Source organism: Strongylocentrotus purpuratus, unplaced genomic scaffold (assembly GCF_000002235.5).
Source record: "Strongylocentrotus purpuratus isolate Spur 01 unplaced genomic scaffold, Spur_5.0 spur5_scaffold_8, whole genome shotgun sequence".
Lineage (NCBI taxonomy): Eukaryota > Metazoa > Echinodermata > Echinoidea > Camarodonta > Strongylocentrotidae > Strongylocentrotus > Strongylocentrotus purpuratus.
In genome coordinates, this window is record NW_022145614.1 from 20032308 (window position 1) to 20176486 (window position 144179).

General features: G+C 38.4%; 1 protein-coding gene across 1 annotated transcript; it reads right to left on the bottom strand.

The window, feature by feature from the left end:
• Positions 1–17353: 17353 nt before the first annotated feature.
• On the bottom strand, positions 17354–103296 carry LOC100888258 (probable G-protein coupled receptor CG31760). The gene is made up of 7 exons (XM_030976096.1): positions 103079–103296; positions 78402–78534; positions 57856–58191; positions 46167–46235; positions 21443–21552; positions 17526–17744; positions 17354–17390 (listed from the first exon to the last, which is right to left on the bottom strand). Exons 1-7 carry the CDS (start codon positions 103294–103296, stop codon positions 17354–17356), a joined length of 1122 nt encoding a protein of 373 aa, XP_030831956.1.
• Between the last annotated feature and the right edge of the window lie 40883 nt (positions 103297–144179).

A 144179-nucleotide genomic window follows, 5' to 3' on the forward strand; every position in this document is an offset into this window, starting at 1 on the left:
CGATTCGGACCCAAGTTTATTATTTATATCGTCCCCTCTAGGACTACATGTATAATCATCTGCAGCGTAGCGCTTTCACTTATTTTGCAGGTGGTATTTTAACATCTAAGTAAGATAACATGGATAACACATTCCACAAAGAGCATAGCGTTTCATGGCCCCCATTTAACATATGAGACAGACGTGCACATTACATATTAGCCAACTTGCGAAGCTATGTATATATATATATATATATATATATCCCCTGCTAAAAACTAAAAGGGCATTATTAATCTGAGCTTGGGCTTTCACCAGACAATGATATAAGTCATGAGCATCGGTATAATTATGCGCTTACTTCTTAACAGTGGGTTCCTTAACATCTTACTATGAAGACAGCAGGGATACCACTTTTGGCATACTGTCGTAACCTCGTAGGTATCTCATTAAACGCGAGACAAATGTATTAGTGGCTCCGCTGCTAGGTCGTGTAACTATAGTTGTATGATGCGAGCTAGAATGACACTAGCTTTTCATAAACGGATATCAACTGAATGGCTTTTTGACTCTTATCAGACTGTAATGATGTCATAATCATCCAGTATCGCTATCTATGTGCGCTTTCAACAGGTGGTTGTTTGGACATATGAAACATTCCACAGTGAGCACACACGGCGGTGTCAGACACAAGTTTTCCGATCCATCTTGAATTACCTAGATAACAGCTATCTAGACAATTTACTTTCGTAGGTGATAGACAGGTGACAAACAGAAATTTCCTGCGAAATATCTAGCGACATTTCTCGACGAGGAAGAACTTTCTCGGTTCGTTGTAGGATTTTTACGGGATTTTTCGTGGGTAAATTGATGACTATTTTCTAGAAAATTGGCCTCTGTCTGACACCGCCTACGTTAAATGCTGTTTGGCTTTTATTTACAAATGGGACAGACTTAACAGGTAGCTCCAAAGCTAAGAGCAAGTACGAATTATTGTTTGAGAGCTAGAAAGCATTAACTTTTTACAAACTGTTATGAGTTAACGTCCTTTTGACTTTCATTATAACAACTATATCATGTCATCTTCGGTATCGGTTTATGCACTTTGCTTCTCAGTGGGTGAGTACAGTTAACATCTAAGACAGCATGAATAAAAAAAAAAACGACAATTACTGAACGGTATTGATTGACTCTCATAATATACGAGACAAACGTTTACATTGGACATCAAACTAGCTCGTAAATTCTAACATGGCATGAATAAATGGTATGCTGAGAGCTATAATTCGTTAAAGTTATACCGGTATAAGTCTGCGCACGAAATTCCATCTACACGCTTCGCTTCTAACAGGTTTCTTTGGCCTATGTACATGCATAAGGCATAAAAAGGATGTTTTATTGCCCTTGCGACAGACCCAGAAACCTTAAAAACGAGGGCCGAGAAATATCAGCCTAGAGAGGGAGAAAAAAAAGTTAAAAAAAAAAAAAATTCCGACCGACAGACCCATGTTCTGGCATGATTTTGGCAATACAACTTCTTTTTTTTTAGGCCTCATCTAAGTAAAACAGCTAGGGTAACATATTCAGCAATGAGTACACAATGTGGCTTCGGTTTCAGTTGATATCCGAGACATAATGATATTGTATTGTAGTCTGACACCTAGAGCTATACTAAGGACGCAATCAGAATCCTCGAGGCAGCACAGACTGTCTGCTGTTGTGAAATATGAGATATTGCTTGAATAATTCATTCAATATATATGGTCAAAAGCCCAAGCGATATATTTCTATAAGGACTATTGGGATTTGAGGGTTGAGATCAACTCTTGTCGTGAAATGATTTAATAAAACGTGTAAGGTATTGAATTACACAACCAAATTTGATCATTAAGGCGACCATTACGTACTTTGATTGACGGAAAGCCAAAGGCCTATTGAATTAAAAAGACTTTAATACGATGAATCCACTTAGGAAAGTACTTATTAGTGTTAGAAGCAGAAAAATAACATTTCTCACCTATACTTCGTAAAGGCTTAACATAGTTGCGTTTGCACTATGTCCTATGCCCCCTGGGTGTTGTATCTTTCTCTATCCGTTTTATCTTTCTCTCCCTCCATCTATTCACCTCTCTCCACTCTCTCCTTTTCTCTACAAAGCTACTACCATTTTAGTTGTTCTGTCCTATCATAATTCATTTTTTCGATATTCAGTCCGGGGGGGGGGGGGGGGGCACTCCCAACATGACTGGCTACGCAGCTGTGTCCGTCAACCTCTGAAATGGACCCTAACAGCGAACTTGTTTGTATCGAAACCTGTAAACTTGAAAAGGTACCCATTTTGGGGTCTTTGTGCGATAAGTGCTGGAAAAGCACCTTTTTTAAGGAAAACGTCGACGACGCCGCGCCGGATAGCTGAAAAAGACGCCCTTTCGCCGCTTTTTCTGGACACGGGTGCGTAGCTAGTCATGTTGGGAGTGACCCATCATCCCCTCCCCCAGGATATTCAGTATGAAATGAAAAAAAAAACGTGTTAAAAAAAACGCTGCAAAGGGATCTTCTATGACAGTTAATGAGGTGTTCCAAACTTCTAATCCCTCTGTCATAGGCCTATACACACCATACATTTCCATGTCATTTCCCAGGATTTGTGCGTCCAGATTCGAGTATGACATGGGCGAATTTTCACCGTGTAAACACTCGTTGAGTGACATGAGTACCTTGTCTATTTTCTTCCGGACTCGATAATCCAAGACAAATACGACACATGCTTAAGATATGGACACGGCATGGTCAAATGCAGAGAAAGTCCACTTTTCTTAGACATTGTCAACAAAGGTGGATCGGTTGGAGAGGAGGATAAACAAGGCTAGGGAATAGTTCGGCCATGATAAGTGCGGGGAGGAGAAACAAAAGTTTTGAGCAATATGCAATTCAAAGAACTGAATCTCGATTTAAACACTCTACAGGCCGGATGATGATATAAATAGTAAGACGTAATGGGGGGGGGGGGGGGGGAGTGGATGGAAATATTGCTCTCGAAATATCAAATGCCTATGCTTACATTAAAATTGTATGTATGATCCCTTCATTCTGGTCGTTACGTGAAGGGTTCTGAGTAGTACATCCTATCAATAACATTTTGTATTGACTAATTGTGAAGTTGTCTGTTGTCCCGGATCGTTAAACTAGTGGATTGGAGTGGATGGAAATATTGCTCTCGAAATATCAAATGCCTATGTTTACATTGAAATTGTAAGTACTGTGTGATCCCTTTATTCCGCTCGTTAAGTAAAATTTTCTGAGTAGTATATCCTATCAATACAATTGTTTATTGACTAATTGTGAAGTTGTCTGTTGTCCCGGATCGTTAAACTATTCCGACTTTGTTAAATCCATAGTTAACACTTGCAATGGATTGAAGTATGTCAACATCTAATGAAGATGACTTGTATTTTTACCTTTTTTTTGCCTGAGAATAGATGATTGCTTGGCATAACGCGGAAGATTAATGAAATAACAATCAGCAATGATTCCTAACTTTTTAAGTGAATAATTGGGCAAATTAATGATTTAATCATTTAATTGGTTAAGGCAAATCGAGCAATTGGTGCACCCGGCCTATGCTCCCAATTTAAATTCCTCACTTGGACTTTGTAGCGCAGGCATTAAATCCCGGATGTTCCCCCTGATTCCGCCCCAGTTCATAAATTTCTCACTAGTTCATGTCACTGGCTGGAAAATAATCTTATTTTGATTATTATTCATTGAAACCCTAAGAGGATAGAGCGGTTTTCAGCACACGGGGGCGAACCCAGACAGTGAAAAATAGTTTGTTTATTATCTTTTGCTATCTTTGACTTTGATTTAAAAAAAAGAGTATCTGTCACGATGTTTCCGTGATCCTCTGCTACGATCATTACTAATGAAATGTCATCTTTTGAAAACACGTTTCAGTAAAATGTGCATACGCATGAACAAAGAATGTCAATGTCAAAGAAATCCAACATGAATGAGATTTCTTTAACCGTCACAGTTTATTCCTGTTATGCCGATTCGACAACTCGTACATTTTCTCAAAATTAGAAACGGGCACTGTGCATTTTTAGCTTGAAATTAGCTAAAAAAAAGTTATTTGCAAATATAGATTTTGTAAGAAACTGTTTCACCGAGGTTTTCTTTTTCATGACTCTCCATAACGGTTCATGGCGCAGCATATTACAAAGAGGGCTTTTGAAATAAATGCTATTCAACATTTCAAGAAAACATTCAATTTACGCACCAAAATACAGTCTAGCCGTCAAAACAAAGAGGAATGGATACACGATTTATTTTATAATAAATCATCAATCATCATTTTTAGGCCAAATCCCTTGTTTATCCAGACCACTACTTGAATCCAGCAAAATAGCCAAACGTGAAAGGAAAAAAAAGCCAACAAGGAAGCCTCAAGCGACGTCTACGAATCGGTGCTCAATCAAAGGTCACCCATGTTTATAAAAATCACAGACGAAAAGCTCCAAACATGGCATATCAAAAATTACATCAGGGAATCACACCGTACAAATCCCAATTCCACCCGACACATCCGGGGGTTCAAATGTGTTTCCATGTCGTTCGCTATTTTGATGATGGCTGGGATGGCTAATGAGTTTGACTTCATTAGCGGATGATAAGCCATCACCCCCACGGCACTTGATACAAGGATCTCTTTTTGATCGCTTCAAAACAGACGAGTTGAACATAATCTTGAGTTGGTGTGAAGTAAGTCATGGAATATAATTGGCTTTTATGAGCGCTATGGTGTATCGGTTATGACCCTTGATTCTCATAAGAAAGGTCCCGGGTTCGATCCTTGCTCGGTTCTAACATTCTAATTGGACAAGGTGTTTTGCTCACAATCAAAACGTGCATAGGCAAAACTATATTGGCAATTTTATTCGAAACGTCCAAGAGACAGCCTGTATTAGAAAATAAAATAAATTTCCTACATAGACCGATTGATAGCGTAATCAAATCGTTGATATGTATGTGACCAGCCATTAAGATCTCAAGTTCAGGCGTGTTCACTCATGTAGAATATATTTCGTTAACGGAGGACAGTGAATGTCCTCGAAACGGGTGTAACCCTGACTGTTCTTGAAAGTACAAGTATACGGGACCACGCTTTCTCTGCTCGAAATGGGCAACTAAATTTAGATCTATTCACTCGTCTTTCTTCGATCCTTTCTATTAAAATTTATTGTACAATTTCAACAAAATACAATTGGAGGATTCTACTTAAATGTTGTCTAATATTTTAAATTTTTTCTTCATTACGAGAAAAAAATTAATCAAAGATATTTTTATTAGGCACAAGAAAGGCATTAAGGAACAACAGTTTCCTTGGACTTATTGTCATTCCAAAATGTTTACTATGGAAAAAATGTATTCATCCCTACATTTTAATTGTGTTTCATAACTAATTTTCCACATGAAAGGGCAGTTGGTTTAAGGATACAGAAATAGGAGATGAAAACGTAGGACGCATGTACAAATGGTAAGGTTATTCCATGCTTTATAATCTAGATTTGACTCTTCTCTCTACTTCTAGGAATATTTGCAAAACAAAATCCTCATTCTTGTGATCTGTTTTTTAGAAGTAAAATATTCAATTTACAAACCTCGAGACAGTCTAGTCGTCAAAGCAAAGAGTAATATTTTATTTCTTATCACAAAAGAAAACCCCTTATCGATATCGTCCTGAATACTTTCATTATAGGCCAAATCTCTTGTTTATTTAGGTTTGACCACCACATCAATCCAGCAACAAGCCAAAAAGCAGCCTCATGTGGCGTCTTCACGTTTGAAGGCACATTCTCCATGAACTTTGACTTTTACTGAATCAATCTCAGCATGGCTCTGTTTTGTCACATTTGACTTTATCTTCACAAGGCTCTGTTTTGTCATATTTGAATTTATCTAAATGTTTAAAGGAATGATTTAAAATTCGGGAGAAATAAGAAAATATTATTCTTAGAGGTTTTTGAACATTGCTTTTATATAGTACACCGGGATCTTTTTATATTTTTGGATCGATAGAATTATAGGCATATAACAAATTTGTTAAAAAGAAATCAGGGTTCTTTTGTGTTTAATGATATATGGAATAATCAATTTACTGTTGTGTATATATTTATCAAAAGCTAAAATAAATTGTTAATTATGAATATACTGAGTAATCTAAATTCAAGCTAAAATTTAAAGAACTCTTCAACATGCAAGCATATCAATTGTAGAGAATATTTCCAGCAACAGAAATATGTTCCGATTAAAATCGAATATCCTCTTTAATAAGCTTTGACGAAGCGAATCCTCGAGCTGTCAAAACGGGGTTATCTCTAGACGATGAGACTAGAATTCGACTGCATCTCATGTTTAAACATTCGATTTGATTTCAAGAAACAAGAAGATGTTGGTTTGCAAACGCGGGGACGAACATGTACCCCTTCTAGAATTATCTAAACTTCCTTTTAGTGTCGATGTTATCTCTTTAGCCGGGTAGCACGTGATGGTGGTACCAGGAGAGAACTGAAGAAAAAGTGCATGCTAAAGGGCGGATCAAGGATTGTTGAAAGAGGGGGGGGGGGGGGGGACAATTCCGGAGATTATTAATGGGAGAAGGATGGCCGCAGATAAATTTCACTGGGAATCCTGCTAGCTCTTCCAAGGCTTCAATGATGGAAGGGACGCGTGGGGCTTGTTACCCCTAAACAAATATCAACTTTTCTTTTCACTAGAGGTTGCCGCTTCGGCCCCCTTAGACTTTTGGGTCCCCTACAGAATTTAAACGAGTTAGAGAAGTGGCGTATCGGTCTCGATCAACACGGGGCAAGTACAACATTTTCGCTGCAAAACGTGGGCCAGAAAGCTTGTGTAAAGAGTTCACCGTATCACGTAAATCGAGGCATGCCCGGGCAAACGTTATCCTGATGGATGGAAGTGCGTGGCCTGTCAAACACCGCTGTTTTCCCCCCTCGTTTAAAGTGGAATAGAATAGCCTAGGCCAAGCAAAGGCAAACTTGGTGGGCTACACCCGCGGACGTCCTGCTGGATCAATATTCATTGAGCTAGCTGTAACAGAGTTTTGTTCTCCCTTATCTCGGGTAAAGACACACAATTGGGATTGCTCTCCAAACAAACTGAAGAATCACCTGTCACGCACCTTGTATTGTCTCTTAATGTAGAAATAGGCTAATTAAAAGCATCGATATTATTCGTGCTTACACAGTCAGTGATTTGTCACTGAGCTCGTCCTTGTTTCTCCATTTTTGTTATCACATCGCCTACCTGTTCAGCCAGTATTCCTTTAGGGAGGCGCGATAGCTCAGTCGGTAGAGTAGTGGTCTCGTAATCCGGTGACCCGGGTTCGAAACCAAGGCGATGTGCTAGTGACTACCCTGTGGTGAGGCATTAATCCTCATTACCAGGTCCCTCGAAGAGGACCTAAAGCCGTCGACCGTCTTGTTGCTTTATGCTTTCTTAACAATCAGGTAAAATAACCACCACCCTTCATCTTATTATTCTGCTCACTTTCTCTGAATTTTCCCTGGAAGACCTCAATTCGCTTTAAAAAAAAAATCTCTCACTGCCTGTGTTAGCTGTTAGTACTTTCTTCCTATCTGTATATATATATATATATATATATATATATATATATATATATATAATCTATCCATCTTATCTATTCGTCATGTTATCTATCTTTGTTGTGCTCTTCGATCTTCTCAGTATCCGTTTGTAATCATCATGATGGTCCTTGATGCTAAGTTCATATCTACTAAAGACAAAGATGATCTTTTTTGTGTACATCGATAATTTTAACTCTCCCCTTCTCCATCGCTTACCCCTCTCTCTATCATTTCTGAACCTCTAGATTCCCCTCTCTATTTATATTCAACATCTCTCTTTCTCCTATACATGTCCTTGCTATCTCCTCTCAATCCATCCATCTCTTTCTCTTTCGTCTCTTTTCTAGCCTCTCTTTTCTAATCCATTACGGTAACCTATTTCTTTCTTTTCCCAATCCTAACCCCTGTTCTTTCAGTTGCTCTATATCCGTGCTCCTTTTTCTCATCCCTCCATCCCTACCATTCTCTCTCTCTTCCTTCCCCTTTCTCTCTCTCTCTCTCTCTCTCTCTCTCTCTCCATAATCCTCTTCATCTCTCTCCCGTCCCTCTCCCTCTGTCTTCAACACCCATGCACGCCTCTCCTCCTAGTTTGCTGTATAGATCTACCCAAATACAAAGAGCAGTATCTGAGCCACAGGCCGCCTTACAGGTAATCGTAGCAGGCGATAACAGATGCGCACAGTAGCTATATTTTGATAATGTGATAATTGAGGTTAGCGTTTTCGCGCGCAATCTCTATTAGTTGTGACGTGTTTGCATCATGCCGTTGATGGATAGGATTGAAAAGAAGAAAGTCATGGCGCCGGCTTAGCCTTATACCATCGAGAAGAAGACAAGTAGGTGAAAGATGTGGAGATAAAGAAAGATTAGGGTTAGATAGAATCTTTCATCTGCAGTTTAAGGTAACTTCAAGCCCAATGCTCAAAATAAAATGATGTTTGAACCTTGGTGCTCGATGGATGGGGGGAAAAATCAGTAAAATAATGACCCCAAAATAAAACGAAACCGGTAAACGACAATTAGGCGAAATTTTCCCAGTGGTCTCTAGGAAAATTTACTTTTAAGTGATTAAATGCAGGAACCTATATTCAGTACTTCTTCTTCTTTCACGGAAAGTACATACCGCCGATGGTGCATTTACGTACTGCTGCTTGAGTGCCAAATAATGAAGAAATTATCGATTCTAGTCAAACGATGAGGTCACTATGAAAGAGCCATATCCTCGGATTTAGAAGAAATGATGGGGAATATGAACCTGAAATGACAATAAGTTAATTTATGATGTCTTTTGATTTTCTACGTAATACATGTCGCTATTCCACAGAATTACTTGGTTATGCACACTGGTGCCTTGTTTCACACACCACCCTCTTTACACAACGGCTCTTAAAATGAACTTTACATAATATGCCAAATCAAAAGCAGACAACAAAATTCCTCCAGCGGTTCTTCTAGTTATATGAACATTACATTTCCTTTCAAGACAGTATCACATTCCAAACTATTGAGGTGTAATAGACTCCGCATATACTAACACACCATCGGCAACGTATCAAGTGTTGCAGCAAGTTGTTTTCACTCAAATTTATTGAAAAACAATACCGCGAATCAAAAACATGTTTGACAGTAAGTTTTGTACATAGTGTTAGTCACGGTCATGGACTTGATATATTTCAACAACAAGAAATATAAATAGCTTGTTGTTCTTTAAAACGATCCCTTTTAGCTAAGCGCCTTTGAATCTAAGGTTGAGCATAACAAATTCAACAACAAAGAACTTATTATTGTTTTTTCTGCGATTTTCGACATCTTATCCTAGTAATATGTGCGTTTGAATATAAGGGTACAAACACATTTTTTTGCAACAAAGAACAAAAACTGTTTTTCTTTACTTTTCTACGAATCATCTTACTAGTAAGGCATTTGAATCTAATGGCAAAACGAATAAGAACAACGAATGTTAATAATTGTTCTTAATTTGAATCGATTGATCATGGCTGTGCGCCTTTGAATCTAAGGGTAGACGAAACAGATTTCAACAAAAAGGTTATTAAAGTAGCTTGATTTTACTAACATTTCAACGATTCACCACAACTATGTGCCTTTCAAACTGTGGCCCTTTGCCTCGCATTTATCGCAAGATAGGGAAATATTAAGACAGATATTGGACTGAAAATGCAGTGGATTGTGGAATCAATATGGGACAGTCACGTGACCATTAGGATAAACACCACTGAGGGGCTCATCTGCAATAGTGTTGTCTTAAGAAGAATAGATCTGCATTCTCAGCTTTGGATGTAAACACCTTAAACACTGGCACGTTAACCATTAGCGAAGCCACAAGGGACGGGGACCGGGGGACACTTACTCCCCCTCCCATACACATACAAATACCCTCCCCCCCCACACACAAACACACACACGCACGCACGCGCGCACAAACACCCACGCACGACACACACATGCCATATGGAAAATCTGAATTTTTGTCGGAAGTTGAACACTCTGTCGGCACATTAACATCTGTCGAAAAAAGGCGAGCACATATTGCTATACAGTCTGTCAACACAAAAAATAAGGCGCCGCCCTTCAGCCCCCCCCCCCACCCTCTTCATCGCTATCCGCAAACATAAACAATGTGGGTTATGCTGATAGCGCTATAGCAGACCACTCAGTATTAAAGTAGATTTTCACACCAGTGGAAGCAATTTAAATACCCAGTGGACGCTTAAAGTTCCCACTAATTCCTAATTTCAGAGTTCCACGAAACAGAAATTAATCGGCGAATCAACTACTCCCTTGACAACGCCACGGTAACGAGAAGTCTAAAAAGAGACTTCGAAATGGACATGATGTAAATTTCAAGAACTAATCTGGCTCACCAAACAGCTTGTATAATAGGATATGGAAGCACATATCAGTGGACAACCGCGAGGGAACTATTTCTTTCGGAGCTATTCAATAATTTAAAATGTGTCATTCCACAATTTTCGACCGGTCTCCCAATAACAGAAAAAACACATTTCAAGTGGTGAGGGGTGGGGTGGGGGAGGGGGGAGGGGGATAGGTTGGGGGGACGGGTGAGGTATTATCCACAAAATCCAAAAAATTGCAAGAAAAAACGAAGGTTTCAAATAAGATAGCTACTACTCAAATCCCGGCTAAATATCCGTTTATCAGGTAAATTGTAGCTACATGGTTGATTTGGCAAAAAACGGTATAAAAGTCCCCTAAATCTAAATTCATTCCACACGTTCGCAACTTTAATACAAAAAGTAATTCAAGGTCAATATTTTGATACCTTAATATTGTATTTCCATTGAAAATATGTTCCGATTACGTAACATATCATAGTCGTGTTCGCACATTTCAATAAGTGACGTACACGGCTATAGGAATTGACTATGGTTGATTTTTCAAAACTAGTCGCCATTCTGGTAATTCTACCAGGTTCACTTTAATTCCACCTGGGTGGAGAGTGGCAAACGCATGCGTTACTCCTTTACCCAGGCCCGAATCCACGACTTTCACATAATCCTGTCAGGTTTCTTTTCGTCCACTCGACTACGACACCTTAACAAGGTAAACAGGAATGATGGATTACTAAGGGAAGGTACCCAGGATTTGGTATTGTCGATCGTTTCCCATACCTGCCGGCAGTGGCGTAGCCTGGATCGGGTCATTCAAGGAGCACGGATGTTGGGCGAGGGGGAAAGGTCTTATTGTGTGGATAGAATGCGAGAGAAAAAAGGCAATAGTAAGAGTGAGGAGAAGGGTTTTGGAGGAGGTTATGAGGGAAAGTCGTATCATCTTGCTTGCTGTTCGTGTTGTTTTTTTGTGTTTGTTCTTGCTACACTGACCGAATTCTTAACTTAAACCCTGGACCAAACACTATATTTAACCCTCACCCCAACCCTAAACCTAAGCCTTTCCACAATCGCCTCCCTAACCCAACCCTATACAGTGTGAGTAAAAAAAAAAGTTTACACCTAGAAAATTGCTTATTATTAAAAAAATTATCTATGAACAGTAAATTATTATACATTTTATGAAAGAGTGTTTTATCCAGAATCATTTAGTTTTATTTTGTGTGGTATGTGTTCACGCTTGGATGATCAGGAGACATTGTTTGCGAGAGTGCAAAAATCGACTTGCGCCAAAGTTGCTTATGTAGTGTTCGAATAAAACAATTGGGATTTGGGTATTAATTCGGTCTTTGCAAATCCAAATAACATCCCTAACAAAATTAATCATGCCACACATATCAAATATCGAATATCAAATATCAACGAACATTTATGCGTGTGTAAGTGTGTGTGCGTGACTTTGCTTCTGCACAAAGCATATGCAATGCATTTCATTTGATACATTCAATTCATTCTCTCACTCCGCTAATCCCAAGATAGTACTGTAGGCATCACTTTGGCGCAAGTCGAATTTTGCACTCTCGCAAACAATGCCTCATGTTTATCCAAGCGCGAACACATACCACACAAAAAGGATACCAACAGATTTGGGATAAAACACTCTTTCATAAGATGTATAATAGTTTACTGTTCATTGATGATTTTCAAAATAATTAGCAATTTTCTAGGTGTAAACTTTTTTTTTGACTCACACGGTAGGGTTAGAGTTAAGACTAAATAAAGCGATGGGCAGTTGTCGCGGTAACAATCGCAGTATATAGCAAATATCGCAGAAGCAAATATCTGACCGCCTGTGTCTTTTATGTTGCTTTACTGTCTCCATTGCCATTGCCGTTCCCATTCGACTAAGGTGAGGGCGTACCCACTTAGCTACACCATTGTCTGCAGGTGAGGTTTGATCTATATATGTCACTTGGAAGGTGATGTTCTCTGGAAGGTGATGTTCTCACACTTCTATTAACAGGACATAAATAAGGAATGAAACTTTATCCGCCAAAATATTTTCCTCAGTTCACATCTCTTTCTTCTTGACGGTAAGGGAAACAAAACCAAGAGACAATGTTAAAAAAGACTCGCCTTCGCAAAAGATATTTATTATTGGTTTTTCCTAGATAGATACCATGTATATTGAGAACAATATTGAAAATTATTTTTAAGGTGTTTATCAACTACATGATTATATAAATGCCTTATAAGCTCTAGACCACGGAGACGGGCCAGTGGCTTCAGTGACACCATTTCAATTGACCGACAGATTGACAAATTTTCAACTGATATATTTATATATATATATATATATATATATATAGGCGTGAAGAAAATGGTCTAGGAACGTGAGACGTAGCTGTACTTTTCTTCACGCCTACATATTCTGGAACATCCGTTCTCATGTCAGAGTTGAGAATTCTCGCACTTATATATCAATACTAATATTCCACGAAACATTCGGGAAAAAAATGAAAAAGGAGGCACGATAGCTCAGTTGGTAGAGCAGTGGTCTCGTAATCCGGTGACCCGGGTTCGAAACCAAGTCGATGCGCTAGTGCTCTTTGGTAAGACATTAATCCGCATTACCATGTCCCTCGGAGAGGACCTAAAGCCGTCTGCCGTATGGTTGCTTACTTACAAGCATTTATGCTTTCCTATCAGTCAGGTAAAATAACCACCAATAACCAATAACCAAACTCCTAAACAAATTGTACCTACCTGTACTTGACTTCGATCAAGATGATATAATTAGATTGTGATACACCGAGCTAAGTCAATAAAATGTATTAAAAATCTATAGCTCAACACGCTAACCTCAACGGCAAGCCGCGGATGCTTCTTTCACCCAGATGCTAGACCATCTGGGCTTGGTAAAATCTGCGTAAATTAGCTGTCGTAAATGATCTGATCAATTTCTTTTCTATCATGTTTTTTCTTCTATCGGTGTAAAGTAGAATTTATCACCTATAATTGTACCCCTTCAAAGTAAGCAATCTGTTTTCGTCATTGGTGCTCTTGCCCTTGGTCTCCTATATTCCCCATTATTTTTCTTCTCGCTCTTCTCCCACTCTATTCGTTCTCTCTCTTTCTATCCTCTCTGTGTCTCTCGTACACTCTCTTGTTTAAAAACTCGTATTAATATATCCTTTACCCCGTCTGTCGGTCGGTCGGTGGATCTGTCGCCCACTCTCTCTTTCTCTCTTTCTCTCTTCCTACATCCCCCTTCTTCTCAGACATTCTATCGTGTCTCCTATCTGCTCTTATTTCACTCTCAAACCACAGTTTTCCTCGCTCTCTCCTCTTCCTGTCCTCGCCACTATTGACTTTTCCTCCCTCAAATGCCGACACAGGCTCGCCCAAGATGATATGCCTAATATGATTTCTGGTAACAAGCTTACCCTCAAAAGCTCATCCTTGGTCTCCCGCGCTTATTTCTTCATTAATAACGCGCGTGTGGTTTTGGCTCTATATTAATCATCATGACCATACCACACCAGATCCACGGAGTCGCGACTCGCCGGAAATTAGCGCATCACTTTCCCCCGCCATATTAATCCGCAAAAAGTCTTTAAGCTTGCGCAGGCGAAAATCTTTTTCCTCCCAATTCCAATATCCTCACAGAAATGTAGTGTTTAAAAAAACTTTCCCCCAAACTACGTAAAAGAGACTCTATCGTATTGGATTGGTTTCAAACCCCTCAAAAGGGGTGAGCAACTCTTTCGTTAGATCTGAAATTTTTAATTGCATCAGATTACTTGATAAGTGATCTTCTTGCTCCCAGCCGCGGAAAGATACGCCACAATTCCGTCGTGCGATTGTACACGCTGATTCGAATGGGTTAGGGATGTGTACCCTAGTTAGCGGCACGATTTGCCTAAATTTGCTATCGCTTTGGTGGAAAGGGAGATACGTCGGGTCATTCTTTAGGCATTGACAAAAGAGATTAGAATGCTAGATTGCTGCTTTAATTCCTCAAGTTCGCTCCCTTCTACTTTTTCTCTGCGACTGTCACCCGATACTGATCGAACAGTATTCGGCTTGTGATTGAATAACAGGCAACACCCCCTGATAGGGTTGCTAGATCCGTCAAGATAAAATAGAAAGGAGGAACTCTCGCTGATTAATTTGTCCTCATCTCCAATCTCGTCCTATTTTGAGGAGATTGCTCACCGGGTTTGATCAAAAGAACCAAGGTAATCATACGCCGATGAAAGGAAAAGAAACTTGAACGTCGAGTTGCCTGAAGCCAAATTCTGTTTCCGCATTCCAAATGATGGGGGCAAAACGCTGAAAATAACACCATTTTGGCGGCACCAAAATCTTTGAATGGTTTACACAATGAAATTAGAAATATTCAAAAGGGGGGGGGGGGTGGGTGTAGTAAAAGGGGGGAAAGGATCGCGCAACAAACTTGAAAAGACCGACAAAATGGGGTTAAATAATACGAAGTAAGAATATGACAGAAAGAAGGGTTGAGTGGATGTAGAGAGGGGTTTGAGAAGAGGAAGAAGGAGAGAGAGAGAGAGAGAGAGAGAGAGAGAGAGAGGAGTCGTGATATTCAAAGATAATTGGGGAGGTAGGGAAATTAAACGTTAGAGAGAGAGAGATGGAGATAGACAAATACACATGAATATCATATGGATTGGTTTCTTAAATATATGAATTATGTTCTGAGACCACAGAAGTTTGAAAAGAAAGAGAGAGAGAGAAAAGAGAGAAAACGTTTACTCAAGATATCTCCGTTTAAGATCTTTTGAGGGCAAAAGAAAGCCGGCGCAGTATGATATCCATGACGTCTCACTCCCTGCCCGGCAACACATCCTACACTCCTCATATCATTCGGTTTATTACCTTTCCCAATCTTATTAGAATCATCCCTATTTATGCAGCATCCCTTCATCTTTACCCTCAATTATCTTCTAGCGTTAAACTCGATGTATTTTCAGACGGTCTGGATTTGAGGTTTTCACGAATCAATGATTGCTTATGCTTCGTACTGAATTTGTACGCCCATTCTTTACTTCTGGATGATATGAATCATGTATGATATGAATAAAATGATTGAATAAGATTAAGGGGCCACCATTTCAAGGCTGTGTGGTGGATATCCGTCTCACTTCACCAAACTGACTCCAAACCGACAAAATCCTGTCCAATCAAGGTTATGTAAATGTCTGATCCGTCTATTTCTAATCTGGTGTCATCAGTCCTTTCGATGTGACTTGGTTATGACTTGGTTATTTTGGATTGAAAAGCATTTTGCAATATTTTTCTTCTTCTCGTTTTACATGTTCGTGTATTGACGATAGTGTATGTGAGCCGTCAATATATTATGCAACTCGGCTTTAAGAAGCTATGATATGGTTCATTAAGAGGAGAAAAAACTGGTGCGAAATTCGGTTTTTGAAATTTGATACGTTAACGAATCTAGATAATATTTATCATGATATGTGATAATTTGATTAAATTAAGAAACACTGAGTGAAGCTTTGATATACTCAAGTCCCCAAATAATTCAGTAAACAAAGACTAAATGTATTTGTCCTACTACGATATATCTCGACAACATACCAACCTATCTTTCCTTTCCAATCTTTCATGTAGTGCGTGTTTCATATCCATCAGAAGTGTCCACCACAGCATTAAAAATTATCAAAGGAGTTATGAAAATGCTTGACTTATTTATGAAATGGAAGGATTTTGGATTTAAAACATGACGAAGGGTTTTTGCAACCGTTTATGTTTCTAATGAGCTTGTGAAATTGTATTTGGTTTTGGAAGCAATAAATAATGTAAAGGTTATAAATGTGGATTTCCTTTGCGAGCAATTCTTCAAAGGTAACGAAGTGAGTTGATGCCAGACAAAGTTTAATATTCATCTATTCAATCATACTCGGTATAACATCTCTTACATATATATCTACAATCACACCTCTGTATATACCTTATGTTGAAGGAAAAAGAAAATGACATTCGAAATGGCATTAAGTCATCCGTGATTTCATAAGAAATGAACGCGCATAATCAGCCAACGAACTATAATAACTACTGCACTCTAAATAATAGATGCCTGGATTAGGGTGAAAATAAGAGAGAAGACCGTCGCCTTTTCTTTAATGTACAAACCTACATATCTTGACATTCAAAAGAAGAAAGAAAACCTCATTTCGATCTTGTTCCATGACCTGCAGCAGTCGACATGTGAGATTTGAAACAGCCTCAAGTTGTTGTTTTTCCAAGATCTTATCACGATTTTTGCACTATCGCATCGTAAAGTCAGAGATCTGACACTGGGTTTTTCTCTCCCGCCTTGCGCAAGGTAGAAGAATAAAAGAAACAAAAATTGGTCACGATCCGAGGCAAAGCATCGATCGATCGAGATCAACCCGAATCTCTTGAACAAGTTTAACTCACTTGTTGCCTCGTATGTACTCACACACAAGAGCTGTGTTCATACTTCTAAATAGCTAATCCTTAGAACACGACGATTGAAAATCAAATCAAGCGTTCCGATAGTCAATGGTCAATTATGTGGGAATCATGCTCGGATTTACGTTAGTGTAATTTTCCCAAGTTAAAAAAAAGGATGAACAAGGCTATAATTGACTTATGTTGATTTTTCGAAGGTCTTTGCGATAGTGTCAACCGAAATTTGTAGGGGAATATACCGTCATTAACCTCGTTTAAAAAACACATTTGTGTGGGTGTCTTGCCCCATCCTATACGACCGAGTGGTAATAAGCGATAGGAATTGCTACTTAGTTTTGAACTTGAAACCTTTTGCTTCAGAGATTACTGCTCTAGTTCCGAAGCCATCCCACCTTCTAGGCTATAAGTAAGAAAATGAAGACGTATGCTATGAACGTATGATCATGGGCAACATTCTGCAGCTTAATTATCACCCTCAACATAAAGAAAACAAAGATAAACTAAGAACTTATAAAAAAAATCAACATCAAAGTACCTACCAATATTTGCTGCATAGTCCCACCAATCATACGAGCACTGGTATGCCTTTAAGTCATGTAGTGATTTGCCAATCTCCACCGTTGGGGGAGACACCACCGTTCTGACTATTAGATAAAAGAGTGATACAGCGATGATAAGACCCAACCGCTTTATCAGGTCCATGTCGGTTATCCGGACTCGCGCTGCTGATCGAACCCGGAATACAACGGATATCCTGTACGCATGAGGATGGAAGAGAGAGAGGGAGAATAATAAAGAAAGACATTTTGATAGAGAGACAAAGAAAATTTGATTATAAATGATTCCAAATGCTTAAATTGGGGGGGGGGGGGGTGGATCTTTAAACAGTCCCCTTTCTTAAAGAAGTATATTATCATCTGCCCTTGTAGTCCACTAGATAACATCACACTTAGTAAACATTAGTTTTACACAGTCTTAGATAAAATTGATAAATCGATATACATACGTGTGAAATACATTTCTGTTTCTGTACATTACTTCTTCCGTTTCATCATCGATTTGTTTAACCCTTTAACAAGAATTACATGAATTTTGCCGTTGATTTAGATTCGACTACAAAATAATGACGACAAATTGCGCCGTATTAGTTATATGAGCAATACACGGACTAAGCCTTCGTGGTCATTCGAAAGCATCCATGAAAACACACACACACAAACAAATGTAAGTAAATAATATTAACCGAGCGAAAAGAAGCCGGTAGTCATACCGGCACAATATCATAATACAGGCTCTTGGTCATTTCATTTCGATAGTGTTCATAGAGATTTATGTCTTTCTACATTGATGTTTGCGGAAAGGAAAACTCTCAAAGACAAAGTCGTTAGACATTAATTTCCCTACTCTACGACAATCCCCATGGTGTCATATGGGTATGCTTTACGAACTTTCACAAAAGTAGGTTAGATTTTGAAGGGTTATTGTAGAGCAAATGCCTGTATAAATCGTTCAAACTTCATCAATAAATAAACCGGTTTACTCCGCCTACGCTGTCGCTCTATTAGCGGGATACGGATAAAACAATTTCAGTGACTAAAAATCACAATAATCAGACTTTTCAAAAATAAATTAACTCGTGCAATTTAATTAATTCGTTAAATGACAATTTAAATGGGCTGAGGAGTGACAACTCTTTCAAAATATCAGATAACACTTTTAATATGCTAGATTCAACTTTCATATGGCTGGATCCAACATGTTTAAAGTGTAAACTCTATAATTCGGATTTTAGAATTCCAAATGATATGGACTTTTAGAAAAAAAGTGTCAATAACACAGATGTTTTTATTACTTTAAAGAATTAGGTACATACAGTGTACAAAAGAAATTATCACAGTCTTTTGTTTAATATAACATCAGTGGAGAAAGGAGACATCCTTCAATTCATACTTCTTACCTCATTAATATAATATATGACGTACTTATTTTTAATGAGTTAATACATTTTATATTTCTCTTCAAATTCTGTGATTTTCTTTTTTGTAAGCACTATGGTATTTTTTTTCAGCTCTCCTAAATAATCAATATTATCATTATGACAGGAGATGAAGGACACGATTAATAACGTCAAAAATTGATTGGAATTCTCTCGCCATTCCTATTTCGTTGGACAACACAAAGATGACGTCGTAAGACGTCACAATGCTCTCGAAAATCGAAACATATATCGTGTGGTGGAAGACGAATTTCTTAGAAACCATATGGACTATAGTGTCAAGTAAAGTTCATGTATTGATTCGAGATTGCATAAAGTACCATTAGAACTACTTCCAAACTTTTTCCAAACCGTATGATATTCCTCCCCTTCCCCTTTGTGAAATATTATATCCGTTAGTTGAATGGTCGAAGGGTGAAGACAATATTTTTTTCTTTCAAATACATGACGAAAAATAGTTAATAAGTACGATTACATTGGTTATGGCAATTTATAGTTGACATTCCTATGAAATTCCTCCTCAATTTTTACAATAGATTTTACAAGGATTTTAAATCTTCCATTTTAAATCAGCCTTAAACACATTTTCACAACTTTCAAGGATGTTTTCCCAACATCCAAAAAATAAGGTAATGTCCGATTTCATTACTCGAAATAACCATGATAAAATTTCAAGTAGTACAACAGGACTAGATTATAAACATTCTAAAGACATCATAGATGTTGACCAAATTGAATGTAAAACTTTAAATTAATATTTAACTAGCTTGCTATCAAAAGCGCTTTGACGTTGTGTACAAGCCAAAATGGAATAACGAGAAAAAAAAAAAAAAAATTATTATTTTTGAGAAACTTGCATTGCATCAAATCTGCTCGTATACATCGAAGTTCCAATATGTATATGTCTTTAATTGTTTCATGAACGGAAGAGTGGAAATGGCTATTTGATATCTATCTGGCTCTGAGAATGGCTCTCAATCTTTTAGTCTTTAAATATCATGTTTTAAAACAACTAACAATGCAGTGATTGTAATCTCGATGGACTTTGAATATGGTGTTTTGGCATATCAATATCACTTGTGCGGTCCCTCTGTGACCAAATAACTTTCTTCAAAATGTTTAATACGGAGCAATATTATTGTAGACTACAGAATTACAGAAAGAATCATCAAGATAGAACCGACGATGTATTTATTGTCACAGACTCGCAACTCAAAACAACATTGTACTAATCAATTATATTATTTTCAATCCAGAGGCGTGTATCATACTGTCATGCGAAATTTGTTTGGAATTTTTAACGAAAACTGTGAAGAAAAGAAAGATTTATGACATGCATCGAACCATATTTGTGGTTGATCTCGAGGGCCGAGATAAGAAAGTTTAAAATATCTATTTTAATGAGCTCGGCTCGTCTCTGTATTTTTTACCGTCTAGATACCCCCATGCCCGTGGGAGCGGTTAATGGAAAGCCAATTCCGACTTTTATTACACGGACTCATCGTCCCAAAATGGCTTCCAGATAGCAAGATGATTTTAAGATATAGCGTTTAGAAATTAAGACGGAAGGTCACTTAGCAGATGTCTCACGCAATCTTTCTTCCTTGCTTTTAGAAGTGTGGTATATTTGTACAGACCATGATATGTACGCCGCGGGATTGTCATAACATCTACTTATTAAAACCAACGAGGTAATCAGACAGATTGATTCCATATAAGAGGACTAAAAGAGGAAGGATTCTTTTTTTCCTTTTTTTCTTGAAGTGTGGTTTTGGTTTTCGAATGATACGCCCGGATTTTTTTCAATTTTCTGAAAGTTTCCTGATAATTTTTTTCAATGCACGAAGGAAACATTTTATTTTGGCAGCAATGACGTTAGCGAGCTATGAAAAACATATTTTGTACATTTAGTTAAAATTAAATTAAAAAACAAACATGATAGCAGCAATTGTGATAATACCCTGGGAGCAATGACAATATCATCACTGCAGCGTTGATTGTAAAGTCTGTTGTAAGAGTATATTTTATTTAATAAAATAGGGATAACGACCCGATATACTATTTATTGATGAAATTAACAATCACCGTACATTTAATAAGACCTACACAAAGTAGTAACATCAATAGGAGTAGTAGTATTAAAAGAGCATTTAACTTTAACTGAGAGCAAGTAATGCATTATAGCATATAGTGATAATAAGGAAGTTTATAGTAGGTTTACTTAAGAATACGTAAATAAAACCGAGATGGCATTATAGTTCATAATCCCAATGTCATCCATAGGAAATTGTACTTTGTATTAGCATGGCTGGCACATGTTCTGAAGCAATTAACTAATAACATAATACACAGCCGACCTAAAGTTACGGATATAGTTTCATTTTCTGCATTTTCTTCAATAGTTACTATCCGCGTCCGTTGATTACCAAATGTCACGCCCTCTACGACTGACTCACCTCCATGTTTTAAGTAAAAGTGCTCCATATAAGGTTGAAAATCCGACTTCTTTGAACCATTGCATTAAGGTACATCTCATCACTGTGGGAACGCCATAACCGACCAGTGCCTGGGAATAAAACGAATGTTAAAATTCTGTTGTGAGATCACATTTCATTAATATTTCAACATTTATAAGCCTAAACAAAACAGCTCGCAACAACACAATAACTGAACTTTAGTCAGAATTGTTATCGGACGGTTTGACATTGAAATGCAGGAACCGGAAAGTCATACGATTATAACATTGCAGAAAAGCTTTCAAGGACATTTTCTTTCATATTTAAATAAAGCTTTATAATGTATAAAAAAATCTTTAAAGTAAATGCGTTAAGATCACACAATAATATACTCCACACATACAGACATACATACATATTGATATTTCGCATTTACAAAAAACATGCTCAAAGCCTATAGTTGTTATAATCGTGCAACATAATTTTGTTCTGATTAAGGGTTTCTCGCATCTCATGAATAAGAGTTCTGACTACGTGTATGACGTCAAATATAGGCTGACTGATAGAATCGATGATAGATCATTACAAAGCAGACAGGTAGATAGGCATAGAAAAAACACACACACAAACACATACACATACACAGTAGGGTTCCTTCACGACATTATTTTGAGGACATGTAGTCTTATAAAGCATAATATGTATGGAATAAAAAATAGCATGAACTGTGAGAAGGTGTGTGTGTGTGTGTGTGTGGAGGGGGGGGGGGGGGGGTTGTACGTACGCGTGAATACTACCGCCAACGGTAAGGAATGAATTTGAGAAGTGATGACCTTGAGTTGTAGCTAGCTACAGTAGCTGCATTCGATCGCAACATCAGCCCGAGTCTGTAACAAGGACTTCTCCACCTCGCATTTTAATGAATGTTTTGGAAATGAGTTAAGGAATTGCCCGGGAGGTGGGTGTAATGCACATTGGCTGATATCCTAGACGCCCTATTTCATTAAGCCGTTGGCCAAGTCAAGTAGACGGAGAAGGTCAATGCCGCCCAACATGTCGAATTCGTTTTATATGAACGCTACGGCATCTATTGATTCGAGACAAAATATATGGACACCGGCTTCATTTAAGAATTAAAAAAACACATAAGCATTTGCCTCCCAGCAGGGCTTGTTAAAAGAAAAGCGAGGAATGGAGACGATAATCATGGATTTGCTCTTTAAAATTTACTTGTATAAGAACCTTTGGGTTGTACAGAGCGCGGGCGGAGCTGTGTGGCGGGTAAGCGATGCCAATTGACAAGTAATTACAAACACGTGATGCCCTCCGTGTCACGTGACACCTCAAATCTTAAAACAGGCTTATGTCAATATTAACAAAGGTTACATTGACGGACCCAGAAGCTTTTGGCATCAGGTTGCCTTTTGTTGAATGAATATTTCTGATGAAAGAAGAAGATTGGAAAGAAACACGAGGAAGAAGTGTGAGTGGTTTATCCGGAGGCTAATTTGTTAATTTTAGCAACTGTTATTTATTTCTTACGATACTCTGTTTCAGTAGTTAACCGATTTACAAAAAAAGGGGGACAATAAAAATCGTCCTTACTTTCTTGCCTCTCTTTTTGTATCCGAACCCGTGTACCAACGTGATATTTATACATGTACTACAGTATTTGTTCTTACTTAATTTGAGAGAAATTGTTGACAAATTAGTAACATACTTTTTGTCTCGAAGGCTCACATTTTTTGTTGCTAATTTTGATACCTTAATCATCTTTATCGTGTATTTCCTTAACCAAAATTGTTTTCACTTCTTTTCCCACTTCCCCATCTCTCGCTCGTTCTCCCTCACACGCTCTCTCTCTCTCTCTCTCTCTCTCTCTCTCTCTCTCTCTATGTCCACCTCTCTCTCTATCTCCCTTTTGGAGGATCCGTGGAGGTGAAGGTGTTAACCCTATATGCATACCCTGATAAAGGTTATTAAACAGTCAGAAGTTAAAACCGTACTCTAACCTGCTATTTAGAGTAAAAGAGTTAACCCTCGCCCCCTCACAAAGTCCGGATCCACCAAGTATCCTTCCTTCCCATCTCATTCCCGTACCCCACCCTTAACACACATTGTTATTTTCCTCCTCCTCATGACCCCTTTCAGCTTTCTCCTCCGGCAACAAACAAGGAGCACTTTCTAAACAACTATCACAATACCAAGCTAGGAATGAAATGCGTGGACCGGTAGGGTCACTTCCTATTGACTAACTCAATATTATGGGTCATTTAGACCTGTTTCCGTACTAGTGTTGGTGTCCTCCACGGCTGGACCCCTCTGGGTGTTTAGAAAGCAAGATTCCGTGCATTAAAACCGAATTTAAACTAGACGGGCAGTCTGAAAGCTTTTTATTATGTTCGAACTTTATCCAAAACAATTCTTTATTTTGAGTCATAATCCCAATGCACGTCTTCACTATCTCACTGGAGTTCAACTCACACCTCCCTGATGTGACCAAGACAGACTGCTGTTAAGTGCATGTCTCCTTGTCCAAAGTAAATATATAATTTCCACATCCCACATTAGATTTAACATTAGCAGCAATATTGACGTTGCTTTTTCAGAAGTGTTTTTTTTTTGCAAGTAGCCGATACAGACTAAATTATAATCCAACATGTCTAAAGATGATGTCTATTAAACAGGAAATAGTTTTATTTTAAAGAATTTGAACTGTAAATCCAATTTGTAGAATAAATCGAAGGAAATAGAGGAATTGTTGCTATATACATATTAAATCCTATATGGAATTTATCAACGCTTTTAGGAACACTTTAAGCTCTTTAAACAGCATGTAAGGATCATCTACAAAGAAATTTGCCATCTGTCATATTGATATATTTTTTTTATAACTTTGATGCAGAGATGTTATCACATTATCCTTTCTTAAGGCATATAATCATAAAATAGCCTATCAATAAAGTTATGAAGAAAAAAAATTGCCCCGTGACTCAGTTTAACCATTATAAATTCATTTTCGTTTCAAAAAGGATATAGCCCGATAAACGCGTTTAAACGCTTCTAGAGCCAATAGTGTTTATTAGATTTACTACGATTTTTTTTTTGGTAGAAGAAATAAAATCAACAGTTCCTTCAGTTCCTTGCTTCATTAATTTGTCTAAAAGTCTAGCTCGTTCTCTTTACAGACGATATGTTTCGGGATATCGATGAAATAATTCAATGAAACAAGATTTTTTTTCCAGACAGTGTCGACAGAAAATGAAGCTCATCATGTACACAAAGATCATTTTTGAAACAAGACGTTGAAATTGAAAGTTCATTTTCGTATTTTTTGACTCCATGTATGAACTTCCCCAGGGTGATATGAAGCCCTTCCTTCCTGTTTGACTAAGAGGCGAACCGTACAGAGGATATGCGATCAGTCTCGTCATACCCAGACAGACTGTTTTCATTTCTCTCCCGAGATTTCTTCTTCATTATAATTGTCTTCATCCCAGGGTGTGACAGCAAATTTGGTCCGATGTCCCAGCTCGAAATTGCCAAGGTGTTAAAGAGTCCAGGTGCCAACGAATCGGTCCCTATTCAAGGAATGAAGGAAGGAAATACAGACTATCGGATGGGAAAATGTTTTTTTGTTTGTTGTAGTTAAACAAAAAATTATTGTGGTCTTTTCTAAAAGAAAGAAGAAGAACAAAAGCTTCGCGAAATGTTGTGTCATGTCGATGCCCATGTCTTTTGGGGTTTATTGATTGAAAGTATAAGGAAAGACCATGTGGTCGCTTATGCCTGGATTACATTTGGCCTGCGATTAGTCTACGGAGCCCGTATCCTGCTCGTATCCCCTTTTCCGTGCGGCCTCTGTGCGGTGGCAGGAGGCGGCCGTGAGATTTTCGTACGGATTCAGGGGCTCCGCAGCCTTTACGATTTTGTTTCGCGAGAAGTTAAACAAATTTGAAAAAATCGTAAGCCCGTAGCCCGTATAAATGTCGTAGGTGGCATTGCACAATCCCCGCACGGGCATCGCCCGGAGGCTTCGCACTGATTGTGCAGCAAACGTACGATATTTCGGTGAACATGGGGGCAAAGAAAATCGTACGGAGATTGTAGACTCATGGGGCATTCGCACGGCAATTGCACAGCTATCGCAAGGTTGCTGTACGGTCACCGCGCCTTCTCCGCGCAACCTTTGCACGGAGACTGCACGGCTACTGCATGCAAATTGCACGATTTCCGTACAATCTCCGAGCAGCCTCTGTACGGATTTGCCCCGGCCTGCCCCCGAGGGACAATACAATAAATGGCACGATGCTCGTAGAAAATGTAAACACAAACATCGTAGCCCGTAGCCTCCTACGATGTCTACGAAAAATCGTAGACTAATTTATCGTACGGCGCCTGGGGCAAATGTAATCCAGGCATTAACTTTCTTTAAAATCAAATGAAAATGCGAATGACTTTTCGGTGGACAGAAATCACAGTTGCACTCATTTAAGATGGCCACAGCTTTTATAGGAAAGTGATACTGAAGGTTATTAGCCTAATTATCTATTCGATGCATTTTTTTTACAGCATTCGTCTTAAGACAAGATTTATCTCCTCGAGTCGACGAATCCTGAACTCCCCTCTAACTGAATAAATGTAAAATGTTAAGAAGTATCGCCACAATCCCTAATATATGGGCATCGACTTTGTAACGGCTTAGTGATTACATAGATAATCAGCGAATAAGCTGTTGAAAGTAGACATATGAAAGTGAGATAAAAGACAACAATTTCTAAGACGCTACAGGTTTGCTTAAATTTCTTTACAAAACAAGAGAATTGTTAATATGTCTTTATGTATGGTTTTTAATAGTACGATAATGCTTAATTTTTTACAGTAGAATGTTATCCAAGTATTAGGAAGCACAGGTGTTAATCTTAGATGGAATAAAGAAATAAATGTCTCAAACTCTTTCGTTTTTCTTTGAAGTTGGAAGCATAAAGGGACTTTCCCCATTGTTGATAATGCGGTGTCTTAATACATACATCGAAGATGAATACGAAACCCAGACAGCTTGCGGGATGAAGCTTTACTTAATTATTTTCCTCCAAAAATGAAAGCAATCCACAATTTTTATGTGCAAGGCTTTAGCCTTTTTCTTCCTCTTTAGAGGTTTCATCTAGCATTCCAAGTAAAACTAAGAGTGGTTGAATTTTTCGTTATACATGTTCGTTTCGGAAGTCTGTAATTCTTCCAAGTACTACTTAATACTTCAAATAAAAGTAGTAGTGGGCGAATGAAGCTTAAAATATGAAATTGTAAATTGCTTGCAAAACAAATTGTAGTGGGGTAAAGAAAGTTGAAGAGGGGAATGATTTACTCTTTTGTTTACATTTAAATTAATTTACCATTTTTTCCCTTTTGTTAGTTGTTCTGTAAACCATTTTTTGTTGACCTGTCAGTAAGAGTATGTGGGCCGGTAGACACCAGCCGCCCTGAATTCTTAATAAGGTATGGCACTTGCGATAAACCCCAGAAATTTCGGCGTCATAAAATTATGTATCTCCTAAATTGTTATACAAAACAATAGCAAATACATTTAAAAAACAACCTAATAAGGCAACTTCAGTAGCCTTGTGCGTAACCTAATGAAATGTCCGAACATGACAATGATCTATTACGTAATCCACAAATGATTTCAATTGGCTATACAATTGGGCATTGAAATCGCCCTCGAGCTGATTTTTTTCTCTCCAAAATACGAACGTCGTGTCTACAGTACCTTTTAAATTACACAAATATTTCATGACAATCTTCAGTTGTCAAATCAGAGTACTGAAGAATACGGTACGCTTCTTGCGATAGAAATATTACCCCCCACGCATGCATTTATTTATTCTATTTCTCAACCAGACATGTATGACGAGACTAGGGATTGTTCTGACATTCGGCATCCCGTATCTCCGGGAGATTCGACACGATAACATTGTATCTGATACCGACCCGGAGGAGAGTAGCGTCATAGCGCAGATCGGACCCTGTTTCAAGCTGATCCTGAAAATGGTCTGATTCAGAAATGTTAATACTTCTGTTTAGTATAGTTTTACTAACTAAATATATTTTTTTTTTATGTGTGTGGACAGAGCCCGGTAAAGAGCTGGGTTCTGGGGCTCTACAGCATTACCACCAACGGACTAACGACCGTGTATGAACCTTGATGCCATTTTCAGGAAACTTCGGTTGCTTCCAACACCCCTCTGACTTTTTCACAACTATTCCACAACTATTCCACAGCACCCGGTGGGGGTTTAGTAAATAAATTTAGCTCTTAATGCTGTAAATAGATATTTTTACATAAATAAAATCCTAATTTCTCGAGAAATAGCATCCCGGAACTGACATATATCTTGACATTAGAATGCGTGTGAATGCGGCCAGTAATGACGCACTGCCGAGTGTTGGGGGAACTTAGTTTATTGGATCGAGATTGCCTTCAAGCAACAATATGATCAATGTATATTTGAACAGTGCAATCCAAGGTAATCAAAGTCAAATTGTTTTCTGATTTCATGACGCGGATGTCTTTCCAGTATGTCATGCAATATTGACATGCTGCAGCGCGTCCTATAGGGTGTACGCCAATACATTCTACTCTTGATGAAGCTTTTCAACTACTGATAATATTGAAGAAACATGATCGCAACTATTTCGAGAAAAAAAATCAACTCAAGGGGAATTGTTATACCTTGTAGTACATACCACAGAACAAGGGCGTCGATTTGTATCCGTGGTTGGGGGGGGGGGGATGATAGGTGCCAAAAATCTTTTCGGCAATGGATCAAAGCATCCAAGGGTACAAGCGTATGGCAGGCTGCACCCCTCCCTTCAAGTCACCCTCAATAAAGATAACATTTCAGAGAATATGGGACCCATGTGGGTCCCACTTGGGCTTGCTACCTGGGTTATTATCCTCTCAAGCGCGTAGCCAGGATTTTATTTTAGGGGAAGGTAGTGAGCACGCGAAGCGCGCTCCCTAGGGGGGGGGGGGGGGTGGGTGCAGGGAGGGCGAAGCGCGGAAGCTTTGATGTTTCATTAAATTATTAGAGAAAGAAGACGATTCCTTGTACCGTTCTCGACTCTTAATCCTTGTTTGAATCCTTTTGACGTTTCATTAAATCATTAAAGAAAGAAGACGTTACTTTGTACCGTTCTCGACTCTTAATCCTTGTCTAAATTCTTTTGACGTTTCATTAAATTATTAAAGAAAGAAGACGATTCGTTATACCGTTCTCGACTCTAAATCCTTGTCTGAATTCAGTTCCCCCCCTCCAGCGCAAATCGCGGAAACTTTGATGTTTCATTAAATTATTAGAGAAAGAAGACGATTCCTTGTACTGTTCTCGACTCTTAACCTTGTTTGAATCAAGTTCCCCTTCCTCCGCGCATAGCGCGGAAGTTTTGACGTTTCATTAAATTATTAAAGAAAGAAGACGATTCGTTGTACCGTTCTCGACTCTTAATCCTTGTCTAAATCCTTTTGACGTTTCGTTAAATTATTAAAGAAAGAAGACGATTCGTTGTACCGTTCTCGACTCTAAATCCTTGTCTGAATTCATTTCCCCCCCCCCCCTCCCGCGCGAAGCGCGGAAGCTTTGATGTTTTATTAAATTATTAGACAAAGAAGACGCGATTCGTTGTACAGTTCTCGACTCTTGATCCTTTTTATTCCTACGTCCTCTTCCTTTCTTCTTTCTCTCTCTCTCTCTCTCTCTTTTTTTTTTTTGGGGGGGGGGGGGGCGGGGACAGCCCCCGCCCCTGGCCCGCCCTTGTATCCTCTCTGTCTCTCATTATCCCTCTCTCCCACTCTCTACTTTTTTTTGCACTTTTACGCTTCGCGCTTAAAGATAAACTCCAGTACAGGTAAAAAAAAAAAAAAAAAATTCTCACAGAATCAAACGAAACTTACACTGAATGTTCAAGATTACAAATAAATGACATGTGCCAAACAATTTTGGAAGAGAATGAATACTGGCTGAGTAATGAGCATAGAAAGACAAGGAAATCAAGTTAGTACTACCCCCGACACCATGTGTGTTGTCCCATATATAGCTTTCTATGTGAGTGCTTGTTACTTTGCCAAGACTAGGTCAAATTTATTATGATTTTGATGACTCCAGAACCTTGCAGTGCACACCAATACTTACATGCTACATGATCAACTGTTTCTGATCCTTTCCACACCATTTCTTTCACAATCCAATCGCATTACCAGTACTAAAGTATAGCTTTAACATTTAGCTTGTTGCTTTTCAACGCTGCGGCTTTGCATTTGGCGCACTGCATTTCTATGATGCTGTTGATTGAATAAATTGAATAAATCCATCAATTCCTGATGAAACCGTATGAGCGAAAATTCAATTTATTTTTGTCTCATATACGGTTGTCTCATTTACTTCGTTTTCTATTTATATGTATTAAGAAAATGAGATAGCAAAATGTGTATATTGATGGTCATCTTGCGAGTAATAACCATTAACTCCTCTCATCGGGCTCTCATCATTAATTTTTCTCTTCCTTTTTGTTTGTTGTGATGGTGAATTATTGGGGGGGGGGGTGATTGTACAGGCCACCCCCCCCCCCCCCCACCTGAAATATTGGGGGGGGGGGGGGATATATCCCCCCATCCCCCCCGGGATCGACACCCATGCCACAGAAGTCAAATTCGGATTACGTAATAGGTCATCGTTATGTTCGTACATTTCCATAGTTCGATGCTTAAAGGTGAAACGCCCCCTCTCAGAAAATGAAATGGAAGCTCCTATTACCAATCATGTGAAAGAATACGTTTTTGTATAATACGTGATGATACAAATTTTGCCGAGAAACCGCCTACTAATTGATATATTTGGTAAATTATTATATCCATTTGGACCTGATAGATATCGCGCACGTGTCGCGTAGTCCCATATAGGCCTACATCTTTCTGTGTACAGTGATTGTAACTTTATCAAGACTGGGCCAAATTTCGTATCATTTTGATGATTCCAGAACCTTCCAGTACACACATGCTAGATGATCAACCTTTTTTGATCGATTCCACAACGTTCCTTTCACAATGCAATCGCATGACCAGAACTGGTCTTTATCTTTAAAGCTTTTAAGAAAGTAGTTACGATCATGTTGAACATATTTTTTAGGCATTCACATGCATGTATCCAAAATATATGTCAAGCTTAAACCCACGGTTAAATAAGTGAGCCGATTAAACAGAAAAGGTCGACAGTTCCTACTTTAAAATGTTCGATTCCCCTTTTTTTATCCATTTGAAAAGAGTACGCGCATGCGTAACCACTATGCGATACAAAATTGATATTAGAACTTGGAAAATAGACAATAAAAACACACACTTTTTGCCAGTCAGAGAGGACGGAGAGAGATGAATAAACTAGAAATGCAATCGTGTCACAACGATGTGCGTGCAATGACGCCGTGTTTCTACGTGTCAAACGAAGGAGCTACTCTCGGACTATCCAGAGCAATATGAAAGAAGTCTGTAGCTTCTGTGATAGTGGAGATAGTTAGGGCGAAAGAAAGGTCACCAAAACGGCCCGAAACGGAAAAATTGGTGCCTGGACGGTCACGCATGAGGGTTTCCGGAGAACGAAGAATTTAGTGACCTTGAAGGAATGCTAGAGACTACGCCTAGGAATTTTGAAGGGAATTGGAGTAGAGGAAGGGATCTAGAAAGGGCTCGCAAGCACTGCGTGCAAAACCAATATGACTTGGTGCATGATGAACATGTTACGACGCGTGCTTTGGCACGAACGGCCGCCCATACTAACACAACCGAATAACAGTCTTAACAAATGACGTCATGGAAACTCGGCGGAATTCGTACTTGTTCAAATGTGATTTACTCACAATTTTGTGCGTGAACATATACCATACTTGGTATCATTCGAAAGGGCACTTCAGTGCGGTCAGTTTGACACCATTGTCATCTGCGCAAAACGTACTGCACGCATCAAACGCGCTAATACGTAAAGCATAGTAAATTCATCATTTTTGGCGATAACTTGGCGAAGAGGGCATTACAATTTACCAAACTTAGCAGACAGTTGTCACGTATATACATGTGTCTGCCAAGTTTCATTGATGTAGGTATAAAGATTGCCGGTTTAGAGCAAGCTGAAGTTATTTCTCAATTTTCTTGAAAATGGCGAATTTGGAGGGCAATTTTCTCATATTTGGTCAGTTATAGGGTATATAATTTTGTATATGGCTGGAAAGGGCATATCTTCAAGTATCTAAATCCAAAAAAGGGTACGGGTTTGCCAAGCCATTATGGAGATACGGCCACAGAGAGAAAGCCAATTCCCAGAACTTTAGAGGGCTCTATTTATGTTTTGCATAGTCATTGGAGCATGAAATTTGGCATGGCTATGTGCAATTATGAGATAAGGATAATGTGAGATTTAAACACAAAACGGAATTTATATGAGAAAGTTATGGCAGTTTTAGATTTTTAGGGGTCCATTTTTTAAGAATTTGAGAGATTTTTGACGCAGTCAGTTTCAGATTTGAATTTTGAGTACGAAGATGGCATTTTGAAGGTCAGGTTATACGTCGCAGATGAAAGAAAATCTCTTAGACTATCTAGAGAAATTTGTTAGAAATGTGTAGGATCTAGGATAGTGGAGATAGGAAGGAAGAAAGAAAGGCCTTAAAATGGACGAGACACGGACAAAATGGCGCCTGGACGGTTATGCATGAGTGATTTCGAGAATCGAAAAATGTAGTGACCTTGATAAGATGTTAGAGACTATGCCTATGAAATTTGAAAGGAAAAGGACATGAGGAAAGCACCTAACTAGGAATAACAAGCACTACGTGCAAAATGAATGGGATTCCGGACGACAAGAAGAACTAAGAATATTAACTAGAAATGCAATCGTGTCACAACGATGTGCGTGCAATGACGCCATGTTTCTACGTGTCAAACGAAGGAGCTACTCTCGGACTATCCAGAGCAATATGTAAGAAGTATGTAGCTTCTGTGATAGTGGAGATAGTTAGGGCGAAAGAAAGGTCACCAAAACGGCCCGAAACGGAAAAAAAATGGTGCCTGGACGGTCACGCATGAGGGTTTCCGGAGAACGAAGAATTTAGTGACCTTGAAGGAATGCTAGAGAATACGCCTAAAATTTTTGAAGGGAATTGGAGTAGAGGAAGGGATCTAGAAAGGGCTCGCAAGCACTGCGTGCAAAACCAATAGGACTTGGTGCATGATCAACATGTTACGACGCGTGCTTTGGCACGAACGGCCACCCATACTAACACCAAAAAAATGACGTCATGGCCGAAACGTGTTGTAATAGGGCGGAAACTCGGCGGAATTCGTATAGTGACCCTTGTTCAAATGCGATTTACTCACAATTTTCTGCGTGAACATATACCATACTTGGTACCATTCGAAAGGGCACTTTAGTGCGGTCAGTTTGACACAATTGCCATCTGCGCAAAACGTACTGCACGCATCAAACGCGCTATTACGTAAAGCATAGTAAATTCATCATTTTTGGCGATAACTTTGCGAAGAGGGCATTACAATTTACTTAACTTAGCAGACAGTTGTCACGTATATGGATACATGTGTCTGCCAAGTTTCATTGATGTAGGTATAAAGTTTGCCATTTTAGAGCAAGTTGAAGTTATTTCTCAATTTTCCTGAAAATGGCGAATTTGGAGGGCATTTTTCGCAAATTAGGTCAGTGATAGGGTATATAATTTTGAATATGGCCGGAAAGGGCATAACTTCAAGTATCTAAATCCCAAAAAGGGTACGGGTTTGCCAAGTCATAATGGAGATACGGCCACAGAAAGAAAGCCAATTCCCAAAACTTTAGAGGGCGCGATTTATGTTTTGCAAAGTCATTGGAGCGTAAAATTTGGCATGGCTATGTGCAATCATGAGATAAAGATACTGTGAGATTTAAATACAAAACGGAATTTATATGAGAAAGTTATGGCAGTTTTAGATTATTTAGGGGTCAACTTTTCAAGAATTTGAGAGATTTTTGACGGAATCGGTTTCAGATTTAAATTTAGAGTACGAAGATGGCATTTTGAAGGTCAGGTTATACGTCGCAGATGAAAGAACATCTCTTAGACTATCTAGAGGAGTTTGTTAGAAGTTTGTAGGATCTAGGATAGTGGAGATAGGAAGGAAGAAAGAAAGGCCTTAAAATGGACCAGAAACGGACAAAATGGCGCCTGGACGGTTATGCATGAGTGATTTTGAGAATCGAAGAATGTAGTGACCTTGATGAGATGTTAGAGACTATGCCTATAAAATTTGAAAGGAAAAAGACATGAGAAAAGTACCTAACTAGAAATGCAATCGTGTCACAACGATGTGCGTGCAATGACGCCGTGTTTCTACGTGTCGAACGAAAGAGCTTCTCTCGGACTATCCAGAGCAATTTGTACGAAGTCTTTAGCTTCTGTAATATTGGAGACAGGTAGGGCGAAAGAAAGGCCTCAACAGTGACCTTGATGGGATGGTATTGACTATGCCTACGCTGTTTGAAAGAAATTGGGATAGGGGAAAGAACCTAGAAAGGGCTCGCAAGCACTGCGTGCAAAAACAAATGGGATTAGTTGCATGTTCGTCATTGCAATCAAGATCGTTCTAGGGGTCAAAAGCGTGAACCCGATTTGCCCCATAGACAATGCGTGTAATGCATGGGCGGAAAACGTAGAGGATCTGTATTATGACCGGAGTTAAATTGTTTTTTCTCTCTCTCTTTATGTCTCTTTATGGGCCGTATATGGTATCATTGGAAAGAGAATTTCATGGTCGTTATTGTAAACTACTCTTTTTTTTTCTATGATAATCCTATCGAAACATGTGATGTAAAATAGATTTAAAGGACAAAATGGCGTCTTAAATGGCCCCCTTGACCAATTTTAAAAATCCGGCCACGAGGTGCCCTGCGTATTGCATCTCGGAATGTCATTGCAAATTTTCAAGGAAAAAAAAGGATGTTTAGGGGGCGAAAAGTAGTCTGAAAAAAATGACGTCATGGCCGATAAGTGTTATAATCGGGCGGAATTCGTATAGTGACCCTTGTTCAAATGCGATTTACTCACAATTTTCTGTGTAAACATATACCATACTTGGTATCATTCGAAAGGGCACTTCATTGCGGTCAGTTTGACACCATTGTCATCTGCACGCAATGTACTGCACGCATTAAAGGCGCTATTACGTAATGCATAGCAAATTCATCATTTTTGGCGATAACTTTGCGCTGACGTTATTAAAATTTACCAAACTTGGCAGACAGTTGTCACGTATATGGATACATATGTCTGCCAAGTTTCATTGATGTAGGTATAAAGATCGCCATTTTAGAGCAAGTTGAAGTTATTTCGGAATTTTCTTGAAAATGGCGAATTTGGAGGGCAATTTTCTCAAATTTGGTCAGTGATAGGGTATATAATTTTGTATATGGCTGGAAAGAGCATATCTTCAAGTGTCTAAATCCAAAAAAGGGTACGGGTTTGCCAAGCCATTATGGAGATACGGCCACAAAGAGAAAGCCAATTCCCAGAACTTTAGAGGGCGCTATTTATGTTGTGCAAAGCCATTGGAGCGTGAAATTTGGCATGGATATGTGCAATTATGAGATAAAGATACTGTGAGATTTAAATACAAAACGGAATCTATATGAGAAAGTTATGGCAGTTTTAGCTTATTTAGGGGTCCATTTTTCAAGAACTTGAGAGATTTTTGACGGAGTCGGTTTTAGATTTGAATTTCGAGTATGAAGATGGCATTTTGAAGGTCAAGTCATACGTCGCAGATGAAAGAACATCTCTCAGACTATCTAGAGGAATTTGTTAGAAGTTTGTAGGATCTAGGATAGTGGAGATAGGAAGGAAGATATAAAGGCCTTAAAATGGACCAGAAACAGACAAAATGGTGCCTGGACGGTCATGCATGAGTGATTTCCAAAATCGAAGAATGTAGTGACCTTGATGAGATGTTAGAGACTATGCCTATGAAATTTGAAAGGAAAAGGACATGAGGAAAGCACCTAACTAGGAATCACAAACACTACGTGCAAAACGAATGCGATTTCCTGACGATAAGGATAAGGAAAAGGAAAAGGAGAATATTAATGGGGCAGAATGTGAACGAAAACAAGGCAATGACGAAGGTCGTCATTGCAACTAGAAATGCAATCGTGTCACAACGATGTGCGTGCAATGACGCCATGTTTCTACGTGTCAAACGAAAGAGCTACTCTCGGACTATCCAGAGCAATTTGTACGAAGTCTGTAGCTTCTGTGATATTGGAGATAGGTAGGGCGAAAGAAAGGCCTCAACAGTGACCTTGATGGGATAGTAGTGACTATGCCTACGGAGTTTGAAAGAAACTGGGATAGGGGAAAGAACCTAGAAAGGGCTCGCAAGCACTGCGTGCAAAAACCAATGGGATTTGGTGCATGTTCGTCATTGCAATCAAGATCGTTCTGGGGGCCAAAAGCCTGAACCCGATATGCCCCATAGACAATGCGTGTAATGCATGGGCGGAAAACGTACAGGATCTGTATTATGACCGGAGTTAAATTGTTTTTTCTCTCTCTCTTCACGTCTCTTTATGGGCCGTATTTAGTATCATTAGAAAGAGAATTTCATGGTTGTTATTGTAAACCACTCTTTTTTTTCTTATGATAATCCTATCGAAACACGTGATGTAAAATAGATTTATAGGACAAAATGGTGTCTTAAATGGCACCCTTGACCAATTTCAAAAATCCGGCCAAAAGGTGCCCTGCGTATTGAAACTCGTCATGTCACTGCAAATTTTCAAGGAAAAAAAAGGACGTTTAAGGGGCGAAAAGCAGTCTGAAAAAATGACGTCATAGTCGATACGTGTTAGATTCGGGCGGAAACTCGGCGGAATTCGTTTAGTGACCTTTGTTCAAATGCGATTTACTCACAATTTTCTGTGTGAACATATACTATACTTGGTATCATGCGAAAGGGCACTCCATTGCGGTCAGTTTGACACCATTGTTATCTCCGCGCAATGTATTGCACGCATTAAACGCGCTATTACGTAATGCATAGTAAATTCATCGTTTTTTGACGATAACTTTGCAACGAGGGCATTACAATTTACTAAACTTGGCAGGCAGTTGTCACGTATATGGATACATATGTGTGCAAAGTTTCATGGATGTAGGTATAAAGATCGCCATTTTAGAGCAAGTTTAAGTTATTTTGGAATTTTCTTGAAAATGGCGAATTTGGAGGACATTTTTCTCAAAGTCAGTCAGTGTAAGGTTATATAATTTTCTATATGGCTGGAAAGGGCATATCTTCAAGTATCTAAATCCAAAAAAGGGTACGGATTTGCCAAGCCATAATGGAGATACGGCCATAGAAAGAAAGCCAATTCCCGGAACTTTAGAGGGCGCTATTTATGTTTTGCAAAGCCGTTAGAGCGTGAAATTTGGCATGGCTATGTGCAATTATGAGATAAAGATACTGTGTGATTTAAATACAAAAAGGAATTTATATGAGAAAGTTATGGCAGTTTTAGATTATTTAGGGGTCAATTTTTCAAGAATTTGAGAGATTGTTGACGGAGACGGTTTCAGATTTGAATTTTGAGTATGAAGATGGCATTTTGAAGGGCAAGATATAAGTCGCAGACGAAAGGACATCTCTTAGACTATCGAGAGGAATTTGTTAGAAATGTGTAGGATCTAGGATAGTGGAGATAGGAAGGAAGATAGAAAGGCCTTAAAATGGACCAGAAACGGACAAAATGGCGCCTGGACGGTTATGCATGGGTGATTTCGAAAATCGAAAAAGTAGGTGACCTTGATGAGATGCTAGAGACTATGCCTATGAAATTTGAAATGAAAAGGACATGAGGAAAGCACCTAACTAGGAATAACAAACACTACGTGCAAAACGAATGGGATTTTTGGACGATAAGGAAAACACTACTAAGGAGGAGAATATTAATGGGGCAGAATGTGAACGAAAACAAGGCAATGACGAAGGTTCGTCATTGCAACTAGAAATGCAATCGTGTCACAACGATGTGCGTGCAATGACGCCATGTTTCTACGTGTCAAACGAAAGAGCTTCTCTCGCCCTATCCAGAGCAATTTGTACGAAGTCTGTAGCTTCTGTGATATTGGAGATAGGTAGGGCGAAAGAAAGGCCTCAACAGTGACCTTGATGGGATGGTAGTGACTATGCCTACGAAGTTTGAAAGAAATAGGGATAGGGGAAAGAACCTAGAAAGGGCTCGCAAGCACTGCGTGCACAAACCAATGGGATTTGGTGCATGTTTGACATTGCAATCAAGTTCGTTCTGGGGGCCAAAAGCGTGAACCTGATATGCCCCCATAGACAATGCGTGTAATGAATGGGCGGAAAACGTGCAGGATCTGTATTATGGCCGGAGTTAAATTGTTTTTTCTCTCTCTCTTTACGTCTCTTTATGGGCCGTATTTGGTATCATTAGAAAGAGAATTTCATGGTTGTTATTGTAAACCACTTTCTTTTTTTCTATGATAATCCTATCGAAACACGTGATGTAAAATAGATGTATAGGACAAAATGGCGTCTTAAATGGCCCCCTTGACCAATTTCAAAAATCCGGCCAAGAGGTGCCCTGCGTATTGGAACTCGGCATGTCACTGCAAATTTTCAAGGAAAAAAAAGGACGTTTAAGGGGCGAAAAGCAGTCTGAAAAAATGACGTCATAGCCGAAACGTGTTAGGTTCGGGCGGAAACTCGGCGGAATTCGTGTAGTGATCTTTGTTCAAATGCGATTTACTCACAATTTTCTGTGTAAACATATATAATACTTGGTATCATCCGAAAGGGCAATTCATTGCGGTCAGTTTGACACCATTGTTAACTGCGCGCAATGTATTGCGCGCATCGAACGCGCTATTACGTAATCCATAGTAAATTCATCATTTTTGGCGATAACTTTGCGCTGACATATTCGAATTTTACCAAACTTAGTAAACAGTTGTCACGTATATGGATACATATGTCTGCAAAGTTTCATTGATGTAGGTATAACGATCGCCATTTTAGAGCAAGTTGAAGTTATTTCTCAATTTTCTTGAAAATGGCTTATTTGGAGGGCATTTTTCTCAAATTTGGTCAGTGATAGGGTATATAATTTTGTATATGGCTGGAAAGGGCATATCTTCAAGTATCTAAATCCAAAAAAGGGTACGGGTTTGCCAAGCCATTATGGAGATACGGCCACAGAGAGAAAGCCAATTCCCAGAACTTTAGAGGGCGCTATTTATGTTGTGCAAAGCCATTGGAGCGTGAAATTTGGCATGGCTATGTGCAATTATGAGATAAAGATACTGTGAGATTTAAATACAAAACGGAATTTATATGAGAAAGTTATGGCAGTTTTAGATTATTTAGGGGTCCATTTTTCAAGAACTTGAGAGATTTTTGACGGAGTCGGTTTTAGATTTGAATTTCGAGTATGAAGATGGCATTTTGAAGGTCAAGTCATACGTCGCAGATGAAAGAACATCTCTCAGACTATCTAGAGGAATTTGTTAGAAGTTTGTAGGATCTAGGATAGTGGAGACAGGAAGGAAGATATAAAGGCCTTAAAATGGACCAGAAACGGACAAAATGGCGCGTGGACGGTCATGCATGAGTGATTTCGAAAATCAAAGACGGTAGTGACCTTGATGAGATGTTAGAGACTATGCCTATGAAATTTGAAAGGAAAAAGACATGAGGAAAGCACCTAACTGGGAATAACAAGCACTACGTGCAAAACGAATGGGATTCCGGACGACAAGAAGAAGAAGAGGAAGAGGAAGACTAGAAATGCAATCGTGTCAGAACGATGTGCGTGCAATGACGCCGTGTTTCTACGTGTCAAACGAAAGAGCTTCTCTCGGACTATCCAGAGCAATTTGCACGAAGTCTGTAGCTTCTGTGATATTGGAGATAGGTAGGGCGAAAGAAAGGCATCAACAGTGACCTTGATGGGATGGTACTATGCCTACGAAGTTTGAAAGAAATTGGGATAGGGGAAAGAACCTAGAAAGGGCTCGCAAGCACTGCGTGCACAAACCAATGGGATTTGGTGCATGTTTGACATTGCAATCAAGTTCGTTGTGGGGGCCAAAAGCGTGAACCCGATATGCCCCATAGACAATGCGTGTAATGAATGGGCGGAAAACGTGCAGGATCTGTATTATGGCCGGAGTTAAATTGTTTTTTCTCTCTCTCTTTATGTCTTTTTATGGGCCGTATTTGGTATCATTAGAAAGAGAATTTCATGGTTGTCATTGTAAACTACTCTCTGTTTTTCTATGATAATCCTATCGAAACACGTGATGTAAAATAGATGTATAGGACAAAATGGCGTCTTAAATGGCCCCCTTGACCAATTTCAAAAATCCGGCCAAGAGGTGCCCTGCGTATTGGAACTCGGCATGTCACTGCAAATTGTCAAGGAAAAAAAAGGACGTTTAAGGGGCGAAAAGCAGTCTGAAAAAATGACGTCATAGCCGAAACGTGTTAGGTTCGGGCGGAATCTCGGCGGAATTCGTGTAGTGATCTTTGTTCAAATGCGATTTACTCACAATTTTCTGTGTGAACATATATAATACTTGGTATCATCCGAAAGGGCACTTCATTGCGGTCAGTTTGACACCATTGTTAACTGCGCGCAATGTATTGCGCGCATTGAACGCGCTATTACGTAATCCATAGTAAATTCATCATTTTTTGCAATAACTTTGCGCTGACATATTCAAATTTTACCAAACTTAGTAAACAGTTGTCACGTATATGGATACATATGTCTGCAAAGTTTCATTGATGTAGGTATAACGATCGCTATTTTAGAGCAAGTTGAAGTTATTTCTCAATTTTCTTGAAAATGGCGACTTTGGAGGGCAATTTTCTCAAATTTGGTCAGTGATAGGGTATATAATTTTGTATATGGCTGGAAAGGGCATATCTTCAAGTATCTAAATCCAAAAAAGGGTACGGGTTTGCCAAGCCATTATGGAGATACGGCCACAGACAGAAAGCCAATTCCCAGAACTTTAGAGGGCGCTATTTATGTTGTGCAAAGCCATTGCAGCGTGAAATTTGGCATGGCTATGTGCAATTATGAGATAAAGATACTGTGAGATTTAAATACAAAACAGAATTTATATGAGAAAGTTATGGCAGTTTTAGATTATTTAGGGGTCCATTTTTCAAGAACTTGAGAGATTTTTGACGGAGTCGGTTTTAGATTTGAATTTCGAGTATGAAGATGGCATTTTGAAGGTCAAGTCATCCGTCGCAGATGAAAGAACATCTCTCAGACTATCTAGAGGAATTTGTTAGAAGTTTGTAGGATCTAGGATAGTGGAGATAGGAAGGAAGATATAAAGGCCTTAAAATGGACCAGAAACGGACAAAATGGCGCATGGACGGTTATGCATGAGTGATTTCGAAAATCGAAGACGGTAGTGACCTGGATGAGATGTTAAAGATGATGCCTACGAAATCTGAAAGGAAAAGGACATGAGGAAAGCACCTAACTAGGAATAACAAGCACTACGTGCAAAGCGAATGGGATTCCGGACGACAAGAAGAAGAAGAGGAAGAGGACTAGAAATGCAATCGTGTCAGAACGATGTGCGTGCAATGACGCCGTGTTTCTACGTGTCAAACGAAAGAGCTTCTCTCGGACTATCCAGAGCAATTTGCACGAAGTCTGTAGCTTCTGTGATATTGGAGATAGGTAGGGCGAAAGAAAGGCATCAACAGTGACCTTGATGGGATGGTACTATGCCTACGAAGTTTGAAAGAAATTGGGATAGGGGAAAGAACCTAGAAAGGGCTCGCCAGCACTGCGTGCACAAACCAATGGGATTTGGTGCATGTTTGACATTGCAATCAAGTTCGTTCTGGGGGCCAAAAGCGTGAACCCGATATGCCCCATAGACAATGCGTGTAATGAATGGGCGGAAAACGTGCAGGATCTGTATTATGGCCGGAGTTAAATTGTTTTTTCTCTCTCTCTCTTTACGTCTCTTTATGGGCCGTATTTGGTATCATTAGAAAGAGAATTTCATGGTTGTTATTGTAAACCACTCTCTTTTTTTCTATGATAATCCTATCGAAACACGTGATGTAAAATAGATGTATAGGACAAAATGGCGTCTTAAATGGCCCCCTTGACCAATTTCAAAAATCCGGCCAAGAGGTGCCCTGCGTATTGGAACTCGGCATGTCACTGCAAAATTTCAAGGAAAAAAAAGGACTTTTAAGGGGCGAAAAGCAGTCTGAAAAAATGACGTCATAGCCGAAACGTGTTAGGTTCGGGCGGGACCTCGGCGGAATTCGTGTAGTGATCTTTGTTCAAATGCGATTTACTCACAATTTTCTGTGTGAACATATATAATACTTGGTATCATCCGAAAGGGCACTTCATTGCGGTCACTTTGACACCATTGTTAACTGCGCGCAATGTATTGCGCGCATTGAACGCGCTATTACGTAATCCATAGTAAATTCATCATTTTTGGCGATAACTTTGCGCTGACATATTCGAATATTACCAAACTTGGTAAACAGTTGTCACGTATATGGATACATATGTCTGCAAAGTTTAATTGATGTAGGTATAACGATCGCCATTTTAGAGCAAGTTGAAGTTATTTCTCAATTTTCTTGAAAATGGCGAATTTGGAGGGCAATTTTCTCAAATTTGGTCAGTGATAGGGTATATAATTTTGTATATGGCTGGAAAGGGCATATCTTCAAGTATCTAAATCCAAAAAAGGGTACGGGTTTGCCAAGCCATTATGGAGATACGGCCACAGAGAGAAAGCCAATTCCCAGAACTTTAGAGGGCGCTATTTATGTTGTGCAAAGCAATTGGAGCGTGAAATTTGGCATGGCTATGTGCAATTATAAGATAAAGATACTGTGAGATTTAAATACAAAACGGAATTTATCTGAGAAAGTTATGGCAGTTTTAGATTATTTAGGGGTCCATTTTTCAAGAACTTGAGAGATTTTTGACGGAGTCGGTTTTAGATTTGAATTTCGAGTATGAAGATGGCATTTTGAAGGGCAGGTTATGTGTCGCAGATGAAAGAACATCTCTCAGACTATCTAGAGGAATTTGTTAGAAGTTTGTAGGATCTAGGATATTGGAGATAGGAAGGAAGATATAAAGGCCTTAAAATGGACCAGAAACGGACAAAATGGCGCCTGGACGGTCATGCATGAGTGATTTCGAAAATCGAAAAAGTAGGTGACCTTGATGAGATGCTAGAGATGATGCCTACGAAATTTGGAAGGAAATGGATATGATGAAGGCACCTAACTAGGAATAACAAGCACTTCGTGCAAAACGAATGTGATTTCCGGACGATAAGGAATATACTAAGGAGAATATTAATGGGGCAGAATGTGAACGAAAACAAGGCAATGACGAAGGTTCGTCATTGCAAAGAAGTAAGAATATTAATAAGAAGAATGTGAACGAAAACAAGGCAATGACGAAGGTTCGTCATTGCAAAGAAGTAAGAATATTAATAAGAAGAATGTGAACGAAAACAAGGCAATGACGAAGGTTCGTCATTGCAAAAACAAGGCAATGACGAAGGGTCGTCATTGCAATAAGGAGGGGGGCACTAACAGGAAAACGTGTATAAGAACATCTGTTGACAGCGAAACTATGGTTACATCTTCATGGACAAAAAGATGATATACGCCTCCGGTGGTTTTTCCTAAAAATCACGTGACACATAGTGTGATTGATTACAGAAGAAACACCGGGAATAAAATGATAGAAGGAAAAGACACGAGCTCTCAACAAAAATGGAGACATGAGAAGATAGAAACTGAGATTATTGATTTTCTGCCGGAAATGCATCGACGTAATTCGAGTCTTTTAAAGTATCTCCCCCACCACGTTGAGTGCCACATGGTTAAGAGAGGGACCTTTGTACACCCCACTCTTAAATACTACTCTCCAGTGTGATTTAGCGGAGAGGTACCCCCATATACCTGCCTGGTTGCTCTCGAGCAGCAGAGAGGAGAAGAGACAGACGCAAACACGATTCGAGTACTGGCGGGATAAAATGTGAAATAAAACGGAAATTGACTTCTTCCTAGCGATCCGCGAGTAACTCTACAGCGTGTGGAGGAGTAGTGGGGATCTGGGTCTAATTTAAAGAATGGTCTCTATTTTGGGTTTGATATATAGGCGATGTTTAACCTCTGGAAACAATAAGAAATGAGGAAGACAAGGATGGGGAATTGAATTGGGTTTGGGAGAGGAATCGTGACTTATTGACATCGGGTCAGCTAGTCATATAGACATTTGTTACGATTTCCACCAAGTCCACGTTTCTACTTAAATCATGTGTCAATCTCTTTTGAGTCACCTTTCGTTATCTCATAGTACAATTGCTTTCCCTATCACTATTTCCTATACTTAATAGTTATTCCGATACTTACTATTTCTACTACTACTACTACTACTACTACTTCTACTATAACTACTACTACTAGTACTACTACTACTGCTAATACTACCACAACCACCGCTACCATAACAACAGCGACACCACCATCTCCATCAACATCATGAGTACCTACAGCTTTAATCTACACGTATATTTCAATAGCGTAATTATGTTGCAGGTTTCTATGAAGTCGTCCAACTACAACCGCAGTGCGACTTTCACGAGTAACTAATAAGCATCTCTCGTTAGGATAACTATCTATTTACGTTAGAACAGTGTCATCAAAACAAGGCATAATACAACAACTTTGTTGACAGTAACGACTTGGTACAATCTTCGCCACATTTCTTTCCACACAAGAGTCACACCACGTCCGTATAGAGCCAGGACAGCGGCGCGGCAGTGGGAACGTGTTCATCTTTGAAGATCCTCGTTACGAGTACCCACTCTAACAGGTCACAACTTGACCCAAGCTCTCTTCATCTCCTCTCCATCATTCAATCCGTTCTGTCTTCCTGCTTTTCGTCCTAGTCTTGGCAACTCCTCCTCGCCGCGTGCAAATGAAGGTAGATTCTAGATACTGCATCAATAGCACAGCAGCCGCTGCGTGCAATAGCAGACTGCATTGCTTTTGCCATTTTAGTTCGTTCAAATGGGGTTGTGCATTATATTTCGCGAATAAATTGACGGGGACTGAGCAGTGCTGACGATCTTTAAATTGACTCATCTGTCAGGCAATCACCTCGAGTGAAAGATTAACCCGTTACCTTTCCGGACCAAAAAAACATTTCATGTATTTTTTCTTAAATTTTCCAAAACAAACATTTCCTTAATGCGCTTTTAAATGTTCTCTCCACCGTTTGCTGTTGTTTATCTTATCTTGATATGAAACCACTCTGACTAATCGAAACAATGTGATTAGCTGATTCTTGCTCTTTTAAAGGTAAAGACCAGTATTGGAAACGCCCCAATTTCAAAAAATGAAATGGAAGCTCTCATTACCAATCATGTGAAAGAATATGTTTTGACTAATACATGGTGATAAAAAATTTGCCGGGAAACCGCCTACTAATTCATATATTTGGTAAATTTGTTTCTCTCATGGTCTGTGAGAGATATAGGGTAGTCCCATATACATCTTTCTGTGTATAGTGCTTGTAACTTTACGAAGAATGGGCCAAATTTCTTATCATTTTGATGATTCCAGAACCTTGCAGATGCTAGATGCTAGATGATCAACCTTTTCTGATCGATTCCACAACGTTTCTTTCACAATGCAATCGCATGACCATAACTGGTCTTTACCTTTAAAGATAAAGTGAACTGTCGCATACATGATGTCGTTACAGCTAAGTTTTATCGCTCTGATTTTGTAAGTAGATTATTGTGGCTACCAATGACAATGACGCGTATCACATCAGTTCATAATCATTATAATACCACACAATTTCAATGAGCTAGTAGTTACTGAAACTTTAAAGGGGAAGTCCACCCTAAAATTAAGTTAGTTTTAATAGGACTAGAAAAATGAGAGAAACAAGTCAGTGAAAGTTTGAGCAAATTCCGATTAAAAATAAGGAAGCTAGGATTTTTGAAGTTGTGATCAATCAAACACAAATTGGCAACTCTATGACGTATCATGCGAGCTCAACTTCCATTTGCTCAGTACTAAAAAAATCTAAAATTTTCATTTTCCCTCAAGAAAAATTTCAACCATACATGCACCCTAAATATAATAATTGCAAATATGTTTCTATACTCCCCCTTCAAGGAACAAATATATATTCCGTCATCAATAACGAAGAAAACATGATTTTATGGAATATTATGCACAAAGCAAATGAAGGAGAGCTCGTATAATAAGTCACAGAGTTGCCAATTTGTATTTGATTGATCACAACTTCAATAATTCATAACTTTCTTATTTTCATTCAGAATTTGCTCAAACTTTCACTCACCTGATTTTCTTATTATTCTGCCTCTATCGAAACAAACTTATTTTGGGGGTGGACTTTCCCTTTAAAGATTGGGATTCCGGTATCAACACAGAGTAAATGCATTATTAAAAAAAAAAAAATCCTTTTAAAGGGCTTGTGTTATTGATGAATGAAAAATAAATAAAAATACGAAACAATATTTCAAAATTTCAACTATGAATGTTTGTACTCACCAGACAATACAGAAATACTGCACCAATCAGAATAATTCTCAGTAAAACCGGACTTGCTGCCTTTACAACCTGAAAAAAAGCAAAAAAACAAAGGAAAACATATAGTTAGAAAGAAAATGTCCACTGTGAAAAAAAAAATGAGATTGAATGCAACTGATCCTGTGTAAACAGTCGAGTGACCAAACGAAAATACAGTTTCGAGCTTGAAATATCATATTTCATAAATTTCGGACTAACCGTGAAATAATATATCTAATGCTTTAACTAAAAATAGATGCATATTTAATCCTTTTATTGATATGGTAACAATGGTGAAATTTACAAAGCATTTAAGAAGGATTCCATGGTGAAAGCATGTCAGTCACTTTAGAAAATTTATCTCATACATTTTTAGCCCTTCTTGCATAACGTTACATTACAACATGTTTTCTGCATTTCGAATAAACTAACGAGCGACTTTATGAAAACAGATCTTATTTTTGTGTCACAATCCTTTAATAATATTGAGAAAAGATGTATTTAAGACAAAAATAATATATCAGTATAAGTATCAAAGATAAACGAAATCTTATCGTAGGTCATGTCGGTTGGGCTTAAAATCGGGGCTGAATATGTAAAGGATTCATAAGATATTGATCTCAATATCGATTCTGTATCAACAAATACTAAAATTATTAGTTTCTAAGAAACTGCAAAACAAAAATAATTTATTGTATTATGCATATACATAAATATATATAACTGTATGCATATCTTTACTGGTTCTATATATATATATATATATATTATGTAACAAATGTAAAGAGTTGTCTTTTGTTTCCTAATCTCCATATTATCAAAGAACGAATATATCAACATACATGTAACCATGTATTGTATGCTGAAGTGCGTTATATTGAGATAAAATCTATTGGCATGACAAGCAACACACTTTGGTAAGAATATATTCTGAAGTACATGCAAATCGAATTTCAGTCGTATTTCATTTAAGTTCATGAATACTCCCCCCTCCCCCCCAAAAAAAAGATTCATAACACAAACCATTGTGCCATTAAAGCATCGAGCAAATTATGAATTTCTTGCACGACATATCAATAGCATTGCTCAGTCAAAATGCTGTGAAATGTTTAATATAATGAGGTGGACCTAAAAAGTAGTTATGTTTAATACCACTACTATAATAATATCCTTAAATTACTTCAATTGGCCTTAAACACGAGCTTCATCAATGGCCTTATCATGTCGGCATGGTACGACAGATCACGTGACTCGATCCGAAATGGCGCTCACGCCGCTTCTCTGATTACGTCACAGATCGATCGAACACCCCTCCCGTCCATGCACGACCTTGCATACTAGGATTGAACGGGACCCGCCGATCGACGGTGCAGCGAAATACATAATTATGTGGGGATCATGTTCTGTAAAATGTACGAATCGATCGCGAGGATCATACGAACGGCGTCGAAGCCAAGGACGCGGTCGCGACGAACTATCTCGGCGAGGAGAAATTCAAGATGAGCGACCAACGGGTGAAGAGAGCATCACCTGGACGCCTCCGGAAGGAGGGAATGGATTAAGGTAGAGAGGGTTTGAGAGAGCTGGGAGATGAGGGGAGGGGGTAGATGAGGAAGGAAAAAACACAGAGGGGTATAGAGAGGTAGGGATATAATAAGAGAGAATGTGAGGGAGGGAGTGTGGGAGAGAAAGGAAGAGACACATGAGGGTAGGTTGTAAGATGAACAGAGAAGGAGGGTGGGAGAACAAGTGTAGGGGTTTGTGTGTGCGTGTGAGAGATATGAGAAATCTAACATATTTAAATAAAAAATACAGACAAATGAAAACCATACTTGCAGAATGATAATACGTCTACTCATAAACAAAGGAGAAGGGCTTAATTAGAGACAATGAAAATATAGATAGAGAAGGAGAGATGAAAAGTAAACAGATACAGTGAGTGTCTGAGTGATAGACGATGGGAAGAAATAGAAAGTCACAAAGGAAAAGACAGTCATACGTATGAAAGAATATATATTTAAAGTAGGCAAAGTAGAAAGATTAAAAAAAGAGAGATGTGTGGCTTGAATAGAGAGTACATAGAAATGTGTAAATAAGAAAGTACAGTAGAAATAAAATTGAAGCGAATAGAAATAACCAAAGTCTAACAACTGGAAAGTCATCTATACAAATATTAAAGAGGAGGAACGCAAGAGGGGAAGCGGGAAGAGCGTTGTCTTTTAAACGGGTATATGGAAAAGATATAGAGAAGGCGAAATATACAGCAGACAAATATAAAGAAGGATAGACAGAAATCGAACAGAACTTAATATAAATTCACAAATGCATCGTGAAAAAAGCAGACAGATAAATGAAAGGAAGAAGGAAGAGAATGGAGGAGCTGAAAGGAAATGAAATGCACTGAGAAAAAGGGACAGAAAGAAAATAAGTATACAGTAGGCCTAATCGAGCGAGACAGATACAAGGAAATAGACTTTATTATTGAGGGAAATATTAGCCCTCCAAGTTTGAAAACAAGATCAGTGGCCGGAGATGAATAAATATGAGGTTGAACAGGCGCTAGATAATGGTGGGTCTGGCGTTCATTGGAGACGTTTTCCGCGTCGCTTCTATTAAATATCACCATCCTGAAATTGCATTTGTAGGGCCCTTCAAAGGGCAAGAGGTGAGGGCTTGAGTCACAGAAATGAGGAGATACGGGACCTACTCAACCCCTGTACATAATATTGAATATTCTTTTTATTCAGCATACATGAATGTTGGAAATTAGAGGTGTTGATTGACTATTATGAATAGGGGGTGTGTGAGGGGGTGTGTGAGGGGGTGTGTGGGGTTTCGGGGAGGGGGGCGGATGTCACACCAAACCTGTCGACAACAAACATTTTCGCGGAGGAAAAGAAGAAGAATAATAAGAAGAATAGAAAGAGGAAGAGATTTGCAGACAGAACAAAAAGTAGTCCTAACATCTTTATTTGCCCACAGAATATTTCAAACAATTTTCCATCAGTACCCCCCCCCCCTCCCCCGAAAAAAGGGGAGACAAATCATGATTTGTAAATTCAATATTTGCTGAGAAAAATATTTGGAATGAGAGCACCACAACTCTTTAGCAACACCCTTATTATGAACAAGGACAGTGATCTATTAAGAAAATAGAGGAGTAGGGGCAAGGTTTGAAAAAATAAAAAGGAGTTTACCGTTCCGAAATTGACGGGGGGGGGGGGGCGGCCGCCACCCGCTGCATACAGAACCATACCCATATACATATGTTTCATTTATTTTATTTATATTGCAATATATTAGTGACATCATGAACAGAAAACATGATTACAAGAATAGACAGAGAAAGATATAATAATAAAACTTTATCTGAAAAATCATAGGGACATAACAATTGAAACCAAACTAAACAAAATTAAGTATTTTTTTCTTTAATAGAACATCATAAGAAATATTTATATTTTGACACATGTATGATTTTTAACAGTGTTGGATTGAAACAAAATGAAATCACTCATATTCAACACCAACGGTAATAATATCAGCATTATCAGTTTCATCACTATATGCACTGATGATGCGAGTCGTATTGTGTTGCGAAAGGAGTCGAATATTGCCAGTAAATTAAGGAGGTCTTTTTACTCGGGTAACAGATGGCTTGCAACCTTATCGAGGGCATCACGAAAGAGAATCCTTTCTATCACTGTGCCAGTGACAATAACATTCCAGTCAGCTCTCAAGACAAAATTATGCGAAGTTCATTCATGAAACGACCATGGAAAAATAAGCCGTCAGCGTGGAAAAAGAAACTCGAAGGCTCATCGTCGAGCGGAAGAGGTTCAACACCTAATCTTTGACTACAGATGTAATTATGCTGATTAGAGTCATACATTGATCATGGGGAAAGTAAGCCGTCAGTTTGTAAGATAGACGCGAATGCCCATCGTTGAACGGAAGAAACGGAACACCTAATCGTTCACCTGTTCGTCTGCAGTATTTTGACCGATGACTTAGCGGCACTTTTAGTCCCGATGTGTGACTTGCTAGCGACCGTAAATCCGACGATTATTCAACTTCCTGATCCCCCGTGCCCAGAGGGAGGCGATAGACTTACATCACCATTCTCCGGGTATAAACCCGGAAGGATCGAGTGACATTTCCTAGAGTGTTAACTCTGTAAGATTGTGTGACAAGTAGCCCCACAAGTCAGTGTGAGGTTGCAAGTGGTCAGTACAGTCGTATTTAGGACGCTATTTGAAAATAAACACAACCCGATGCCAATGACCCACTGGAATATGTAACAACGGAGAGAGAGAGAGAGAGAGAGAGAGAGAGGGGGGGGGGGAGGGAGAGAGAGAGACAGACAGACAGAGAGAGACACAAAGAGAGACAGAGATAGAGAGAGAGAGAGAGAGAGAGAGAGAGAGACAGAGAGGTAGAGAAATAGGTGCTAATATGGTGACCATGATATGAAATCAGAGAAAGTTTTCGTGAGTTACTCGTCTTTCCACAGATTTTCTTGACTCTAGCATATGGCTATATGATTATAGCAACCATTAACAACTTTGTTAAATCCATCCCCATTTGTATGGCAATCTAAAATGGCTGACGATCATTCTGATGTATCCTGTGAGGTAACAAAGTTATAATAAATCATTTGAGTAAGCCCCGTTACTCCTTTGAATTGCATCGAGATGTGTTTGTTAGAGGGAATGCAATGGATATTTTGCGATAAATTGTAAATGTTCATGTCTAAACTGTCTCACTTCCCCATGTCGACAATGTTGAATTTATATGAATGCTGTTACCAATGCAACAATTCATAAGAAACGGTACCAGTGTTTGTCAAGAGCACAGTCATTCACTGACTTTACAGGTCATATAATAATATGCAAGCTTCTACAAAATTTACCCATACTGCTGTCTTTTCTTCCCCTTAAGTTCCTCTCCTATTGCGCCCATATTGCGACCATCAACGGAGCAATGCCAGAAATTGTCATGAATATGAACCAAAGCGGTTATGATTGACAAATGTTTTTTTTGAAATCCCACTTGCTCGCTTTGTGTCAATTCTTGTGCAAATGACCTGCCAGTGACGTCACAATATCAAATGTAGATGGGAAATCAATTTCAATTGCCACAGTTTTATGGCGAAGACCCTGGTTAACGATGCCGGTTCACCATAATAGAATACTATTCAACATGAAATAAAAGACACACATGTGCATATTGAAGGCAGCTTTATACTAAATAATGGGGCTAGTTTTATAATCCACAATTTACAAAAGAAAATCCGAATGAACGGATGCCATATGAAACTAACGCCTTAATTTAATAGGGTTTCAAAGTAAGTTAATCCTGTTAATCATTAAGGCCAATTAATCCTAGCAAGCCTTTTCTCAAATTGAGACGGTCAAGATTCCATTTCAGATTTAGTACCACTCAAAGTAACCAATCGATCTCAAATAGTCTACTTAAAATGTGTGGCTTCCTCTTAATCACAATATCGTAGGAGATTTTCGTTAGTTTGATGCTTGTATGCTCCAATTTTTAAACATTTCATTTTTTCTCCAGATCGCACAGTTCCATCCTTATTTTAAAAGTTCCCACATGTGAGTATCCATAAAACGAATAATATCAAAGTACCTTGAGGTAGTGTAATACATTTCATTTTGAAATGGTTAATATTACTCCTATTCTACTTTATTACCACATGAACACTTTCTAAATACTCAACTATCAACTTCATTCGTACTAATTTGTATCTATTTGCTATGAGGAGAGAACCAAGACGACCTATACGAACACTGCCTGTGGGTTCGGTACTGTTAACCAAGGTTTGTAAATATAGGGATGATCTTTCTCCTTTCCTAACAATCAACAGCTTGCACATGTGCCTCAGGGATATCACCAAGTAAAACACAGGACAGTAGAGATTTTAGACGGGCTTTGATGACCATATTGTCAAATGTATCGACTGTAAGTGACTGAACTAATGAGGAAAGTGACCTGAGCCCCAAGGGTGTGAAACGAGAGAGTTTGGCCGAAGCATCAAAGCTAAACCTTCTGCGAGTGTGATTGCGAAAGAGGTGAGGACAAGCCTTCGCCTTTTGATGGACAATAGGATGACACGAATGGATACTTATATATTGAACCATAAATATGGGGAGGGAAAGCGGAGGTAGAGGGGGGAGGGGGTAGACAGGGTATTCATACTTACTTCTGACATGGACTTATCATTCCGTTACTGCCCTGCAAACAGGCTCAAACAAGAAAGTCTGCAAGTGGGGTTTTGAAAGAGGGTGAAAACAGAAGGGTAACCTTTCATGTTTGGTCGACAATAAGGTTACCCTAATGGAACTTTGCTAAAAAGCAACTGGTTAGGAGGGGGAGGGGGGATAGGCAGGCTAATCATTATAACTTGAATCATCATATCATTAATGACCATGCAGCACATGATCAGAGGACATTCCTCCATCAGTGTCGGAGTGTCCATGTTTGATAATGGACAACAAGATAACATCAGTACGATCGACATCAACTGTGGGATTCCTTCTATGACGCTAAAGGGCAGACAGGCCAAAAGTAATTGTGACATAAAATCATCATAAAATTACTCGTCCGCACACAGCTAAAGAAATGAATTCTGCAAGCGTGATTTCGAATGAGGTACGAAAAGGTCTTCGGGGTTTGATAGACAGCGGAGTGACTCCAACGGCATGACACCAGTACAACATCAACCGTGGGATGCCTTTGATGAGGGGGAAGGGTTAGGGAAGCCAATCATTCTTCTGCCATTGAATCATTATGACCTTACCTTACATCGGTCAAGACTCCCTCCTTGGGTAATAAGGTATTACGCATATTGCTTTCCTCTTCACGCGGGGACGTGGATGATGACTTGAGGGGGGCAATCCTCTCATTACCTATGATGCAACGCCCACGCCTCCTACCACTTATAACGTGTCTCGTTCTGAGTGACTATACCCAAGTCACACAAACGAGCCCGACAACAGACCGATCAAACAGTTACGTTGCCCCCAATGACCGAAATTATGGTCGATCTTGAGTCGGTTTGGCTGTGTGACTGATGTATTAGTTCGTGAGAGGCAAGCTCCTTGTAACATGACCATTGGCGTCTTCGGTGAGATGATCGGACAAGAAAATATAAACACTGCTGTATTTGATAGGTTTTCCAAACAAACTGATCCTTACTTATTAAGTGGAAATAAAGGTCAGTTTGCAAACGCCATAGCTTAATGGACCACTACCTGAGGGCTTTTCTTTTCATACTGATTCTTGTATCCACTAACAATTAAAGGGAAGAACTTGATGCTTAATTATTAAAAAAGAGAATTCATCTGTTTCAACTACCTTGAAGAATCTGTCAAGAACTCTGCAGGTAGTGGGTCAGTTCTTGTTATATCAATACAAAATATTAGGGAAGCTTGGAAGGTGTGATTACCTACAAAGTTAAGCTAAGTAGGTGTTGTTTTCATTATTAATGATAATTCTACAGCGAACCGACCGTTAGCCCCAAGAATTTTCTTGGGAAAAGGTGTTAACCTTCACCGTACATGCAAACAACCCTGACTTCATTGCTGGCAAACAATATCTATCGTCAGTAATCTAGGTCATTAAAGGACTTTATTCCGTCCGGGAGAAATGGCACTTTTACGTCATTGTAAATTGGCCTAATCTGGAAAGCAACGCCTGCCCGAAACACCATTTCTTTCAACGATTCTTTATAAATCATAAGTTGAGAACGTATCACCAGTAAACTTAAATAAATGAATAAAATATCAGTAAGTGTCGGCTCGGGAGTGGCAGGCGGAAATGGTTCAGGCAGTGGACTAATCTTATTAATTTAAGCTCCGAAAAATAAATATTGATTTCCTGTGTTATATTTTACAAGATGACATACAATGCTTTTATAAGGTTTTTTTGTTGTATTAATCATGTCACAACTCTGTATTATATAATATCTAATTATATTATTTGAGTACCAAATAAAATACCACTTGAACAAAAAAATGGTATGTCGTTGTTACTGATTAAATGAAAATGTAACCTCGACGCCAACCATTTAGATAGCATGAAGATCAACTCTCCGATTCCCCCAAATCAAAGTATACATGTATTCACTTATTTTCAAAATTGTTAAGTGTAATGAATTATTAAGGCACAATCTTTTTAATCCCATTAAATTAAATCGTCATCTTAGTACCATTCTCGCTTTTCTCTCTTTTTTTCCTCTCAATTTGAATCAAAGCACTACGCACATTAACATTACCAAGCTATCTAGACCTGAGCTCAAACTTTCATATATATTATGCTAACGTATCACTTGTTTTATAAATCTTTACTCAGCAAAATTCAAGTAAATGATCGGAAGGATTTTGTCTCAAACCCAAAGATACTTCGGGTATTTCATTATGTTCGGACCATACGCCAAGACTGTAGGAAGTTTCTAACATGTTACTTCTATTATGTTCTCAAAAAAGCTGAGACCCCCCCCCCCCCCTCTTGTAAATTAGTACCCATCCCGACGAGACCCCCCTCTTGGAAATTAGTACCCATCCCGACAAGGTTCTGTTCTTCACACGTCCCCCTATCTTGATGTCAGACAAATTACCACCTCATCTTTACGCGGATGGGACCCGTCTTATTAATACCATGCAGACGATTCGAATCGGAAAGTCCAATCGAGTGTCTGCGGTCGTCTGATTCTAAGCTAATCTAAATCTATACTTGTGCTAAATTTATGTCCAATGCATCTCCTTGTAGGAAAACAAGTTATGAAGTTACGTGTAGGGCTTGGAAAAGCAATGGCAATCTCCTTCACCAGTTATAATAAGACACTTGAAATTTGAGGCATGTCTTTGGATTACGAAAGAATTGAAAGTGACGACGATATAGAATCGGGGTGAGAAATAGCTTCATCTGTTTGTTTTAATCTTTTGTTGATATAAAGTTGGTGATTTCTAGGCGCGAAATATTTCGTACTTTATACACATCAGCATTACCAAGAAAAGTATCATGATTGAGCTGCAATTCATGTACCTTACACTGCCTCTCGCATGTTTGGTTCCACATGCATTTGACAGTACTTTAGTGGAATACGTCATCCTCTCTTGAAAATTCATTCTCCATCACAGACTGCGAGTATCCGTCCTTCACCGGTTTCCCCTCGCTTGCTGTCTGATATATTGCCACCTCATCTCTGCATGGATGGGACCCGTCTAATTGATACTCAGACGATTCGAATACAAGGAGCGTTCCAGATCGGAAAGACCAATCGAGTGTCTCGGGTCGTCTGCTTCGGTTTCAGGAAGTGAGAGAGATATTCCGAAATTGTTCAAGTACCTGCTCGAATGAGCCGCCACTTACACCTGAACTATGACGTCGTAGATGCAAGCTCATGTGTGCTTGCTTCAATGTGCCCCAGTGCGATGGTGATGATGACCACGACGATGACGACTATAACGATCATGATTAATATATTACAAATTCCTCAAGTAAATGGTCAGCTGACCTATTGGATGAACTTTAAGTGAACTCTGACATTAACGGATATAAGCCTACGTGCGTGCCTCTGCTTGAAGGAAGGCGATTGCGATGATGACCAAGAAAAACGATGACGACGATAATCATAGCCAGGCTGACATGGTTCTATTTACCTTGGGATAGCCTTATCAGTGTTAAATATACTCTACCCTATAATTATTATTGTAAGTCTGGCGGTAATTATGTGGTAATAAAAGGGGATAAACTGGACATTCTGGTTTGTGTCTCTACAGTTTGATACAAAAGAACGACTCTTATTAATAGAGTATACCCGACATGATAACAACAACAAACTTTGGAAATGTTATGCAACTATCGGATAAGTTTTGTACAATTATTAATGATCCTTCAATTAACAATTTGACAATAAATTACCCAGTGGAGTTAAAATAGTATAGTCAAATCTTTACCCGGTATTTTCAAGATGTAAAATCAAGCGTAAAAAATGAGCATCGCCTTGAAACACGACTTTCAATTTTCACTTTAAAGTGCCAATGAATCTCTCTAAAAATTGAATTTGTACTAATATTGCAAAGGTGAATACATGAATTACAATTGTAACAAGTCATTACAATCTCAGGTCCGAATTCCTTCTCAAAGATTGGAAAGTCTTGAGCTCTTACCCAAGAGCTGGTGAAGGAGAGGTATAGGCGGGTTTGGTTTCCATATCCTTTGATTAAAATAAGAGCCAAAGAAACGAGCCCGAGACAAGGCGGAAAGAGCCGAAGATGGCCCGGAAATGATAATTGATTGGGAGAAGCTCTCCTTACTTTCACATGCATATTATTCAACCACAGTTGTATCGCTAATGGAAACCAGAGAGCGGGGATACAACGAGCACAAATATTTCTCCAGGCATACCTCCACCCCTTTTCTTTTCCTCTGCCATATTTGACGTCTAAAAACAAATGCCCGTAATTGTGCGCTTTTAACAATTACTGCAAATGAACTCGCCTTGGGCTTAATGAAATGCTTTCCTCTGACAAACCGTATATTGGACTTCACCTAAGCAACAAGGAGGCATAGACTAGATATTGTGAAGGTAGCGGGGAAGGGCTGCTGATTAAGGAGAAGTAAACACAAAAAGGAAGAAAAGTCAATTTTGAACATTGCACAAGCTCCCGGCCAATTGACTTTTACGTACCCTGCTTTCAACCCTTTTAGATATTTATGTCAATGTAGGAAAAACAATTGTTAGGCGAAAGAGAGGCATGGAATGGGAACTGTAACACGTGGAAGGAGTAATTCACATTGACAAACTAAGGGAATATAAACATCTTGTGGGCTTTGCATTGCACAATATTGAGATAGATATGTTTGGTAGTTGTTTTGAATGGATCCATCTTTCTCATGGGGTAGAGAGGCTCTTGAAAGTTTATTTACTTAACGAGCATATTGGAATCATGAGAGGAAACGAAGAATGTAAATAACCTGAGAGAAGCAAACTTCGAAAGGCTCATGCTTAAAATAGAGACGGGTAGAAAAGAGTATGCATGATTTCTCAAGTAAGGATTGATTCTGAAGACATTCAAGAGAGAATGGGAGAAACAAGAGAGCGAGAGAAAGAGGGGGGGGGGGGGGGGGTTGGGGAGGAGAGAAGAGACAGGGCGACAAGGGGAGGTCAGAATGGATGGAGAGACAGCGGGTAGGGAGGGAGGATGAATGAAATACGAAACACCATAATGCCAAAGTCAGAGTTTCTTAGATTGGCCCAAAGGACGTTAATCATTCTGCTCACAGTATCCGCTTGTCTCAAGTAGATGTGAACTTAGTACAAACTCAATCCATCCTATCTCTAAAATGCATGTCAACCAGGGAAGAACTGGTATACCTACAGGGTGATAGGGGATTCCTTTTCCCAGCGCGATCGTGGGTTTGACCCCTGCTGTTTATACGAAGTGTCAGTAGTTGACGTAAGACTCCGTCAGCGACTGTCGTCTTTGACACACTATATGGAAGTGAATGAAGGCAAATGAACAGTACAACCAATGCATTAGATTTCTAACGAATGCACTGATTGCCTGGAAGGACACGCTTCGTGTGCATCGAATACAATTAACAGAACTAAGGAGCTAAGTTAGTCCCGAGGGACAGGAGTGCTCACCTTGACGTCTCTGAACTGAAAGGTGAAGATGAAGAGGGGTATCATGGCCACGATGGTCAGGCACTGGATGACCAGGAACGTGATCCGCAGCGCCCAGTTGAAGGTGAATATACAGGACCGGTCATCTGTACACTCCGAACAGCCTTCACCGCATCGCTTGCAGATCAGCTGGTCGTAGATGTTCTCTCGTCCGGCTATCTTCAGGTCATGCTGTTCTTCCAGGATGGTGCCGTTGTAGTAGTTCTCCCCGTTGTTCGGTTGGGGGAAGTAGAAGCCCTTCTTACATACGCACTGGTAGGACCCGCGACGGAAACCCAGGTTCTCAATGAAGACACACTGTTGGAGACAATTTGCAAATAAATAAAATGGTTAAGTGTGGTATTAGTAATAATAATGATACTATGATGATGATGATGATGACTGCTACAACATTAACACAAAAACCACACCGACACCAACACCAGCACTATTTCTTCTACTACTACTACTACTACTACTACTACTACTACTACTACTACTCATACTACTTATAATAATAGCAGAAGAAGAAGAAGAAGAAATTGAAGAAGAAGAAGGAGAATAATGAGAATAAGAAAGAGGACACAAAGAAGAAGAAAGGATATTTAATTATAATATTATTCATTATCATTATCATAATGTATTTGGCGTCACTTGTACCTGGGAGGGGAAAGGCGAACTTTTACAAATATAATCACCGTAACCTTCTGGTCTCTATCCATGTAAGTATGGGAAGATATAAGTCTCTAATCTGAGAACAAAACTGAAGCTTAATTTCAACACATCGAACATGTGACATTAAGGATTTACAGTTCTTGGAAACTGAGCAACCGTAAAGTACACGGTAATTGAGGAAGGTAATCTTGATAAGTCGTTTTTATTGCAAAGCGACATCGAACGACAGTGCATTCAATCACCTACTTCGTGGCTCTGCACCAAGCAGAGCAACGTGTTAATAGTGTAAATGTTTACGTTTAAAGCTCATGTTGGCAATAAATCTCATAAAAATAGGGTGATATAAAAGGTAAATATCTAACAAATCAAAGGTATTTTCTCCCGAACCATTCCTAGAAATCTAGCATTAAACGATTGCAATTACATGGACCTCAAAATGAAACAGGATGAACAGGTAGGAGGAAAAAAAAAGGAAAAGAAGAAGGAGAAGAAGAAGGGAAAAAATAAAGCATATCCTAGACACTTTCTCTTTTGCAGGCATGGTCTGGGTGGAATATCTTTAAAGGGGAAGTCCACCCTGACATTAAGTTTGTTTAAATTCAAGCATAAAAATGAGAGGAACAGGTCAGTCAAAGTTTAAGCAAAATCTGATGAAAAATAGAAAAGTTATTATTTGTTCAAGATGCGATCAATCAAACAATTTGCAAATCTGCGACGTTTCTCAAGTTCAGAGGTTCCCTTCCAATTGCCCTGTACTAAAAAAAAACACATTAAAAAAACACATAATTCCCCCCCCCCCCAACGAAAACGTTCAATCACATAAAGTTCATGGAAATTTCTGTACAGAGTTAATTGAAGAGAACCTCGCAAGATACGTCACAGTGTTGACCAATTGTGTTTCTCTGATGACAGTTTTAAAGATTCACAACTTTTCCACTTCTAACCGGGTATTGCTAAACTTCTCACTAATTTTTTACTTGTTTTTCTGCGGGTGTATTTTCCCTTTAATGCGGTGGACAGAATAATTGACATCGTTTTGAAAGTTGTTTTGCATCAAAGTTTGTGATTGTAGCTTAGATAAACATGAATTTCATCCTTTTGCACTTTTGAATTCTCAAGAGCTGAGCAGCGATTCAGATAGAATGACGGATCAACAATATGATGTCCCAAGAGATTAAGACTATGGTGGATCATATTTATCAGATAGCAAACAGTGAACCTGTTAGTCCCATCTTGAATTACAGCTGTCTTATTATCGTTACATTTCATTTATCAAGTGTTTTTATAATTCGTTGCTCCTGATATTGTGTTGTCAACATATCATACGAATCTTTGTTTTTCTCTTTAATAGTAAAAAGAGAGTATTGAAATGCCATGTATCACGGTATCACGGTGTTTTTTTTACAAAGTTTGATACATAATCAATGATTGTATTTTAAACGTAAAAATATAACAAAGTAGTTCAAATACAATGAAAAAACACGTAACATTATATGAACTTGGAACAGAAAAAAAGAAGAAGTAAAGGGAAAAGAAAAAACAGTGACGCGAGAAGAAGAAAAAAAGAAGAAGAAGAAGAAGAAGAAGAAGAAGGAGAAGGACGATAAAGGATATTCAGTAATAGAAGTATATGTCACTTTCTTTCTAAGTGTAAAATATCCGATATCCTCTTGTTTATTGTGCAGTAATTGTTACGCGGCAGCTTTAAAATAAGAAAGGTTACTGAGAGTTATTTTTCAACCGTTTGTCGCCCCCTCTTGGGTGTAGAAATGCATCCTCTGCTTTGCTGTCGCGTTCGAGCAGCAAAGCACAAAGTACTCATGACAGGTGTGTTCATATGACTGTTTATACTCTTTTGTTTTGTAGTTTTGAATCGTCATGCTGGTCGATTGCTGTATGATGTCATCTCTAGGTATCTGTATTTTGACGATGCACTGTTCAATCTTACTTGGTTTGCTTAATCATTTTTTTCATATTGAGATGAGAGTACATGCATAAAGGAGGATGATCAGCACCAAGTGCGTACCATGGACCAATGATTGAGCGGGGGGGGGGGGGGGGGTGGCGCACCCGTCTTCCTAAGATGATGACATGTAAGAGAACGATGCAATCTAGAGAGAGGATAATGATGGATGGGATCGTTTCATTATTTCAAGTTATTCCCCCCCCCCCCCCCCCCACTCCCCCTCTCTCTCCTTTTCTTTCGCTACCGCTCTGCTATTCCACCCTCTTTTTTTTCACCATTAGATTGGGAGGGGACACCTTATCCCTCCCCATATCTACCCTACTGATGATCACATCAAGTTGTTGCCCTGTATTGCCAAGAACTTCAAGAACACAAGAGGTATCATTAATGTTCACTTACCCTACATAAGGGGGCAAAATGAGGCCACATGTCTTCATGTTCTAGATATCAATAGCTCCCAGAGGAACGCAATATTTTTACTTTCCGTTCCTATTCCTTCTTATTGTAAACAAATATGATCAGACACAGTATCATATGACATTGGTGTGGCGAGACTCTGCACGTTTTGTTGGTTTAGTTTTATAGACATTAACCAATACTTCATATTTACATAAAGCTTGTGACGAAATTCTGTTCTTCAACATTCATGCGTTGTCGTTGTTTTAGTTTTAATAGCGCGTATCGTTCAGTGGTGAATATTTACGCCAAAATCTATTCGCATTATTAAACCAAAAGTCAGAGGAAAAAAGAAAAAGCAATTCTATGCTGCATTTTTTTTGTTGCAACCAATATCGATGTTAGCCTCAACAAATGCATTCTCTTTCATTTGAACATGCCTGGCGAGGAAATGTGTAAGCACTTCAGCCAGCAAGTGAATATGCCCTTTTTTCTGAAAACGTTGAAATGTTTCGAACAATAATAGATCGCGAGGGCATCAATAATTGGCCAAGAAAAAACCACATTCCCTTGCTATTCGAGAACTGCTAGAAAGAACATGAATGAGGCTGAGAATTTGTTACAACACAGACAGAGAGAGAGAGAGAGAGAGAGGGAGATTGAGAGAGAGAAAGAGAGAGAGAGAGAGAGAGGGGGAGAGAGAGAAAAGAGAGAGAGAGAGAGAGGGAGGGAGAGGGAGAGAAAGAGAGAGAGAGAGAGAGAGAGAGAGAGAGAGGGAGAGAGAGAGAGAGAGAGAGAGAGAGAGAGAGAGGGGGAGCGAGAGGAGAAGAAGAAGGGCCAGAGACATACTACTGTTTTCTTTTCTACAGAAATCGATTACTCCAATCACCTAGTTCTACTTTAATAAGCCAAAATCAAATTTTCAACGGTCGCATGCACGCTCTCTATATGTACACAGGCCGTTAGTTATTCTAGCTTTGCTTAGGGCAACGAGAGTGAAACATTCCCGTTAGAATACAAATACAATACATATGATACAAAAAGGAAATGGATGCAAAAACCAATAGTTACTTTCTTCACATTCAACAAAACATCAAGGCACCTGTCGATTATATTGGCGTCAATTACTTTAACAAATCAATTAAATTATTTTGTTAAGAGAAAACGTACGAGGTTAATTGACCTGAATTATGATTTATCGATTTATCAAGAGCGGCTAGAGTATGTTAATGATTCACAGTATTCATTTTCACGTACATGAAACATGATTTTGATTTTTTTATGGAATTCGACGGGTGCTGTAAAGTAGAATGATAATGTGTACTGTTGTATCATTAAAATAATTGCAAAGACTTTCGAAAAATCAACCTGAAGACATTTCAAAATCCCTATCACCTACTGAATAATGCGAACATTACAACGATATAATTAAGACATGATTTCTATGAGATGTAGTTAACAGCTGAATTAATAATATCCCTTGTAAAGTTAATTTTGTTCATGTGTTGGTCAATACTCATTGACGAAAGGCGGACCGGTTGAATTAGGGCCATTCTTGAATATTTTTAGATGTTGGCTTTAATATGTCACATTATCAATGTAAATGAATTGGGAAAAATCAATTTGTCATATATTCAAAACATTACAAAACTTGGTATGGGTATGATTAATTTAGTTGTTAACTGTTTACAGTTGGGCGTTGACATTACCCTTGACTTAATTTCTAGAAAGTTTTTGCGATCGAGTTCATTGCGATTTCACCGCATACGTGAATGTCATCTTGTGTGGTTCGCCAACTGTTTTTACTTCTTTTGCTCTCTCACTCTCTTTCTGATGTGCCGACGGCTTTCAAGAAGCCCAGCATCCGATCACATGCGACAGCATGATTGAATCAAATTTACCGCATAACTCATCCAGCCAAGGTGGAACGTAATCAAACCATATAAAACCGCATCTCACCATCGCTCACATCACCATCACGAATCCACCGCCCCCAAATCAATCGTTGTATATATTCCCTTTATTTACTGCCATTCCTTTCCAAACTATAAAAAGAAGTCTCATTGATCATTTAGCCCCCGAAGGGCAGTTTTTCTTTTGACAGAGTTCGACGAAGTCGGTGGCGATGACCTCAAAATGCTATCAAGCTTAGCGTCGGCATCGGCGGTACTATTGTTATATACAATATGTCATTTTACTACAAGCTGTCATTTTAGGCAATGGAGATGTAATAAAGCAGACTTATTCGTATATATTTTATTTTTTGCTTCAAAACACGACACTTGGATGTTGAGACTGAGTTTGAAATGAATTCTATTCAATAATCTCTTCAGATTGCTCTCATGAGTCGGCATCAGCTGCAGTAAAATTATATATCCAATGTGTCAACTTTAATACTGTAAGCACTCATGTTAGACAATAGTCATATTCCATGGCACTTAAACAAATCTTCTTTTTTGAAACTTCTGATCAAAATACTGCGAATTCGAATTTGCTAACAACCTCAAGTCGATTTTGATGTGCGTATTCTCATGGTGTCAATCTGTAGATGACAACATTTGAACCAGAGTCATCACTATTTCATAAGTGTTGTCTGTATTGACGAGATGATCACATGGTTTCACGTGGTGGGATCTTTTAAGGTTTCATCATAACAGTTTTAAATAAAATGCAAGCACTTGATAAATGTTTTTTAGTTGCCCCTGACGTGTAAAAACAATTCACCTTCAAATATTACAATTTTAAACGGATTCTTCTGCTGATGTACAATATATATTGAATTATTTTGGATTTAGAAAATTTCTTGTTTCATTTTTCGTCCTTGCCTGCCTGAGACTCTTTTGCTATCCGGTTTACATAGAAAATGCAATGATCGAAGTGTCGCTAGAATTGAATCAACATGAATGTCCTATCATCTGAAAATATATGACACATTCGAAAGCGGATCAGCGGTGAGCATCGTGTTGTCATCATGCGATGTGGGAAAACACCATAGTCTAAAAATAACTGCTAATCCGCCATTCCGAAGACGAGACACGCGTCGTTTATAATTGAATAATCATCCGGTCTGTGTTTTTGACTTTTCTGCGCTTCCAAGGCAGTAAACAAATGCACGAATATATATTTACTTCGCGGTATATAAGCACGAATGCAAGTGATTTTCTTTTTTTGATTTCACACTATATCTTTAATGGCGCCTAGCTTTTGGGAAGTAGGCCGAGATATTGTAGCAATCGGAAGAACAACGTGTGGAATAGTCAATTGAGAAAGGTATGCTCTTTTTTCGCATTGGAATTAGGTGGATAAACTGAGAATGATTTGAAGAGAGATGAAAAGGGGGAGGTGAAATTATAAGTATTGGATATAAGGGAGCGAGAGAGAGAGAGAGAGAGAGAGAGAGAGAGAGAGAGAGAGAGAGAGAGAGAGAGAGAAGGGGGTAATGGGGTGGATGGGACAGAAAGAGAGAGAGAGAAAGAGAAACTAGGACAGAAAACTGAAACCAATTGTATGTAGGAGATGAAGAGACAGTTATAAGATGATGAACACGAGCAAAGAGATTGTAAATGGAGAGGTGGCAGAAGAGAGAGAGAGAGAGAGAGAGAGAGAGAGAGAGAGGGGGGGGGGGGGGGCGGAGGGGGGGGGGGGGGGGGGAAGAGAGGGCGAAAAGGGTTAGAACACAAGTTCAATCTTGTCAAACATGAGGGAGATGATTGCAGAGAGAAGCACATCGTGTAGATGACCAGAACAATGGAATCAAGAAATAATACCCAGTTGAAGGACAGCAAAGACTATAAGCCTGGAGACCGACAAGGGTAAACTTGAGATGAGGTACATGGCGACAGCCGACAGACACAGGAAGGCTCTCAGACAACAGGAGCCAGAGAAGAGCGATATTTGTATGGATATATATATATTTTTTGAGAGACAGGAGCCGAATTTGTTCTTTTTGGAGAAAAGGCTACAGTATACAAAAAGCTTGCAGCAATCATGGACATCGTGACAATTCGACGCCGGGTAAAAACAAACACAATCTATCGCTCCTTTATCTTCATTCAAGTACAATGTCACGTTCAGCAGCTACCTCGTCACCAGATGACGACAACTGGACAACAATTACAACCTCGACTCCAAACAAATTATCCCAGGTTCTCTGATTCGAAAGGAGGTGGATGAGGAGGAGGAGGGAGAGGGGGGGGGGGGGGAAGGTTGTCAAAAGTTAAATTTAGATTGCAGTATTATACCTTTACCCTACTTAGAAAAAAAGAAGGATTCTCATTTGAATTTTTGAACTTTGTCAAACGTTCATAGGAAAACGGCTTACATTACTAAAGAACGTCTGTCTACGTTTTACATTGTAAAAGAACTGACGTGTGTTTGAAAACTTTCCGGGTATTTCTGACGGAGAAGAATACATGTATATCAATTTTAACAGTGGCTTCTTGAGTATAGTGCCCATGTTCGTCACGCATTAGCGCTAACGGGACGCTTACTTCGGTAATTTCCAACGATGAAAATATGAAATTTGTGCAATTTGACTGTTGCTTCCTTTGTCAAAGTATGCATTTCTCATGTAATGTATTTTTCTCTGTGCTAGGCCTAGGATCCATTCTAAAAATGGATATTCACAAGCATGCATGGGTGTCGATCTGTAATTGATACCTATAGTTCAGGGGGGGGGGGTGATCTATTCATTCATCCCCCCTGAACAATAGGTATTACGTAAGGATCGACACCCATGCAAGCATGACAATGGAAAGAGCTTATACTTCCTGTAGAGGATTCCGATTCAAAGCATTATTTACCATGGAAACATATCCTGTGTTACATTTAGAAGGAAACGCCTGCAGCCAATTAATCACAGCTACGGACCTATATTTTTATTTCCCAGCCTCTAGGGGATGCGCTGATGAGACAAGGGATTTTTCATTTCTTCAATCCTTCTAAAATCTTGAATGAATGAATGAAGGCCTGCTGCCCCTTCGGATGCCCATTATAATCAAACTGCAGGCTCAGCTGACCACTGCCATTCGTCTCACAAGTCACAAGCCTAGAGATAAATCAGAACGAGAAATGTTTATTGCCATTACAGAACTCATGGTACTTACGGGGGAGGGGGCATAGGGTGTTATGGGCCTCCATCGAAAGCCAAACATGAAGAAATAGAAAAACTAAAGAGAGAGAGGGGGGGAGAGAGAGAGAGAGAAAGAGAGAGAGAGGGGACAATGGACTACTCAATGGCCTCATTAATTTGTTTTTTTTCATTCACCAAGGGCGTATCTAGCTTTTTGCCAATTTCGTTTACTGTTTTACTTTTTTTTCTTCACTTGGCCGCCCAAGGGGGGGGGGGGGGGTTAAATCGCCGGAACACCCTCCCCCTATATCCGCCCCTGTTCACCGTCTGAGATCGGTGCCCTCCTCCTTCCCGATGATGCAAGAGCCCCTTAATGACTGAACCCATGCTACGCCGCTAACAAACTCTTCCGTTTGATTGATGAGGGGTAAGGGTAAGCATTTTATAAACGAAAGTCCTCATTTCCTGGCCACTCGCGAGCAATCATGATCTCCTGTAAATTTGCAGTTCGTCCAGCTCTCAAGGAATGTAATTACGGTCAGAGCATCCTTCTGGTCAGTTTAATCAGGGGCAGATTAAGGTTTTTGTCAAAACGGGGCGGGGGGGGGGGGGGGGGGGGGGAGTCCGAAAATCTGTTCTGTTAATTTTGCGATTTACTCCGATGAGTGTTAGACGAAAAGCTTTAGTATGTCTGTATTCGCTGCTATTCTTCGATTTTGTAGTAATAAATAAAGAAATCACAAAGAAGGGAAATCGTTATCAGATTTGTAGGTACCTTTTTTTTAAATACAAATGTTTGAAATGGGGGGGGGGGGGGTTCCCCTCAATTTGCCAGTGAGAGCCATTGAATAAAAACCACGTTGAACATTGCTATTTATACATTTTCGCATAGATATTACGTGGGAAAATATTCCAATTTTTTCCCTTCAATTTCACTTTTATGAATCCTCATTTTTTGTTGCGCAACAATTTTGTAACGAGTCTCTTGACAGAAACGATTGAAATCACACCTATTTTTCCAAGTTGTCAAATTCTAAATAAAGGCCACATTGAACATTGCTATTTATACATTTTCGCAACGATCTTACGCGGAAAATATTCCAATTTCTTCCCTGCAATTTCACTTTTATGATCCCTTATTCTCCGTTGCACAACAATTTTATTATAAAGAAACCAGAAAACAATTTTGTAAAGAGTCGCTTGACAGAAACGGTTGAACTCAAGGAGACAGTTATTTTTCCAAGTTGTCAAATTCTGTCATTTCTATGACATTCAGGGAGCATTTAATATACAGGAAAGGGTAAGTTCTAAAAACACAACTTTGATACGATTGAAAGTTCATCACTTGATTTAATGAGGAATGCCTCAATCTAATTCAGAGTTATACTATTCATTATTATTTATCCTGTTTGATGAAATTGAATAAGTATCTTGTTCAGAAGAATAAGAAACCCAAAGATTACATAATTACAATTCACGATATAGTGTATAAAAATGCACCAGATATTTCATTGGAAAAACTTTCTTTTCCCCGTTGCCTGTGCACTCCGACCCCAATATGGCTCAACCAAATCAATTTTCCCCGCACAGCATTTTATAATATCTCTAAATAAACAATAGCCATCAAGCTCTGAGACACGATCTGCAAATAACATAATGGACGATGGTCATGAGATATTAATACACGATAATGCAAAGTGTCTTAAATCTCCTTTCCCCACGTACTATTTAATTATGGGAGGAGAGCATATTTTGTCGCATTATTGTTCGGGAATGGTCCTTATCCCCTCGCATAGCTCTTGTAAAGCACTTTAGTTTTAAAGTCTCCCTTTGTTTCGGGTGTAAGTGGAATTAATATAACATCATTGAGGTGTTCCCCGACTAAATCCCCTAATGACTCCCCCGTTCTCCCCACGAATTAGAGCCACTCTCCCCTGTACCATCTCTCTCTCTCTCTCTCTCTCTCTCTCTCTCTCTCTCTCTCATATCCCTCCCTCTCTCACTCCCTCCCTCCCTCCCGTTTTTGATATCGAATCACCTTTTCTATGGGATCCTACTTTCTACAATTATGAATCTGAGACCAAATCAGAAACGTGATTATAAAGGAGAGTGTTAGATTAGCGCTGGAAAAGAAGGAAAAACCACCATGAACATAAAAAGAGGTCGGTTAAAAAACGAAAATGGACAAGAGTGGTTATAAACGAAGAGACAATATTACATGAAGAGGTGCATATGCAATTAGAGCATATGGTAAATGATATAAAGCCATACAGGGGCCATTAGTGAACAACAAAAGATGAAGAGATATCGCTTGAGAGAGAGAGAGAGAGAGAGAGAGAGAGAGAAAGAGAGAAAGATAGATACAGACAGAAAGAGATGGAGAAAATCGATGATTGATAAATTATGATTTAGTTATTCTTGTCCACAAAATGTGGAAGTATGCTTTTCATCGGAATAAAACAGGCAATAGAAGAAATGAAGACATAAAAGTAAAGTTAAGTGGAAACACATACAGTATATACGTTAACAAACAACCAAACATATTATCTGTTCACATACCAGAAGGGGTTTAACTCGACTCATAATTGTCAGTCGTCTTCTCAAGTTTATTTCCCCATTAAGATATTATTTCGCTACGCCTTTATCTTCTCTTCCTTCATTTTCTTTTCCTATTCGTAATCCTTATCATCATGATAATCGAGTGTAGTTATATTCTATTTGAATGTTACACCCTCTACTGCTTTTGCTTGTGATGCTCTCCAGTTGAGCGATACACATAATGTTGATATATCGAATAATATACTTCATGTTATCAATCACTGAATCACTAAAGCTACATTTGATTGATTATGCTTTTGATTCATCAAACCATTTTAGTGCTCCCCAAATCAGAGCCTTGCAGAACGGAAATTACTGATGGAAAATATATTTGTCTCTAAAAGCCGCAGTATTCATGATTAATGATTATTGCAGATAAATATAAGTTATACTGAAATACCGTAACGACGTATTATAGTTGTAGCCGTCGATTTCATCGTACTCTATTCTATTTTACTTTCTCTACCGTTTCCCCACAACAAAAAAGCTACCTTATTCTGCTCAAATGAACAATTTACATTGGTCATCAGCATATTCTTTTTCTATTACCCATCTGTCTATAGTTTAGTTTGTTAACCAAATCAATTAATCTGCGAAGCATTTCTCATTTTTCCAAACCTCTCTACGTCCTTTAAATAATCCTTTCCCATGTCCGATCAACCCACCCTCTTATACTTTTACCTTACTCTTCTACATTGTACTGGCTCTCTCTCTCTCTCTCTCTCTCTCTCTCTCTCTCTCTCTCTCTCTCTCTCTCTCTCTCTCCATCTTTATCTGTCTTTATTTTGATGTACAGGAATCTCCACTCCCACTCCGTCTCTCATCCTCTCCCGTTCGTACCATGTTCATCTCTTTTTCGTCAACCTTTCAGCAATCTTCCGAGACCGTAGTTCCAGACAGTGTTGCCATACGACCCCGACTGGCAATAATGCCATCCATTTTTATACCATTACGTACCTGTATAGATGCAACTTCAAATTGATTTAAAGAGAAGTCCTCCTATTAAGTTGGTTTTAATAGAAGTGAAAAATGAAGAAAAAAAAAATGTCGATCAGCGAAAGTTTGAGCAAAATCCGATTAAAAATAAGAGAGTTATGATGTCTTTGAACTTGCAAAGACAATTTGGTTACTCTGTGACATATCTTGCGAGGTCCCTCCCCCCATTTGCTCTGTACTAAGAAAAAAAAAATCATACATGCACCCTAAATATCATTATTGCAAGTATAGTGCTATATGGCAGTGCTATATTGCCGTATGGCAGCCGTGCTAAAGCCAGGGAATAATCGGGAGCGCCAGGAGGGTCAAATCTGACTGACATGAGCGCTATACAAGAACCCACTATTATTATTATTATTACAAGCTCTGTATTATACCAAACTGTTCCGTCATCAACAATTAAGAAAAAAAAGTTTATGACATTTTCTGAACAGAGCACATGGGAGAGGAGCTCACTAAATACGACACAGTGTTGCCAATTTGTGTTTCACTGATGACAACTTAAAAAATATTAACAACTTTCCTATCTTCAATCGGATATTGCTCAAACTTTCCCTCATCCCCCCTGTTTTTCTGCTTTTATCAATACCAGCTGATTATTACAGCAGATTTCCCCCTTAAATAATATCTCACGACCACCATAGGTTAAGAACCACTGACAACAATAACTGATCCACGATATACACTGATCCTTTCATCTTCACTTCGCTTCTCCCCTTAATTCCATCATCAGCATTTCAGTCCTTCGCCGCTCATTTTCTCCCCTCTCCCTCCTACTCTCATCATCGTCCTCCTTGTTCTCCTCCTCCTTGTCCTCCTCCTCCTCCTCCTCCTGCTCCTCCTCCTCCTGCACCGCATCTTTCTCCTCCTCCTCTTCTCCCTCCTTCCCGCCTCCATCTCCTCCCATACCATCCTCTCTACCCACCCGCCCGCGCGCTCTACAATCGAGGTTCAAGTTTTTCGTACTATTGTCTGGTGATTTATTTGGTTTCATATTTCTAAAGAGAGGTCGCAGGGAGGAAGAAAATCAGAGATGAACGAGATTGAGTAGAAGCCATGAATGTTTTATAAGGAGACGGGGAACCGCTCGTTCATCACTGATGTTCATGTCCGTCCAAGAATACAGTTCAGTTTTTTACTTTAGGCACGCATGCATACAAATTTTCGGGATAAAGTTTCATGTCTGATTGTGTGGGAGTTATTTGCAGGAGGATTATATAACACTGTATTTTCAGTCCCTTGGGGTCGGCGATGGCAGGTGCGCGGGTATTGGAAAACGACGCCTCTCCAACTACGGGGGTAATTTTTTAGGTTCTCAAAGTGGTCAGTGAAATGAATATGAAAGACGACAATTTGAGAAACTATGCTCCATTTAAAATGGTTGCCTGAAGGTACACACGGAAACTATACTAGGAATCAATTACATGAATTATGTAAACAGCGTTTTTTTACGCAGTTTATCTCCACGTCGCTATTCAAATTTGTATTCAAATCCAATGAGGTTCTAGCGAAATCTTGCTCTTAGTACGTAAATTGTATCAGTGGTTTCTTTTTTCTTCTCTTTTACTATTTGACAATGTTCAAAATTTCTAATCTTACTTAAACAAATATATATATTATTATTCTTTTTGATAGACCACAATATAGGTAGTAAAGACGAAATTTGGCGCAATGGGTTCTTAAATTTTATATTCAAGGTGTTTTCTTTACATTCTTTATTGCTTTATTATCTAGGTAGTATAATATTAATGTATTGTTTTATATAACAGAATCTTGAAATAGATATAAACAAGCAAAACAAGTTAAACAACAGACACAATTTAATACATAAACAAACAAATACAACCAAAAAATTAAACATTAATGGTAAAGTATATAATATAGGACTTTTTCATATATTTGTTTATAACTTCATTTACCACTGTATAATCGACATGTACTCTCTATTGTTTAAGCCGTCTCTCTCTCTCTCTCTCTTTCTCCCCTCTATCTCTCTTTCTCCCCCCTCTCTCTCTCTCTCTGTGCACCTCTTCCTCTCATCTGCCCCTTCCACTCTCTTTCTCTCTCTCTCTCTCACTCTCTATTTCTCTCTCTCTTTCTCTTTCTCTCTCTCTTTCTCTCTCTCTCTCCCGAATTGCAAATATCACAGATGCAAACATTACTAGGATTGATGATAACTAAACAAGGGCGACTTCCTAATGTATGGGCTCTGTGTATTTCTTTCTGGGCTGCACGCCATTGCATATCAACGCGCCGTATATATGCACCTTAGGGTATAGACGTTCATTAGGCTTTTCATTTTTATCGAAGGTTGCTATCATAGGTTTGAAATAAAAAAAATATCGCGACAACTATAAGCCTACAGCACTTGCCTCTGTAATTGTATACAGGAAAATTGCATTAATTACAAGTCCGGAAACCAAATACCCCTTCTCGATCTTGTATTTCCATTCAATCTCGATACATCAGAGGCACGCAAACTCTTCACCTATGTAGGCAAAAACACCTTTAATCACCTCCGGTATCTTGTTTCGTCGAAGCAGGAAATATGATAATAAATATCGATTAAATTAAACAAAAAACAGCGTCTTTCGTGTAATCTACACGAGTATTGAGGGTAGAATCCCCTCGTTGGCTTAAATTTCAAGAAATCGGTTATCATGGTTTTTTGTCTTTTTGATATGAAAGCACCAAAAGCGCAGTGGTGAGAAATGGGAAATATTGGGTTTGAATTGTGTCGTAATTTAATCCTAATGTGATGTAGTATGACCTTTAATAAGCATCGATACATAACCATTTCTTCAAGGGAATTTTTTCCAGGACATGGGGAGTGCTGGTTATTAATCAAACTTGATCTTCCGTAATGCCAAATCGAAAAAATAATAATCAATCAAATAATCCATTTCAAATGGTCACAATATAACCTCCTAAATAATTATACTTACTTGTAGTTAGACAGCAACACTTATGTGCTTAGAAACACCTGTATAAAGCGCCCTATAAATGTATTTATTATCATTATTACTATTACTAAGGTTTAATCAAATTTATCTCCAATTTAATTTATGTGACGTCGAATTAATGTCAAAGTTGAAAACTTAGCAGCTACTTAAGAGGGAATGTAGAACTTGTTTCATATTCTACGCAGAAAGGACAATCTGAATAAATATTTGTAGCCACTTCAGAGCTACATTTTATGTACTTATATGGACATGGCTTTGACAAAAACTTAATTAAAATTACAGATAGACAAACATAAAACTCAAATTAAAATTACAGAAAGACAAATATAAAAGTGTAAGAATTTGCAGGAAGAAAGGAAACAAACAAGAAGAAGGACTATAAGATGGACTAAGGTAAAAGAGAGGAAAACTGTAAATTAAATGTCTTAGGCTCGATCAAACCACCAGGCTCAAGAATGTAGGCTTTACAATAACATATGATTATTACAGTGCTTGGTATCAGCATACATGAGGGTATATGCGTGAGCAGGTAAGGTTATACCTGCCCAACACGCAATTCATTTACAAAAGGCGGGAATATTTTCTCCTCGTTTCTGATTCATCGCTTTTTTTCTTCTTTCTAGCTTAATGTTTGGACAGACCAGGCCTTGAAAAATGACGTGCTCCGGGGCAGAATGATGTACTCACGATGGGGATCGATTCAAACCTTGTTAAGGGAGAGATGAGATAATATGGGAGGGTGAGGAATGGCCTCTGGTTGGGTAGTCGAGAGGTGGTGATGGGGTGGAGATGAGAGGAGAGAGAGAGGAGGGATAGAAAATGGATTGAAATGACCCGGGAGAAGGGTTAGGGGACGAGGGAGAGAGAAAGGTAGAAGGAAGACAGAAGAAAAAATAAGGGCGTGCGTGTGTGTGTGTGTGTGAGAGAGAGAGAGAGAGAGAGAGAGAGAGAAAGAGAAAGAGAGAAAGAGAGAAAGAGAGAGAGAGAGAGAGGGTGGATGATGATCAGGTGCGGGGGGGAGGAACGGAGAAGAAAAAAATCAGATAAATAAAAATATAGAGGGAGAACGAAAGAGAGAGAGAGAGAGAGAGAGAGAGACAGAGGCAGAGGGGTAGATAATGCATAAATCATAATCCCGACACGACAAAATTGTCCCCGCTTGTCTCTACCCAGGTGAATAAATGGCTACCCGGAAGGCTACGAAGGTCGTTGCCAAACGGAGCACGTACGAGCCTTAAAATACCAAATGGCGAGAATATTCCATCCTGGGCATGTTTGAAATGAAGTGTACACATCGGGATTTTAAATTAGTTCTCAACAGGAATTGACAAAAATGAATTTAAGTGTAATAATTGTGGTTTGGAAGGCTCTATTCAACATGTAAGCGTTTTAAAAAATAAAATAGATAACACAATTTTGTCATTAACATCACACTCCTGCTTAAGTCAAAAGCGTGAACCCGATACGATGGTTTTGAAGATGCTTTTTATTGTATCATTTCTTTACAAAGTGTATCATTAGGTTTCACCCTCCCCTACCGTTTGACAAGATTGAGATTCATCGCCTTGCCCCCAGAAGGGACAAGCAATTGCAGTCGAGATTTATGGAGCCGGGGCTCCTCGGAGAAAAGACGGTGCCCGATAAATTCAGGAATTCCACGAATCTAGTTTTAGTAATTTCTCGGATTACCCAGGAACTTGGGATAATTAGAATGATGAATAGAACACCATATTTCAAGTAACCTCTTCTTAGAGCAGCGCATATACGTGAATGGGATAATGCAGCACTTTCGAAAGATCGAATTCTGACGAACTTTTACACAAGTTCTTTATTTTAATAAAATACAATATGTACTTGTGCTGTGAGTGGCGTATGACATCCAGAGTCTGTTAAATTTAATTTCATCATACAAAATTTGGTATTCACGTGGGAATGAAAAAGAACTGTAGGAGTGCGATTTCGTATTTCTCATTTTTCTTAGTTTGATATTATTAGATATGCATACGCTCTTAGACTTGTGCTGGGATTGACAAACGATGTTCAGAGGCCACAGTTGTGCAATTTGACCACATTGTCTTAAATATTTCCGTTTAAAAGAGAAAAAGAGTTTATTTGCCATGTTATTCATCATAATGCACGAATCGAATTTTCTTGGTGTCACTAAGTACTTTCGGAAGATCGAATTCTGACGAACAATTTTTTTTATTTTAATAAAATACAATACGTCCCCCCTCAATTTTTAGGGGGGGGGGCGGAAGATTAGAAAAAGGGCAACAAAAATGAATAGCAAATTGGACGACTATAGAAGAGTGATAATAAAGCAACAAAGTTATAATTGATGAAAACACAAATAGTGTAGGCTTGCTCTCAAAGTGTTGACATAATTTATTGTCTCAATAATTCCAGAATCAAGCCTCAATGGTAATAAGAAATGACAAATACACCCGGGTAGGAGTGCACCAAACGATTTGTTAGCATTAGATACTTATGTACACCTTAACTTCAATCACACATCTACAATAAAGCAATGGAAGGAATGGTGGTATTCAAGAGTCGTGTCTCATTTGTTTCTCGTGGTTTCATTTTCGCAATATACACCACGGAAAGAGTGTCAGAAAGGCAATTAAGATACACCCTGCTGGGAAGCCATCTTCGTTCCCCATAGGCAGGGGCGAAGATCCGAGAGGGACGAGGGACACGTCCCCCCTCAATTTTCTTAAGGGGGGGGGGGCGGAAGATTTGAAAAAGGGTAACAAAAAATGTATAGCAAACACTGACGTAAGACTGCAACACAATTGCAGGCTCTGGAGGGCCCAAGAGTGCAGCGTTTAGACTAATAAACATACACAAATCTTCTCGCTCGGTCACTTCGCTCCCTCCCATAATATCTTTCAACATGTACAAGTATTGTAGAGAATCTGTATGGATACAGATTTTCCCTCGCATTTCGTCAACCTGGTCATGAAAAGAATTCGCCGCCTCTGCCCATAGGAGAAGGATTGGCAGTTGTATCTAGTCTTGAATCATCTGACCTCGAACAAGATAGCTCCATTGTAATGCTAGATGACGGCGCGAAGACACATCGAGTCGAAGTTGAGGAATGGACTCCCGGGTTCCCGCCGGGGAAAAGGTTGATGAACTCCTGACATCTTGGTTATGAGATCTTCCCTCTTCTCCGCTGTTTACTCCAACAATCTCTCTAATTTATACTGTTTCAACAAGTTTTGGTTTACTCTGCATCGATCGCTCAACGCCATTGTTTGTTCCCTGTCATGGTCCACACGCCGTGGGTGGGAGGATTACGGTGTATTATTCCCGATTTGTCAATACGCTAGATCAAATACGTGGGACCGAAGCTGCTCCTCGGCCGCCATGTGTGTGCGCGCATCATCATGAACTGAGTCACAAGAGAAGAGGCGACTCAAGGTTTGTGAAAGTACGATCCGTTACAATGCAGATAGAACGAGATACCAGAGCATATGACGTCATATATGACAAAAAGAGAGAGTAAACATGCGCTTTTCTCCTCTTTTACCGATTCTCGTATTTCTTTTTTCACTTCATTGCTGGAGCAAATAGCTCCTATTTTGTCCCGTGATTTGTTTTAGCAGTATAATGACCAAAATAATTCCCTCGACATTGAGGCGTGCAGGCTAATATTCATAGACACGATAAAAGTGTATTAAATAGCTGTCCTTTTACAGATTTGTGCATAAGATATGGGATTGCAGAGACTTTCGAAAGTTCAACTTAAGGCGATTTCTCTATTTGATTCATCATTTAAAAAAAATATGTGAACATTACAACAACGGGATATCAGCAGGATATCAATAGGATAAACAATAGGATACTGGAATTCGTCGAACTGATTTCTCAAAAATCTCTGCGATTATGTTACTGAAGACTTCAGAAATTGATTAAAGGTAGTGAAAGTTAATTGTGACTTGCCACTGATCGCTCCTGCCTTTTCTGAGATCTCTATATCCTCAAAAACCCTTTCCTGCATGGCTTTTAACCCTTCACATCACATCACCGAAATCCAAGAAGCACACAATCCTTCAGGACAGTGTTCTGCTGAACTCAATGTCATCGGACTTTGGCAATATGTCACCATTAATCTTCGTCCACTTAGACCTAGTTTACTCAATGAAAATAGACATGGGGGTTACGGGAGAGATGAGAATTGATGTCTGTGATAGTTCGCTGCGGCAGGTGGAAACAAGACGTGACTGCACTTCCCAACGGCTGTTCGTTAATTGATAGAGTCAGCAAAATTAATAAAAAAAGGATCAATGTAAGGGATTTCAGATCTCTCATGTTTATAAATCTAACTTTTTAAATGGAACACTAGTCTTTCCTCATGTGCATTTTTAGTCCTGTATTTCATTGAGCGAGTAAAGTCTATTTTAAACCCGTTTTTGGTTCAAGTTTAAACAGGGTGGCCTAACGTTTCATTCGACGTCACTACAGAGAAATCTTACTCCGAAGTCCATCAAAGTCGCTCTGGCTCGACTTACCCCAAGCTTAAATGGAGCGACAGATTTAAGCTTTCAGTAACAGAATACGGGTCTCTAAATTGTCACAATATATATATAGACTGTTTAAATATTGCACCTCATGTTTATGGCTACATCCGATTTCCTTGACCTTTCACACAACTAGAAGACTTGAAATGTTAACTGTCATTTGACTTTCTCTCAAATCTATCTCAAGCACGAATCATTTTTAATACATCAGGAGCAAGATAACCTAAAGCAGCATTAAAACAACAAACAAAATCGATGAATTTATGTTTGATGATTTTATTCAGAGATATGATGTATAGCACATGAGGCATCATTTTGCTTACGTGGGAATCAGTGCATCAGCAAGTTGTGCAACTTTTGTATCTTGTGGCAAAAACTAAGCTATTATTATGGAGATATAATGCATGTGGGAAATAACAATGAGGGTGCGGCGCCATGCCATCAACACTATGGCGTTTGATGATGCGAGTTTTCTTTAGCGTCCTGATCTCAATTCTTTTGACCCGTATCCATATGTGGATATATCTTTTTATTCTACTATCTCACCTCCTCCCTCTCTGTTCCCCTCCACGTCTTAAAGGTACTACTCCTATGTCCCAATTGCAGGCCAACAAAAATGAAAAAAAGTTCAATTCCAAAGGCATTTCAAAGATAATACTAATTTAGAACTTCCCTAAAAAAGGAGCTTGAAAATGTATGTGGGCAAATAACGACTATTAGTTGTCGAATCGACCTAAGTAATACCAATACAGTAAGTAATAGTCTGATTTTCAGACGCAAGGATTCAATCAGTTTAATTTCGGCCATTACAAGAAGTTGGTTATTGATGTATACAAATGCTCATGTACCCTTTACAGCTCATTTTAAGTATGTTATTACCAAAGAAGAAACAAAATTGCATTATTTGAATATTAGGACACTGCTAACCATTAAATTTCACAGATAGGACATAGCATCTTTAAACCATAATATAACTTATTAATAGATAATGAGCATGCAATGTCTCTCACACACCCTCAATATTTCATCACATTTAAGATAGAAAACTGCTTTTCACAATAGTTGTCATATTCGCGCGTTTACAAGTCCTAATAGAAATTATTAGAAAAAAGCAGTCATAACAATATCGATATCATAATAATGATGATGGTGATGATAATGGTGATGATAATGGTGATAATAATGATGATAGTAATAAAAGATACTCATAATAGTGTAAAGAATGAAAAATGATAATAAAAACCTATGACCAAATTGTATATTTTGTTTACAGTTTTTTTCATTTAGAACAAACTTCATATATCTTACCGCCAAAGATTTTATTTCCTTTCTCTTACCGTTTGTGACGCTCTGTCGCATTTATCGGTGTCTGAAAAGATGTTCTCCTCCTTTGAGATGTTGGTATTGTTGTCATCGATGCATTGATTGATGTCTATAGCCCGCAGGTCGATATCGAGACCGCTCGTTCCTCTGAAGAAGAAAAAAGAACAATGTCGAGAAACATATGAAACAATGCAACCCGCACCACCATTAATGAGCGAGTCTAGGATCAAGAATTCATAATCTAATATAAAATACATTTGAGCGAATCTCTTCAATATTTGATTACATGAGAGGGGTTGCGGAGGCATTAAGATACAGTGATTAAAAATATTAACTACGTTTTACATATTTTAGATGAGGTAATTTTAACTGGTGTGATATTTTCTATGTAAATGGCTTTGTAACATACAGAAAACACGATTGATTATATCTCCTTCAATCAAAACTCTAATTAATATATCATTGTAATACATATTAACTTACACATTATTTTATGTGACAGATAATTACAATGAATGGTATTACACCAGTAAATGAGAAACAACAGAAATTTAAAATGATTGAAAAAAAAAAAAAAATCGACATTATGTTGAAGGGGCCTTGAACATGTTATCAATTCATATCATACAAACAAAAGCGCCGTGGATACACAACATGAACACAATATTCATTGATTCAACAACAACAATGGGGTAATATTCAGTAGATTTTTAGTAGGTAAAGATACAAAACATGTGGGATCGCTCTTTGCTCGTTTCAAATAGCTCCATTTTTCAGGATGGATTAACATAAATTTACCCACAATTATTCTGATTTATAATTGTTGATAAAGTAGGGGTTTTAATATAATTAACAGGTTCTTACGATTTATGATATACACTCTATCACGAATTCCTCTTTTTACATCTTAAATACCGCTTTCTTTCAAATGGTGATTTCACCACCAGCTCATCATAACAATGGAAATGAAATAACCACCGTTTTTTTTTCTTCTTCGAAACTCATCAAATGTCATGGGCTCAAGGCCATATCTAAGCGGTTGCGGTTTCTGGTTTATCGAGGATCAATTAAACCTCAATATCATTGGCACTAGGGATAATCATTGAATGTCAAATGGATGACAACCTTGGCATGTGGGCTTGGTTTTTAAAAGCCGAATATGAATTTCATATCTCTCACAATATTATCGTCCTTCGTAATCGTGTATTTCTATATCTAAATTTGTAGAGAGAATGATAATGGTTAAATCTTCCGTTTCAGATCATTTACCGTCTTTTGGAAATGGCGGGGCGAAACAAAATTACCGAGTGTTTGCGTGTGTGTATGAGGGGGGGGGGGGGTGAGGGCAAGGAGGAATTTGAGGGCAAATTGTAAAACAATCCTAAATAATCTCTTCGTATATGAAATTGAAAAAGGATTATGATTAACCTTTTCATTTGAGCGCATTTATTTCATTTTGGCAATGGCGGTTACAATGACTTTTTCAAGCGCATGGGTGCGCGGTAGGGTGCGATGAGTTTTTCTTCTTTTTCTTTTGTTAAAATTTGTTGAAACTTAACCTTTCCCACCTCCGATGCCACCGCTGGGTATAGATATCATTCACATGAATGTATTCTCTATGTTTGATAAATATAAAACATAAAAAGAAAACGGTGAAGGGCAGGAGGACGCCGATGGTAGGGCCGAGACTATGGATCCAAGTGAATGTTTCCTATATACGACGTCTACATTAAGTATCAGCTGTTTAAATGCCTTTAATGGATCACCATGCTCGTGGTATTCAATCAATTTAATGGTTTCACCTTCAGAGTTAACGCAATAGAATACGAAAACATGCAGCGACTAAAGAAGACAAAAAGTACCTACTCTACGTTTGGGCACAAGGTCATCAGCAAAAGAAACTCTTCTTGCTCGCAATGCAGTATTCAATGTTTGACGATAAATATATCATTCTCCTATTTTAGGCCACTCTTTACTTTGATAAAGGTATCTACGATAAAGAAATTGGACGTGTTGCTGCATGATATATAAATAATTCTGCCTCATACATTATTCGTCTTTGTAATGCCGATGAGTATTGAGTGACGAAACATTCTTTGCTATTAGGCTGATATTTTTTCAATTCAAAATCTGAATTCATCTATGACTTGAAAGTTTTCTTTTATTTATACATTCATGCACAATTTCAAAGCATATTAGGTCGGGATATCTTCCATCGCCTGGAGCTCAAATCAAAGTAACATACAAACAAAGAACAGAAAAGCAAATAATGAAGCAAAGTGAAATAAAGAAAAATCACATTCACACACATCCCCTTGTTTGATATCGCACATCTGGTTCATTGTTCCTACTCATTATCAATGCCTGCTACTTCCTGAAATTGGCGGTTAATTATCACGAGTATTAGCCATTCACAATATTTTTTGTCATAGATCTGGCATATCATTTTCCAATTATCGCCCAATTTTTTTAAACCAAAGACACAGTTCAATAATTAAACATCACTTGGAAACCGTGTCGAAATTAGGCGGGCTAAATTTCGTAATCATTAACAGCAAGAGTGCTGTCTGCAACGCCGATATTAATAGATATTCTAATGAAGCGACTGTGTGTTTGTTCCGCCTGTTATTCTTATTATTTCAGGTCTATCGCCAATACTAAATTGGTAGAATGGGACGATAAAGTGGACATGAACGAAGGCAGCTATTCTTCTGAAATACGCCTGAATTGTGTATAATTAGTGCTAGTTATAGTCGGGTAATAGTACTTTTTAATCATATTTCAAGTATTTTCCATTGGAGGCCTGGACGCTTTACCCGGATAATCCAAAGATGATTCATGCTTTAATCCTTTAATGACATATTGATGCTTTGGGGAGGCATGTGAGGAGGAGGAGGGGTATTGTTTATGGCTTTCTTTCCCGCGGCAAGACAAAAAGGAACGCTAACTATTATCTTATTCACGCACCAATCAATTTGTTTTAATTTTAGTTGCAGGTCTTTCCATTGAATGGACAGTTGAATTCCTGTTTAAGACCGCAAATGCCTTCAAAGTGCATGGTTATTGCTCTTATTCTTATTTATTACATGTCTAATGCCCTTTTATGACCCACAATTGCTGTGAAGGTAATTCACGAAAAGCCAACAAAAAGCCGACATTGGCATTGGCTGAAATAAAAAGGATGAGGCGCTATCTCGTTTTTTCAACGACTGGTTCAAAATTAAAATTAAATTGTATGTTCTTTCAAATTTGACATTCAGTTGTTCATTATCCCACATAATTTTTTTTGTAACGCCCTCTATACCAAAACTCAACTATCCCTTTAAGAGAAGGTCGTTGTCTGGATAATCTCATGATGATTCACACTTCTATGCCTTCCTGAATTCCTGATGCTTGAAAATCAGCAGGCTTTCTAACGCATAGAATATAACGCCTCCTTCATAAAAACGGTGTGGACCGGGAGATGAACGGTGTAAAAAATACAGAGGAAAAAAGCCTAAAGGTAATTTTGTGCCCTATTAAATTTTTGGAGCATTGTATGCCTCACTCTGGTTTTTTTTGCTCTTTCTTTTTACTAAATGGTGATCCTGATTGGGCAAAACATTACACTAATTTGTGTATAAAATTGACCAAGGATTTTGCTTTCATGTTTGGCGATGTTAACGGCATGTTAAGTTATCAATAGTAATAATAATTACTTTTTTCACAGGGCAGGTACATCAGTGTTAATGCTGCTCTTTCGGTGGGCCAGCATTGCAAGGTATCAGTAATTCTTGGACGAGAGGGACTAACATATTGTGGTCGAAAAACAAGTTTAAGAATGCAAAGACCGAGCAAGGATCGAACTGGGACCATTCGTATGAAAATAATGAGCCTTTCCCAATATACTACAACGTTCTCATACGGTTTTAAAGAGGAGTCCAGACCTCAAAGTAGATGAGTAAAGATGGTTAAGGGCCTCTTTTGGAGTACTAATTAGGAGGGTAATGAACCGAAGGGTGTGCTCTGAAGAGAGTATCAGCTGCACAGGTGCTTACTTCAATTATCTCAGCCCAAGAAAACAATTGCCTGGATGTGACGTCGACAGACCGGATGAAAGTGACGGCTTGATGTATCACCTTCTTGCTACAACCATGTATACTCAATCCTCAAGACAAACTCCTTGGCTTTCAAGCACTGGGTTTACACTCGAAAGTTCTCGAAAGACTAGGAATCAACGGGTTAATACGATTGGTGTGAACAGGCGCGTACGCAGGATTTTTTCAAGGGGGGGGGGGGGGGGTTTAACATTTATAAATCGGGCCGAATATTTCGCAACGACTCAGCCAGCCGCTGAATAAGCGGGGGGGGGGGGGATTTGACATTTTGCTCCGTTGGGGGGAGGGTAAGGTCAGCTTTTTTAGGTCAACCATGGGAATATTTTTTTTTTTTTTTTTTAATAAAAAAGAAAAGAAAAAAAAAAGAAGATTCAATGAAGATTCACGGCTCCATTAGATAATATTTACACCTTTATTAGACAACATTGACACCTCCACCATATATATCATTCACTTCTTAATAAGATATCATTCATACCATCAATAGATGTCATTAACACCTTCATTGGCTAACATTCACATCTTCATTAGATAACATTTACATATTCATTAGATATCATTCACACCCTCATTTGATATCATTCAAACCTTCATTAGATAGCTTCACATCTATATTAGATAGCATTCACATCTACATTAGATAGCATTCACACCTTCATTAGATATCATTCACATCTTTATTAGATGGCATTCACATCTACATTATATAACATTCACACCTTCATTAGATATCATTCACACCTTCATTAGATAGCATTCACATCTTCATTAGATAACATTCACACCTTCATTAGATGGCATTCACATCTACATTAGATAACATTCACACCTTCATTAGATATCACTCACACCTTCATTAGATAGGATTAACATCTTCATTAGATAGGATTCACATCTTCATTAGATTCATATTTTCATTAGATAACATTCACACCTTTATTAAATATCATTCACACCTTCATTAGATGGCATTCACATCTACATTAGATAACATTCACACCTTCATTAGATATCACTCACACCTTCATTAGATGGCATTCACATCTTCATTAGATAGCATTCACATCTACATTAGATTACATTCACATCTTCATTAGATATCATTCACATCTTCATGAGATAGCATTCACATCTTCATTAGATATCATTCACATCTTCATTAGATAGCAATCACATCTAAATTAGATATCATTCACATCTTCATTAAATAACATTCACATCTTCATTAGATAACATTCACATCTAAATTAAATAGCATTCACTTCTATATTAGATAACATTCACATATCCATTAGATAGCATTCTCATCTTCATTGAATAGCATTCGTATCTACATTAGAGAACATTCACATCTTCATTAGAGAGCATTCACATCTTCATTAGAAAACATTCACATCTTCATTAGATAGCATTTACACTTTCCTTAGATATCATTCACATCTTCATTAGATATCATTCACATCTTCATTGGATAACATTCACATCTTCATTAGATATTATTCACATCTTCATTAGATTCGTAATTAAATTAGTATCCCACCTATGGTGATTTGCAATTGATTTCCGCCCTAATTGCAGCCATGTGGCTTCATCTTGTCATGAAGTCATTAGGCCTTATCCGATAATGTTAATATGTTATTGATTTCATTACATATACCATACAATAAATTACTTAGGTCAGGTATTGATTTCACAGGTTTCCAGATAAGGAGTTTGCAGTACACAATAATGATTACCAAACTGTCTGGCACACAGTTTCCACACCTTTGTATTTTTCTGAATTTATGTTTTTGTTCACATTTCTTTTTTTGGAAATGAATATTTCTTTACTGAAAATAATTGCAGATTAATAACATCGACAAAACAACACTTTTTTTGAAAATGTGTTATAGCCTACTAAACGCTGTTTCCCTTATAACTTTTGTTTACTTTAAAAAACAATTAATAATCATAGCTACAACAAATGCTCTAAAATGCCATTCACGTGCGTACAAGGGTGAGGAAAAGGTAGTATCAAAAATTAAAAAAAAAAACATAGCCAAAGCATTAATAAAAAAAGGAATGTGAGAACTCGAAACTATTTATGCATATGGTAAAAATTCCAAGCTTGAAGGACACTACAATGTAGATCTTTGGGAGAGTTTTTTTTCTTCTCTATTTCGCCGTTGTAATTGAGGAGACAGCGTGTGTTTATCCGGCCGTGTGTCAATATTATGATACCCTTTTGTTGGTAGGTTGGATAGTGGCTGCATTACTGATGCACACTGTGTTACGGATGCTAGAAACTGGTCAAGCGTGTGTACGGCTCGGAGTTGACCGGACAGCAGGCTGGGGGTTTCAATTAAAAATATGTTAAGCAGATTTGCAAATGGGTTTGGTAATGAGGTGACGGTGGGTAAACAAAGTGCTGTCTAGCTTTCGAATATGCCTTGCATTTCGTTAGAAGGGATTTAAGATTTAACTTAATAAATTGTAAAAATGCTTTAATTGCAATTTACATCCAGAATATCCAGAACATGTGGACCGTGGATCACATGGTTTGCGGTTCGAGTCCCGACGCGGCACTAACGTTATTGTTATTATTAACGTCCTTTGGCAAGACATTCGTCTACATTTGCCACACTCCATCCATGCGGGGCCACCAGGGAAGCATTATTAATATTGATGAGGCTACCCTGGGTAAACAAGAAATATATATTACCGATAATAATAATAGTGGATTTTTGTATAGCGTTCATGTATGTCACACGTGACACTCCCTGCGCTCCCAAGGCGAAGGGTAATTTCACCCATTTATCTTCTTTTTTTCCTTTCCACAGAAAACCAATGACAAATATTAATGCATGGTTTTAAGATTGCTTTTCCTGTCTATATCTCGCATGGAACGTCATAATAAGAAACGTCTCAGTCTAAATGTCATACATGTCAACCATGTTACAATTCGTTTCAAGCTTCTTTTACTGCAATATTACATGAGTGACCTTTATCACTGCCATCATGTTCGGCTGGAAAACGAATCGTAATACAACTTGCTCATTAGTCCTTTTCTCAATATCGTCTGAGGCTGATTTCCCCCCCGAGCTTTAATTCCGTAATGATTTTCTATTTTATTTTCTATTATTGTTCACCATGTTGTCGTGGAAACAAGCGTCTATTTCTGTTTGCTCCATGATGTATGTCAAAAAAAATTAATATATCCTATTTACATGTAAGAGACATTTTTGCCTGTAGTGTTGAGATTCGTGATGAATCATGGCACTGACAACCATGATATTGTTGCTATTGTTGCACTCTTCACACTTGCAAATATTTTTCAAGAGATTAGCTCATGGGCAGACAGCAATATACCCTCTGAGCCCATACAGAAAACATATTCAGATTACATAATGCGTCATTATTCTTACATGTACATCTCAACCACCGATGGGCAAGCTTTTTTTTAGAAAGTCTTAACTATCATTTTTTTCTTACCCTTGCTTTAAAGCCTAAATATCGATTCTCAGTTTCACCGGACTTTTCATCTGGGTCAGTTATGTTTATTTTAAAATTACCTACTTCCTCTCTTCAAATCTTCATATCCAAACGTGGGCTTCAAGACGCTTGAAGCTTTGAATATTGTTTATAGCAAATTATGATTATCCTTAATCAGAATAAATACAGCCTTTAATCTTTATCTAAGCAAGAAAGATTTAGAGATCAATATTAATTCACACAATTATCGAGCACTCAGGCAACCCAGAAAGAGAGCTTATCAGTCTGATCCTTAGAATAAGATAATATCATTATTTTGTCTAAAGTTCCCTTTGTAATATTAACGATTTAACAGAATGGATGAAAAACAAATGTTTCTAAGAAAGTGCTATACTATCGCGGTGTTTCATTTTTCGTTTGCCTGCAAACTCCGCAGCACAAGGTGGCACTTAATGCCCCTTCGCTTCATGAGTGGAGAAAGAAAAAAAAGAACAACATATATTTAGCCATGGAAATTAAAAAGAGAGTGCCAAGGCGACATTTCCCCCTCTGGTACAAAATCGATCAAGCTTGAGATTTTAATGTATATAAATCGATGGCCATGTTTTTGTAACTGTGATATCTGGGCGGGGAGAGTACACATGACTCCTTAATGAACAGTGCACCAGGCGAGCTATTGCCGCGCTTATTAACTCTTCTTTGCACTAATACGTGAGCGATAGATCGTCCAGCTGCCACCCAGTCACATGAATTAACCCTTACGATCCCTAGGTGGTGGATACAACATGTACACCGCTGTGACACAAGTTCCTATGGTTAGCAAGTGGGTTATGAGTTAGAGATGGAATATTGGCGGGAAAAGGATCACGGTCCTTGGCGAGTCCGGGCCTGTGTCATAATTATTTGAGCAAATATTTATTGTTTGCAAGGTCCTTATCGAGGCTCATCCGCTACTCCACTTCGATTGACCTTCTTTCATTCTTTCTTATCCTTCTGCCTCTTTCTCTCTCTCTCTATCTCTCTCTCTTGATCTTCCTCCTACTCCACTCCATCTTCTTGCTGACGTAACTTAACTTGCACTTTTAATTTTTGTATTCTTTTACATGAGGGCAAACTTACATAAGACTGTGCAAATTACAATACAAGCACACTATTGTTGGTCACATATTCAACACTTCATCCCTCGATTCCTCGTATTTACGTCATTTTCCCTTCATCATCGCGCTCTCTTTTCATTCTTACTCTTCCTCATCCCTAATAAAGCCCCCACCTCTATCTCTCCCTATCTCCCTCTCTCTCTCTCTTTCCCTCTTACCTCTGTACATGCCTCACCCTACCCGCCTCTGCCCCCTTCACTTACATTGGTACCCCTCGAACCATGTCACATTCGCGACCGCCAGGCCTTAAAAGCATCCACTTACCCCTTATACTTGTATACATTCCCTACTGAGAAAGAATGTGAAAAACCCAACACTATGAGGCCTGTGTGCCACACAATACCCTGTATACACGAACATTCATCAATCATGGTACTGATATCTAACTCCCAGAAGACACAGCTGTAACATTTCTGGCGCCAAAAGAGGACGTAGAACTTGTATGTAGTCCCATTCGATGAGAAATGTGAAAGTTCAAATCACGGGTATACAATATTTACTGAGGGATGATAAATAGGATTTTACAGTCAATCTAAATAATTGGTCTGTGGTCTTTGCCATTAAAATGAAATATGAATACCAAATTGTCCTCCTTTCATACAGCAGTACATTGTCAAAATGAACGATACGGGACGCATAACTTGTATAACCCTATCCCTTCCAAAAGAAAATGAATATCAAAGGCGCAGATAATCCATCGAATGATAGTTTTTGAAATATACGTCATTAAAATGAAATAGGAATATCACTTTACCTTTCAAAAGGCAATGAATTCTAAGCAATTCAAAGTTCACAACTTTTTTTCACGAAAGTGGCGTCTCCCTGAACTCCCTGTTTTCCCAAACTAAACTAAACTTGAACATATCATTAATCTGTAAGAGCTATACAAAAATTGATCATAAATAATATGAAACCGACCATTTTAGTTACAATGTGATGTCTGGTGGCTGTGTACATTATTATACGTTGTGTTAACACCACGATCAGGTTTCCAGTTGAATTGCAACATGATACTTCATTCGTTGACGAATCTCCAAACTTTCAAACTTGTTGCATCTTAAGTAGTTTTCAAGTGGGTCTACTATAGTACAACGGGTCAGGGTTAGAGCTCTTTTCTGTGCTTTTAACACAAACTCTACCACGGTGCACCATACGATCTGCGGATTTTCTTCTTCTTTTTAAGTGATAAAGAGAGAACATCTCTGCCCGCTTTGGAGTATGTACATAAACTGGAGAGCTAATACGGACTCTGAGAGGCGTACGACTTGCAGCGTCTCCAGGAGCTACGAAAGCAACCACTTCAGACGTAATATCGGGTGATGGTGTAGAATTTCAGAGTAGGATCAAGTCCTGAAATGCGAGGTACAACTCAAGGAGTATTACGCTCATGGAATACCTGACTCAAGATCGGGTTCACTGCACTCTCGGGTCACGATCCGCTAGCTGCACTGGATGGATTAAGATGGAAAGAATTCAACAAGCAGGGGGAGGGGGAGGGGGAGAGGAGAGGAGGGGCAGGGGTTGTTTATAGACAACCGGTATACGAAAGCTATATATTACAAAAGAGTATTGAGATTTTCATGGCGCTACGAAACGTTCTCCAGGAATTATTGTTCTGTCGTCAATATCGTGCACCAATATGATTTCTAACTCCAATCCTGGACTAAACACCATGTCTAACCCTAAACCTCAATCTTAACTAAAACTGCATTGAAACCCTAACCCAGATCAATTAAATTAGACAAAATAAAGCCAGGAACAATTGTCACTAGAGCTATAATGCAGGGTCACGTTGGAAATTGTAACACACACATTCACCGCATCTGGTCAAGCTGGTGTCGCCATTCAAGTCGAGTTAGAATAAAAGGGGAAGACCATGCAGCGGAACAAGGCGAGGCGTCTTTGTAGACGGATGATCATCATAATCATACCTCTTTTTTAAATCTTAGATGAATTAAATCTGAAAGAGGAAGGACCCTGCCGGAATGATAATAAGGAAACACAATTACTTCACTCTACATGTGGTCGGTAATGAATTATTTTACTGAGGATGAATCACTGACACCTCCAGGGAACTACAGGGGTCTTCATAATAACAGAAGGCCATCGAGACAGGTACCACTCAGAATGAGTACTGAGAGGTCTACTAAGACGGTCGGTGGACTAGCAAAAGAGGAGGCACGGGGTACGTGTCCCTATGACATGATGAGAAAAAACAAAGAGAGGGGATGGTGAAAATGGGAAAGGAAGAGCGGAAGGCATTAGCTCCATTTGCAACACACTTTTCCTCTCTATCCCCTTATTTATAGTGGCGGTTTTTAATATATGTCTGTCCATCTGCCTCCCCCTCTCTCTCTCTGTTTTCCTTCTTCATTGAAAGGGGTTGAAGAGCGCTACCGCGGTCACCATAGTCAACGCTTGGTCGACCGACGTACTGATATCTGCACTCAATGGCACACCATTTATAATTATGCGTCAATTAGTCATCTGCTTTTGCCCAATGGCCTGCTTTCCTTCGCTAAAGAATGTGTGTTTGATAGAACAAACAGAGGCTCTGTTCCGTCTGTAAAGCGATAACAATTTCTGACGCAGGCCACAGGCAAAAATCTTTGACCGAAGCAGGCAACCCCATCAAGTAAGTTCGTCGTTATTGACGTATGCATGCGTCAAGGACCAGCGCGGAGTTGTACACAAAGTGAATGCAATACGAGCAGGGTATGCATTGCACTAAATCACCGATGCACACTCTAATTGCCTGCCTATGCTGGATTAGCGCACGGAATAGTGCATTCAAAATGACGCCGCGTATGTACGGACATAACAAAAAAATTAACCTTATGGCGTGTCATAGTCATTAGGTTTTTCAAACATCACAAATTTGAAGAAAAGGAAATATTTGTGTGTGTGTAGATTTATAAGATATAGTTTAGAGTATTCATTGATAGGTAAATGGGTTCCTATCTACCATAGATGACAAACGAATCAACAGACAAGTTTGAGAATCATGAAAAAAGCAACTTTGTTTTCCAATAGTAAAGGTAAATTAAAGCAATGTAGATAAATTGGTAATTCGTTTATGGTTCTTTTTTCTTCTCACTGGCTCTGACAACCCATATAGTTCAATATTAATTCGGATAAAGACACCACACACAGAAATATATGGCCTATCAAATACTACTTCGGACCATACTATCTCAGTATGACAAAGTACTTTTTGAACGAATAAACGATCAGTATGGAAAGGTGGAGGGGGTACAACGTCATTGAATTGTCACAGCCCTGCAGCACATGATTTTTTGTGTGGAGGAAACATTTGCGGGCAGTGAGAATCGATTATCGGGGTATGTAATTGCTTTGTGAATCTTTGACCTACCATTATGCCTGGCACTCCAAGATCTAGTTTTCAGGAATTCGACGGGGCTATTTTGGGGGAGAATCAGTAATCAATAGTCTATGTTTTGGGGCGATTCAAAATGGCGGCCGGTTCAAAGGCAGAAAATTCGATTTTGGGGTCTTATTCGATAACCTTCTCAAGAAATAACATGATAAAGTGGGGGAGGGGGGGGGGGGAGGTATGTTTTAAAGCACAGTTCCCGAGTTTTTCTGTCCATTTCACACGTAGCCATAGAAACAGCCATTTTTGCATCAAACTATTGATTAGGCCTATATAGTCAAGACGATTTTGATAGCATAGAGTTCTCTATGACTTCTTCCTCGCATAAGTATATTACATTCATAGGCACATTGACAACAGGTGCGTTTGAACTTTGCCACACTTTATTTCTTTTTCCACATGAAATTGCTAAATGTCATTACAAAAAGTTCCATAATTTATCACGGCGTATTCAAGGGATTTTATTAATTGCATCAGTGCAATGTTCACATAATAATAATTGGATCGTATCAGGAGGGGATGGGACAGAGAGTCACCTCCACACGAAGTTCGAATCAGCTCAAAGTAAAATCAACTTTTTTTTATTTGCTTCATCAAGTACGTGCACACAAGGCGACAATGATTACTCTTCGCTTGAAAAGATGGAGAAAAACATAAAAGGACATAAAAAAAAGAAGGAGAAAGACAGCTCTGCCCAGCAGACAAGCACCATTTCTCGTCCCCGGCGTCTTAAATTTGATATAACCGGCGAAGTTTTCCCGCCTTTTTACGTCATCAGCCTGTCACAGACGATCGCCTGGGGGCCAAATTATGTTGTTCGTTTGCGCGCCTTTGTTAGTCAGCTTGAATTCATGTCAATCGTAGAGTAGAAAAGGCCTGGACGATTGGACTGAGAGAGAAAGAGAGGGAGAAAGAGAGAGAGTGCGGCCGTTCCTTTCCTCGACCACCACCTGCACAAAGATTTAGAGCCATAATCATGCCGCAACTATGGTAATATTTTACCTCGCTTTTGGAGAATATTGAATGGACATTATGAGCGCGGGTGATCTCTCGCGCTGGGTAATGCACGCGGGAAAACCAATTTGTTTCGGATTGAGTGCAGTGATCTTTTATATGAAATATGTGCATAACTATAGAAATCAATTTATCCTCGCATTGCAACATAATAATGAAAGGATGGTGATGAAATTGCGTTTGATAGGCAGGCGTAAGTGTATTGTGGCGATCATATTTGAATGACTTTACATCACGTCACGAAAACTGACATAAAGTTCTATTCAAAAACGCGTGAAACTCTAAAAGGAAGATACCTATTATAGCCGAATTCAATCTCAACTGTCTATTTACCGTCCTCATAGTCTTTCATTACGTAAAACTGGGGAAACCCTGAAAATTGACTTTGTCACCTTTTTTGTCCACGTCGTTCATACGTGATTCCGAAATACAATTATATCAATTACCACAAATCTGAATCCAGACTCGTCCTTTTTTCACCAAACTCCCTCAACCAGAATCATTAATAACCCTCTCGTCTTTTTGCTTTATACAAGTTTGACTCTACTACTAGCAAATATGATTTGGTTTGATAGTATTTCATACACTCTAAAAATAGAGTGCAAAATTTTGTTGTGCGAAATCGCTGTTCAAAAAAGTTGGGTAAAGTATTACCCAACCTTGTGCCAAACACCAAGTCCCTTCGAAATTTCATTACACTTGCCATAGTGTCATATCAAAATTCGACTGTGCGCATTTCCGGGGTAAGAAAGTAACGATGCAGATTAATATTTGAACCACGCATTGGGTAAACACAAGTTTTGACACCTAAACGTTGGTATTATGACACAACTGATGTTAAAAACTATGATTGAAGCGCTAGCGTGGTCGGTCGTTCCGAATTAGCTGTTCATCGAATTAATCGTGTTCAAGATCGACAGAGGATGGACGACTTTGTTCGAAATAGACTACGATCATGCACCTGTGTCTTTCCGCAGCAGTTATTTGCATGAATGCGTGTAAATCTTCTCAATATGGACATGAAATTCCTCATAATTCTGGACAACACATTATTCGTATTCATTATTCGTCATCCGCGATGCAGTCACCTACTGCGAGCACGCCAAGCGAAAGACTGTCTAGCCAAGAGAGAGAGAGAGAGAGAGAGAGAGAGGTCTGCTACTTATACACTACACTACATATAGCATGTACTTCTCCAGCCAACCCCTCGGACAAATTTTCTTTTTTACCCAAATCTGTGTAAAAACAAAAAATCATACAATAAGGGTAAAAAATTACACTAGAATAAAGTAAACGAGTACCCAGGATGAGTTGGGTGAAAATTACACAATGTTGTGTCAAAAAGGGAACATGGTTGTTGTTGGGTAACATTTTACATTTTATTTTGGGTCAAATATATTGCACATCAGTTGGGTAAAACATTAAACATTTGCTGGGTAAATTTTTACCCAACCACCCCTGTGTCAAATTTGACCCAACAAACATGCATGTTCCCTTTTTACCCTCGTAAAGTGTAAAATTTTACCCAATATTGCGTATCTTTTTTTTTAGAGTGTAAAGTAACAAGTTAGTCTGGGATAAATAATTGATGTGAGCAGTTCCCGCTCCTGTCCATACACTGTTTTAATTTGACTATCGAACCCTCTCTCTCTCTCTAAAAAAGAGTCTTCACTTCTATCGTTATTGGTTGTCGAAATTTTAGGACGGAACCATTCCTACTTTTAATATTCCATAACAAAAATATAAAATATATAAAGATTGAAAGCATAGCAATCAAGATGATTGTCCTGAAAAATGATTTGACCCGTGGATTGCTGGTCACTTTTCTAACAGTGTGTATTTTTCATCAGGTTTTGATAGTTTTTGCTTACATTTTGATGGTGAATATCCTGCGTGGCAACAATCTCTACAGATGCCATATTTTGAATGATAAAAAAGAGAAAATCCACCATTTTTTCTTCTCGGAAAACAGCTCATTAGCAGACCTCAAGACGACCTTTAAATCCCGGGCAAGGCTAGTCCGTCACACTTGCTCATCCCTGTCATCGGGGACCCTGAAGCTCCAGGGTGTTAGGGTGTTCACCCAGCCAGCTGCAAAGAAGCTCTATACGCTTGCCCTTGGCACGGGCATGATGTCATTATAAAACAAACCGCAGAAAATGTAGATGTTGGACCGTGCTTTGTCCTCGCTGCGATGTGTATTTGGACCTTTCTCCTTATCATTATGCAACTCAAAATTCATATCCTAAGTGAAGATTTTGATGTACAAGGGATATGCACATGCAACGAGAGGAGTATAACAGTTTTAAAACATATACTAGCTGGATATAGAAATAATATCTATAGAATTCCATTTTTTTTATAAAAGCCCTGATAATAATGATATGAACAATGATAATAATAATAATAAAATATATACTATCAACAACAACAATGATAATAATAATGATAATGACAATAACAGCGGATTTTGTATAGCCGTTCTGTATGGTACGTTCATATTGTACACTTTCATAATTTTGGATATGTTTTCAACATTGATTTATATTTGGATTATTTTTACAATAAAATTGCAGTTAGCAATATTCGGGCAGCAAAAATCTCGCAACAATTTCGGCCAATCGAGTAAAATCAATTCGACTATATCCAATTCATTAACCTTTTTAAAGTATATTTTTATAGTCAAATGCAGCAACTCCGTAATATCATGAGTCGTCTTAATTCCGGAAAGTGGATCGAAAACTAGCTAGATTCATACAAATACAGCGAAGAGCATATGTAAAGGGAGTGAATGAAAGCAGACATCCTCGCGAGTACAAATATGATTTAAAAACAGGTCAAGAACCCCCTTTCATTTCATTACTCCAGATACTGGCATTACTTCAAATTTAGAAAAAACAATCCCGGGATTAAATGTAGAACGACGATATTTCTTTTCCCGTCTGTTCATGTACCCATGTTCGCAATAAAAACAAATTGTCTGGGAGGATGTGGACGGCTATGAGTTATTTCGGCATAAGTCGGACGCCAGACCATAATTAAGAAGAAAAATACAACTGGAAAGTGCAGTGCATCTTCATACAAAAAAAAATCAAAGGCATTACAGCTCTCATGTGACGCCAAACCAATTGAAAGTATTTTGGACAGCAAGACAAAAATGGAAAAAGGTAATGAAATATGTAAATCTGAAAGAAATAAGTAAACAACTTTTCAACGGGATTTAAAAAAAACAATGGCGTTTTTATAAATTGAATTTGATAAAAATGCCTAATTTTGAAATTATTTATCTAATCATTGATAACATGATTATTCATCCCTTAACCCCTTAAAAGCAGTTTTATTCTATTAAAGTCAAAGGTTTACGACCTAGACATAATGACGACATTCATTTCAAAACATGTCATAATGCTGAAATTGGATAGTGGTTCTAATATCTGGTTGTTGTAATAATGTTAGGAATTAAGATGTAATACTTTAATGAGGTCGAATGTTGTTCTCGAAAGGCTGTGAATAGGAAAGACTAATGGAGTATTTTCTTCTACGCAAAGAGTCCAAGAATGAATATGGTTTCTCCATTCTCCGTTTTTCTCCATTTGGTCTTCTCGTTTAATACCTTACGCCCCCATACCTCATCCATCTCTCCGCCAACCCCCAAAACACCAGCGACTTTTCTGACCTTCAAACGCATTTCCTAATGAGATAAAACCCCTGAAACAATATCGGAATAATAACAAACGATAATGAATGCCTCTTTTGAATGCTCTAATTCAGGACCGATTAAGGTAAAAGATCCAGAGGAACGTGACCATGCATTTAACGACGTTCTGGAACATTAACTTTCATCAGGGTTAAGAATAGATGAGGGAAAGGGACCTGTATCGGCATACGTTAGTTGAAATTCTATGATTTTATTAAATGAAGAGCACCAATGTAATCTGTAGTATTCACTTAGAGGTTTTCCTAAGACCCAATGACTTTTTAGATATTTATTAATTCACTCACAAGCTAAGTGTTCTGTGAATGTGATTTGGTTAGTACCCATAACTACAAAACAGATTTCGGGGGAAAGGTATTATATCAGTACACGAAAGCGGCTTAAACGTTAAGTTATCGTCACCAATTTAAAACGGCTAAAATAAAACAATTAATGAAATACGTCGTAATTATTTCATAAAAAATTGTATAAATGAAGACATGACTCGAAGAAATAGGTTTTCTTCTTTCTACCCCCAATTCCTTCGACCCCCATATCTCCCTATCAAAATCCATATGCAATAATCAGTTCTGTAAATGTATATGGATGTGAACATGGTTGAGAGCAAATGGGAACTGTGTAACCATAGATGCTCTTCTGTCCAAATTATTACTCTATTCTCAACCCACCGACCTCTTCTCTCGATCCAAAAATATTCCGGAATGAAAACTCTATGAACTAATTATTTCATACAATTTATGAAATTACCATTTGTATGGAGACATGAATCAGGACAAAATGGGACTATTCGACGATTCCCTTACAATTCAACCATAACCCTCTTATCGAAATTCCGCGACGCACTGATTCTAATAAGGATTTGATCGTGGATAGATCCGAGTAAAAGCGTTGGCTGACTGCAAAAGACGCCATGTACTGTCAATAGCTGTAATGCCCTTTTAGCGCTGAGACGAAGGATGCCTTTCGCTGTAATTGATTCCACAGTACCGCTATACCCCATCCAACTTGACCTTGTGGAAGAGGAATTAAATCGGCCTATGTCGTGACATTTTCATTATCCGCCGAGTGAGGCAAGGAAGAAGGGAAACTGATCAGATGAAAGGCTAATTAAAAAGCGGAAAGTAGGAAAAGGAGAATAAATACAAATCAAACATATACAGAAGGTGAATGTTTATTATGAGGTAGAAAGGAGGAAATAGATAATTAAATCAAATCATATAGGTATCCAAAGACAAGATGAGGATAAGGAGAAATTAATCATAACAAGTAAAAGAACGCTTAATATTACTATGGATTAAAATACCTTTTCAAATTGAATACATTTCAATCTTTACGCCGTTGGATCCAACACAGGTTGCATCTAGCACTTAACAGTGTTTAATCTTGCATTTTTAATCTTGAATTTCAGAAACGCTATAATTCCTCAAAATATGATTGACTAATTACGTTTTTAAAGTGTACAAAAATGTAGCTGGGTCCTCAGGCAGATCTAATGGATTGAAATTTAAGTATGTGAACTGATTCACAGTGCTCTTATCACTCGGATATGCTTTACAGCTCTACGCCCCTAGCTCATATTATTAATGATGCTCAAGGCAGCGTGCCATACTTTTATCGATCGAACAGGTATTCTAGGCGTGCTATTCAAACAAAACACATCTGTGACAATCCAAACATTTTGATATGAAATTTCACTCTGAACCAACACGAAATCTCTCTCTGCTAAATCGTTAGTTAGGCGATGATATAGAGAGGCGTAGTAAGATACTGTGTTGTGAATTAGAGCATTGGAAAATATGCTGTTTTAACACTGATCTTGAAAATTTAATGAATCGATCTGCTGGAGATTAATGCGACAGAAAAGCACAGTTTCATTTCGTTCAATGTTGTGAGTAGTTTGTTTTACTAATGTGGTAAAAAGCGTTTAAAACAATAACATATTCAGAACATGTTGATTATTGCGGATAAATAAATAAAACATAATTTTTAAACCCAACAGTCAGTCGCTCCTCTGCCTTGCTTTTCATCAATCAAAGAAAAGCCCCCCTCATGAACAAACCCACGATACACAAAGAAATATAAATTTTCCGTCCGAAAGGGAATGAAAATTTGCTTGTGGCAAGTATATCACACCGAGTTCATGCATCTTAAAACTATAACTCAATAAACGTGTTAAGTTTCATGCGTACGAAGTATCCACGATAAGTCATAAGAAAATCTCTTTCTTGACAGATATTAAAGAAGTGCGGTCCCATCGGCCATAAAAAAAGTCTATCAATAGTTGCTTCACTTGCGCCAAATATGAGTTATATTGAATTCTTCTCCGCTTTCGCAGTATGGTAGGCTGGCCAATTAGGATGATGTATATTGCCGCTGATTCAAAATGGCGTTTTGAGCAGTCTCCGGAATGATCTTCATATTCGTCTCTTGTTACCCTGACGTTGGTCAGAATTTCGCATGACAGAAAGATCTAAATCTGAAAGAGATCGCCGACCTAGTTCAGTCAGTTCGAATATATTGAGCGATTGGTTCGGGTTGCGTCTCATTCCCATAAAAAACCCACATCTATACGTAACATGTGGAACTGCACATTACAGCGCTAGAAGCACTCAAGCACAGGATGTCGGCAGGACTCAGAGACATCATTGTCGATTTCCTCCAATAAAATGGACGGTTTGTTAACCCTTTGTTTCTTTCTTGGCATACACACATCACGCACGAACACACACACACACGCACACACACGCACGCACACGCACGCACACACGCGCACACATCACGCACGAACACACACGCACTGGACTCAAACTACGCGCTCTCGATATAATATCTATGTTTAAAACATAAGGATATAGATCACGGTGATTCATTACAATAATTACACAATATTTAACAGAGCATGACGAACGATGCGAAGAACGCTCACGAAGCTTGAGGTAAGCGACATTGACCGGTTTTTTTTAAAGGGGGGGAGGGGAAGGTTTTACTACATGAACTGATTTTAGTTTCTTGAAACAGTTCCTCAGCTAATACATAAATGTGACATGACGCGGCAAAACTGCGTCGTTTCTTTTTAGATGACGGAATGTGTGATAAGCTTCATATTTGTGTATCTTTTAACACAAACCTAATACGCGCATGGACCTTTGTTGCGCGCAGTCACGATTCAATTACATATTTAAAACGCGGTTGCTAATTTTCCGGCGGTTTACCGCGTAATATCCGAACGAGCCTTAAATGACATATTCTATATACTAGTACCACCATACGAAGGTCGAATTGACACAGAAATCAGGGAGATTAACAAATTTGCTCATGCTTTCAGAGAGAGAGAGAGAGAGAGAGAGCAATCAAAGTCACGCTTTGTGCAACAGGTGTTACAGGTACAGAAGGTTCGTTCTCATGGTTTACTTTTAAGGCATAGGCTAGAGAATTCATAAGATTAGTACATTGTCAATTAATTTGTCATCTATTGTCACTAAAAACTCGCATTCCTCACTTTGTTTCATTCATTTTCAGGCTCGGGGGTAGATTTGAAAGCCGAGTTTAAACACTGTATGCCAATATTCTGATAAATGCATAAACATATGCCATAACATGTGTGCACACGGCTGAATTAGGCAACGACATTTCACAGAAATATTGCGATTAAAAGAGGAAGAAACGCCAAGCTAAACAAAATTTTTTATCTGATCAATTCATGGATGGATTTTTGCTTTTCCCCCCGAAACAGCGGTTTATACTCAACTGAATTTCCCTACCGTATAAACGCACTCTGAAAGGAACTTAAGGCGGGGTACAGATCCCTTAATGGACATCTTTCTATCAGTATTTAGCCCTACACAGCTAGCCGTCGCCCCGGGAGAAGATTGGATCTCTGTTAAGCTGAATAATACTCGATTATTCTCCGCAATTAGCATTGGAAACGTGACCCTGAACGACGCAAGTTCACTGACTTGCCAGGAGCACGAATTCCTGGACAATCATAAGCAGACGATAATGCAGTTGATAATGGTAAATCGAGGATAAGATGCAGCAGGCTAAAGGATTACCCCGAAAGGAGAAGGGTAATGGATTTTGGCCTCTCAATCATATTTTCAGTCAGAAATAAGTGTTTTGATAAAAAATACTGTCAAAATAGTCGTCGCCGATGTGTGCATGAATAAAATAAAATAAAATATTCATCTCTTTGAGTCGCCAGAGATTAATCTTGGTGAGAAAATCGATAGAAAAAGATTTTTTAGTTTTAATACAAAAAGAATAAAGCACGTAAATAAAAAGAACATTAAGTGGGTTCATTTGTTAGATTTACATATTGCATTTTAAGGATGAGATGGACAAGATGGAGATGATGGTGGATTGCAGGTACCAACATTGGATGTCCAATCCAGACCTTTTTTATCACAAAAATGACGTTCACGTTTGACAAAAGGTTGATGCCTCAAAATACTAATCGTGTAAATCATATGAAAACAATGTGATCATCAAGAATGCCTCGGTTTACATTTCAGAATTCAATTCCAAGCACGTTCAAATTCAACTACTCCTTCCAGATCTGGAACCAAAATAGCTCAGTTCAATTCCATTCTACAAGGACGGACCCTCAAACGTAGGTGAAGGAATTCATTTAAGATGAGTTATGAAGTTGGGGAAGCATGAAATTATATTTGCATTAGTTTCGCCCGGATTATTATTGACTGCACGCCATGTATGATCTAATAAAAGTCACGACAAACAGCATAGGTGACGCACATGACAATATAGGCAACTGACTGGAACGAAGGCTAATCATGCGCTGCTAACGCGATTTCTGAATTGTGCGCGTAATGACGTTTCTCGGTCTTAACAAAAAAAAATCGCAGGAAGAAAATAAATCCAGGTACTAAATTAAGCAATGAGGTCTTTGGTATGAGTGAAAAAACACAACCAGGTTTGTGTCTTTATCATTTACTATATGTCTTCTTACAGGTGATACTATAATTAAAACAAAAGTTGAGTTCTGGTCATGCGATTGCATTGTGAAAGAAAAGGTGTGGAATGGATTAGAAAAAAAGTTGAGCATGTAGCATGTAAGTATTGGTGTGTACTGCAAGGTCCTGGAGTCATCAAAATCATAATAAATTTCGACCAGTCTTGGTAAAGTAACAAACACTGTTCACAAAAAGATGTATATGGGACTACACAAAATGGTGTCGGGCCTACTTACCTTGATTTCGTTATCTTTCTATGCTCATTACTCAGCCAGTATACATTTTCTACCAAATTGTTTGGCAAATGACATTAACTTGTAATCTTGACAATTCAGTGTAAGTTTCGTTTGATTCGTGAGAATTAATTTTCTTTTTTTAAACCAGAACTCAAGGTTATCTTTAAACATTCTTTGACAAGGTCACATTAAAGGTACTATGTCCCATTTGCAGGCCAAACAAATGAAAATGTTAAATTCCAACGGCATTTGAAAGATAATACTAATTTAGAACTTCCCTGAAAAAGGTGGGGCTTGAAAATGTCTTCAAGTGGGAAAATAACGACTATTAGTTGTCAAATCGACTTAGGAGCTTTTGTTTTTTGTTTGTTTATTTTATTTTAGCACGGTAGCATACTTCAGCCAATGGCTGTTCTTCAGCATGGCCGCTATAGAGCCAATAAGTAATGGTCTTGATTTTAAAACCATTGTACCGAATGGTCATACGTTTTATGCTGCGCAAAGATTCAATCAGTTTAATTTTGGCCATCACAAGAAGTGGGTTATTAATGTAGACAAATGCTCATGTACCCTTTACAGCTCATTTTATGTATATGTTATTTATACCAAAGAAGAAAAAAGCCAGTCCGTCACTCAATAGTGTCTGGCAGTGAAGTCTAGCAAGTAAACGGGTTTCCTTGCATAATTTAAATATTAGGACACTGCTAACGTTCAAATTTCACAGATAGGACATACATGACATATTTATAATTCTTGCAAAGTTCTACAGAATTTGAGGTTGGCTGCAAAAGGGACATAGTACCTTTAAATTCAGAGTAAAAGCTTTATTTAATGTAAATTGAGAGCTGATTTGATGAGATAACCACCTGCAAGTGACCACGCAGGGAGATATAATCCCTCCTGACCAAACTAGTGTAGATAGGCTTAAAGAATGAGGGTTCGAATCCTAGGTCGATATTTACTTCTCGTAAATAAGTCGTTTCATCTACATTTATCTATTTTGACCCGGGTGTAGTTAACTGGGAGCTAATGCAAGAGGATAATATCGACCGGATAATATAAGAACAAATATTACGGAGGCCTATGTTACGTCTGGTACCACTTAACGAGAATTCATTATTGATCATCATATTCTTATTTCTTTCTTGTGATAGCACGTGAAAATCGTTAAACACCTCCTTCTCATATGATTAATCGCATCTTCCACATTTCCCCCGCTTCTTCGAGCACTCATCCCCACTTCCAAAACAAATTTCCCTTCTGGTCCGTGAACTGTGTTGGCATAGGCAATTAAATACGCATCAATCATATCATGCCCATGACGTCATAATAGCGGGTCGTATGCACGTAAGCCATAGAAAATATGAACTATATTTAGGTCACTTTACACTGTGAAGGTATTCAATTAATCAACCCCATAATTGAAATAACTTTATACAGATTGTTAATTTGGGGATAGATGAGGTGGCGCAATATAAATTATTGAAAATTAATGATGATGCGCGTAAAGGATAAAAGTACATCTTTGTGTCATGAAAACGATTTGCTCGCTTAAAATTCAGCTCGTTTTTCTTGCACCGGGTCCGAGCTGTGTTCAAATTGCGTAAAATACGTAAAATATAAATTCTTAACGGCGTTGTGAAGCAGTCATCTCCATCTCAAAATATAAATTCACTTCATTCAAGTTATAGGGACAGTTAAGTTCTTGTTTAAGACCGCAAATGCCTTCAAAGTGCATGGTTTTTGTTCTTATTCTTATTTATGACATTTCTAGTGCCTTTTAGGACCTAAAATTGATACGAAGGTAATTTTAGACCCCACAATTAGTGAAATTCAGATTAAATCCGATCATACCAATTTAGTTCCACTTCCAAAAAAGTACGGTGACCGTTAATCAATTGATAAGATAATAATAACAATTCACGAGCGTATTATAATTAAACACGAAAAAGCCAACAAAACCCAACATTGGCATTGACTGGAATAAAACGTATAAGGCGCTATCTTGTTTTTTCAACGGATGGTTTAAAATTATCGAATATTGTGGGGCCCTACAAATTTTAGAAATGGTTTATGGCTTTTTCAGCCGTCTGTGACTTTCGATCAAACGAAGATGGTGTTAATTATTTAAACATATTTGTGGCTTACACCCACTAAATAAGATTGATTGTTCCAAGATTTTTTCTGACTTGTTTTTCAATACAGATCGATCGATCGATTTTATTTACTGGGTGTAAGCCACAAATATGTTTAAATAATTGACATTTCTCCCAGGAAGCATTACATTTATAAAAAAAATAATGTTGTTTTTTAAATTGTATGCTCTTTCAAATTTGACATTGATTTTTTCATTATCTCACATAAAAGTATTTGTGTAGCGCCCTCTATACTGAAACTCAACTATCTCTTTAATTATACGATCTAATTTGGTATTAAACGTTTAACGGAATATAAAGTGGTTTGGAAACGGGAATACGAAATATTAAGTGTATTTAAAACCACAATCAAACCGAGAATGCAAAGGAGATCAATTTAGAGCAGCCAAGAAGAAGATAGAAATGAAGAATTGTAGGATCTGACAGCCGCAAGATGCTAATTATAAACACCTATCGGCCATGGCTATAACATGAGACTCACTTGAAATAGTAGGTGCCATTGGGTCTACGGCCAAGGAAGGGGACAGTATACGTCATCATCCAGATGTTGCCACCACCGCAGTCGAAATACGGGGTGCTCCAGTGACCGTCTTCGTAGTGGACAATGATGGTATCTTCTTGGGTCTGTTCCCCGTTGGTTTCGTTGTTGAGACGGTAGGTGAAGGTCGCTGCAGTGAATAAAAAGAGAAGATAGATCATAGACAATTATGCCAAAGTTTATAACAAAGTACAGTTTTTAACTGTAGGACAAGCCTTCCCAACTAGTTTATTAGAAGTGCCAAAACAAAAATGTATTGAGGTTGAAGTGCCAACCTGTTTGTTTGGTGACTGTGTTGCGAGGGAGCGTAGCGACCGAGCCGATACTGGGTGGGGTCCATGGGGCGAAGCCCCCAGAAGCTAGTGGATTTAAGGGCTTACTTAAGGCCCAGATGTGGCATTTTTTAACACCTTTTTTGTTCCATTAAACATCAATCATATTTCCATATTGATTTGAAATAATTAGTACAATTCCGGGCTAAAATCTACACTGGAAGTTAATTTATATGTAGTTATTTTGGTGCAATAAACACGGAAAGTGTCAAAATCAAGTGAAAATCAAACAAACATAATGGCTTACTTACATTTTGGGCTCAACTTCGACTACGACTTTTTGATTTTGCTGAGTTTTTTAATTTTAAAATATATTTTTTTAATTTTTTCTTTCTTTAATTTTCAATTTTTTATTTTATTTATTTTGTATTAATGTTTGGAACAGCCACGCGCCACTCCGACTGACCGCAAGCGCCACAAGTGGCACGCGCCGCCAGTTGAGAAGGCCTGCTCAGGGACTTGGGATACAAGTCCCTGGCCTGCTGTAGGACTTCTTAAAGGTACTATGTCCCTTTTGCAGCCAACCTCAAATTCTGTAGAACTTTGCAGGAATTATGAATATGTCATGTATGTCCTATCTGTGAAATTTAAAAGTTAGCAGTGTCCTCATATTCAAACTATGCAAGGAAACCCGTTTACTTGCTAGACTTCACTGTCAGACACTATTGAGTGACTGACTGGCTTTTTTTCTTCTTTGGTAATAACATACATTAAAAGAGTTGTAAAGGGTACATGAGCATTTGTCTACATCAAATACCCACTTCTTGTGATGGCCAAGATTAAACTGATTGAATCTTTGCGCAGCATAAAACGTATGACCATTCGGTACAATTGTCTGAAAATCAAGACTATTACTTTTGGGCTCTATAGCCCTAAAGTCGATTTGACAACTAATAGTCGTTATTTTCCCACTTGAAGACATTTTCAAGCCCCACCTTTTTTAGGCAAGTTCTAAATTAGTATTATCTTTCAAATGCAGTTGGAATTTAACTTTTTCATTTTTTTGGCCTGCAAATGGGACATAGTACCTTTAAGAAGAAATGATACTCGGGCAACTTGTTTATAAAAGTTCACATGAAAACAGAAGAAAAATGAAATCATGAAGCGTAATGAGACACCTCTGCTCTTTTTAATAAGAATGTGGGTCATGGGAAGAAAATAAGAATCGAGATTGAGACAAGCGTGGAACTAACAAAGGAGCGACAAATGGTCGAAAGAGGCAGAAACGAGAACTGAGGAGGGGAATTGAGATCGAGACAAAGAGGAGAGGGAAAGAGATGAAGAGAGAGAAAGAAAGAGAGAGATAACGAGAGAGAGAGAGAGAGAGAGAAAGAAAGAAAGAGAGATAAGTGGGATGGTTAGTGGTGTAGACAAAGTAAGAATAAGACAAAAGTCAGTAGGCAACTGCTAGTAAGGGAGAGAGAGAGAGGGGAGGATTGAGATATCAGACACAATAAGAGAGATGGTGAGTGGAAGAAAGAGAAACTTATTGACAGAAAGGCGGACAGAACGAGGAAGAGAAAAACAGGAGAACGAGATGAAATCTCTCATACTAATTCGTTTTGATATCACTTTGATAAAGAAAGATGAGGTAATGACCAAATATGTATATGTATGTATATGTATGTATATACAATATATATAAGTAGACCCTACTTAAATCATATCAAACATTTGAAGAGACTATAATATATCTCATCAAGAATTTAACAACAAACATTTTCAAGAGTATGTGAGACAATTGTATCAACCAGTTTTTTCTTTTCTCCTATGGAATAGTATGATTGATGATACTTCATTACGCACAAGTAACACCCTAAACGTTTCGCCTTATCATTCCATGTAAAACAGGAATCTATATGCCCTTTGTATTCTTTGTTTAACCGACCTTACCAAAAGTGTATTTATAGATAGAACTTTCAAGGAAATGTCGAGCCGGAGACGTGAAACATAAACCATGATCTGATTCGAGGCAAGTTTGGAGATAGAGAGAGATTTTTAGATAGCTGACGCCTCAAGAAATTGTATCATACGCAGAAGTCAGCCATGAAGAAGAGGGCAAAAAAAGTGTTTGGTGAAGAAGAATATTTAGCGCGTCCTGGTCTATGCACACATGCGAATGGTGATGAAGTGTCAGGAAATGCAGCTCAATCTCGCAGATCGAATTTTTAATATGGACAAAGTTGTCTTCCCTTGACTGCTTGTTTGAGAGGCGAATGCATTGATAATAGTGCGAAACGATGAACACCTATTTCGCTCTTTCCTGTTGTAATGAGAGGAGATTGAATTAGTTACCAATGGGTGAAGTTACCACTAAGTATATTCTTTCCCTTCCTTTCGTTACAAAGAGTGCATGATCAAAAGTATTTCGTTTGCATTTCTATGTTTAATATGAAAGTAAATATGTAGTATTCTGAGTCGAAACAGGAAAACAATATGAAAGAAGGTTTCATCAAAATTCCGACCAACATTTTTAGGATTTAAGTTTCATCACCATTAAATTGTGTTCAATGTTTGTAATCTCATATATGTGTTTGTGTATATATAGCCGTTTGTGTGTTACGTGTACTAAAAAGTGTTGCCTTCTTAAAAATGGTCAATATTCTATAATAACCATTGCGTTTCGTCATCGCATACATAATAATCAAGCAAAACCTATTCGAACGATGTTTAAAACTAAGGCTCAAATTTCCAAGGTCATTATAGGTCTAGCTGAAAGCACACAACCAAAATGGCGTCGTGTTTCAGGTCACGATGTTCGCCGGGGTTAGTTTTTAAAGTCAGATAGCTTTTAAGCACCACCCAACCATCGTGTATGTGAAGCAGCAATCATGCATGGCATCCCACCGGGGTGACATCCCATCTCGTATTGATAATGATGAGATGGCAGGGGATACTGTCAGCCTTATAAAAGAGAGAGAAAGAAAGCAGAATGATTGTCGATTGGCAAGGATTGGTTGCACCATAGGTCAGGGCATGTCGGGGTAATGGGATTGGAGGCCATGTGATGGATGGCTGGCAACGCTGCTCAAATCATGTCAATGCAAACAAAACACTGGCAAGCCTAGAGGTGAAGTTTTATGGAACGAATGAAGGGCAAAAGGCATCCGTTTGACAAAAGTTCGGGGCATTTGTAAAAAAAAGAAAAAAGAAAAAAAAAAGACATAACAAAACAAGTATCCATGTCAATGAATGTAGTATAGTATAACAAATCCAATTTGGGTATGGTGCAAGTTAAGGAGTAACAAAGGCTCACTTTTCCTTTGAAAAAGTTTACAAGAGCTTGTTGGGATTCCAGGGCGGTGTTTCACAAAGATCCTAAGTTGAACTTATCTCTAAGTTGGACTTAACAATTATGGAAAGCCGTTAGCATCTTTGAAAATATTTTGTAAAACTCATTTCAAAAGGCATAAAATGTTGATTCAAATCGATAATATTTTGTATTATCAAGGAAATTTCACTTTCTTGATGTGGAATTTATGAAAAGTATAAAATACTTGCTTTTTTGCTTTTTAATATATTTAATTTTAAGGCTACACATGGCTCTTAACTTAGAGTTATGTTCGACTTAGGACTTTGTGAAACACCCCCAGGAATTTACATTTAGACATGATTTCTCTTGCGTTGTAAACAAAACCATTGAAACACACACAAAAACACTTGGGAAATAGGGCAATGGTAACAATAGAATGTTAACACTTTCACATTTACCACATCTCTCAACATTCGATTTGCATGAGGATGGCGAAAGGGAGAGAATGATACAAAGTAAAGAGATTTGAAGATTGGGTGACACAGATATAAAACAGAAGAAGAGATAAATAAAGAAAGACAGAGACAGAGACAGAGACCGAAAAAAGTGAGATGGCAAGATAGTGGGGTGAGAGGGAGAAGGGAGAGAGTCAAACTGAAATATAAAAAAAAGAGGGAAAGAGTCAGAAAGAGAGACATTAAGCGACAGATAGAGAGAAGGGAGAGATAAATAGGAAGATAGCGAAAAATGAAGACCAAGACAGACAGAACGAAAGAGAGGATGATAGATGAGACCGATAACGAATAAAATAATGGTCTTGGCTGGAGGGTGTGAGATGGCCCGATATACCACCGGCCTAGACTGGGTTTGATTCCTGGTTCTATCCGAAGCTCCGAGGTCCCAAGAGTTTTAAAGCGCTGCCAGTGCTGAATTTAATTGTGAGGATTAGATGGCGTTCGCGATTGAAAGTCGAAGCTTTGGCGCTGACAGTCGGGCATTGCTCACTTCTTATAGTGCACCGTGGGCTTCCACATCAAAATACCCTAACCACAATGTCCACGTCTTCAAACACTGCAACTTTAGAGCCCTATATCCATGTCAGCAAAACCAAAAGCAAGAAAAGGTTCAGTCCTTTGCTACGCGCCGCAAAGAAAATCACAACATTTGGGCACATGCTAACAGGTCGTCGATAGTAAACTGCACCATACAATCATGGAGCACACTATACAATCATGGAGCTATCTCTCTTTATGCTCCATGATACAATTATAGTCTCTGGTCCACATGTTTAACCTCTATATACACATGAACATAGTTCGCAGGTCTTAAATCAATAGGTAGGGCTAATGCGATGAAGACATACATAAATAAAAAGGGAAATACACGACTTCAGATTTCTTGAGATACGACAGGATTGATTTGGAAAATGAATCTATTGTATAGAATAGGTAAATTGGAGAAGAAGAAAAAATCCTTTAATATAATAAATAAATAGAAAAACATGGCAACATGTATGGAGAAGGTCTACATTACCCGAAATAGATTGATTACTGTTCATGAAATTATAACATTCGTTTCATACGATGGCAAAACTGTGATGGCATATAATATGGTTTCATCTATCTCGATATCTCGTCTAATAGATCAATGTTTTTAAAGATTAAAATTCCTTCAGACGATCGTAATTAGTTTTTCTTAGTTTCTCATTTTTAGAATTTGTATTGCTGTATTGCAATTTAAATTTCGGGAAGTGTATTCGATTGTTTTACGTGGTAGATTCCACCATTTGAGATTGGAGTCTCGAATTATACTGAGATAGTTCATCGAGAATGTGCGATGTTGTCTCACACGTATCCCCCGTGTATGCATAACCGCACCACGTATTTACACCAGGTAAACCAAACAACAAGTGGCCTTGCATGACAGGCATAGTGAAACGTGTATGCCTTCAATCCGGCCTTCTTTATACCCGTCAATTCTCACCCGACCTTGCTCGAGCATCCATACGATAATGCCTCATCAGGTTGCGGAGAAACCTCCGCGATAGAATCTTAATGGCAAATAGCATTATGGGTGATTAGCCGGCACGACAAGGCAAGATTGAGCTGAGAAAGAACTAATGTTCCCGGATTATTGTCACCACAATACAGTGACCCCACACACTCCCACATCCGACCCGCTACATGATCGTCTATGTATGAACAATGAATTGATAACTTCTTAAGCGCGCGCGCAGCCGTACACCTGCCACGCGCATAAATCATATCGGCACGTACAGTCATGTACATGCATGATTGTGATAAATTGGGAAAAAGTGGCGTAGGCTGAGTCCACCTATATATCGAAGGGGCAATAAAAAGATTACGGGGCACTCGGGAATTATTATGTGAATAAGGGTAAGGGTAGGATGTGGTCCATGTGTCTTTTTTTATTGTCCTTTTCCCCTTTCACTTTCTCTATTTTCAAGATTTATATTTTTGTTCCATCACTCGATAGGGGGGGGGGGGGGGAGGGGGAGGGAATTTCCCCTTCGCCCACTGTAGCTACGCCACTGGTGTGGAAGGAAGTAAGGTTGAGAAGTGGAGTTTATTGTTTCGTCAGAGATCACGTGGTATAACGGTTTCTCCCAAATGACTCTTCATTGAAAGGAGACAAAGGCGCCATTAATAGAAATGCATCTGTACTACGGCGTATGACTTTAACGAATATACGATCTCTCTCCCTGAGGCGACATTTCGATCTAAAGATCCGAAAAATCTTTCAACACAAAGAGCGAGACTGCATAAAATTTATCCTTTCATGCTGTACTTTTAGCATGATTACGACTTTTCAAAATATGGGAGCGTTTTATTGAATCCTGATCCAATTTAATAATAATATTCTCAATGTCATAATTGTAGACGAATGCCCGTTTAGGAGATTCCTTTCGTGCTTTGATTTTAAGAAAAATTGTTTTTGTTTTTTGTTGGTCAAATATGTATTTCGACTTCTGCTTACCACAATCAAGAGTCAAGATTAATAACACTATCCTTTCGCTCACACGCCGAACATGAGTAACAGAAGGGTTCCGCTGGTGTGCATATCATAGAAGAAGATGTTCAAAAGAAATGTTTTCGCTTTTTTATTTTACACCACACAAAAACGAATACGATCATCGATGCTTTTAAAATGTGAAAGGTTGGAAAGTTCTTTGAGTCTTTGGGACAACGTGTTTAAGAAAGTTTGAACTGAAGTATCTCAGGAAGTCGAATTGCTGACAACAAAGTAAAGGCTTCCGGGGAAATGATAAAAACAACTGATAAGAGAGTGTGATTCACTTATCTATACAGCCATCTGTAAAACGAAATACCCTTCTGCCAACAAAAGTAATCTGTAAAGCGTTTCCACTGAGTTGTATACTCGATTCATATCTCTCTTTAAGGATATAATTCCGAAAAACAAGCCACAGCAAAATAAAACGAAGACATATTTCATACATGAAACTTTTAAGAGGAAAGAGAATTTCATCCGCCTTAAGAAGATCTTAATCTAAGATTAGAAGGTTGATTAAGACAGGGAACTGTAGTTTTGTCATGGAGTGTCATGAAGAATATAAGCATGTCTACATCCGAAATCGCATTTATAGGAATGCGATGTCAATCGTCCGAAGCGCGTGGAATGGACATGTCCTCTGAAATATGGATATGGAAGATACAGAAAGTACTCTGCTCTTCGTGGTTAAGAGGAAGTTTAGATCACATGACATAGTATGGTAGATTAAGGTGATATTCAAACGTAAGGCCGAAGACATCCCGCTGTCCATGTTTGATATGCAATGCGTTTTTCACTTGTTTTTCACATCCAACAAAGTTGTAAATGCGTGAAAACGTGTGAGATATATATCTTAAATCTTGATTCTGCCGTATTTTCTCCCTCTTCTCACCAGGCACGTATCCAGAGTTCGATGTTTGGGGGGGGGGCACCTACATGTAATCGATCGAGGTAAAAAAAAAAGGGGTCTAAAAAAGTTCGACCGATCTTGGAAATTTTAGGGGGGGCACGTGCCACCCGTGCCCCCCCCCCCCCCCCCCGTGGCTACGCGCCTGCTTTTCACCCTCGCTTTCTATCGGCATCTATCTGCCTTTATTAATTACTCTCTCTCGCTCTCTTCCTATCTACATCGCTTTTCTTCTGCCTCCCCCTTTCTGTATCTATCTTCTCCAATCTCCGTCATTACCCTTACCTCCCTCTATGCTATCTATTTATATGTTTCTTGTTTAGTTCTCCCGTCTCTCTCTTTCTCTTTCTCTCATCTTCTTTCTACATCTCTTGTTTCCCCATACCGTATCACACACACACACACACACACACACACTCTCTCTCTCTCTTTCCAGCCAACCATCTTTATTTCTCACCATTCTAACACAGATTCCTGCTTTCCGTGATATCAATTATATTCTATATCTTCATATGAATTTCTACCTCGCCTCTGTTTATCAGTACCATCTCACTTATATCAATTACGCCATGCAATCTCTACAATATCTGGAGCAAGCAGAAGACTTTTAACGCTAGCAGGGCAAAGATAGTCTCCTGTTCAGTGTACCATAGTTAAAAATTAATTCACACTTTAGAGACATCTCATTTTATGTGTGTTTAGCTCAGGAATACAAATATACATCAACTCCAACGCAGAGAGAGAGAGAGAGAGAGATAGGGGGGGGGGGGGGGGGGGGTTATATCTTATTCATGCTACATGTACATAAAACGTTTTACGTTTTATTCATCTTATCTTATTATTTTTGAAAATCTAACTCTATACGGTCACAAATACTTACCAAAAAGAGCCTCATCATGATCAATGTTGTTCTTCCTGAGGGCTCTACAATAATTATAACCCCAGAAATAGATAGTTAGACACCTGTGGATTAATGTATTGTCAGCTGGGCTAGGATTCGAACCCTCAACCCTTAGATTGCGAGTCAAGTGAATGAAACACTATACCACGGCATCTCCTGACATGTATGAATGAAAGAAAGCCATTTGAGTTATGCAAACACGCTTTTATTTAATACATATACAATGACGAATATCAATCAAGTCATTTGAACTACAGACGTATAACATTAACTTCAGTTTTTCTATGCACGGGTTGCGGGAATATAATATCCTGATTTTTCAAACCAATATCGGATGACAACGGTAGCCATATCTTGAAGCAAGAGCGAGTCTCGTGTTTGAGAAGGGTGGACATGTTTGAGATATTATGTATCATGGAAATATTATTTTGTATAATTAAATTTCAAAAAAGCTATGACTAAACATGTACACAACAATTGAGGAGTTCTCCGATATCGCATCATGACCGATATACCAATGAAAGATCCCCCATATCTGTAATGATCTTAAACTTAAATATTTGTATTACTGCCTTTAACAGGCCTTGTCTGCCAACGTTGCGCTAATTTGCTTCTTCTCTGATTGTTAGGTTTTTTTTCATCCAACTTTTAATGAATTAAAAACAAAATTAGATTCATTCGCTTTTTTAAACTTCTTTTATCAGACAAATGCAGAATATATTAAATAACACAATGGTTTACGGCATATGCGGATTTCAATCGATTGACTCATGACTTTCATAAGTTTTACATAAGCATAGCATTATAAAAATATGTGCTTATATAGCCAAGAAATTGTCATGTCATCTGTTAAAAGGCATATTTCCCGACCTTGTGTAACGCTATCAAATCCATAACTCGGATAGAATTTTACCAAAATCTGACTTCATAAAATTGGAAAGTGGCTAGATCATCACGAGACGTGCAACATAGGCGGTGAAATGACGCATCGGTAAGTACAAACGGACACGATTTCTTAGGAATGCATGATGCATTGTTGTTTACAGTAAAAACACCCCAAACATCGATATAGGATCATGACCTTTTCCATCAAGTTGGTTTTTAGAATACCCAACAGGAAGAATTGAATTCTAACCTTTTGAAGATGCGAACGGAAATAAAGGGAAGAATGACATAAACAAATAGACTGATTATTCTACTATTGCTAGCAAACAAGAATCGATATGGAAAGGAAAACCGTTGCATAGTCTGTCCGATCTCGGTGTGTGGTGGTGTATGTGGTACAGTGTCGGTTTTAAAACCATGAGAAGTGAAGCGAGGTGGCTGAAGGGGGAAGCACTGATTGCAGCCGACATACAGACGTCATCTGGTGCAACTGGGCGAAACCGGAGATGACGCCCCGGACCAATGTTGCCGGAGATCGTAAGAAGATGAGGCGGATTGGACGACATCGGGATTCGATTTTTCGCTAAGGTGGGTAACCTTAGAGCAGTCCGCAAACCCAGCCACGCCGCTCAGCTGCTTCTTGACTTGGTGAGGCATCCGCAAAGATTAAGATCCGCTTTGAAAGTGGGTCAAACGTTAAGGAAATGCATGGGCAAGAAATCCTGTTGAACAACCGTTTAAACATGTTTCGGAACCCTTGATCTTGGATCGCTCGCAGCGAATTTCAAAAGGGAGCTCGATTGAATTCAATGTGAACATAAGAAGGATGGGTCGATGAGCAGCAGAAGGGGACAAAGAGCGATAGAGATGACAACAAAAAGGGGAAAAAAGAGAGAAAGATGAAATCGAGTTGTTGATGTTGGACACATCAGAACTTAAGACCACCACGAGGATCATGTTGAATGGGTTCAATTACAGGCGACAGCTGCTGGGTCGTGTCGCTTTTGTCTCCCACTGAATCTCTGCGAGTGCCATTTCGCTTTCCCCCTTGTTGCTGCAAGGAATCTTCGAGCAATTACAGGTCGGGTTACCACCATGCGACCTGGTGACATTTTAATCATCGTGTCACTGCTAGAATTCAGCTTTTATCTCATGATGAACAAAGGGCTTGGTTAAATAACAAATTATTTTGGCAGATTCATTGATGGAAAAGGGCTAATAGGAGAGCCTGTTGTTTCGGGTCGGTAAAAAAAAAAAACGTAGACACTCGGGGTTCCTTAGCGGCTTAGCGTGTCCTAGAAGATCAGGTGTTGGCCAAAGGATCCAGAGAGATCGGATAACACATCAAGGGAAATATCAGGTGTGTCACATATTTTCGTTTTCGAAGAAATATCAATCTGTCTTTTCCTTTCCGTAATCGGCTGATAGGCAAAGGTTTTGCTAAATGACAAATTATTTTGGTAGATTCATTGATGGATAAGGGCTGATGGGAGAGCCTGTTGTCTCGGCTAGAGAAAACACGTAGACACTCGGGGTCCCTCAGTGTGTCCCAGAATATCCGGTGTTGGCCAGAGGACAAAGAAAGATTGGATAACACCTCAAGGGGGAAAAAGGGTCTTACATCTTATTATTTTGAAGTGTTTTTTTTCCTTTCTTAATCGTCTGATATGCAATGGGTTTGGCTAAATGACAAATTATTTTGGTAGAGTCATTGATGAAAAAGGGCTGATGGAGAGCCTGCAATGTCTCGGCTAGAGAAAACACGTAGACACTCGGGGTCCCTCAGTGTGTCCCAGAATATCCGGTGTTGGCCAGAGGACAAAGAAAGATTGGATAACACCTCAAGGGGGAAAAAGGGTCTTACATCTTATTATTTTGAAGTGTTTTTTCCTTTCTTAATCGTCTGATATGCAATGGGTTTGGCTAAATGACAAATTATTTTGGTATAGTCATTGATGAGAAAGGGCTGATTGAGAGCCTGCAATGTCTCGGCTAGAGAAAACACGTAGACACTCGGGGTCCCTCAGTGTGTCCCAGAATATCCGGTGTTGGCCGAAGGACAAAGAGAGATTGGATAACACCTCAAGGGGGGAAAAGGTGTCCTACATCTTATTATTTTGAAGTGTTTTTTCCTTTCTTAATCGGCTGATATGCAATGGGTTTGGCTAAATGACAGATTATTTTGGTAGAGTCATTGATGAAAAAGGGCTAGTGGAGCTAGATTCGCATTGTCTCGGGTAGAGAAAACACGTATACCAGACGTCCCTCAGTGGGTCCCAGGTTATATGGTGTTGGTCGAAGGACCGAAAGAGAACAGATAGCACATAAAGAGAAATCAAAGATATCCTTTCTTCTTATCTATTGGAAGAAACAACAATTTGTCCTCTCCTTTCTTAATCGGCTTGGTTGAATGACAATTTTTGTTGGTAGATTCATCGATGAAAAAGGGCTGATGGGAGAGCTTGTTGTTTCGGGTCGGTAAAAAAAGAATATGTATACACTTGGGGTTCCTCAGCGGGTCCCAGGATACATGGTGTTGGTCGAAGGACCAAGAGAGATCGGATAACACATAGCGTGAAGTAAAATGAGTCTTACATCTTATCGTTTTGAAGAAACGGCAACTTGGACATTTTCATCTTTATCGGATGATGTAGAAAGAGCTTGCTTAAATGACCTACTATTTACGTTGTATCAGTTTATTTGCTGATAGGAGAGCCTTGTGTTTCGTTTCGGTAAAAAAGAAAGAAAACACCCTCAGCGTTCCAAGGTGTTTCACTTGGGAATAATAATGATAATTATTATAATAGTAATAATAATAATAATGATAATAGTAATAATAATATATGACTTTTGCAAGGCGCCTAATCCATTTTAAATCAAATGCTGAAGGCGCACAATCAGAGTACCAATTAAGGAAGAAACAAATCGTCTAACCCATAAAGGTAAAAATAAAAGATGTCTTACAAATATCGCTTTCTAACAAGCCAAACCTTGAGAATCATAGCTAAGTTTTATGATAAATATTGATCTATTGAGCATCTAGAATGAGCATCACATGAGGTAAATAAGTAATTTTTCTTCCTTTCTAATGCTTATCTGCTTTTTCAGATCATTTGATACATCTTGTATTTCAACAAAATGAATACAAAAATTAGATGAAATGTGTAAACGGCAAAGATTTGCAGGTTTTTGGCAAGCGTTGTCTACCCTTAACCCCAAAATGACATGTATTCGTCGTAACTGGGTCTGAATGATGACATTTCGAGGTAAAACCATTTAAGTGTAAATTCAAGCTTTATTAGGACATGCAAGATGCGATTTTCGACTCTATCATAATCATGTAAAAGATGATTGGTTAATATTTCAAGGCCTCGAGGGACAGGTTTTTTTCTCAAATCAAGTTGTTACGTGTGAAATCAACCGTTTGATGGAGCTCGGCTTGGCAGAATGAGAATATGAACATGAATAGAATGGTTATGATGACCACGGTGCCATGTCAAAGGATATGCAAATCGTGCTTAAAGCTGTCGGTTGCATTTTCTTTTTAAAGAAGACCTTTTGTGAGTCACATAGGACATGATAAAACAGGTCTCTCGTTCCTGAATCACGGAGACTTAAGTTAAATTTGCCCTGGAGGTGTTTCTGCTCATAACAGGAAACATAGGTTGTCAGATTTCATATTCCGAAAACAAAAGTGTTGTTTTATTTAATTAATAAAGCTGAACGTTTTAATCACAAATTAATGCTACGGGCGATATTCGTGATCTTTCATAACAAATTAAGAGATAAAAATAATGCGGGATGGTGAAAGCGAACTACTTTGTGGTTTTAACCTTGGCATCGCAATTAAGTCGAAACCTAATGCTGATTATTAAAGGAAAAACAGAAAGAAGCTGAGAAAACAAAAGGAACAGTTATTTGTCAGTTAAAAAACGATGCGGTAACTTTACTAAAATTGACAGACGTGTTGACCTACAGTACAACACGAAACGGAATTAACGAAAATGTTATGATAACCACGTTACCATGTCAAAGGATATGCAAATCGTGCTTAAAGCTGTTTGCTGAAGAAAAAAACACCAAGATGTTTCGTGAGTCACATAGAGCATGATGTGACAGGTCTCTCGTCCCTGAATCACGAAGACTTAGTCGATCAATTGCCCTGAAGGCGTTTCTGCTCATAAAAGCAAACATAGGTTGTCATATTTCATATTCCGTAATTGTTTATCAATTTAAACGATTTTACATAAACTTTTGAAAAAATGGGTTTTGTCTAATTTGATAAGTAAAGCTGAAAGTTTTGATTATAATTGAAGCTACGGGCGATATTCGTGATCTTTTGTAAAAATTAAGAAATGAAAATAATACGGGATAGAGAAAAGGCGAAGAAAATTGTGGTTTTAACCTTGGCGTCGCAATCAAGTAGAAACCAACTGCTGAAGAGGAAATGAATAAAATAAAATAAAAAGAGCATTTAAGTTTTCATTTATAGACGTTGTGACAACTTTACTTATTGACATATTTTATCTGCAAGTCGATCAGAAAAGAGATAAACACCGAAATTGAGCTTTCAAGTGTCATTGTGGTCAGAGCCATATTGACCTACAGTACCGCACGAAACGGAAGAGAAAGAACGAACAGGTCGTTGATCAATAACAAATCTGGTGAACAACCGTTCGACTAGGAGTTCATTGGCCGTTATGACATAGGGTTTCGCTAAGACTAAGAGCAAAACCCCAAATCAAAATGGTTTTACTGACAGCTGGAAGGGCATAAACATTGGGGCAATAACATAGTTCAGGTCGATAATCGACATGCCAAGCGCAATATGAGTTTAAAAGTGATGTGAAATAATGGGTACTGATGCTGATTGGTGAAAAGGAAATAATGGGGAAAGGAGAGTTGGTGATATAGAGATCAGTCAAAACGAGAGGATGGTAGAGATAGATAGTGTGAGAGAGAGAGAGAGAGACAGAGACAGAGTGGGTGGGGGTAAAATAAGAAGCTGACGAAAGAGAAAGAAAAAAATAGTGAATAACCTGACGAGCTGAGAGTGACATAAGCCATTGGCATATAATCATACAGAGAGAAAAGTTACAACGTTATGGCAAAGTCCCATCTTAATATAAATGGAAAATTCCTTAAAATAACTGCCTAAATGGCTAAATAAAAATATACGATGGAGAAAGGTGGGTCACAGAAACAGCAAATGATGGATTGGTAATTATGGCAAATGTCATGTTGATAGGCGCTCACAGGAATTTCAACAAACAAGGTGTAAATATCATTATCTCGGAGAATTAAAAAACGAAATAGGACAAAAATGCAAATATCAACATCATTTAGTTAATATGCAATTGGTAAATAGATATGAGCTGATTTTAACTCACACATACACACTAAACAAAAATGTGTAGATATAATTTTTCCTTTAATTAATCGGAGAAAAAGTTGCAAAATTTCAGATTGCAAATTGCTGGAGGAGATATTTTCGAATACTTGCAAGAAATGGTACATACACTCATTGGATTCGATATGACTGCCCTACCCACAAGTTCAGAAGCCTCTTGAATATAAAATCCCATATCTCATTTTGGTATTATTGCAGTTTGTGAGGAAGGTAAAGCGTACAGTTTAAATGGAAAATTTTAAAGAAGGGAAAAACCCTTTCCAAGTACCAATCTTCCGCTATGTCGTCAACCTCTTGGGCTTGGAGGCCAAGGTAAAATATAATTTGATTCAGATGAGTGACTTGAATAAACTTCCACCGATTGCCATGATGGTTTTCCTTTTCATTTTGAATGTTAGCCTCTCAGAGATAATGAAAATAGTCTGCTTTAGAGTCAACGTCTAAATGGGAGGGCAAATATTTTGCAATTATTTAACTTGAAAGTTGTTTTTCTCTATGCGGCTGGGAGCAATAATTAAATTCATATACATTGCAGATTCATAAAGATTGCCCTTTTACAAATGGTACAGGCTCAGTACGAGGGAAGGTTGAGGGAAGGGCAATACGAAACTTCCAATACGTTAGGCAAGGGAGTACTTCGATGCTCCAATCGCAAAGCATCACATAATCAGGTTCAAAATGTGTTCAGTCTGAAAAAGAAACAAATTGTGCAATGTTGTGAACTGTAGCAATCAGATCATAGGTTCTTATCTGCTCTGTCATGCACATGATTTACATCATCCCTTTATATTATTCTGTCATCCTGTGCCTTAAGTAATCATTTTTGTATAAATCAATTTCTCTGTAATTCGTCAAGAGAAAGTTGATTGCTAAAAAAAAAACTAAAAAAAAAAATTGGTAGAATGGAATCTGATTGAAAGTACAAGTGATGGAAATGTTTAACAGTTCGATTGGAATGTTTAAGACGTTCATAAATTTCAAAATTCACAGATAAATGAATGATTGCTCTGACAGTGTTGGTCCATTCGTGTCCTAGGTTACCAAGTTCATACGAGTACGGCATTAATTATCATTAGCAAGTCCCTCGGACAGGACTAAAAAGCCAACTGTCACATACACATGCTTCCTTAGCAGTCAGGTAAAACAAACCAAAAACAACATCATCCTGTATCGGCTGAGTGATACCTGGATAAACGATCATCCAGTGTACATCCATCGATATGCAACAGAGACAACTAGACGATGTTAAATAACCAGAATCTGTGCCGCTGGGGTGAAATTCGACCACGATGATTTAAAAACAAAATCCCCTGACGGCTTATACATCATGTTCGAGTTCATGCCAAACAAAAAACGTTGCTAGGTCATAACCAAGGGATGGATATAGCTGAAATCGATTCGAAATTAATTCTTTTTCGCTTACACTGCAAAGGTTCTCAAAATCCCATCAGTTAGTAGAGCCATCACTATGGAACGATTGTGGTGCAGAAATGAAATTGGGTTTACAATTCCAATTATGACGAGAAGAGGACAGTCGAAAGTACCAATCGGAGGTGATCTATCGTTCTGTTAATGACAGGTCTCAGCCTCACAAAATGTATGGTAGCTAAACACCAGGGATGTTGATATCGGTAAATAAAAATAGTTTCTGGTATATTTGTACATTTATGCGCCTCTTTTGTTGACATTTTGTTAAAGGGACTGGTTAACATTTTTTCAGATGAGAGAACATGGTGCTAAGAGTTAGATGAACAATTAAAGATACAACATTAATGATAATAACAAAAACTAAACTGATCTGATTGATTCCTCAATCCTCCCAACTATGTTAATATAATTGAATTAATTTTAGTTGAATGTATATCGTCATAAAGCAATGAATTGGCTGTATATGCATGATTCCAAACATTTAAATGTTAACATATTGTTAGAAGCCTGTTTTATGTCTTACTTCAATGAAAAAACGGTTGGGATATTTCAAAAGTTGGTTGGGAGAATTTAATACTGTTAGAGAAAGTTACACATTCAAAGGAAACCATAAATATTTTTGTGGTTTGAGAATTTGTTCAGGATTTGTTTGCATGTAAGAGGGTTAGTACAGTAGAAGCAATATGTTAAGTAACATTTCATACCAAAACTAGGCAGTTTTTCCATCAATTTCCAACAATGTTCCCGTTGATGGCCTTTGTTAGAATATATGATTGTAGGTTTGTCCAGTTATTTCGATTTTCTGTACCCTATACATTTAACATCGTTGGTAGTTTCACGTTGGTCACAACTAACAGGTTGTGCCCCTCCCTAACTCCAGGTAGAAAGAGAGAGAGAGAGAGAGTGTGTGTGTGTGTGTGTGTGAGAGAGAGAGAGAGAGAGAGAGGGAGAGGGGGGGGGGGAGAGATACAGAGCCGGGAGGGAGAGATAGAGAGATAGATAGAGAGATAGAGAGAGAGAGAGAGAGAGAGAGGTGTAGAGAGAGAGAGATAGGGAGAGAGAGGGTGGGAGAGAGAGATAGAGAGAGGGTGAGAGAGAGAGAGAGAGAGAGAGAGGGGAGATAGAGAGAAAAAGGGAGGGAGGGAAGATATAGAGAGATAGAGAGAGAGAGAGAGAGAGATAGGGAGAGAGATAGAGAGAGAGATGGGTAGAGAGAGAGAGAGGGTGAGAGAGGGAGAGAAATACTAGATAGAGAGAGAGAGAGAGAGAGAAAGAAAGAGAAGGATTTGTTCACTCTTCGTGATAATGTTTCGTCTACCTCATTCTTCTCCCCTCCTTCCAAAGCACCCATCCTCTCGAGATGTCACGTAAATATCTACCTGCATGGGAGTGACGTCATAGAGTTACGCGGGATAATCCGTTCCGACTTGGTTGTTTGAATGATTTTTATCTCATCGATCAAGTACACTTCCAATCCAATCCCACTTACATTAATGGTCAGGAAGATACAATGCCTTTTCTTGGCGGTAAAATAAACCACCCATAAATCACTGTAACAAAGCAAAGCGTATCAGGGGTATAAATAGCCACTGGCGATTTGACCAGTAGCACGTTGCAATTCGTTTTGGATGTAGATGTGGAAGTACAGGCAATCGAATGAGAGATTAAGGTATTAAAAAGAAGACAAAAACAACAAGCTACAAAAATACGCACTTGGAAGCCTCGCTCTGATATGAAGCGTTCCCCCTTTTTTGTTGAACGTGTAAATTAAATGAATGGAAACTGCACTTAAAAAAAAGCCAGTACACTTTAAAAAAAAAAACCCCGCGGGTTTACCAACTCATATCTGACGAAGGCTGACTGCGTCGGGGAATATTTATATTATATTGACTGGGCTTGAGGGGTATATCAGATCTATTGACCAAGCTATTGCCCCGTGTCGAAGACGAGGGCAATATGGTCTTAGCGCGGTCAATATTTCTGATGTACCCCGAAAGAAGCCCTGTCAATATAATTATTATTTCCTAAACAAGGCACTTTTAAGCAAATTATTGATAGGGGCCTATACAACTTTGATATCAATCTTGATTTTTACTCCCGTCTGTTTGCCGGTCCATCTGATTTCAGGTTATTCAGGCAGGTATGTAATTGTGACGTAAGACTGATTGTTACTGTGTGTAATTGTGATGTAACAATGATTGTTACCGCGCGTACACTTTAACGCCTACACAATACTGCGCGTAAAGCGCACTGACAAGACTGACAATATTGCCCTCTGATTTAGTACAGTGGTCTACGGGGCAAACCCGGAAGAGGGCAATATGGCAAATATTCACCGCTCCGGTTTCATATTCGGAGCAGTGTGCAAAATACGACTTTTTATTTAGCAGCTAAAATGCCTTGTATAGGTAATAATACTCGTTATTGCAGCATTGTGCAGTATGCGACTGACATTATGAGACCGTATTTCTTAGATTATGAACCCTTCGATCTTGTGGGCCTGCCAAGTACTCTGTCCAGCGCCAGGAATTGGGAAATATTGTAACTTTATCAAAGAGAGGAAATTTGTATCCAATATGTGAATTTCTTCAACATTTAAGCACAAAGTGAGCATCCGAAAGAAAAAAAAAAACTATAGGAATATCACTAATAAGCCGACATTATTTCCAATCCTAAGCTTTTTTTTTTCTTTTTTTTTCAGGTTCTACCAAAGATTAATACTCCTTCTAAAGAACAAATAATTATTCAGATTTGGATGTCGAAATTTCTAGGCGCCCTATGCACTTAACACAGCACTCCTGCTTCAAAGCTTATTCTTACTCTCCGACCTACGTACAGTTTAAAGGGGTGTAGCATGGCAAATACTGGTTAACGCCATTTACGCCTTCTTTTGGACAACTGCACGTTAACGAAAGGACTTAATTAACGGTCAGCGCGCGCTAGCGTTCGCTTATCAGACCGACGTTCTCCTCACGCTTCGATTTCGCGTATGTTGCACGCACGTGAATACTGCGGTCGCGTCGTCCGTAGTCGTATAATTCCCGAATCAGGCCACGGGAAAGACACGTAGTCTCGTCATGCTACACTCCCTTTAACATTCATGAAATCAATCTTCGGGATATTCTAAAATGTCCCTGAGGACGTTTAAGGGTCGACCTTTATAAGCACCCTATGGCACCTGACTTTAAGATGTCAGATAATGTGCGATTTTAAGCCCAAAAGAAGCCATCAAGTTCACTTGGGAAAGAGTCGTACTTAAGGGAAAGCACACCGAAAAGAACAAGTGTAGGTATTCTGATAAATGAGATTTATTCCTGCCCTTTACTGTACAATATTCCTTACGAAAATGTACAAGAGGCATACAAAAAGATATTATATTCTTGGCATGATGTGATGCATTTTAGCATGACATGTTGGACATGACAAGTTGGATAACAAAACCTTTTCTTTTCAATGAGAAAAAAATCATAGCTGAGAAGATATAAATAACATTTGAATAAAAATGTATAACAGGAGATCAATTGTATCTAATTTATTTTAACAAATAGAATAGAGCAGTTGACAAATCCATTTCATTATATGAAAAACCTTCACCCCAGATACATTTAATACATTTACTTGATGAACGACTTCACAAAGTACGTCACGTTATCAAGGAAATGGCGATGCCCATGTCGTGCTGAGAAACGGTACATTACTCTTGCGTTATGCCTCTCTCATACACTTTAGTGGGAAATCTTATGGGCAAGAATATGATAAATCTCTCAGAATAATTAAACTTATTTCTTGGGTGTGGTTTCCTTTAAGCTAGGTACGACAACAATTATAGCTTGCCCTACCTAACAAACACATATTAAACGCAATATGCACTCTGACTATTGATAATAATATACATTTATTCGTAATAGGTGAATAAAATAATTCGAACCGAGGCACTTAAGTATAAAATACATCAACAGCAGCATCTGTTATGTCTATATTATAGTATATTGCAACTGTTCCTTTGCACCGTTCATCTGTACACGATAGAGGGTTGCAGAACTGTTTTGGGCTTTTTACGGGGTCCTTCTTTCGGGGATTTAAAGTTCAACATAGCATGCAGGGTGCAATGTGATGTCATCACGGAGTATTCACAGTACAACACACTACTGTCAACCTGTGGAAGATATGCAGGGGGAGGACTCGCATGGCAGCCGTGCGTGAAGCTGATGTATAAATGAATTTTCAATACTGCCCCTTCTCTTGTACTGTTCTCGTTTCCCCACCGGTGACGACTCAATTAAATAAGGGCACTTCAATATTATATGCGTGTTTTTATATGTCTGTCCAGTGCTAATACGAATGGACAGGTCGGATAAAGGAATGACAAATTAAATTTGTATTACAAATACTCAACAGGCCGCAGCCTTTCATTCAAAGTCGTATACATAATCAATTGAACGTTTCAGTACTATAATGGACTCTATTTTGCTTTATAAGTGGACGCCATATATTTGAGCATATCTGGCAATCGTCTCAGGTAGCAATACATTTCTGAAATCAGATATACTGATCCTGAGCATCTTTATAGTTCCATTATCCGCAAGCCTACTGTATAACATATAACTACTTATCATATGGGACCAAGTTTTAAAACAAAAACGTCACAGCACAGTAAATAAATTCACATGGTACTTTAAGAAAAATATTAGCCGAAGTGATTTCAATTTCAATTATATATTACAAAGATATGAAGCATATAAGCAATTAGCAAGTACAATGAGTGTCAATTGCAGCATCTTGAAATTCAAACCACAATACAGATACAGAGGGCCTGTTTTTCTTTCTCCTAAAATAAAACTTCATCCAAACACCTCTTAGGGAGAAAAGCTTTTAACACCGATCCATAAATTATTGTGCGTAGGACAGCGATTATTCCCGTTTAGGTAACCATGATAGAGTAATTATAGCCCAATATTGTCCTTCCGTCCTCTATATAAGAAAAAGATATACAACAACACGTTGATATAAAAGTCTCAACTGCGGCTAAGGGCAGTCCGCCTTGGCTTTTATTTCTCGAGGAAATCAGGCCGCAGTTGCCTGGCGTAACGTCGCCTTTCTTGCACGTATTTATCGATCTTGCCCAAAGCGCTCCAGTTTGTTTGAAATGGTCACACAAGATTGTTCGCCATTTATTCAGCTAGGTTAAGGTTACATATCATACGAAAACTCTTAAAAGACATATCAAGAATCTGTCCTTGAACTTTTATGACCAAGATGCCGAGGTACATCCCCAAATTTAGAATATAGAACACAATCGGACACTTTAATCATATAGCCTTATAACCGTTCTTCGATCAATTATAACTTTCTATCATTAACTTTATCGTCTGTCAAATTTCAGTATTTCAACGATGACATAGAAAAGTGTTTTAGTTCTCTCTCTCTCTCTACGATGGAAAGTTATATTCATCCAAACTTCTTGACGTATCAGAGTCCGTTTGAAATGTTAACGTACTTATTTACTTCTATACACATACCATCGGGAGACTGAACTAGATCACGTAATTGCACCACAATCTGAATGATACATGATGGTCAATTAGAAGTTACACAAAACTGCAAAGGTGCAAAAACAAAAAATAACCAGAAAAGGGAATCTCAGAGTTCAGTTGTACTTAACCACCATTCACAAGGCATACATTGGTCATTATATGTAGGAAATCTGTCTGGAGTATCGCTCAATTTAAAAGCTTTTAGAAAAATCAATGGAAATTCAAAGCTGAAAAACAACTCAAATATTTACGGGTGCTTCGCCCTTGTGTTTTGTCACACAAACTTGAGAAGCACATTGGCACCGTTTTGAGCGACGATGACAAGTTCTTTTCGTCAGCGTCACGAATCCCAGCGCGCGTGCAAGATGTAGACATGAACACTTCAACAAGAAAGAAAAGACAAGGTTTATTTAATAATCCTTTCACGCTGAACAGAAGGTAAAGGTGGAAAATGAATGAGGAGTATTTGTACATGACGCGGACAGATGATGAGGATCTGGACGCGGCTGAAAGTGAAAGCTAACATTGGGGTTCGCTTGGCGGGCCGTCGGGGTTAAGCGCGGGAAAAGCAGAATAGTAAGAAGAGAAAGAGAGTGGTCTGCCGGGAGTCTATTATCACTTGAGTGCGTGACCAGGTATAATGGCAGCTTGTCTCAGCGGACACAGGCCGTCAACTCTTAAGTGATCTTAAAGGAAGAATCCAAAACCTCTCTACTGTATGGAAAACATGACGTATGCAGCCCTCTTAACCATGATCCACTTTTCTTCTTGAGTTCACTGTCAGGGGTAGGCAGTAATTGTCAAAGACTGTCCTTCACGCAGCAACTCTCAAACATCAAATGAGTGGTTTTGATATTACGCGATAAAGTGCGTTTGGTATCATCTAGATTCCAGACTTAACTTCAAGCTAATTTGTCTCTCATAGCAAATATATTCAGTATCATTATCATTGTTTTGGTTGGGGAATTTATTATTAACATTTTACTTGTGCTGTTCTCTTTCTGAAACTAGCTCTATTGCGATGATAACGACTTACATAAACTTGTATATGGGAATTCACAAACACAAGGCATCAAAGTTCATTTCACAGTTTTAAACATTTTCTAGACATATTTGAAATACAAGGGAATTTCAAGACCAGTAAGTTTCTTTCTTGTAAGGTTTCTACTACAACAATGTCCACATCGGACAAACTTCACAACCTATTTTTCACTTTCCCAAGTACTCAACTTTTTTCTTTATTATAAAGTTTAGTCTCATCTTCTTCCTTAATCTTAAAAATCCCAACAGAAACCCTCCTATCATGGAAAGGTGTAAATGTCCGACAATTGAAAGTATATTAATATCAATATTAAATAAAAGATGTTCATTGCAAATCGATGTGAACTTCATTTTTAATACGTCATAGTTGTCCCCATAGATTAGAATCTGTCAGTAGCACATGTCCAAACTAATTGTATTGACCGGCAAATCAGCTAGTTTCTTATACTATCTTGTATCCAATCACTTACAATATTTACATCAAATGCCACTCACAAAGTCTTGAAATTGATTTTCGCAAGAGGAAAACTCACTTTAAGAGGTTCTCGCTTTTTAGATGAATTAGAAATATGCTTAAAACAAGTGTACAGGTGTAGTTATATTCCCGAGAGAAATATTGCTGAGATTGAATTTCATCCACAAGTGGGGTATAAAAGTGACATTAGGGACTTTTAGATTGAGTGGACGAGAACACGACGAACGCCGACTGATCATGCGTGTCAACGTACTCAACTGCCCATGTTCACTACAATTAGAAATCTTTTAGATTGCACTCAACGATATAGATGCATGCAGGAAGTAACACCCTGAACATCACGGACAAAGAAAGAGGACAAAATATACAGTTCCTCATTCTACCCTCAACAAAAAAACATCCCTTTACTGCTATTATGTAAAAATGTGTAGAACAGGTCAATATGCATGTGGCACCTGTTCTACACATTTTTACATAATAGCAGGGATTGAATGTTCCTTTGTCTACCCGAGGAACTGTATATATGCGCACGCGGCATACTAGTACCTTGAGCATGTAAAGGCGCTATATAAAATAATATCAAGATGTATGTATGTACTAGATTTAGGAAAATCAAGGTTGACGCATTCTCGATGACTGAGACGACGTAACGCATGCGCAGTGCCTTAAAATGACGTCGCACGTTGTAGTCAAAGCTGTCGGCGTGTAAATCTAAAAGTCCCTATTAACCCGTTGACTACACCCGGCTCCAGTAGGCAATGTGTTAAAGCGGACTGTTTCAACTAATGACAGGTCACAAAAATCAAAGTATACCCTTATTTTATGAAGATAAAGTAAAAATATCATAATATGAAACAACATCGTGTAAAATTAAGTCGAGTGAATTATAACTAAATATAACTAATTATAAAGGAATACAAACAATACAGCCTTAGTCATAATCTGTAATTGAAATCAAATTTCCTTTTAACAAAAGATGCAATCAGTTGGGCTGCAGTACATAATGCTACTAAATCGAACGTGTGAACTACCTGCAAATTGAATACTCCTTCGTTCAAAATTTTAATATTTAGCCCCTTAAAAGTTCTTGGAAAATCTCTTTCATGCAGCGTATAAGACACATCTTGATCTATATTTTTTCCCCTCGATTTTTGTGGTAACGTCTGATTTTCAGTTTCTTTAGCAATTTTTCTGATTGAGTTTTAGTGAATACAGGAGACATAGTGGAGTCTGTCTGATATTAGATTCAATCCATTTATGACTCAGTTCATTCTTCCATTCTGTCAAACCCATGTGAAATATAAGCAGATCTTGATCGAGAAATATCATCTTGACAGTATGGGTTGCATATTCAGGGTCTTATCTATATCTAGGACTGGCAGACGTTGGTGGAATTTCTCGAGCAAAAGATGGGCTGCATCTTTTTTTTCTACTGCAAGACACTGTAGTTGACATCCGACATGAATGCCGAACATCACGGATTATTTCAATACATAATATTACAGTGGGTCATATAATCTTTTACAATTCCGCAGTAATAATCAAATTTACCAGAACATAATGGAGCATTATGGAATTAAAATGCAATTAAAAACAATACTATCAAATTCATTTTCGTGTCACAGTCTGCAAAGTGGCTACAACACGCAACGGATCTTCAGCAGGGAGCCTCATTTGATTTTGTTCTAAGGGTTTCGTTCGGGTCTGTCAGTCTTTCTTGCATGAGTGATTTGTGGATTATAACAGATTGCAGTAGATTACGACACATTGCCGAAGATTTCTGCTCTCCTTTTCTTGGATTTATCCAGGGCAGCCTCATATACAGACCCGTTAGACGTATATTGGCCAATGTGGTTCGTATATTGATAGGGAATCATTCACAAACTGTCAATACCGCTTCATAGTTATATCATACAATATATCTTGATGCTTTTTCGCCCCGGCCTAATTCTTAATCCTTATCAATAATCTCCTCTTCCCTATTTCGTCTTTCTTTCTATCCCCTATCTATCACACCGTTCTCTCTTCCAAATTCATATCATGTTATTCTTATCCCTTGTATTTCATTCTGTTCATTATAAGAAGAAAAAAAATGTTCCAGATGAATCCTTTTTGATGCAGAAAAAAAGAAATGAATGATAAAGAAAACACGGGTAACATTTGAAATCATGAAGTCAGGTTCATGTATGATACACCAATAACACAATACATAGATTCAAAACCATTAAGTAAATAAATAAATACATTATTGATAAACGAATGAATGAATATATATATATATATAAGCCGCACGGCCATTATTCTCTCATTTCCTCTCGCATTATATATTTCTCACCAGTACACATCTAACAAAAGGTACGCAGCGATCCACAAGATGTTATGACTCAAGTGTCCCTGTCTTAAGACCCGTTTAGTCGCAGAGACAACTCCGGATTAATTGCTCCTTTGTGAAAAGCATCTTATTCTAAAAACTTCAGATTGTCATTGGGCCATGGAAATTGTCAAACGTTCAACGAATATGTCGCCCCGTTTCCTTCGTGTAATGAAAGAAAATCCAGTCAATGAAATGGTGCCTATCTTGAGGGGTTGGCTGAATGAGTTTAATAGGCCGTCCAACCCCTCTTAATTCACCTACATCACATGACGTGGAAGCACACTGCACGTGGTCTGCAGGAACAGACTCTATTTTGACACTTTACCACAGTGTCTAAAAGCTTGAGCAGAGCCTAGCTCTGTCAATCATTGGCTGTACCGGAGCAGTGAAAGTACAAAACGTATTAAGTATGCCATCAGTACATAGTCACATTATAGTCTTAAAGTACAGACACTGTTAAAAACAACGAAACACAAGGGTTTGTGCCTGCAAACGTCACAAGTATAAAGACAACACGTTCATGTGCATCCATAGAAGGGTGGGGGTGGGTGTGACTCTCCAAATCACGAATTTCCTGTCGAGAAATCGACAAACATTAGAGCTACACACTGTAATTTCCAACATTCACAACCATATTTTTTTTAGTTTGGAATTGGGATTTTACTTTGCGTTGAGGAATTAAAATGAAAATTAGCAATTAAATCTAAAATTATCACACTTGGTCCTTGCTGTATTACACAATAAACACACCCACACACACACACACGCACACACACACCAGCCCGTACACGCATCCACCCAAAAGTGAACCCAAGTTGTGCGAATGTTTTCGTTCACATCCTGTCATTTTTGTATCCATGGACTGATAAACCTTTTAAAACTGGGTCGGAACGAAATAAATACTATGGAGCTGTTTGATTTGTGATTAGCGAAGTGTTATTGTAATTTTCCGAATCAATATTATAGGATAACTGACAAACCCACAATTTATGAATATAGCAGACATTACAAAAAACAATGTTGCGAGTAGCTTCGATGGTATCGAAAATAAATGTTTATTACGAGCCATCTGTTTCTTCTGACAAAACAAAGTGCTTGTTTTGCAGTGTGTCAGAGCACGTGTGTGAATACATCCAATACACAGTCTCTTGATATTAAACGTCCCCTACAGCCGCTATTCCTTAGATTCAAACATGACGGGGAAACTCCCCCACCCCCATTGCGGCCCTCTCCCACCCTCGACGTGACCCTCTGGGCTAAAAACACATTGATTATCACCAAATTATGCGGACAATTTTCCGGTCGTCAAATTTTATCGAATGCAAGGGGTGGAACTAACACGTACTTGCGTCAGTGCAGGCGTACAGGTATATATTGACTACCCCATCCACCGACTTTCTTTCTCTCCATCCCCTCCTTTTCTCTCTATCCCCCTCTCTCTCTTTCTCTCTTCTTTCCTTTCCTGCCCCCTCCTTCATCACAATTTTTGTCACACTTGTTATCGACGTTTTAAGCAGGGTTTTTTTACTCTTACTCACGGGTGTCCGAGACCCAACGGAAAAGTGAAAGCTCGTCTTGATGATAAACTGAAAGTGTTTTCATTTTTCTCCAGAGGTTTTTTATCCTTTTTTTGTTATATAGTAGAAGAATCAATGTGTATCAGTACATCAGAATGAATGGGGAGGTGCGATTACTGTAAGACTGGACATGCAACTTTAATTTTTTTTGTTTTCATACTCTCCACCTTTTCTTTATTGAGCTAGAAAATTATCAATGGACACGTTTCATTGTTTTGAAAAGTGTGCTAGATCTTTTGATTGAGGGTTGAGTCTTAAATTGTTAAATCAAACAAGTAAAATATTTTCTGTTTCTTTTATTTTTGCATGATTGATTAGGTATGCATTAAAAATTCTCTCTCCCCCCTCTCTCTCTCTCTCTCTCTCTCTCTCTCTCTCTCTCTCTCTCTCAGAATACAATCCGCTATCGAATGCATGAAGCTTTATCGTCACTTTAATTTAATCTAAATGTACCGATATCATATATGTAGTAGTAGCGGTAAAATGTATACTTAACATTTTGTGGAGATTTCCGAAATAATTAGTTGCCCTTTGCCTTTGTTTAAAGTTGTCCGGCTAACCCACAATAATATTGGCCTAAATTCTGAATTAAAATACTTAAAAACCATTGTTTCGTCCTTACTGTTACCATTCATATTCCGCCTGCTAAAATATTTACCTTTTCTAGTTTCTGAGACACATTATATATCACTAAGTTCTTCGTGATACCTTTAATAACAATGAATGCTATAAAGAGCTGGTATTTTTGTTATTATTAAAGATACTTAAATCAACAACAACAAATAAACAACCAAACAAACAGACACTCACTTTAAATTCACAGAATTTGAATGCATCTGCAGACACCGTGCTTCATATTCGCTGATTCATATCGTCCAATCCCCAACAAGCAAGCAATTACTTGTCTTTGGGGAAAGCGAAAATGATGATTTCCCAGTACCTCAACAACATGTTGCTATCAATTACCTTGCCCTTTGGACTGGCTATCGGCTGCGATCCCAGAGGAGAAACAGAGTTAGAATAATGTGATCTACCTTATAGATTTTTGTCATGGGGGAGATATTGGTAGGGGATATTTCTTACAAATTTGAGATGGTTGTTTTGGGGGTAATGCAATATGTTTTCTGACCATCGTATTGAATAATCTCTTATATTTCTACGCATACATCGATTTCTTAGCGTTAACCCCCTATCCTATGTAGGCCAAATGGGAAATTTAAACGTTAATGTTTTATTCGTAACAGATACGGAATACATGTCACCGGGTCATTATCAGTTTTGAATGGTCAATTTGTTTCGTCAGATCTTATGGAACATCGTCAGAGCAATTTGAAGTTTGTTTTTCGAGTGGCTTTTTCTAAATGTGACTCTCTAACTCTTGCTGTGGTTCATTGTCTGATGTTTTATTTATCGAAAATACTCTTCCTTTTTGTTGTTTTATTTTTTTTTATTTCGGTGAAGCATTTAAACTAAAAATATAACAAATTGCGTCTACACGCAATACGATGCGTCGTAATAGTTATTATACAAATCAATAGAAAGGACAGCAAAAAGCCAAATCGTCCTATTTTTTTTGGATAACTCTACTTTACATCTGAGCGAGATTTACTGTATTAAACACCACGTATTTTTTGACAGGGTTAGTAGGCACTAAAAATGGCCAACACGTGCTCTATCTTGTTGTTTCGATATGTTATACCTATTGTCCCCAAATACAGCAGATAAGAATGCGTGGTTTTACTGCAAACCTCGCTCAGATCTATCCTCACCATGGAAGCCTGAATTTAAAAGTCTACTTAACGTAGGTGGGTAGTATTTTATTTCTTTTTATTTTATTCGATTTTCCTGATTGACTTGATTTAAAAAAACAACATACAAGACTTTGATCGAGTACAGAATTAGTATACCGTTTTCATCTCATACCAATGCTGCACATTGAAGAAAGAAATACACAATATTAATATGTACCAACAAGTATTGTTACTTAACACGTGGATATACCAAATAAACAACAAAAGTATTTATAAGCTACACCCCAATTTGGTGTCAAAACCTTTAACATGTTTTGCACACGCTGTGCCATATTACGCTTTAGATAGTGTGTAACCCATCCCTTAGTTGTTCTTGATTAAATTGATTGAATAGGAAAGTACTGCCTACGAGTCACTTTCCAGTCCGAGGTCAGTTGTACTCAGGCTAATTAACAATGGCTACTAAACACAACATTGAACTTGTTGACCGTGCGTGGGATTCTCTCTGAAACCTTGGGGTAATTGATTAAGTCGCTTCTTAAATCGGTACGGCACTGCCTGATGGGGTCAGGCTTCCAATTGTACACGGTCAGATTTATCCTGGTCATCATACCTAATTGGCCGGTAATTTTTCTCATTGAATCGACGGATCAAAGAAGAATGCTCCATAGTTAACTCGGATTGTGTGGATTAAATGGAAACGTTTTAAATTAATTGCGATAAAAACAGTATAAATTGTGAGTGGGTGTCTTGAAATTGGTGCAGCATTCATCGCACGGTCACAAGAATCAATAAAGTGTTATCATTTAGATAATTACTTTAACTGGTTATCAAAACCTTGCTTAGGAGAGTCCATATTAATCATCTATAAATACTCCGAAGTTATACAGAGCCAATAACAGCTGATTTTCCCATGATACTCCGTGACGCTTATATTATATAAATTCTATCAAATATCTATCAATTCAATATACCCAAATATTAATATAGAACATTTTACATGATTTCATTTTAATGTCTTTATTAGCAATTCATTTTTCATCATCATTGAGGTAATTGGCAAAATTCGTTTAAGACACGTTGCTAATTGTTATCTTCCAAATAAATGAGAAGTCCTTCACCTTGCCTTCGCCTCATTCCCAAAGGAGTGCAGACACGTCTACTCGAGTTCCAGACAACGGCACGATCATCATTATCAAACAATGCGAAAATATGGCGCCTTGGTCAACTTAGTATAAATAATGAGAAAAACGCGTTGCACTTAGGGATGTTTTTTCTGTTCTTTTATCTTCTTCCAGTTTGTCAGTTTTTCTGCCGGTCGTCAAAACGTGACGGTGGATTTACGAACGATTAGGCAGTAGTGGTCATCGATGTCTGGTCAAGAGGAATCGGGTAGGAAGGATGATAGTGGTTAAGAACAGAAGGTAGAAATGATGGAGAAAGTCAGAGACAGCTCGATGATGAAAAGTACAAGTACGGGACAGACAACTATGTTCAGGAAGACGTCTTGAAGAAGAGGGTATCAGAGAGAAGGAGAGATTAACAAAACAAACAAAAAAGATTAAGAGAGGGAAGATATTGGGAGACAAAGAAAGAGAAATGAGGGGCGCGAGGGAAGATGGAGAAGGTTGACAAAGAGAACGGGAGGGGATTGGGAGAGGGGAGAGAGAAGGAAGAGGGAGTGAGTTAGAGTGGGAGAGACGGAAGACACGGGAGAGATGAGAGATATGAGAGAGAGGGAGAGACAGAGAGAGAGAGAGAGAGAGAGAGAGAGAGGGAGAAAGAGGGACGAAGAGAGAGAGAGAAAGAGAGAATAAACATAAAGAAAGTCTTAAGAGAGGAAAGGTTAAAGGGTTACAAAGACAGAGACGAAGAAAGAAAAAAAGTAGTACACAGAGAGACAGGTGAGAGGGAAAGGGGATAAGAATTACAATAAAGTGTGACAAATACCACAAGTGACTGGAATATGGGAATTCCGGCTTGATGATTCATGGATAGCTTCACAAAATAACTAACTGATAGAGAAAAGGTGGTAGAGCGAGAGGGAAAGAAGATTCAAAAGTGCGTTGGAGGAATGAAACATTCGCTAGACACTTTCTCACCTTCGTCATGTTTTCCTTGATTGATGTAACAGTAGCTGACACTAGCTGTATAGCGACGTGAGAAAACAATTAAACTCAACCTTGGGGTTTTACTGAAGGAGAACATTTCACATGCATGATGCCCAAAGTTTAACGAGCTGTACGTTGCATGGTATGGTCTGTTTGTTTTCTAACCAAAAGTACTGGCTACCTGTCATTAATGTGTCATTAAAGGTAATATAGTGGTAATAACGGGAAAATTATTTTTCCACAGAATTAAACGAAATGAATTTTGAGGGTTCACACGCACAATACATCATACTTGCCAATTGATTTAGGAAGAAAAAATTGCTCGGTTATGGATAAACAAAGGCAGCAACTATAGGAAATTAACGAGTAGTCCCGTCACATGCATGTCACGGGATTACATAAATGGAAGTATAATTTGCGTTTTCAGTGAATGTTATTTTCAGTACGTTTTCAGTACGTTTTATTTGGACAAATCTTGTCCAAAAAACCCTTCTCCTGCGCTCAGGCCATGCATTTTTTTTAATTCGAAAAATCAAATCCACCATGAGTACGTAAAAAGGGCTTTAACCATTTCTGCAGGGGATCGACAACACATGTTGCTCTTAGATACATCTGCTCATAATCATTCAGATTATATGTATAATCATTCAGATTATATGATTTCTTTGACAAATATGTGAAATGTGATGATTATGTGATTACTGCTTTCTGAAAGTAGATCATTTTCTAAATCGTCAGCAGGTGATGATTATCTGTAACGATAGTTTGATTCACCTGCGGGGTAAATTTTACTCTGACTTTTAATACTCCTCGAAGTTGTATGTTTGTGAAAAAATCGCTTGATCCCGTCTTCAATGATTTATTTATTTATCAATTCATCAATGTTTTATTTGAAGAAGAAAAAAAAGCAAGATAGTCTCATCCAGAGCCACATATGGCCTTAAATGAACAAATAGTACATGAACATGAATTATTACACGAAATATGCACTCTGTTAAACATACAGACAGCAGTAGCATACTTTATCATCTTTATAAATAGTATAATAGACATATCTATTTTCCAGTCCAGCAAACTTATCTGCAACTTTATATTCGGGATCTTATTCCTTATAACGCCGCAGTTGTATGCTGATGTAAGACACATTGAAGGTTAGTCGAACAATTGCTTATAAGATTTTGGTTTTAAACAACATCAAAGTAGACACTGTTGTTGACTTGAGATGAATACATGCGCAGATGTGCATTTGCATGTCAAAAACCAAATGTTGCCAGCGGATGCTATCTTTAAAGGCATGTGGTCTACCCCTATTCACCATAACGTGACGAGCAGAAGTAAGGAACGATGTTTAACATTTCGCATGTTGTGCATTATTAACATGTATAGCCTATATGATTATGATTATTGCTTCCAAAAAAAAAGAAAAGAGAGAGTGGTTGGCATCGAGGGGGAGATAAGGAGACAAGAGGAAGAGAAGGAGGATGAGAAGGAGTGAAAGGGTGAGAAAAGGAGGGAAGGGGAGAGAGATCGTGTGGGAGAGGGAGTGTGATAAAGGAGGGAGTGTGAGAGTGAAGGGAATGACGAGAGAGAGAGAGAGAGAGAGAGAGAGAGGGGAAAACAGACAGAGTGACAGGGCGAGAGAGAGAAAGAAGAAAAAAGAAAGAGAGTGAGATAGAGAGAGACAGAGAGAGACAGACAGGGAGAGAGAGAGAGAGAGAGAGGAAACAGACAGCAGGAGTGAAGAAAATATAGGGGTGACAGACATACATGTTCATATCTAATGAAGATAACCGCATCTGGTAATGATACAAGAACCAAGCAATTTAATCTTAAAATTCTATACCCTGAGAGAGAGAGAGAGAGAGAGAGAGAGAGAGAGAACTGATCAGTAGATACAACCACCATCTCTCTCTATCTCCCTCTCTCTGCCTCTCTCTCTCTCTATCTCTCTCTCTCTCTCTCTCTCTGCCTCTCTCTCTATCTATCTCTCTCTCTCTCTGCCTCTCTCTCTATCTATCTCTCCATCTCTGCCTCTCTCTCTAGCTCTGCCTCTCTCCCTGTCTCTCTCTTTCTCTCTCTCTCTCTCTCTCTTACATCGTATTGTAACGCTTTGTGATCTCCCCAGTTTATTCGCTACCAAGACAGCATTCCTCATACGCAGTCTGAGAAGAAAGGTTAAAGATCCCCGACCGTTACTCATTCTACCCATCCAAACAGAATGTTAATGGATGACCAGTTGAGGCGGGCCGTTGATAAACGACTGTTATGATCCATAACGACTTCATGATGAACGATGATCACGCGTACACATGTCAAAATAACTTATGGATGAACCCCCTACCAAGGGAAATTCGATTACGCCTTTGCCATTCGCTAGCTTCCAACTCTACAATGCGACCGCTCTTGCATTACTCGTCAACGTGGTATATTCCACACGTTGGCAAGTTGTCAATGAAATGGCTCTCAAGGAAAAAGATAAACGTAGGGGAAAATTGAGAAGGCACTGGCGATTATGTCCGACCTGTCGAATAAGGGGTGCAGTGGAGCTATATTTAAACCCGGACGAGCATTCACGGGGGCGTTCGCGGAAGGGCAGATGGAATTTTTAATTTGATTTACAAAGTCACATTATGCTTCCCGGCACGTACAGCCCCTTTGTGCATGTTGTGTTTACAAAGTGACAAAACAAACGACACAACCTGAAGCTTCATAGTCTATACAATATGTTCTACATTTTTTAAACGACTTTCATCTCTCACAAGGTTATTTGGGGAGAAAAATCAAGATAGTTAAGAAATATATATTATTTCCATATGGGGATGTACAATTATTACATAAATAATGAAACGGTAAAAACCTCTCTCAAAATGGGCCATATTCTACATTTACACGCTTCACAAAGTGCAGGAAACTATAATGTGATGATAACTGATACAGACAGTTATTAATAAGTAACTGCACTTTCCCTTATAGAGTCGATCTGCCCTAAGTGACCATTGTTTATACATAAATGATACAAGCCCCATGTAAGCATTTAGCATTACACCTGCATAATGATGTAGAGTCCCTCAGTGTAGACACTTCACCCAGTCCTACTTATGACCATGATCATTGACCTTGCAGTGGTTAATTCAGTAAAGGGAAACCTCATACAAGTCGATAGGCTTGCATCCTTTGCGATGTCATTATGATTGTATCGATCTACTCACGAACAAGCCGTTAGCGCTGCTTCGTAAATAAACGCAAGTTCAGCATGCCCACCCCTCTCTCTCTCCTTTTCACTCTCTCTCCCCTCCCCGTCTTGCTCTCTTTCTTTCTTTCTTACTCTCATTCCACTTCCCCTCTCTCTATGCATATAAAAACAAAGCATGCTTCACCGTTCGAGGAGGAGGGGAGGGGGGGAGGCGGAGGATAGGGCGGAGAGGCCATAACTGTATTCCGCCTTCCAGAAATGTTCGCATATCGATTTTGTGAAGAGGTTCCAACAAAATCTCTTTCCGCCTAAGAATAATAGAGAAAGGGTAGAGTGTAAAGGGAGTGCGCTATAGGTCCTGACAAAAAGGCCGTAAAACAGAGAGCAAGATAGAGAGAGAGAGAGAGATAGATGGATAGAAAGCTATATATATATAGAGAGAGAGAGAGAGAGAGAGAGAGAGAGAGAGAGGGGGGGGGGGGGGGGGGGGGGAGGGGAGGTATGTGGTACATTTATATGTATGAAAACTAAAATGATCCTTGATACATTCGATTTAAAGAAAAAAATCCTTTGTACTAAATATTTAATATTCTGTGTACAATATTGTCTGGTTAAGGAATGTAATTCCGCTTTGATATAGTTGATCAACTTTCAATTTCTATTCCCTTCCTGCGTACCGCGCTGACCTAATACCAGTAAATTGTATCGTTCCCCCGGGAAAGGTACCTATACACATCATGTAATTATATGCATAGTACATAGAAATTGGATCCATAATTCATGTTGCTTCCGTCGGGCGATGTTATATATACCAATTATAATGTCAACCGACTAAAAGTATTTGGATCTGTGCCGTTATCCTCCTGAATTATTGATCACAATTGGTAATAAAATGATATTATTAGAGGCGCGCAAATCGTATCACATCATGATTAAAAATGCACCGTTATTGCTAAATAGTTTGCACTTTGCGCGGATACGGGAGCTAAGAAAATAGGTCATCATGCATGGGTAAAAAATTCATCCAATTATCCTCCTTAATCAACTTAATGGCGGGGATATCAATATTAGAGTCAGGTGAAATCAAACCTTCTGACTTAATGCGCACAGTCATTATCTCTTCGTCGCGTTATTAAACTTTCCTTTCTTGCCTTGAATCGGAAAGCATTGATGTGCAATGAGAAATCGGGGAAAGTGCATTACGATAATGAAAAGCTTACCAGCGTGTGAAGCCCTATGGAGCTACCAACACCATAAGAACTAAAGCCTCACTTGGTTTATGACTGAGGAAAAAATAAAAAATAAAAATATTCCCTGCATTAGTATTTTTGGGTAGCAAATTCCTCGTACCCATAAGGTGGACACTATAGGTGAATTTTCTCTCATTAAACGTCAAAACGCCCAATTTATCAACATTTCTGGGTTTGAAGGAATTCTCCCTTAATGTGACTCAGTAACATTGCCTCGGATTCTGTAACAAAATCCTGGATTTAGCCCATGCTGCAATCATAATTATAAACCTTTTTATTTCAGTCAGTAAGGAATCTATGAATTTTCTATCATTAAACGTCAAAACGCCCAATTTATCAACATTTCTGGGTTTTAAGGAATTCTCCCTTATTGTGACTCGGTAACATTGCCTCGGATTCTGTAACAAAATCCTGGATTTAGCTCATGCTACAATCATAATTATGAACCTTTTTAATTAGTTTAGTAAGGAATCTATGAATTTTCTTTCATTAAACGTCAAAACGCCCAATTTATCAACATTTCTGGGTTTTAAGGAATTCTCCCCTATTGTGACTCGATAACATTGCCTCGGATTCTGAAACAAAATCCTGGATTAAGCTCATGCTGCAATTATAATTATAAACCTTTTTATTTAGGTCAGTAAGGACTCCTATAACTTTTACAAGACGATCGCCTGTCTGATTATCAAGATATTTCTGATTGGAAATCGAAATTTCATTTTTCGTTTTCCTTCACGGTTTTTAAAACACTTACAGTCCTTTAGAAAAATGAGTATGATAAAACCGGTCACGCAAAGATTTTTAATCTTTTGAGGTACTTTGTTAGGGCTTCAATATTACACCATATCACAGACACTGATAACACGTAGGGCCGTTCACCTCAGATTTAGTATTGTTAAACGATGCCTTTATTAAGAAACAACACATTTAGAGGAAATTGAACCAAGCCATAGTTCTCAAGGCCCCTTTGACAGACAGGCTGTGGAAAGGTACATTTTAATAACAATGCCCACTACGGTCTTGTAGGGTTTATTTTCGGGGTTTCTTTTCTTAACAAATTCAAGGCAAGTAACAAAAGTGATTCAAGTTATAAGCTTCAGTTTTTCTTATATTCAATTTATACGAATAATCCGATTACAGACAGTTTAAAACTGTTTGTTATAGATATCACAAAACTATCCAATTAGCAAGGAAAATGTTCAAGCTAGGCCTATCAAATATATAAATCAAATTGTAAAATAGTTTTGCTCGCTTTTATGAATTATTATGAATTCCCGTTGAACTAAACGGTGTTAGTGACGATAAGCGGTCAAGGCTATCATAACTAACCGTAATTGCCGATGAATTTAATATTCATTTATTTTCGCAGCACTTGGCCTCTGGTTATCAAAACAATCGTAATCGATACGTTGATTTTGTTTAAGGGCAGCTTGTCCTATAAGCATTCAATCCCTTTACAGGAAGATTAAACAAAAAAACCTGCCCCTTGTTGTGCTTTTATCCTCTTCGTTTTGGAAGAATGAGGTCAGTTTTGGGAGGTGTTTTGATTGACGGTGATGGTCAGGGATCTGGTTTCCTATACCACGTCGCTCTAATCAAATGGTGTCCCACGGCTACTGCCACACGTTAGCAGGCTAAATGTCACGCCACGAAAATCAATGGGTGGGACTGTGAGCTAGGGACCCGTCGCCTGGCTTCCCATGGCCCAAGGGCCGTGCACGACGGAGACACCTCCGAAGGGTAGAATTTCTCCCTAAAATAGATTCGGGGGAGTAAAGCGATAGAGGGGTAAGATCTACCCCCATCGAATTCACCACGGTTTTAATTTTATTCAGATATTTTATGGGTTACTCTTTTAGGTGATAACACAATAAAATGGTGATCCACGTGAGCATAATGCATTTTGACCCTATTTCTGCTTTGAATCGATCAGTTTTCAATTTCATGACGTAGTTGTATCGACAACTTTAAAAGTATCAATTGGTCGGTGATTATTAAATAAACACAAAATATAGTCCTTATTATTGCAAACGAAATATTATAGGAAAGTTCTTTGACCTTGATATACTGAAAATGATACCTCCTATGTCCCATCAACTGTTTAAAATAAACGTCCTCCGTTAGAAACAAACACTAATGTTTTGAGGGCATTTCCTTTTGTAATGATAGCAGCTGGTACTGACACTTTTTATTGATGGAAAATACTGTGTGGTAATGGGAATAATACCTTCAATCAACAAATTGTTTTGTGTACACGCGTGCATCAGACCACTGCTAGCATTCTCATTATCAGAAACACGATCCATTTTCAATTATCGACGTAACTACATTCCGTGGCGCTTTTAATTATAGTCTTTCCTTCTAATCAACCTGGTGCAGACATGATACTTGATGCCTCATTATGCTCGTTGAAGGGCCCCATCATGCATTGTTCAATCTCCCTCTCTACTCTTCACTTTATTCAACCTAAATACGAATTTCGTATCAAGGCACGAGGCCTAGATATTGGTAACACATTGATATGTTCCATACATGTGTTCGAGGGCATTATTGTCCTTGTTAAGGGGCCCACAATGAAATGACGCTTTTGTGCTGTTCCATTTTCCCACTTTACATGAATTTCATATCAAGGTATGCCAAAATTGGTAAAAAATTGATATGTTGTATGCCTGTGCTCAAGGGCATAACGTTCTCGTTAATTAAGGGTCCATAATGGAACTAAAGTCTTTGTAATGCTCGCTATATTATATCAAGAGGTGATATGTATTTCGTCTCAATATTCGCATATTTATAAAGGATATAAATAATGTATATGTGCACGAGCACCAACAATACATGCCCCGTTTTAGACCCCCCCCCCACAAAAGGGGCCTCAAATATTGACCTCCTTTAATAATTCGCTTGCTTACTACGCTGTTGACTTGCTTGTCAAATATTTTGTAGTACTTATGCCCCCCCCCCCTCCTCTCGTGCACCACGTCATACAGTAGTCCTAAAACAATACCCTAATACAGGTCCTCTTGATATTTATATCTACGCGAACCACCAAGGTAGATTAAGGCACATGCCAGTCAGATTGGATCTACGCGGCGACAGTTGCTCCATGGCCAAGTTAACCCTTCAACCTTGGACCAACGAACCCTAACCCTTAACCGAAATCTCACATTGAACTCTAACCCTTACTCGACATCTCTGACAGATTAAGCCCTGAAGATATGTCATCAAGAACAAACCTCGCCAGACAGAAGGTCGGGTCACTGTATCCAGGGCAGCCCCTAAACAAGGCGAGAAAGAAAGAAGGCAAGCTAGCGGGCTGTACGAAGTGTGTTGCGGTTGACCAGTGTAAATGTGGACCCCGTTGACATTTGAGAGGATTCTCTCTCTGTCATCTAAACCGATATTCGGTACCACCTGCGCTAGGATTCGCCAAGAGATGAAAATTATTATCGATGTGAAGTCCATTTAGAATTTCTTTATATTTCGCTGTTTTATTTTTCTTCTTCTTTTCCTACTGTCTTCATCGTTGGTGTGAACGATGGATACTGTATGCGCATGTACGCGATATGTTTTCAGATTGGGATGTGGGGACCCATTGTGGGTCTGTCGTATCGGGCTACATTTAATGGCTCTGGCCTTTGAATCTCTCAGTTTCAGTTTTCAGTTCCAATTTTACTTTTCATTTCTAACAGAACAGTAATTTTGCCAGGAAATCAGATATACAATTCAATATTCATCAATACAATACATTTCACTTAAAGTTATGAAATAGAAAGTATACATAAATATCCAGTATAATTTTTTGGTTAAAGTTTTTGTTAAAGATAAACCTGTGGAAATGAAGGGATTCACTGAAAAGCAGAGCTTGTAAAACGTGGATCCCTCAAAATAATGACTAACATAATTTTTGTAACATGTAATTATATTGACTTGAAGAAAAAAAATATAGATAACCAAAACGTGGCAGAATAATAAAACAATTATAAATCCGTAATTCTTTTCTCTCTCTTCTCTTTCTTTCAATAGTAAAGTTAGAAATCTTAATAATTTTCTCCATTCCCTCCTCATTCTTTTTTCGTCTCCGCTCTCGGTATACTACACTTCGCAACATCCTCTCTCTCTCTCTCTCTCTCTCTCTCTCTCTCTCTCTCTCTCACTTAACCCATTTTATTGTCAAATCAATATGGTTTGACTGGAAATCTAAAAGGTCTGTTCAAACAAACTCATGACTATCTGTGTTTCTTTGCAAACGTTCTAAAACTAAAGTTCTTCCTGACCACTGACAAATGTGTCACCTACATAAATCATAACTCTGTATGAGGTTGCATTTCCCCTTTGATACCCAATAATTTCCCTTATAGTCGCTATAAATAGTCATACTCTGACACACATCCTTTCATTTATAATGTATCTCTATACAAATAAGCACCACGAGAAAACGCATTCGTGAGAAATGATCACCACACTGCTTTACGACTTATTTATCATAACGAGGCGGCACACTTTGACTAGTCTGAAGTGAAGAGTTGTACTCTACATTTAGTGTGAGATCATTGTCACTTAACCTATTTCATATCGGGAATAAAGTGTACTCTTTTTGATCACTGCCATGATAAGAGAGTGGATATTAAAGCAAGCAAGTGGACACGATATTCACATTTGTCTTTTTACTATAAACGCGAATCAATAATCTAGGTTATGAGGCTATATATTATTTTGAACATGGTGACGAAAATGTCAGCGTTCACGCTTTGCCAATTCGAAGCGTACAGTCATATCCTGATCAGTTGCTCCGTATTCCACTAAAAATCCGGTTGCACTCCGATCATTTCCAAAATGTGTGGAAAAATAGGTGTAAATAGGAGCTAGACCCATTTTTTTTCATCCGAAAAAGGTTATGCTAAAGCTGCTGACTATTTATTCAAAATTAAAGGTCTGAAACGATATGCGAAAAAACGTCAGAGCGATTACACTTGATACAGTTGATGAGGTACAAGGTATAATCTGAATGATTGAAGATAATGAGAGTCGACCTTTGCATTGCAAACTGAAATGAATTTAATTCATTGAGTATATTAATCTACTGTCCATCTACTTAAGGCTAGAAGACAGGTAATGGGATACTGTCATTCGATTGGTTTTTATTTCAATCAGCTAATGTGTCTGTATCTAAGAGCGCCTGCATGATGCTGCATATAATTTGATGAAATGTATTGTCTCATTTGCCCTATATACGTATCTACCTACGGAGGTTTTTCAGTTCTTTATGTCATAAAATTCTCTCTTTTAATGCATTTCTTGATTTCCCATGCCAGTTGATAGATCTCAAAATCGATGACATATTTTTTGTTGGAGATAGAAATGGTAAACGGTGAAAAATTTTCCAGGTGAAATGTAGGGTGTACCCAAAATGAGAAAGTAAGAAATGTTTCTGGTCAAGAATTAAATTGGTTGATTTATTTATTTATTTTGTATTTATTTTATTTTTCATTTTTTTCATTTTTTTTGCGGGGGAGCTTGATACATACCTAAAAAGTAAAACTGCATTCAACATTTGTCTGTATTTTAAAACCTATACAGATTTGCCAGATTATC

What these genes read in the sequence shown, in the direction of transcription:
- LOC100888258 (XM_030976096.1), bottom strand. Translation starts at nt 103,296, where the DNA reads ATGATCTATCTTCTCTTTTTATTCACTGCAGCGACCTTCACCTACCGT. An exon ending in TTCAGTTCAGAGACGTCAAG is followed by an intron (nt 46,236 to 57,855) that starts GTGAGCACTCCT and finishes GCTTTTTTTCAG; the next exon opens with GTTGTAAAGGCAGCAAGTCC. An exon ending in CTTTTACTTAAAACATGGAG is followed by an intron (nt 17,745 to 21,442) that starts GTGAGTCAGTCG and finishes TCATGCGTACAG; the next exon opens with GATATCCGTTGTATTCCGGG.